At 35.1% G+C, this 144,179-nt stretch overlaps 1 protein-coding gene and 3 pseudogenes across 1 annotated transcript; 3 read left to right on the top strand and 1 right to left on the bottom strand.

The window, feature by feature from the left end:
- Positions 1 to 13,384: 13,384 nt before the first annotated feature.
- On the top strand, positions 13,385 to 17,672 carry LOC149209641 (serine carboxypeptidase-like 31). The gene is made up of 10 exons (XM_089398693.1): positions 13,385 to 13,682; positions 14,258 to 14,365; positions 14,469 to 14,564; positions 14,642 to 14,734; positions 14,823 to 14,914; positions 16,101 to 16,382; positions 16,913 to 17,049; positions 17,129 to 17,224; positions 17,318 to 17,423; positions 17,520 to 17,672. Exons 1-10 carry the CDS (start codon positions 13,415 to 13,417, stop codon positions 17,670 to 17,672), a joined length of 1,431 nt encoding a protein of 476 aa, XP_089254819.1. The 5' UTR covers positions 13,385 to 13,414.
- A 7,633-nt stretch (positions 17,673 to 25,305) lies between these two features.
- LOC149209640 (serine carboxypeptidase-like 31) lies at positions 25,306 to 101,317 on the top strand (annotated as a pseudogene).
- A 12,891-nt stretch (positions 101,318 to 114,208) lies between these two features.
- LOC149209639 (uncharacterized) lies at positions 114,209 to 120,984 on the bottom strand (annotated as a pseudogene).
- A 2,280-nt stretch (positions 120,985 to 123,264) lies between these two features.
- Positions 123,265 to 127,728, top strand: LOC149209638 (serine carboxypeptidase-like 32; annotated as a pseudogene).
- Positions 127,729 to 144,179: the final 16,451 nt, after the last annotated feature.

Below are 144,179 nucleotides of genomic sequence, written 5' to 3'. Positions count from 1 at the left end.
AAAGGGTTGTGAAAATCTAAACCGCCAAGAATTATTGGTTTTCAGTTAATATTTTCTATAATGATGATGATGATGATGATGATGGTTAACGTCCACTGAGACCAAACTTTGGTCTATTGGACCTAAAGAAAAGAATGATTTAGTTTGATTTAAGATTTTATTCCTATGCTCAAAAAGTTTGGAGAGAAGCCTCCTGAGCTCACTATAATTTTGACATTGTAAAAGGCTAGGAAGGTCAATATTGCAACGAAGATTATGAAACTGAGATTGAATGTGGTTGTACATGGGGCACTCTAAGAGGAAGTGATTTTCATCCTCGATGTTCATATTCTCATAGAGATGGCAAATCCTTTCCATCCATGGTGTTTTAGGAACTGCCCAACAACCTGTTTCACTATGGAGCTCATGAGAGTTCATTCTAATCTTGGCTATATTAGTTTTCTTCTTTGAGCTAGTTAAAACAGAGAGATACTTTTGATCTTCTAGGGTGGGGTTGATGACCTCCTTATAATATCTTAATTTTCTTTTGGTTGCTAAATCTTTCTCACACCACATTTTATCTTTGAACTTAGACGTAACAATATTTTTAATGTTATTAATGTTTTGCAATGCAACATTCTCGTCGATCTTCTAATGGTTTAACCAGGCCCTGGTGTCTTTATACCAACCTTGTTTGAGCCTTAGGTGGTTTTGGCTGGAATTTAAAGCTAGCTTAGGAAGTCTATGGTCTCCTTTGTTATTTGGTTTGTGCTTGTACAATAGAAGCCTAGTCATAACTAGGCTCTTGATAGGGGAAAGACCCACTTCTATAAGGAGAATAGGATAGGGTGTATTGCTTTTAATTTTGAGGTTATACGTTATAAAACGCTTCTAGATTTGCTCGATATTTCTCTAGGATTATCTAGGGATGCTGCAACCCCAAACCTCACATCCATATAAGATAACATGAGTGACTAAAGTTTCAAAGAGGAACTTCTTTCTATCCCACAATCAGAGGTTTGTCGTTTTACAATTATTTTAATACCAAAATAGGCTTTCCACCCCAAATTAATCCTTTTCTCAATGCTATAGTTCCAATTGAGCTTGTGATGAATATCAATTCCTAGGTACTTGTAAGAAGATACTTCCTCAAAGTTACTATTGTCATACACAAAATTAGCGTAAGTGTCCCTCTTGGATTTGATAATCATAACTTTTGTTTTGTCAGTGTTAACAGTCATACCCATGGTAGGGCAAAAATACTTAAGAAGTCTAATTTTCTTACCAAGATCATATGGGCACCTTGTGAGAAGAACAATATCGTCAGCATAGAGAAAAAGGATGATGACTATTCCAACTAAAATCGTGCCAGTACAACCTGCTTCCTCTAAGCAACCTTCTAGCTTGTTGATGTAATTGCCAAATAGGGTAGGGGAGAGGGGGCAACCTTGTTGAACTCTGATATTACACTTAATATCTTTCAACCACCCCTCGTTTCTCTTTAACTTGGTACTTACATTCTCATATAACCTTATAGAGGCAACTCTCAAATCGAAAGGAACCTTTATCTCTTCTAATCTATTCCATAGGTTGTTTCTAGGAACCGTATCGAAAGCCTTTTTAAAGTCCACAAAGCAACAAAAGAGATTGGATTTATCATTGCAGCATTACTCCACAATGATCCTAAACATGACGAGGTGTTCTGTCGTTGAGTTCTTCCTTCTAAAACCCTCTTGGCCTTTAGCCTGCTTACCTTCACTTTCAAGCCAAATGCTCAACTTCTTTTCCAAAATAATACCATATAACTTGGCTAAGAGATGGTTGATCATAATTTTCCAATAATTAGAGGGGTTATTTGTATCCCCACTTTTAAAAATAGAGATAATGAGGCTCTGAGTCCATGGTTTATGGAAACCTTGCTTGACCGCTTGATTGAAAAGGTTGTGGATGTGGGGGATGAGGACAGGACCTCCAATTTTTAATATTTCCGCTTGGTAACCTTCAATGTCCTTAGCATTCCCATCTGCTAGGTGTTTAACCCCAAAATCAATGTCTTCTAATGAGAAAAATTATCTTGTTGTGAGAAGGTTTTTAAATTTATCCATGACATTAAGAGATTCATAAAGCTTTTTAAGATAGGAATTCCAGTCGTGTAAAGCAATTTTATTATTATGTTTTGTTTTCCTAGTTAGAATCTACCTCTAGAATTTCTTAGGAGCTACCTTCGAGAGGTGTAAGAGGTGTAAGAGTTATATACATGCCAACGCTGTTTGTTTTCATATCTATGCTTATTATTTTATAGTTTCCTTCTTTTTTCTTTTCTTTTTTTAAATTTGAGAAAAAAAAATTACAATTGGGTTGGAGGATGACGAGAAGAATATCCTTTCTCAACCAATTTGAAATTAGAATTATTTTGCAAATATTTGACAATTTCTTCTCTTGTTAATGGTTTATGATATAACTTTAATCTATGACCATTACCAAGGAAGGTAATTTTTTCTTCATCAATGGTTTTGATTCTAACCGCTCCATTATCAAAAGATAGTATCTATTTCATAAGGACCATTTGAGTGAGTTTGAAACTTTCCTTAAAATATTTGAATTTAGAGTAAAAAAGAAGAGCCCAATCCCTTGATTGAACCTTTTAGATTTGATTAATTTGTCATGCCATCTTGATCTTTTCTACTGAACTATGTTGGTTCTATGGATATCATATTATTTAATCTCATCTAGCGCATTCAATTGTGCTAACCTTTTTTTTACCCTGAGATAAATCAAGGCCCAATTTTGCTATTATTTTAAAGGTCTCCACTTCAAATTCAATTGGAAGAAAAACTTGCTTCCCATAGACAAGCTCATAGGGAGTATGTCCAATTGTATTTCTCCGTGTGGTACGGTACGCCCATAATGCCTATAGAAGCCTTTCTACTCAATCTCTTCTACACAAATGCACAGTCTTGGTTAGAATTACTTCAAGTACCTTATTAGTGGATTCCATTTTCCCATTGGCTTGTGGATGATATGGAGTATACCTCCGATGTTTGATTTTGTATTGCTCCATTATTTTCTACACCAACTTGGATGTGAATTGAGTACCTTGATGTGTCACAATTTCCCTTGGGACACCAAAACGGGTAAAAATATCCTAAAAAGGAAATGTAAGTACAACATTTTGAGTTACAAAAGGAAGTGGTTGAGCTTCTACCCATTTTGTAACATAATATGTACAAATGAGTTTATACCTTTTTTGTTTAGATGGAGGATTGATTGTACCAACGAAATCTAAAACCCATTTTTCACGAGGCTCTACAAATGCCTATGGTTGTAGAGGCATCTCGTCTGATAGAACTAGCTTTCCCATTATTTGGTAGTTATCACATCTCTTGACATATTCCTTGGCATCTTTAAAAATAGAAGGCCAATAATATCCCAAAAGGACTTTATAAAGTCAAAAAAGTGTCCTACACATGGTTCATCATGACAAGCCTTCTATATTTCTAGTACTTCATCTTCTCGAACACATCTCTAGATGATTAAGTCAAGTCTAGTACTATATAAGTCTCAATCTATCCAAGAATAAGGTGCACTCGATTCGATAAATTTCTACTTATCTTTGGTTAATAATTGTGGAGGTAACTTTCTTGTAGCCAAATAGTTAGCAATATCTGCAAACCAATGAGTTTTAATAGATACTGCAAAAATATGCTCGTCACTAAAATTATCTTTTATAGGAACATCATTATTATCATTCAGCATCCTAGAAAGGAAATCAACAACTGTGTTTTCTTTTCTTGATCTATCAAGAATAGTAATATTGAATCCCTGAAACAATAACAACCAACTTGTAATCCTTCCATTAGTAATTGGTTTATTCATTAAATATATAATAGAAGAATGATATGTATGAATGAAACTTTCGTAACCGGTGATATAATGTCGATACTTATTAATACATCTACGACAACAAAAGACTCATTTTCCATTACAGTGTTATTTAACTTTACAAGAGCCAATCTTTTTCTTGTGTAATAAATAACACAAGGATTTAGATCTTTCTGTCTCAACACAACTCCTAAAGTTGTATTTGAAGCATCAATTGAAATATGAAAAGGAAGAGACCAATTAGGTTCCCTTAAAATTGGTGCTTTAGTGATTTTCTACTTCAACGACTCAAATGCTCTCTGGCAATCAAAATTACAAACAAACTTAAAATCTTTTGTAAGAAGTTTGAAAAGTGGAGAGGCTATTTTTATGAAGTTTTCTATGAATATTATATAATAACTGGTAAGACCAAGAAAACTTCTAACATCTCTTTGACAAGTAGGAATTGAAATTTTAGAAATTATTTCTACCTTAGATGTATCCACCTTAATTCCATCACGTGAAATATGGTGGCCTAAAACAATTCCCTCATTAAACATCATAAAACATTTATCATGACTTAATGAACGATTTGCTTCTTTACACCTAATGATAACTTTTTATATTTTTTCAAGAGCTTCTTCAAAAGTATTTCTATAGACAATAAAATCATCCATGTAAACTTCCACACAATCATGAATTAAATAAAAAAGATAGACAAAATTGCTCTTTGAAATGTTGTAGATGCAATACATAACCCAAAAGGAAGTACCCTATAGGCATATGTACCCCATGGACATGTAAAAGTTGTTTTGTCTTGATCTTCTGGTGCCAATTGGATTTGGTTATATCCACTGTAACCATCAAGAAATGAAAAGTATTTCTTCCATGCTAGTATATCTAATACTTTATCTATAAAAGATAGTGGTAAATGATCTTTCAAAGTAGCTTTATTCAATTCCCTATAATCATTGCGCACTCTCCATTTTCCACTCTTCTTTGGAACAATCACCAAAGGTGAAACCCATTGACTCTCTGATATTGGATAAATGAAATTCAAATTAAGTACTTTTGTAATTCCTCATTAAAATTTTCTCTCGGATTAGGATTCATCCTTCTCTGAGGTTGTCTAACCGGTTCATAATTTTCCTGGATATAAATATGATGCATACATGTTTTAGTATCAATTCCCTTCAGATCAATTCATTCCCATGCATAAGTAAAGGAATATTTTTGTAACATCTTTAACAACTTTCCCTTTTGAAATTATTCAAATTTATTATTGATATTTAATGTTTTACCTAGAAAGCTTTCTATTAAATAATTGTCAAACTTTTCCATAGAAAGCAAAGTCATTTGATGAGATGATAAATATTCAATATAACATTGTTATTGATAATTCTAATCTTGTTAAAAATATGAAGAAGAATCATTAATGTTCATCAAATTTATTAATTAATCTTCCTCATCTATTTGTGAAAGAGTAAATATTGGTTGAATATCATCAAAGTCTTCATTATCATCATCTATCCAAACTTCACTTACTATTTCAGTTATTTTTTTTGCAGGTGGATACCATATGGATTTCTTAGTAGAGCTACTATAAGAGATATCATATATCACAAGATCTACAACTTATGAATGCATCAACTATAGCTAGCCAAGGCCTGCCAAGGATCAATGGATGACCTCCTAAATTATTCTTGGAATTTAAAATCATAAAATCAATAAGATACTCCCATGAATCCAAAGAGACATACACATCCTCTAATATACCATCCAGATTGATAATAGATCTATCTGCTAATTTGAATAATGTTGTTGTGTGATTTTCATCTAAGCTAATGAAAGCAAGGACACATGTATTTTCAAATAAGAAAAAACACTTCCCATGTCATTAGGCAAGCTTGAACATAGTCACAATAAACAAAACAATTCCATTTCACGTACTCTCCAAAAAAGAGAACATAAAGAAAGAGTAAACACTAGATAAATGATATCCAAGTCTTATCATAAAAAGCACGTCCTATCTTTTTCCTTAAAAATATTCGATTAAAACTATATAGTTTTTCGAATATTTATCTTTAGGGAAAACCTTATTTTGTACTTTCTATATCTAATAACTTATCCATTATAACTGTGGATTAAAAACTTAAATATCATTGTATTCCTGTAAACCTCTTCTCAGGATACTATAATGGATGGAAAGTTTGTTTGGTTGACTGCATTAGGGAATCCCTGAGTCTCCAAGCACAACCCTACATGCTTTCCATAAACAACATCTTCTTTTCCAAAAATAAATCAATAAATTTCCTTGTGTAAAACAGCATGCCTAGTGCACTGGTCCACAAATCAATAACTCGTGAACTGGGATCCATGACTTTGCCAACATTCTTCAAACTATCCATTGATTCTCCACGGTGGAGCACATAAATGTGATCCTATCCTTCAGGAACTTCACTGATTATGCTTCCAATAATTTTCTCATTTGTAAAATCAAATGTAGTTCCTTTAACGGGAAGAAGATCCCCTGTCAGAATCAAGTTCTCATCCAGATGGGTTATGTGAGAGCCCTAGATTTGAACAAAATGGCTAATTATATCTCCACAATTGTGTCCTACTAAATTCCAATACATGTGTTGAGATTCCAATACATGTGTTGAGCCAAGCTCATTGGTGTTGTTTTATTTCTTGGTACGACCTTCATATCAAGTCACAATTCCAAGTTCCCACTTAGAGTGTAGGTTGCAGAGACATCAATATCCCCGAGGAAACCTGCATCAGGAATTTGAATAAGCGAAGGTGATTAATGACCTATACCATGTCATTGATTATTATATATTGTTCTTTTACTTGGAGGGGGTACTACAATAGTAGATTCAAGTAACCACAATAAAACCAAATTTCCTGGGAGTGGGTATTACAGTGGGAGATGAAATAAGAACAATAAAAATCAAGTTCACTTCCCGAAGTTCATAAAATGTCCCAAATTTAATCCCTAGTGTGTGGTGCAATAACTATGGTTGTGGGGTAACCATTTCTTCAAAATCGCGTGGGACTTGCAAATAGCTTACATGGCCTCATACCATTCAGGTGGGGACATGGAGCAAACCATGAAAAATATGGAAACCTCGATGAATGGATTTATACTCTGAGATTTGTAACTCGTCAATGAACTAGGGTATGATTGACAAGACACCGGTTTATTGAAAAAATAGAACAATGCTTCTTTTACAAGCCAAGAAAAAGGACCATAGCTTTGCAAGTCCTAACTTTGCTGTTTTTCTTAGGCAAGACGACTGATTTGATGGTGATTGCCTTTCCACACTACTTTTTCTTTAGTCTTGTGTTCCATTAGTTTTTAATATCATTATCAGTTCTCCCTATAAACTAGGTCGTAATGATAGACCACCTGCACAATACCTAAAGTATCAAATCATGTGGCATGTTTCTAGAAATAACTATAAAAATATTTTACAAAAGAGTAAATGAAAATTCATCCTCATATGAAGCCCGGGAATTATTTAGAAAATGAGCTTTTGAAAATAAAATTGTTACTGAGAATGATATTATGAAAGATAGAGCCAGAGAAATTTCATCGAATTGCAAAGGCTTTCTGCTGGTGATAAATCCAGTTGTTAGAGCCATGAGTTTCAAGAAGACTGAAGATGAGTGGAGCATCTCCATTCGTCCAAAAAATGGCAAAACTGAGGCTATTTTCCATGAAAATATATTGCAATTTTATCTTTAAAATATCGAGGCACAAAAAGAATCAACAAAATTTTATAAAGAAAACAAAATTTTGGTTTTGTTGTAGATGGACCACAATATGCTACACCTAACAAAATTGACTGCAAATTTTGCATTCTTTTTAGAAAATAGTAAAAGTATGTCGTTTTCAGCAACAAAAATACAACACATTTGAATTTCAAGAAACAAATTTGCATCAAAGAAGAGAAAAACTCTTCTTATGCCTTTGGCAGGTTTATTGTTCAATGAAGGCAACCAAAAATAAATTAAACCTACGAGAAAAACACCTATTAAGGCTTGATTTTCTTAAAGAAAACTTTTGCTTCAAGAACCTCGACTCTCTATTTGTTCAAGATTGAAAGGAAAGTTTTAATAAAAAACCATATGCCTAAATCTTGAGACCGTTCCTTCCAACTACCCTCACTTGGGATGATTGAATGGTTGAACATCCTCCAATCGTTTCACATATAATCCAAAGGTGAAGAGTGATGACAGGTGGATGGGAGGGAAGCTCTTCTCAAAGGGGAACGCCTTACTGTGTAACAAGTGATACAATTTTTTGGGCATGTCGTATTGATGATCCATGATATTAGCCCATAGTATTGTGAGAAAGCCTATTTACAGATTAAGAATCTCCATAGTTAAGAAACGTGTTCCATTTTTTTTTAAATATATAAATGTTTAACTTATATATATTAATTATTTTTAAAATAATAATTATAAGAATAAAATTATATTTTAGTTAGTTTTTATGTTTATATTTTTATTTTTTATTTTAGATATGTTCTCTAAAAGTTGATCTAAGTGGATAATTAACTTCATCGTGTGTAAATAGACTAAATTAATATATATAATTTTACAATATTTTTCAAAAAAATAATTTAATTATACATTATTTTAAAATTAAATAAAGAAATTTAAATTCTATTAATAATTTTTTTTAATGAACTAACTCAATTCCATTTAAATTCAATCTTTTTAAAATTAAATATTTTTAAATAATCCAAAACTCTCGAAACAAATTTGCTTACTCAGCTTTTTCACATATTCACTTTGTTGGTTGAATTATCCGTTACATTTAGAGTAGTCGATATATTAGTTTTTTTTTGGTAGGCTGATACAATATTTACATATGATTACATTGCTCACTAGGGGAGAACTTCAACACAGAACCTCAAGGAACTAAAGTCCTCAACCATCACAAGTCAGAATGCCTCACTTAAGCTAGTGGTTATATTGGTTATTTGACTATATATACAAGTTATTTTATTTATTAATTAATATTTTTAATTAAAATTTAAAAAAATATTAACTAAAAAATTAGGGATGGTAAGTATAGGAGAGGTAATCTTTGCGAGGAAGGACAAGTGAGAAAATTGTATTTGTGGAGTCTAGGTCAAGCATTCAACAATTAAAATTGGTCTAAAGTCTTTCTATCAACAAAATAATCATAATAAGAAACTTCAATAATCTTACTAGGCATAGAGCTTGACCACAAAACCGACAAATTTGAGACTCCTTTAATTCATAAAAAGATTATCAAATGCCTAATTTAATTCTCTAAATCCTTCCATGTTCTCATAGATCTAAATTCAAAAGTGGACAAACTGTAAAATCAAGCAACAAATAGAAGTTATGGAACATTGTAGATTGATAGAATCTCTAGAACCTCTAAATGGTTCAACAAGGACCCATTAGAACCAAGAATCAAGTCGATCTAGAACCATGAGACTCCTTTATTTCATAAAAGGATTATCAAATGACTATATTCATTCTCGAAAGCCTTCCATGTTCTCATAGATCTAAACTCAAAAGTAGACAAATTGTCAAATCAAGCAACAACTAGAAGTTATGGAACATTGTGGATTGATGGAATCTTTAACCTTTAACTGGTTCTATGAGGACCCATTAGAAATAAGAATCAAGTCAATATGGAACCAATGATAAGAGATGTGAGGGTTATGGTTCCTTGAGGACCAACCAAAACTAAAGTCTAATCCAAAAGGGACCCATGGCAAGGAATAAAGCCTTAGATGAAGAAAGGACACATGGTGAAGAAGGTTTGCGTGAAGAAGTGGTGGAATTATGAAGTGTTAGAAGTACAAAGTGGCATGGTGAGTGGGTTGATTTAACTGCATCCATAAATATACCAAGTATGGCACCACCCTTAGCTAGTACGAAGGGAATTGGGTACTCTTGTTGGAAGATCAATGCAAAAGTGAACTAATTTATTCATGGGAAATAAGAATTCAAAGGCATTATGATGATATAAATAACTAAATGAGAATCATGGAAGGAATTGGGGCAAAATTTATGACCTGTGAAAATTTAGATTTATCCTCCAGTAGGTCACTCAATTCGATGGGGAAATTAATTTCGGTAAGGTGCAACAACAATATACAGATATCAGTGTTAGTCTTTCTTCAATTATAATTCGAGATAGAGACAAAGCTAAAGTGGTAAAGCCACTAGATTTTCAGGTTAGTTAGATTTATGTATTTTGGTGTTCATTTTGGGCTGAAGGTGGTAGGATGGAGGTAGGAGAAGGAAGTAAAAGAGGTTGAGCAAGCCGAAAGGAAGCCATGGAAGAGGAGCTTTAGGAACTCCAAGGAACATGCATGGTGCTCAACTTGCCAACTAATCAATTGGAAATGGTCATCTGGTCAATAATGGACATAATATTGGAGCAAAAGAACCTAATACAAAGGTGGAGAAACACAATAGACTAATGCAAAGGAAATTGGAAGAAATGTAATTCAATGAACAACAACCCTCCTCATCTTCAGTCCCCTCATCGTCTTTAGCAAATTTGGTGAGCCCTTTAGATGGAAAGCTAGAATTGAGCAAACCACTTGTAATTATGGAAACAAAGGATGAAATACCAAGATACAATGTAGAAGACTCTTAAGCTAGATAATTTATGTAATTTTGGTTAAATTTAGTAAAATTGGAGGGGTTTTTAATTATACATGTAAATCTCCAAGAACCATTGGTTTTGTGAATTGGTGGATGAAAAAGGAAAATAAAAGGCCATAAAATAGAGATAAGTAGGAAATTGTGGTTGCTATGTAACCTCTAAGTAATCATTGTTTTTTACTAATATATATTTTACTCGTTAGTATTAAGGAAAAGGTTAAAAAGTACATAGTTTGTGTTATTCATAGGTTATTAGGGAAACTGGACTAAGAGAAGAAGAAAATGGTTTTTAATCCACATTTTTGAGTGGAATTATTAGTCCAAAAATTAAACATAAAAACTTCAAAATTGAGAAGATCTAATTTGCAAAAGAAAATTTCTATAGTAAGAAAGGCACAAAAAATATTAGATAGACTATGCATAACAAGACTAAGGTGGAGTGGAGTTTTCTTTAGAGTTTGTGACATAGACAAACACAACAATGAGTACTAGAGATTGTAGATACGGTGCTTCAGCATAAACCTTCAACTTTTCTATTTCCTTGAATTGCAATGTCAACTTATCTAATTTAAGAAGTTTGACATTGTATTCCTTACCCTTACTCTAAATCATAATTGTCCCTTATGGTTTTCATTTGTTAATATAAATTTAGAGGATTAAAATATCATAGGTTCTCGAGGCACCAATCTCTAAATCCCGTGGTGCAAAAAATTCCAGGATGTCAAAAAATCAGTTCTAGTTGAACCTATGCTTGAGTCATTTCAATGGATTCTTAGGCTATAGTACATGTCCACTAGTTAAATATAGCCTTGGAGGATTTAGCTTCATGTTGGATCTGGATGAGAGGTTGTTAGTGGGGACCTCTACTATTGTAGTTGCAGTTCCCTTTGGCCATTGAAATTCTACTCTAAAAATGGCACCAAGCAACCCCAATAGAAGAAACTCTTAGAGAAAGACAAGGTGGAAACAAAATAGAGGGATTGAGCAAATGAATTTAACAACAGAGGGAATTACCATACCAAGTTCATAGATGGAGGAGGTTGACTTTCAATAAAGACTAGTTTGAATGCCATCAAAATGCAAGAAACTCCTAGCCATAAAAATTAACATTATTAACATTCATGGAAAAGCATGAGGATCTATTGGTCTCATGAGTATTACACAAGTAATAGGAATAGAAAAATCCATGAGGGATTATACCTCCCTATCAAATACTATAAAGGAATAATTAATATATTATATAAAATGAACTATTAAGAAAAAACACTACTAAACAAGTGCTACATAGTAGCTTATCCCGCTAAGTAAAAAACTAGTGAAACTATCAATATATTAAAAATTATTTTCAAGGCATTTGTTATTTGATGATTTGTACCTTAATTTTATAATTATGTTATGTAAATGTGAAAAGATAAACATAAATTAGAAATGCCAAATTGTTAACGTTTGAAATTATACATGATGATTAGTAATTTCAATTACTTATCTTTGAAATTATACATGATGATTAGCAATTTCAATTGCTTGTGGAATTTTTAAGTATGAGCTCCATTGAAACTATTGATAAACCGACATAAACATAAATTTAATACGAACTACGCTCGATTAATTAAGTGTAAATTATAAACCTTGCATCAATACAATACCATGACTTGGTAGGTGGGGTTTTTATAGCTGAACTCCACTGGTTAAGACTGGTACACACCTCACCAAGCTATGTTAATTCAATAACTAGATCAATGTAATCTTGTACTTTTATATATTGAAGTTAATGTTAAAATAAAATAGCACTGATATTAGGAAGGGTAATTATATTTTAAATATAATTTTGTGTACCCATGATATGTACCGTATGTAAAGTTATTATGCACTCCCTGTAAAAAACAAGGTGATAGTGGGGCCAAATCTACTTTTGGCTCTTAGATCAATGAAATGAGCAATAACATGTTCAATCTGATAACCAATCATAATGAACATAAATAAATAAAAATATTATCAAAACATACAAAAATTGAATGTGCAAAGTTAAAATATGTAATTTTTTTTAGTGGACCAAAACTCCAATACAATACAATATCCACTCCCGACAAAAATAATAATATATAAAATTTAATATTAATCCACACTTTAAAAAAATGAAATTCGCTTTCAAAATTTCAATTCCAATTTATCTTCATATTAACCGCACTTTAAAAAAAAATATTCACTTTCAAAATTTCAATTCCAATTTCTCCCAACAAGAGATATTCTATATTTTGTATTCAACTGAACATTAATTCTATTAAAAGATAGTGATGGTCCACCGCTGTAGGTAATAAATGAAACTCTACCACTGTACCTCCATGGCAATCAAATCGATATCATCTCTAACTAATATCTCAGCATTCCGACACGTAACACGCTCATCCTCATTTAATGACAAAAAGCATGTTTGCAGTTTATCTTCTCAAAGTCATAGCCCCAAAACATAATATGTCCAAATTAGGCAACATAACTCAGTGATAGAAAGAAGTCCAATACAGCTAACAAAGGCATGTCTGCAGTGACAAATCAGGATGCATTAATAACAATCCATAAACTTAATGACTTGGGCTATGGTACACATACCTAGGAGTTTACAGAGGTTCCTTTCTCCATTGATTTCTACAAAAATTTCCAATGCCTCCCAGTTGCAATGAATTCTCCACGTTCCGGAAAACCGATGGTTGTGTCGCTGTTGCTTGATGAATTGATTTTGAGCCAAACTTTACGGGTGTGTCTCCTAACTTTAAGTGTCTCCTAACTTTAAGCCCACTCGTCGGCATCGGGTCAGGCCTAGATTATTGCTATATATAACGAGTTCCCGATGTTTGAGAAATATGTAAAATCATAGCAAAGTTCTGAAGCTGATTAACACACAGCTGAGCAAATGTATTGCAGACAAACTTGGTGGATAGTTCTAGGGTTTCTTCTTATTTTTTTGGGTAGCAATCGGGGCGAAGCCAATTTAGAGACGGGGGATGAAGCAAGAGAATTGGATAAGGTGAGCCATTTGCTTGGGCAGCCGAATGTTGGATTCAGCCATTATGCTGGCCATGTGACTGTGAATGAAAAGCGGGGAAGATCTCTCTTTTATTGGTTCTTTGAAGCTTCTTCTCAGAAACAGCAAAAACCTCTGGTTCTATGGCTTAATGGAGGTACTCATCAATCTCTTCTTAACCAATATTGTATCATATTGCATTCATATTCATTGCATTCAATATGCATTCCTAAAATACTATCCAACCAACCCATCTATTGAAATGCACCTCCCTGTATGTTGATTTCTCATAGTGATATATACATTTTATATATGTTTAGAGTAATTGTCACATTCATTTTATTGAGAATCAAGTAAGTAGACTAACTGTCAATGTGGGAATGAATCAATAAGTCTACTAATTGCCATTTTCGGAATTTGGATTAGTTCTCTATTCAAAACAACATAATAGTAAAAGTTTGAAAGTTTACTGCAAATTTTGATATAATTAAAACTTCAATAAGAGGTTTTGGTGTAACTAAAACTTCAATAATCAGTGGTTCGTTTTTGTTTATATTCTCGAGTTTACCATTCAACTTGGAAAAATTTACAGTAGACTCATGCTAATGTAAAACAATCTTCACTTCTAATGAAAACATATGTGTCTGTTTTTTTTCTTCTAAAAACTAAAACTTCAATAACATTTTTTCTAGAATCAGCTGGCATTGTTTGATATTAATGTTGGATTCTCAGGTCCTGGGTGTTCTTCTGTGGGATATGGCGCAACGCAGGAAATAGGACCTTTCCTTGTAGACTTTACTGGCGCCAGGCTTGCCTTAAATAAATATTCCTGGAACACTGGTATGCTTTTGTCTGTTTTTCATTGCTGCCATTTCAATTGTTTTTCTGTTACAACTCCCACGCTTGTTGGAATATTTATGTAAAACCTAAAAATTCCATGCAGAGGCCAACCTATTGTTTCTAGATTCGCCTATTGGAGTGGGGTTTTCGTATTCCAACATGTCATCAGATTATGACAACCTTGGGGATAACATGACTGGTAATTTCTTTTTCTAATTTCGAGGTTTGAGATTGATTTGAATGCAGATGATAAAGTTGCTTTGAACATGATGACAGCTGCGGACACATTTGTTTTTCTTCAGAAGTGGTTTTCTAGGTTCCCTGAATACAGAGCACAGGACTTCTACATAGCAGGAGAGAGCTATGGAGGCGAGTAAATTTGGCAAGATATAAATTCACACTGTATCTACATAAGCCTACATGTAGCTAATTACAATCTCACTTTAATTTGGAGCAGGAAAATACGTACCAGAACTTGCAGAGGTCATTTATGATTTCAACATCATTACTTCTGATCGGGGTCGCCATGTCAACCTCAAAGGCTTCATGGTAAAATAGTCATAGTCAATGGTTGCAGTTTTCAAATTTTCAAACAGTAATGTATGTTTGGGCTTTTCTGTTTGTGTAGCAGTGTGCTGTTTTGAAGCCAGATGAAATGGAGTTGTTTTTAAGCTAGATTTTTTTTGGAGTTGTTTTTAAGTTAGTTTTCTTTTTTTGGAGTTGTTGGGGATTTATGATTTTAATCTGTGAAAAAAATTGTGGTCAGATTTTGATTTTGATTTGTGTTGTTTAAATCTGTTTTTTGCTTATATATAATTTGATTTGTGTTGTTTAAACTTTAAACAATTATTTTAATTTGATTTGTGTTGTTTAAACTTTAAACAATTATTTTGACTATATATAGATTCAACACCTTAAAAAAAATTTAAGACACTTCGATTATGCAAAATTCACCCATTTCAATGAATCCTTATAAAATTCTACACAAATTAAATTTGTGATTTCAATTAATCCCTATAAAATTATAAAAAAATAAATTAAAAATTAAATTAAATAACTTTTCAAAACTCAAATAAAATAAATTAATTAAAATCGATCAGGTGTCCTGCCCACTGGCACCTTTATTTCCTTTTTCCAGCTACCCAGCACCCGGAGTGGGCTAAAAGTTGTTCAAAATGCACCATTTTGAAACTTGTGGTTTTCCTCATGGTCCCTTTTACATTAAGGTTCTTCTCGTCGTCCCACGATGCAGCAGAAAATTTTGATCATGTTTGAATTGATTCAGAGTCTCAAAAAATCTATAGATTTTGGAATATTTCAGCGATTTGATAGAAAATATTTAAGAAATTTGATAAAGATGAACAAAAATGAGTTTCCTTTTTGTTCATTAGACTTCTAAATTATTGCAAAATCTGTCATCCAAACTCAACAATTCCAATAATGAATGCTCACACTACAATGATAAGATCTGAACTCAACAATTCCAATAATGAATGCTCACACTACAATGATAAGATTTAGGATCAGACTGTACAATGTGGAACCTTGAATTGGGCCCAGTGATTTATGGTTTTATCTTGAGTCTGTAAATAAATTTAACTTTCTGTCCAAGGTTTTTTCCTTTTTTATTTCTTCAGTCTGTGATAGAAAAACTGAACTTTCCCTCCAAGTTTTTCTTGGTCTTTTCTCAGTTTTTAAAATTAATTCTTTTGTGAAGAACCTTTGAATTTTTCAGGTGGGCAACCCAGAGACACATGATGGTTATGACTGGCAAGGTAACATGGATTACGCGTGGAGTCATGGAATCATATCAGACGAGACTCACCATATCATCACATCCAACTGCGATTTCTTCAGTGGCAAACCATGGAGCAACCTCAAATGTAAAACAGCAGTACACGAAACGTTGAAGCAATTAAAAGAGATTGATATGTATAGTCTATACACACCCAAGTGCTTGGCAAATGTCACAATTGGGCAAAAGGTTACACCAAATTTTGTAAGTAATAACATCAGTGTTATCAGTAATCTTTAGGATTGAGATCAATGTATTATGATTTTTTGGTTTATTGATTTCAGATTTTTGTGATTTATATTGTTATTTAAAATATTTTTCAAATTAATTATAATATTAATTGTTATTAATACCAGTATAAATTTATGTTAAATATGGAATTTATGTTAAATATGGATGTAACATGAGCAAAAAAAACTATTTTTTTTACTTGTAAATTTTTTTACTAGTTGATATTATTTGAATGTTTTATATAGTTATTTAATTTTTTTTGTTTTTATATTTTTTTTTAAATTTTAATTTTGGCTAATTTTGATAATGGACTGATATGATTACATATTATAGTGGGCTGTAAAATAAGCCTCTGAGCTCAATAAATATTCTGTTTGATATTTTTACAGTTAAACCAATATCTTTTTTAGATTAATCATATCAATCATATCACTAATTGTGATTAATATAAATGTTTTTTTTGGATTAACCATATCATTAATTGTGATTAATATAAATATTTTGTTTATTTTCTTTTGCAGTGGAGAAGAAAATTAATGACAGGATCATATGATCCCTGTCTTGATAACTATGCAATCGTTTATTATAACAAACCGGATGTTCAAAGAGCACTGCATGCCACAATTGGCGGAGATCTCACAAAATGGTTCCCATGCAAGTAAGAGATAACTCAGCTCAGTGATTGATATGTTACAGTTGGATAATGGAAATGGTTAATGACGCTTGAAATTCTGCAGTAATACCATCTTTGACAACTGGAAGGATGCCTTATTCTCTGTGCTGCCCATATACCAAAAACTCATAAGAGCAGGCCTTCGTATATGGGTATACAGGTATAAACATATCGCTTACATGAGTTTGACTGGAGTTGCAAAATAAAATGTTGAATATATGATATGAATTTCTGTAAATTTGAAATGATGCAGTGGGGATACAGATGCCCGGGTCTCGGTTTTATCAACCAGATATTGTATAAATGCACTTGGACTTCCTCCCAAAAGCTCTTGGCAACCTTGGTATCATGAACAACAGGTAAGAATCTTCTGCAATGCATTTCAATGATTTTTGTTTATCATGAAATTTCTCAGGAAGCATATGAATGTGGGAATATTGTATTAATTTATGTAGGTGGCTGGATGGACTCAAGACTATGAGGGCCTGAAATTTACAACTTTTTATGGTGCTGGGCATGCTGTGCCCATTTTCGGTCGCAAGCGTGCTCTTCTATTTTTCAAATCATATCTTTCGGGGACATCTCTACCCGATAAAAAATATAAGTAGTGCACTGATGGAATCATTGCAAATAATGTTGCTGGAACCAGTGCAAAGAGTGTCATGGTGGATAGGATAGTTAGAATAAAATTAGTATATGTTTATTTTAAATATAAATTTAATATGAGTTTAGAAGGATTTGATTTTTTTATATCTAAATTTTCTTATAAATAAATATTATTTAAAATATTGTAAACATCCATAAATAAACCTCTCAACTCAATTAAAAATTTAATGACATCTCTACTCCATAAAAAATTTAATGATTCATTTACGCTCTGTTGTTTTAAATATCCCAAAAATACAAAAAAAAATTAAATAAATAATCATACCACAAGAATAATAATGGCGATCTAACACAAAATTGTTTTACCCAATTCCAAAAAATACTCTTAAAACATTTAATACTTATACAATGCGTATAAAAACTAAATGTACGTTACGGCCATGGATCATTGAGATTGGCCATCACATTTGTTGGGTCAGTGATATGCAAGGATTATGGAGATACAGTGGAGGTGGAGATATGCTTCAACCGGTAGGGTTGTCTGCCAAGATTAATCAAAATTTAGTTTATACGTTTTATTTTGGAATATTGGTTTTTCTGTTATTTATTTATTTTTAATTATTTTTAAATAATTATTAAGGTGATAATAATTATATATTTTTATGTTTTAAAATTTGATTAATTAAAAAATATTATATAAATATGTGATAAAGATGAGTTATTGTTTTTTAACTAATAAAGTTAGAATAAATTTTTATGGTTAAAATTTCTGTTATATATATAAAGTTATAATTTAATTAATTTTTATGATTTTTTTTTTTCAATTTTGGCAATGTGAGATGTATGATGAGATACACCATTTATATTTCTCAACTATTTACTTTATATGATTTCTCTAGTTCTAAACATTCATAAAGTATGTAATATTCTAACTTTTCTATGTCTTGTTATTTTTTTTTAACATTTTGTCAATTTTATTAGAGATTTGCTAAATTTGCAAATTTAAGTTGTGTAATTTGTATAATTAATATTTAAAAAAAAATTAAATTAAATTCATATATGCATTTAAAATATATTTTGAAAAAACTGAAAGTCACATTAATATGTTACCATAAAAATTGAAATATAAAACAATTTAACCACCATTAATAAAAAAAATAAAATGAAAATTTAGAATTTTCTTTCAAGAAATAAATTTAAATTTGGTTTGTTGCATTTTTTAAAATTATCTATAATCATAATGGGCTTTTTTATTTTAAATAGTAGTTTTAAAATACTAATTTTTTCCATTATTTTGTTAAGAAAAAGTTAAATTTTTCCCCATAAATTTTTTAATAATAAAATTAAAATGAAAAAAAATTGATAATGAAATCATGGAAAAGGAATGAATCATGACAATATTCATCAATCTTCTATAAAAGTGAAAAGTTGTAAAAATAGAAGAGCAAGCAGAACCATGTGCATGTGCACAATATATGCTAGGAGTTCTATTTTTTATTTTAAAACATGAAATTGAACCAAATATATATGGGATTAAACTAACTCAAAACATTTTTACTCACATGTTCTTTCCATCAAAATTACTCTTTTAAAATCAAATCAAATTTCAAGGTGAAATCAATTCTAGCATATCATACTAAATCAAAATTGAATCTTTTGCAAAAAGAATTAAAAATTATTCAATTAGAACATAATTTAAATTTAATCTAAGGCAACAAGAATTGAAAATTATTCTCCTTAAATTGAATTGAAAAATCTATTCTAATGGCAGAATTGAAATTCTATTTCTACTTGCAAGAAATTGAAATGTTCTAAATGTTTTTAGAAATTGAAATTTTATTCTATTCAATAGAAAAATAAATTTAAATTGAACTACTTCAGCTAAATAACAAGCTAAAGATATAACTAAGAAGGATTACTTATGTGCCTAGTTATGATTCAAAATTGTTGTATCCATTACTCATGAAATTAAAATTAAAATAACTGAATGAATAAACCTGTGAGAAGGAAAAGATTAAGTTATAAATTAATAAACGAAATACCAATCAAAGCACTAACAAAACATTAACTGCGATGGAGAAGATATTGTTCAGGAAAATGTAACATAACCAAAAGTAATCTTACAGCTCTCTAAGGGGGCCTCTTATTGAGTGCAAACACGCAATTGAATATCAAACTATTTACACCCATGGTGCAGGAGGAATTTTGATCGTGGATTGTCTCTCTTTGAAAAGGGTGGCGAAGGAAAATGGAAATATGGTCGATAAGACTAGAGAGTTTGAGGATGTCAAGTGAGGGTGAAATAGGTCGCTTGTGACACTGTTTGATTCATAAATAAAATATCCTTTTGTGTTGATGATTTCCACGACCCTTCGATCCAATTTTATAGGATCGTTAGGATTTTGGAGAGATTTTGATGTGACGCTCGAGATATATATATGGTTGTAACGTGTATGATTATAAAGATATAGTGGTAGGGTGTTATAAGGTCTAGGATTTGCCTAATTTTTATTTGTATCGTGCTCATTCAATGAGTTTAAAAACCTAATTCTCTTAGATGAAACTTTACAACATAACGCTTTGAAATTTTATATATTTTCCTCCGTTGGAAATTCTAGAAGCTTCTTTTTGTGTAGATTGATTTGGATGTAGAATTTGAAATCAACTACAAAATTTAAAGTTGGTTGCAGAATATCATTGATTTAGTAGTTGTTATTTTTTTAAAGAATTTTGTTGTTGTTATTGGAATGGAATTTTGTTGTTGTTTTTTGTGTAGATTGATCTAGATGTAGAATTTGAAATCAACTACAAAATTTAAAGTTGGTTGCAGAATATCATTGATTTAGTAGTTGTTATTTTTTTAAAGAATTTTGTTGTTGTTATTGGAATGGAATTTTATTGTTGCTTCTCCTTGAAGAAAACTAGGCCTCAAAAGTGTTGCTTTAGACGTGAATTTTTATTAGAAAAAGAGGGATAACAAGAAAATGGGAAAGAGAAAAGGGTTGTGAAAAATCTAAACCGCCAAGAACTCTTGGTTTTTAGTTAATATTTTATGTCAACAATGTTTGTTTTTATATCTATACTTATTATTTTATATTTTCTTTCTCGTTTCTTCTTTTTTTCTTTTTTATTTGAGAAAAAAAAAATATAACTGGGTTGGAAGATGAAGAGAAGAATCTCTTTTCTCAACCAATTTGAAATCAAAATTATTTTGCAAATATTTGACAAATTTTTCTTCTTGTTAATGGTTTATGATATAACCTTAATCTATGACTATTAACAAGGAAGGTAATTGTTTTTCATCAATAGTTTTGATTCTAACTACTCCATTGTCAAAGATAGTATCTATTTCATAAGGATTAAGCCAGTGAGTTTGAAACTTTCCTTAAAAATATTTGAATTCAGAGTAAAAAAGAAGAGCCCAATCACTTGGATTGAACCTTATAGCTTTGATGAATTTGTCATGAAATCTTGATCTTTGCTACTGAACTATGTTGGTTCTGTGGATATGATCTTAATATTGAATCTCATCTAGCTCATTCAATTATGCTAACAATTTTTTTTACCCCTAAGATAGATCAAGGCCCAATTTTGTTGTTGTTCTAAAGTTCTCTTCTTGCAACTTGATTGGAAGAAAAACTTGCTTCCCATAGACAAGCTCTTAGGGTGTATGTCCAGTTGTATTTTTCTGTGTGGTACGGTATGCCCATAATGCCTCTAGAAGCCTTTCTGCTCAATCTCTTCTATGAAAATACATAGTCTTGGTTAGAATTGCTTCAAGTACCTTATTGGTGGATTTCAATTGCCTATTCTCTTGTGGATGATATGGAGTATATTTCTAATGTTTCATTTTGTATTGCTCCATTATTTTCTGCACCAACTTGGGAGTGAATTGAGTACTTTGATCTGTCACAATTTCCTTTAGGACATCAAAACGAGTAAAAATATCTTAAAAAAGAAATGTAACTAAAATATTTTCATTTACAAAAGGAAGTGGTTTACCTTTGACCCATATTGTAACCTAATATGTACAAACGAGTATATACTTTTTCTGTTTAGATGGAGGATTGATTGGACCAACGAAATCTAGAGGCCATTTTTCAAAAGGCTCTACAAGTACCTATGGTTGTAGAGGCATCTCATTTGATGAAATTGGCTTTTCCATTATTTGGCAGTTTTCACATCTCTTGACATATTCTTTGGCATCTTTAAACAGAGAAGACCAATAATATCTCAAAAGAAATATATAAGTCAAAAAAGTGCCCTACACATTGTTCATCATGACAAGCTTTCAATATTTCTAGTACTTCATCTTCTCGAACACATCTTCAGAGGATTAAGTCAAGTCCAGTTCTGTATAATTCTCCATCTATCCAAGAATAAGGTGCACTCGATTTGATAATTTTTTGCTTCTCTTTAAGTGATAATTGTTGAGGTAAATTTTTTGTAGCCAAATAGTTAGCAATATCTGCAAACCAAGGAGTTTTATTAGATACTATAAAAATATACTTGTCAGGAAAATTATCTTTTATAAGAACCTCATTATTATCATTTTGAATCCTAAAAACGAAATCAACAAACGTGTTTTCTTTTCCTGGTCTGCCAAGAATAATAATATTGAATTCCTAAAACAATAACTACCATCTTGTAATCCTTCTATTAGTAATTGGTTTATTCATTAAATATATAATAGAAGAATGATTTGTATGAATGAAAGTTTCATAACCAGTGATATAATGTCCAGACTTGTTAATGGCATCCACAATAGCGAAAAACTCATTTTCTGTTACGATGTAATTTAACTTTGTAAGATTCAATTGTTTTCTTGTGTAATAAATAACACAAGGAGTTAGATCTTTCTTTCCCAACACAACTCCTAAAGTTGTATCTGCAACATCAGTTGAAATATGAAAAGAAAGACCAATTAGGTTCCCTTAAAATTGGTGCTTCAATGATTTTCTGCTTCAATGACTCAAATGCTTTTTGGCAGTCAAAATTCCAAACAAATTTAAAATCTTTTGCAAGAAGTTTGAAAAGTGGAGGCTATTTTTATGAATTTTTCTATTAATATTCTATAATAACCAGTAAAACCAAGAAAACTTCTAATATCTCTTTGACAAGTAGGAATTGAAATTTTATAAATTACTTCTACCTTATTTGTATCCACCTTAATTCTATCATCTGAAATATGGTGGCTTAAAACAATTCCTTCATTAAACATCATAAAACATTTTTCATGACTTAATGAAATATTTGCTTCTTTACACCTAATGAGAGTTTTTTTTCTAAATTGTCAAGAGCTTCTTCAAAAGTATTTCTATAGACAATAAAATCATCCATGTAAACTTCTACAGAATCATGAATTAGATCAGAAAAAGATACCCAAAACGACTCTTTGAAATGTTGCAGATGCATTACATAACCCAAAAGAAAGTACCCTATAGGCATATGTACCCCATGGACATCTAAAATTTGTTTTGTCTTGATCTTCTGTTGCCAATAGGATTTGGTTATATCCACTGAAACCATCAAGAAATGAAAAGTATTTCTTCCCTGCTAATTTATCTAGTGCTTGATCTATAAAAGATAGTGGAAAATGATCTTTCAAAGTAGATTTATTCAATTCCCTATAATCATTGTACACTCTCCATTTTCCATTCCTCTTTGGAACAATCACGAAAGGTGAAACCCATTGAATATATGATATTGGATAAATAAATTCAAATTAAGTAACTATTGTAATTTGTCTTTGAAAATTTCTCTCGGATTAAGATTCATCTTTCTCTGAGGTTGTCCTACTGGTTTGGCATTTTCTTGGATATAAATATGATTCATACATGTTTTAGTATCAATTCCATTCATATCAATGTATTCCCATGCATAAGTAGATGAATGTTTTTGTAGCATCTTTATCCACTTTCTCTTTTGAAATTATTCCAAGATATTATCGATATTTAATGTTTTACCTAGAAATATTTCTCCTAAATAATTGTCAAGCTTTTCCATAAAATGAAAAGTCATTTGATGAGATGATAAATATTTAATATGACATTTTTCTTGAAAACTCTGATCTTGTTCACAATATGAAGAAGAATCATTAATGTTCATCAAATTTATTAATTAATATTCCTTCTCTATTTGTGAAAGAGTAAATATTGGTTGAATATCATCAAAGCCTTCATTATCATCATCTATCCAAACTTCACTTTCTATTTTAGTTATTGTTTTTGTAGGTGGATCCAATGTGTAAATTATAAATCTTGCATCAATACAATACCATGACACTGTAGGTGGGGTTTTTATCAATTACTCTGAATTATTAGCTGAAGCTGAACTCGATTGGTTAAGACTCGTACACACCTCACCGAGCTATGTTAATTTAATAACTAGATGAGTGTAATCGTGTGCTTTTATATATATTGAAGTTAATTTTAAAATAAAATAGGATTGATATTATGAAGGGTAATTATATTTTAAATATAATTATGTGTACCCATGATATGTACCATATGTAAAATTATCAAATTGATATATACTTGCCCTAAAAAAACCAGGCGATAGTGGGGCCAAATATGGAATTGGAGCATGTAGCGTAGAGGATATTGGGTGGGGAAAAATCTGGAATTGGAGCATGTAGCATAGAGGATTTTGAGTGCTTTCAAATTCTCAAAAGAAGGAGCATTTTACACTGCGTGCAAAAACATTAAAGCCCACGGACAAAGACAATTGTACTTGAAGCACTGTAATAAATGGGATCGCCGTGTTCCTAGCAATAAGTATCTAAAGAAGGATGAATGCCTTTGTTACAAAGATATGAAATTTACCGTTGGTAAGCCCACGTGTCTTTGATCTCAACACTTTATATTGATTAATTATTAAAATAAACAAGTCGTGATGGCACTTTTGTACTTTTGGCTCTTTAATCAATGAAATGATAAATAACATGTTCAATATGATAGCCAATCAAATTGAACATAAATAAATAAAAATATTGTCAAAACATACAAAATTTGAATGTGCAAAATTAAACTATGGAAATTTTGTACATTTTTTTAGTCAAACCCAAACTAATATGGATTTGACCAAAAACCCAATACAATATCCACTCATCCACATAAAAAATAATATATAAAATTTAATATTAATCCACACTTAAAAAAAAAATCACTTTCAAAATTTCAATTCCAATTTCTCCCTAATAGTAGGATAAATTCTCTATTTTGTATTCAATAGAACATTAATTCTATTAAAAGATAGTAATGGTCGACTGTTGTCTATAATAAATGAAATTCCACCACTGTACCTCCATGGCAATCAAATCGATATCATCTCTAAGCAATATCTGAGCATTATGACACGTAACAAGCTCATCCTCATTTAATGACAAAAATCATGTTTGCAGTTTATCTTCTTGAAGTCATAGCCCCAAAATATAATATGTCCAAATTAGGCAACATAACTCACTGAAAGAAGTCCAATACAACTAACAAAGGCATGTTTGGAGTGATAAATCATGATGCATTAATAACAATCCATAAACTTAATTACTTGGGCTCTGGTACACATACCTAGGAATTTATAGAGTTTCCTTTCTCCATTGATTTCTAGAAAAAATTCCAATGCCACCTAGTTGCAATGAATTCTCCACATTCTGGGAAACCGATTGTTGTGTCGTTGTTGCTTGATGAATTGATTTTGGGCCAAACTTTATGGGTGCGTCTCCTAACCTTAAGCCCACCCATCGACATCGGGTAAGGCTTAGGTTATTGCTATATATAATGAGTTCTTCATGTTTGAGAAATATGTAAAATTATAGCAAAGTTCTGAAGTTGATTGACCCACAGTTGAGAAAATGTATTGCAGACAAACTTGGTGGATAGTTCTAGGGTTTCTTCTTATCTCTCTGGGTATAAATCAAGGCGAAGCCAATTTAGAGAAGGGGGATGAAGCAACAGAATTGGATAAGGTGACCCATTTTCTTGGGTAGCCGAATGTTGGATTCAACCATTATGCTGGTCATGTGATTGTGAATGAAAAGCAGGGAAGATCTCTCTTTTATTGGTTCTTTGAAGCTTCTTCTCAGAAACAGCAGAAGCCTCTCGTTCTATGGCTTAATGGAGGTACTCATCAATTTCCTCTTGGCCAATATTGTATCATATTGCATTAAATATGCATTCCTAAAATAATATCCAACCAACACATCTATTCAAATGCACCACCCTGTAGGTTGATTTCTCATAATGATATATACATGTTATATATGTTTGGAGTAATTGTCACACTCATTTTATTGAAAATCAATTAAGCAGACTAAAATAAACAAACACATTTATTCAAATACACCTTCCTATAGGTTGATTTCTCATAATGATATATACATTTTATATATGTTTGGAGTAATTGTCACACTCATTTTATTGAGAATCAATTAAGTGGACTAACTGTCAATCTGAGAATGAATCAATTAAGTTTACTAATTACTATTTTTGGAATCTGGATTAGTTGTCTATTCAAAACAACATAATGATAAAGGTTTGAAAGTTTACTGCAAGTTTTGATATAACTAAAACTTCAATAAGAGGTTTTGGTGTAACTAAAACTTCAATAACCAGTGGTTCGTTTTTGTTTATATTCTCGACTTTATGTTATGATATTCTGACACATAGGAAATAGTTAAGTATAACTTTGTCTAATGCAGAGTTAGGTAAAGTGTGTTTCTTCATGGTGTACTTTTATAACTTATAATCCGATGGTCACGACATGTTCTAAACATGAAGTGATTCGACGGTTTATTCTCTCCTCGGTATTACCGACACTTGATCCGTGGCTTAACACCCGATTGGTCCATGATCTCTATTTAAAGAGCATGGAGGGTCATATGTAGAGTAACCATTTACGAGAGAAGCTTATGTAAATTTTCTTTCTTTTATTAATAAATTGCCAGAAGTGGTCGCATTGGCTCAGGCCATGGACTGTTTCCCTCTTTGAGGGTTTTAACCACGTCAATAATTCTGGTGTACTGATCTGTGATCTGTTTATGAGCGATGTCTTTTGGTGTTCTATATAACGAACTTACCCTGTAAATTCCTACATGGTATCAGAGCTATTTGAGGGCCGCATCCATTGGTGATCCAAATTTGAAGCCGGTACAACTGCATCTGACTGTTGTTTCCTAGATCTGTTGTTTCTAACTACTTTCAGGCTGAGAGCACTGCTCTATTGTGTTAGGAGCATCTATTCCAGTGAGCAACCCCTTTCGTTTCACGCGAAAAGGTTTCTGGTAGCCCTAGCTATGTCATTTTTAAGATCTGAAGGTATACAATGTTTATTTGCAGTTTTAGTTATTAATCTCTCTATTTATTTAGCTCTCTGTTTTTTTATTACCAAATCTATACTTTTCATTTCTGCATTTGCTCTTTGCCTTACGACTCTGTGCTATCTGGGAAAATTAGAAACAAAAATGAAGGATTTTTCTCATGTGTATGCTCTTTTCCACTGCGCCTTATTGTGATCTCGGAAAATCAGAAACATTAAGGAAAATATTTAGTTTCCGGCAAAAGCTAACTTCAAGCAATAAGGGTTGTTTTTTTTTTCATGTCCATGTTGGGTTGTGTGGTTTTTTGTTTTGTAGGCAAAAAGAGCTTTTTCAAGTAAGCACACGCCGCAAAGCTTCAATGACTAAAAAAATAAAAATTCCCCCTTCCTCTTTTCCAAAAATTACTAACCTTTTAAAGTAGCTCACTTGGTCTAAAGTTACTTTATGAGAATAGAGGTCTTGGGTTCAAGTCTTTCTTTTTGTTGAATACTTTTTCAAAAAACACATGTAACTTATGTTTTAAAGTTACTTTATGTCAAAGTGTTTTCACCCATTATAAAAAGTGAGTCACTTATAATTCTAAAGTCTCTTTATATTTTATTTAAGCTACAATTTAGTGAGTAGCTCATAAAGTACCATTGTAAAAGTGAATTTCACTTATTTATAAAAGTGGGTTACATAAAATATTTTTTAAAGTAAGCTAATTAGATTAAGTTTGGAAGGGGGGGAGGCGAGGGGGGGATTTTTTTAAATATGTCATTATCATTTACTTCCGCACATTCACGCATTTCGACGACATCTTCAATAACTTTTCTTCAAAAAGCCATAACTTATTTATCCGGAAGCCATTTTTTTTTAATTGGCTTAATTTTTTGAGATCTTTCCATTGGAACACTTAGTTTCATCATCTACAACTTCAGTTTCTGTTAAAATGGAAAGTCCATGCCAAGTTATTGTTGACAACACCAACTACTTCCAATGGTGGTCCTACATTGTGGATTTACTTGGAAGTAAATGTCTTTACAGAATAGCCTCAGGCCAAGAAATTAAACCTAAAGATGAAAACAAGGCAGCCAAATGGGAAAATAGGCAAGATCAAGCACGTGGGTTAATAGGGATGTTTATTTCTCCAGACTTTAGATTTCATATAACAGAACTTGATGTTAGGGTCCTATAATAATATGATTCATAATTTTGAATTGACTATGGTTAGTCTTGTAATATTGTACATACTTTTGATTTCTACAAAATGTTTTTCATATTAAAAATTAAAAAATGCAAAGAGGGTATATCCTAAAAGAATAATCAAAGGACAAAAGGAAATAGAAAAGATCAAAAAGTGAAAAATATGAAACCCAAAAAGAAATAAAATAGATCATGAAAGTGTGCAAATTCAAATGCCACTACCTTTTATTCTTTTTGCAAAATAAGGTTGTGTGCAGCTTGTCAGAATTGCCACAATCCATGATGGTCAAATAGCTTAATCTTGACTTATTCATGCTTTAAATTTTATGTTGATAGATAGAGAATAAGAATCTAGCTAAATTGTTTAGCCTTGGCAGATTAGTAGTTATATAGATAATAAAAATAAGCTCATCAGTTTAATTTGAGCCATTGGAAGTTATAAGGTTAGAAATAGATAGTTTGCTTGTAAAAATAAAAGGGAGTAAAGGATCAGCGAGCTTAAATGCACCCAATAAAGTGAAGAAAAAATGTTAGGATAAATAAATGGTAGGTAGAAGAAAGGTTGCAAATGTACAAGGTTGCTGAGTCAAAAGCATATTTATCATGCTTAATCCTATGTTTCACGTGCAGGAGCATTATGAAAAAGAAAAGATGTTCACAAGCTGGTTTAACTGATTTCCCCTCATTTCACTATGCCCCCACATGCTTATTTGTTAATTTCCCCATTATCCCTTTATTAGTTATAAATCCCCTTTTCCTTTCATTTTGACCCTTACCCCTTGGTTTCACACATTTCCCTAATAATTTCTCTTCAAAAATCATCTCCCTACCTAAAACACCTTTTCCCTATTGTGAAACCCATTTCTCATTGCAAATATTACCTTCCCCTCTCATTAATTTCCCTATTTCCCTTCAAAAACCCATAACAATGCCCTTATCCTAAGTTTTTATCCCCCCGCATTATCCAATTAATTTCCCCGCTTTATATTTTCCCGACAAACCCTTTGGTAACCCACCAACCCTTGGTACGGTTAAAAAACCCCGCCACATAACCCCTAGTCCCACTTTATTAATCCGTTCTTATATTTAATCTCGACCTTATACACTAATTAATTACAATTTGTTGTAACTAAACCCCAAGCCCTGCAAATCCATTTCCCGATTCCCTCCATGTAATTTAACCACGTGACAGCCGTCCAATCTCCTACCCGAAGATCTGACGGTGTGCATCCATATTGCGTGGGTTCACCGTCCAATCGATAGCAGCTCGAGAGCACGTGAAGTTCGCAGTTTTGCGTGGCCGTTGTTTTGCTACGTGGCGGCCCCAGGCTAAATTGCGTGCTCGCGAAAAATACCACCTAGCGTCCAAAAGCGGTGCAATGGCCCAGAAAACCACCTCCCCTCCCAAGCCAGAAAACTGCTCACTGTTCATTTATATTTTCCGCGCCAAAATGTGACTGTTACCCATTAAAAAGCCGGAAAAGCCCAAATTTGCTCTTTTCACTTGTTTTTCATTGCAACTGTTGCTCAAGCTATTTGTGACACCCTGGACCTGAAAACAACTGAATTGACCACCGTTTGCCGCCTGAAGAAGCTCTGAACACCCAATTCAAGCAACCAGTTCACAGTTGAAGCCATTGTACCCTCTGCATTAACTATTGAACCCAATTTGCAAGCCGGAGCGCCAATTTCCAGGTATTCTTGGAAAGACCAGAATGACCCTTCAATTTGATCTAATTGAAAGCTTAATTAATTGAAATAAATTATGAAATTCCCCTACATTGAAGATAAGCTTATTTGTATACCCCAAACCCTCCTTTTACAGTTTGTAATTCCTCACTCACTGTACCAGAAACTCCTAAAACCTATACAAACCTAATTCATATCTCTAAACCCAGTTATGGCTTCCCAAACCTTCCTGGACGTGAGACCTCTGCAAACTCCTCTCCTGGACATCGACCACTTTGCATTAGCAGACATAGATTTTCAAATAAAGGATACTACTTCCCCTGCTTACCTTCTAAATCTCCATTGCTGGAGTAAAGATAGATTCTTAAACCAGAAAGATGACATCCACTTTTGGGAATCTAATTTGCCCAAATATTTGTTTCCAGAAGTACACCCATTCCTAGAGATCATCCATTTCTATCATGCTTGCTACATTCCTAGCCAAAGCGCTGTTGTCACCCCTAAACAGCAACTGTTATTTACCATCACTACAGAATCTATCAACTAAATGCTTCAGGTCCAACCAAGCCCAAATGAGACCCCACTGTCTATTGGAGACTTGTTGGACCTATATGTCAAGTTAGACCTGGCCAAAATAACCCAAATTTTCAAAACTTTCATCATAGAGGAATGCCATACTCCCATAGATAGTCCCCCTTATGCTGCCACCATTTTTTCAGAAAGGGGTAGACAGATTATTACCATGCTCTCTTGCATCTTAGGATATACCACAAATGAGCATGTGGATGAGGTTGTCCTGGCCTTTCTTTCCATCTTTAGCCCAAGAAAGCCTCCTGTTGTTATTTATAACTATGCTCAGTTCATTGCAGATAGGATGCATGAACAGTTCACTAGACTACCAACTAAGAGAGTTTTCAAGTATTCTTCTGTATTATTTCACATGTTTTTATATTATCAATTAGATAAATTCCCTATCAGCATCCAGAAGCTGGATACCAAGGAAATACAAGGTTAGTTATTTACTGGACACCCTTGATCCAAAAATGCTCCACTGCATTCACCTATAAGGACTTCATTGATTCATTTGTCCATCTAGTCATGGACATGCTAACCAGTAGTCCTCAACCCAAAATCAGCCAAGAGATCAAGAGGGTCTTATAGTTGGCCAAGAACAGCAAGGTTGGAGACTGGTATCTGTACCAGAACCACACAGAGATTAGAGTTTATGGATGCCAACTTGCCTCTTACAAACTGCCAAAATACCTCCCTATGAGGATATTTTCACTAGAATATTTTAGGGAGATCATCAATTTTGATGAAATCAACTTCCTAGTAGCTAGGAAGAAAACCTAATTGAAAATGAAAAATCAATTGGGCCCCTTCATTTGTAATAACAAAGAAGCTGGACCAGAGGCAGACAAGATGTTACATCAAATGAAGTTCAAAAACAGCGTTATGTGGCAGTATGACCCTCATGGAGTCATAAATAAATTGAGGATCAAGGTCAAATTGGGACTTTTCATCCACCATCCTAGACCAGATCTTGAGAGGTTTTCCAACCAATCAGAGTGGTTGGAAAACACTCTAATTGACATGGATAACACAATGGTGGATGTAGAAAATACACTAATTGATGTAGATAAACAAATTGATGAAAGTTCTTTCTTGCAGGTTCTAGAACTAGGGGAACCCATGAATATTCCTACTATTTTATAGACCCCAGCAGATGAGGAGAGAAACCCAAAGAGAAACAGGGAGGAGGGTTCTAGTTTTGCTATGGAAACCACATATGAGCAATTTGAGCTTAGGAAAAGGCCCAAGTCGAATCCTATAACTGAACCAGAAGAAACCATTGAATTGGTGGAAATCACTGACATTGATACAATGGTGGAAATAAGCAAAGGCACAACTGCTTCAGGAGAAACACATCAGCCTTCAACATCTAACACTCAACTGATTGAGAGACAGCTTAGTGTTGAGGTTTCTTCTTTCACCAGGCCAACAGATAGAGAAAAAGACATCAAGGACAGATACAAGGAAATCAAATTGAGAAATGAAAAGTTGAAGGTTGAAACCTATGCTTAGTACTTCAAGCATACACCAGCAAATCAAAGTAGGTTGATGTCAGCTTCTGACATCAAAGCAGGAAAAATGCAGGTGTCCTTCATGCAGCCAACTATTCAGCAGCCAAAGACATTAGCTGACTATAGAGAAAACAGACTTTGAGGTGTTGGACAGGGATGTTCATCACATTGACCAGATAGAATTCCACAAGGAGGCAGGAGATATTATCTACTCCACCTTGACAAGAAAGGCCATCGCTGCACATAAGCTGCAGAGATCATTAGACAACATTACAACCCAATACAAATTGGAAAAGGCCTCCTCACAGGCCAAGGACAACAGGATCAAGTCATTCGAGGACTTGGTAATTAAGCTGGGACATGATCCCAATGACATCAAAGCGGCTGAGAAATTGATCAAGAAGAAGAATGAGGACATTGCAGCTCTTAAAAAACAACTAAAACTTCCTCATTTAGAGCACCCACAGACCAAATAAGTCCTGGAAAGACAAACACATCAGGAGGAGATGATGAACCTGGTGCTACAATTGAATGATCAACTAAAGGAGATGGAAAAGGAGTTAGATAGCTTGATACAGTTAAATAAGTTAGTCTGGAGACTGCCCCTGCCACTGTTATCCCAACAATTACTACTGCAGTACCTTCCACTTTGGCAGCATCATTATCTCCTACATCTCCAATGGTTACAACACTACCAGCTTCTACAACGTCTACATCGGCAACAGGGTTAACAGATGATCAGGCTAGCAAATTGGTTAAGGCAATGGAAGACATGTCCATTCAGACCACATAAATGAACAAGCTCAAATAAAATGTGACCAATCTAGAAACTGACTATAAGCTTGCACAGATTATGCACAAAGAGGAAGTGCAGAAATCAACTAGGATGAATGAAAGAATAAAAAACTTGGAGAAGGAATTGACTTTAAAGGAACCCCTTGGATAGGCTAAGGAACAATTATGGGCCAATATCATTGACTCTGTCAACGATATTTGGCCATCCATTTAAGTAATTTTTGAGCAAATTGACTTGGTGAAAGAGGCTACAGAAGCCTACAGAGAGTGAAAAAATAATTGGGAGATATGCCAGAGGAAGCAACAAGGATCATTCACTTCTTGAACTCCAAAAATAAGTATCAATTTTAGGAATTAGAAATACCTGACAGAACAGGTACAATACTGGAAGTAAAAATGGTCCTCACCGAGAGGAATTTAATACTAAAACTTGAAGACAGGTTCCAAACCATGCAACTGGTTACAAATAGGTTCATGGTTAAATTTGAAGTTTTGAGGCAAAAGGGTTTGCCCAATCCCTTGGTAATAAATGATAAGTTAATTCCAAAAGAGGACTACAATAGAAGAATTAGAGAAGTGGTCATGGATCAAGTGAACACTTCATCTATGAAGGGAATGCTAACTGGCAAGGTCCTATACCAAACTTTTGAGAACTTTTTTTACCTCCAGCATGAGGTAAAACACCTTTTTGTGAATAAGCCCACTTTTGCCAAGTACATGGATGTAAATGAAATTTATAGGAAGATGATGAATATCTAATTACCACATGCAGACAAATAGGAGAAATTGAATGACTTATTGTAGAAATACACAGTCAAATGTAAAAATGTACAGTAAGGGTGAAAAGGCATAGTCAAAGGATAATGACAGGCCATATTAGCTCTGATATACAAAAGGATTAAAAATGGATTCAAAATACTTTCAAAGGCTGCAAACACGCTTAAATGCATGTCAAAGGATCCATGGAAGCTGTTAAAATCCCCAAGTTTTGATTAAAAACCTTCCACCGAATGAAAAAGTTGAAAGAGGAAAGCCCTTGGAAGGGCGGAAATACACTATCGGGAGGCACAATTGCTCTAAAATCATAAAAAAATTCAAAAAGCAGGCTTAGAGGTCCGAAATCATATCAGCCGTTGGATCTGGCCGATCAACGGTCCAGATCGCGTCGGCATATCGCAGGTCGGGGGATGGCAGTGGCAGCGACATAATATATCGCCGATGGGCGATCGCCGATATCGCATTGGCGTTTCCAATGGAGCATGGCCTTTTGCATATATATGAGTGATTGCTGATGGGCTGGACCCGACGGCGGTATTAAATTCCTTTTGTTAAATGTGCGGGTCCGCAGCAATATCGCTATCGACGTTTTTAAAGGGGGCGGGGCTTTTAAATAAGACATACCTCCGACCCGATGGGCCGGACTCGACGGCCACACAACACTCCATTTCATATTTTTTCAAGTACGTGCCCCTCGCGTTTTCAATGTATTTTGTGTATTTTCTTTGTATAAAGAAAATACAAAGGGAAGCCTTGGGCAAGTGCCGATTGCGATGGAGTTCGGACCCGATGGGTCGGACCCGATGGTTTATGAGTCATTTTTCATAAAATGTCAAATCCGCGCTTGAGCCATTTTCAATGGTTTCGGGCGCATTTTCTGTGTATTATGAAATATGAAGAAATACAAAGGAAGCCTTGGCAAGTGCCTATTGCAATGAATCCCGGACCCGATGGGTTTCCAAAGCAAAATGGTAAAATATTTCAAGTCTGCCAGAGCCATTGTTTTATGATTTTGCAGCATTTTTACGTGTATTCTCAAGTATAGAGAAACAAAGGATCGGCCAGCTTAAGGTATGCATTGCAGCCCAAATGACGGACCCGATAAATGATTAAGCCATGAATGAACCTTTTGAAGTCCAAGTGAAGCATTAATGGGCGGCAATGAGCAGTTTGACAATATTTCATTGTTTAATAAGCAAAACAGTGATGATGGAGCCATTTTAATGTTCAGCCACTGCAATTAAACAACAGTATGGCCGAGAAGGAAGCAGGACACCACAGATCCAGACAGAGCATTCAATGGTTATGGGTTTCACCCATATTTCATTCCACTTGCCCAAGGAGGACCACAGAGAGCCAGAGAGGGTCAAATCTATTTAAAACTCAGACAGATTTGTATCAGAGGCCCATTTCTGAATATAAATATGGTTGGTGGCAATTTATGGGCTCCTCCACGCATTGTTTAACAGAGATGTTTTGTATTATAACACTATATATACTAAGAACTCAGATGTAATCGGATTGGATGAGTGTTTGATGAATGAGAGCTTATTGTAGCCTTTTAACTTCTGGAGACTGTTAATACTATGAAACCTGCAGCTTCTGGTCTTGATTTCCACTAATACAAGCTTCTTTTGCTATCACCTGCTCGCTTTTCACTTCTTCTATGTTCTAGGCTCTGCCTGCTTTGCATTTAGTTGATGTGCTGTGAATATTTGGAATTTGAGGGGCTGTCATCCCACCTCTATGTTAAAATTTAGTGGTTCATTGAAAACTGCTTGCAGGTTGCTGTTGTTCTAATACCAGAGCTGTCATCCTCTCTGTATATGGAATAGTAATCTTGCAGACCTTCTAACTGGTTGTAGCTGGCCATCACAGAGCCTTGTGCATCTGCTGGTGCAATCAGTCTTCTCCATCATCACTTTTACTTTAAGCTATGAGTAGTTGGTGGTTGAAAGCCTTGTAGTTTGGGGGTCTTCACCTATGTCTGGGGTAAATCATAGTAGGAGTGGTTATCTGGCTTAAAGGTGCTACACATCTTCCATTTATCCATCATTTTATCCAACAAAACTGTTGAATTTTTAATGTTCCTGAGCATCACTGATATACAACCTAGGTGAGTTTCTTGGGGTGATAACATTAATTGGCGCCGTTGCCAGGGAGAGAAGAGAATTGGAGCTCAAGCTTCCATGGGAAGAACGACATAGTTTCAAGCTTTGATGACAGACAAGGTTTGAACATAGTATTGGTTGTAATCTTCTGTCTTGCGACTCCATTGGTGGAAGACCATCCTTTGGTGACTCCACGTTGAAGTTTTGGCTCAGTTTGTGAGGCATACTAGAAGAAATCCACAGAAGTCTCCAGCTGAACCATTGCATGACCCTGAGAAAATTGTTAAATCGAAGAAATCATCATAGAAAGGGGCATCAGGATCAGGTAAGCCTAAAAACTCTAATTTATCTCTGAAAAATGAGTTCATAGCTAAAGAATCACAGCTTGAAGGCTTAGAGCCCAGCATTGTTAATATAGAAATTCCTTCAGAGACTAATTCAGCCCCTTGTGCAATTAGTTCCCCTTTGAATCTCAGTTCAAAGAGAGCTTCCCATACTGTCCAAAACATCCCAATATCTGTGCCATCCATTACATTATTTCCTACTGCTCCATCTGCTAGTGTTTTTCCACATATTCCAAACATGGCAGGACAACAAGCACCTACTAGGATTGAAAGGATTGTTGCTGCTAGATATGGACTTTTGGTCTTGCCCACACCTTTAAATGCCATGCCTACAGGAGAATATCAAAAATATATGCCCAAATTTACTGGAACAGAGGGAGTGATAGTAGAAGAACATCTTGAAGCCTTTTACAGTTATGCTGATAATTTAGATATAAGTGAGAATGATGTATGGATGAGAGTTTTTGTCCAGAGCCTTGATGGAGAGGCTAGGAAGTGGTTTAGAGAATTACCCCAAAGATCTATAATAGATATTCAAGCACTAGATGAGGCATTTTTGAAGCAATGGGGAGATAAGAAGGACTTATTATATTATCATACTGAGTTTGGAAACTTGAAAAGAGAAAAGGGTGAGTCTTTGCATGACTTCAATAAGAGATTTAATAAGATGTATAGTAAGATATCAGCTGAGGTAAAGCCTACCCCCACCACCACCAAGCTCACATACGCTAATTCTTTTGACCCTGATTTCTGCTTACTATTGAGAGAAAGAAGATGTGCTACTTTGAATGATATGCAAGAAGCAGCCCTGGAGGTGGAATCCAATATTATGGCAGCAGAGAAGTTGAAAAGTCAAATTGGTAGAAGAAAGCTTAGAGGGGAGGCTTCTTCTTCCCATGTTTCAACTTCAGAGCCTAAATTAGACAAAATGACGAAGATGATAGAGTCATTGGCTGCTGAAGTTTCAAAGCTAAAAGTAGAGCAGGCTTCAGGCAAAACAAGGCAGCAAAACACATTTGCTCCAAGAAATCCAAACCCATTCAGAAAAGCAAATGATCAGCTACAAATCATGCAAAGAGGTGAACAAGCCAAAGAAGATCATAAGGTTAGAGCTCCTTTTCAAAATGCAGTCATGGAAGGGGAACAATTTGAAGAAGAGGAGGATGAAATTCACTGCATGGAAGACAAAGGCAACGCTGTATTTTTAACATTGGCTGAATATGAAGAGTCATTGTTGCAAGAGCAAAACAAGCAAGGGTGGGACAGTGGTGCTGTTCTGCAATCAGGTGAGCAGCAGCGAAAATATAATCTAAGATCCAATGCAAAGAATGCCAAAGAGAGTGTTGCACAAGAAGATGCTGCCCAAACAGCTCCACAGAATACCAGGCTAAGAAGACCAGTAGCTGATCCGGTCACCCTCAAAGCTCCAGTTCAAGAGGTAAAAAATGCTGATAAATCATTCTCTTCTTTCAGTTTTGAGTCAGAAGTTCAGAAATTGAAAGTTGTTGTGCCTCTGGCTGAGTTGGTCAAGAGTGAATTGTTTAGAAAACCCATCCTTGAAGCCCTTGAGCTACAGTCTAAACAAACCTCTATTGACTCTGTCAATTTGCAAGATGATAAGCCTGCTATTGTGCTTAGTCCCATGGTTGAACCTGCTGATAATAGTTCCCCATGTTTCTATGTTTCATTATCTATCCATGATAAAATCCTCCACAATTGCCTGCTAGACACAGGTGCCAGCCACAATCTAATGCCTAAAACAGTCATGGAAGAGTTAGGCCTTGATATCACTAGACCCTATCATGATTTGTTTTCTTTTGATTCAAGGAAGGTGAAATGCCTTGGCTTAATTAAGGATATGGCCATTACCTTAACCCAGCTGCCTATGAAGAGTATGATGATGGATATAGTGGCGGCCGATGTCCCTCCGAAATTTGGTATGTTGTTTCCTAGAGGATGGATCAAGATACTAAGTGGGACATTACAAAATGATCTATCTTATGCAACTGTCCCGGTGTTTGGAGGAGAAAGCAGGAGATTATATAGAGAAGCACAGTTGGCATATATCATTAGTGATGAGAAGAATCCTACAAACCATCCCATTTATGCAGTGGACACTGATTTTGGAGCATGCATTCTCCAAATAGAAGAATCTCAGAAGGCTATGTTGCAAATCAGGAAACCAACAGACCAGGCCGAGCATGATAGAGGAAGACAGATTTGGGAGATGTTCTTTGATGGAGCTTGTACTAAAGAGACTGCAGGAGCAGGGGTGGTGTTAATATTTCCATGGTAAGAAAGATTTGAATTGTCTCTGAAGCTGGTATTTCAGGTGACAAACAACATAGCAGAGTATGAGGCACTTCTATTGGGCCTTCATGCAGCCAAAGACAGAGGAATAAAGAAGCTGAAGGTATTTGGAGATGCTGATCTGATAATTCAGCAAGTAAATAAAATGTTCCAAGCAAATCATCCGAGGCTGAGAGCATACAGAGATGAGGTATGGAGAATCAAAGAATTCTTTGAATTTTTCTGCATTTCATATATTCCTAGAGCTCAAAATCAACTTGCCGACTCCCTTGATGTCTCAGCTAGTCTGTTTATACCTCCATCACCTCCCAAACTAGTTTATGAGATACAAATGAAGTATAGACCCTCCTTGCCTGATAATGTCCACCATTGGAAGGTTTTTGATGATGATGATGAGTTAAATAGGTTTCTTCAAGTCATTGATGAGTTCTCTGAAATGCAAATTGACCAAAATAATGATACTTTGCTAGAAGCTCCCAAGTCCCAGCTTAGAGATAAGATTGGCAAGAATAGCATAGTCCAGCTCCCTAGCAACCATATTCCTAAGGGTCTGATTCCTCTTGAAAGATTGTTTGACCACAATGATGTGCCTTACAAAGATGCCCATAAAGAAGATCAATCTGCTGTGTGTAAGCATAATATAGGAAGCCCAGGTCAGCCCAAATTTATAAATTTGTCTACTAATCTATCAGCTGATCAGAATGTTGAATACTGCAAGTTAATGAGGCAATTTGCTGATGTGTTCGCTTGGGAGTACAGTGATCTGAAAACATATGACAAAAATGTAATTCAGCATAAAATTCCACTTGAAAAAGACACTATTCCTTTCAAACAAAAGCTGAGACCAATGAATCCTATGCTCCTTCCTCTGGTGGAGAAAGAACTTAAAAAGTTGTTGGCTGCTAAAATAATAGTGCCTCTTAGATATTCTAAATGGGTGAAAATCTGGTTGTTGTGAGAAAGAAGAATGGAGAAATCAGACTGTGTGTTGATTTCAAGAATCTAAATAAATGCTCCAAAAAGGATAATTATCCTTTGCCAAAAATGGAGCATTTGTTGCAACAAGTCTCAGGTGCCAAAGTAATGTCTTTTATAGACGGATTTTTAGGCTTTAATCAAATCGTTGTGCATCCAGACGATCAAGAGAAGACATCATTTACCACGCCTTGGGGCACGTTCATGTATGCTAAAATGCCATTTGGGCTGATGAACGTTGGAGCCACTTTTCAGCGCGCTATGGATATAGCTTTTGTGGGAGAAGAGGATAAATTTGTGCTAATCTACCTTGATGACATAACAGTTTATTCCAGCAGCCATCATGATCATTTGCAGCATTTAAGAAAGGTGTTTTTGAAGTGCAGAAGGTTTGGGATTTCACTCAATCCCAAAAAATCCCAATTCGCTTTGGAAGAAGGCAAACTGTTGGGGCATGTAGTGTCTGCTGCAGGTGTTCAAATCGACCCAGAAAGAGTCAAAGCAATTCAGGCCTTGGCTCTCCCAAGATCAAAGAAAGATATACAATCTTTTCTGGGCAAAATCAACTTTGTAAGGAGGTTCATTCCTAATTTTGCAGAGCTAGTCAAGCACATAACCTCCATGTTGAAAAAGGGAGCAGAGGTAAGATGGACTGATGCAGCAAGGAAATCTTTTGATTCCATTAAGAAGGCTATTATGCAAGCTCCTACTTTAATAAGCCCTGACTATAGCAAGGAGTTTCACTTGTTTTCATTTGCCTCCAAGGACACAATCGCAGCTGTTTTGTTGCAGCAAGATGAAGCAGGTCAAGAGCATCCAGTGGCCTTTTTCAGCAAGAATTTGAGGGATGCTGAACTAAGGTATGATATTATTGAAAAGCAGGCTTATGCTCTTATCAAATCTTTGAAAGCTTTTAGAGTATACATCTTGCATTCCAAAATAGTTGCATATGTGCCTTCTGCTGCAATAAAGGATGTCTTAACGCAGCCTGATGCTGATGGAAAAAGAGCGAAATGGATTGCAAAAATGATAGAATTCAACATAGAGCTGAAGCCCACCAAGCTGGTAAGGGGTCAAGGGCTTGCTAAATTTTTGACTGAAGAAAATTGCAGGTCTTTGGACATGGATTTCTTGTTCACTGTGGTAGAAAATGGTCAAATAGAAGAGCATGAAACAGCTGAATCGGAGGATAAGCAGTTGGTGGCCGGAAGCCTAGCTTCATGTAGCTGGTATGCTGCAATAATCAATTTCCTTCTAAGGCTTGAAGTCCCTTCAGATTTCTCTCAAAGTCAAGCAAGAACTTTAAAGCTCAAGGCAACAAAATATTGCATCAATGATGGCTTGCTCTACTAGAGGGATCCATCAGGAGTACTTTTAAGATGCCTGGACAAAGAAAAGTTAATAGAGGTTATGCAACAATTCCATGATAGCATGTGTCGAGGACATCATTACTGGAAAACCACAGCCCATAAGATTCTTAGAGCTGGGTACTATTGGCCCTCTTTATTTTCTGATGCATTTATTTTTGTTAAATCTTGTGATAGGTGCCAAAGATTTGAAGGTAAGCAGCAATTAAAATCCCTGCCATTAAAACCAATAATTGCAAAGGGACCTTTTCAGCAGTGGGGCTTGGATTTCATTGGTGAAATCAACCCACACTTCAGTGGCCAACACACGTGGATATTGGTTGCCACTGATTATTTTACAAAATGGATTGAAGCAATCCCAACAAGGAAAGCCGATCATAATGTGGTCATGAAATTCTTATCAGAAAACATTTTCAGCAGATTTGGTTGCCCACATAAGCTAATAACAGATAATGCAGCAACATTCAGGGCAAAAGAATTGGTGGAAATGTGTGATTCAATGGGCATTAAACTTGTGCATTCCACCTCATATTACCCCCAAGGGAATGGTTTAGCAGAATCCTCTAATAAAAGTCTGATTAGGATAATTAAGAAGCTGTTAGAGGATAATAAGAAGAATTGGGATGCCAAGCTGAAGTATGCACTTTGGGCGGACAGAGTGACCATTAAGAGATCTACAGGCTGCTCTCCCTTCAAGCTGGTATATGGTATTGATGCTATTTTTCCCATTCAACTTACCCTCCCTGTGGCAAAGTTGCTCCAGACAGCGCAGGATGAAGAGGATGATATGGCAAATAGAATCACTGATCTAACAGAGTTGTATCAGATTAGAGAACAGCTGGTTGAAAAGGCTACAACGCATCAGCAAAAGGTCAAGGAAGCCTTTGACAAGAAGGCAAAAAGAAACAATTTCCAAGTTGGGGATTTGGTCATGAAATGGGATGCTTTTAAAGAAAAGAAAGGCAATCATGGGAAATTCGATGCTCTCTGGACAGGCCCGTTCATCATTTCACAGATTCAAGGGAACAATACCTTCATACTGAAAAGTAAGGAAGGAGAACCAGTTTTTGACGGCCCAGTCAATGGGCGGTTTTTGAAAAGCTATGTGATTTAAGGTCTTTGGCCTTAAAGCTGTAAATATTTTGCTTTTATCGGTTTTTAGTGTAGCTATAGTAGACTCCATGCCCAATGGAACACTAGGAATTTTGGCTAATTTGTTTGTTGCTGCAAAGGCATTGATCTGCAGGTTCTTGAGACCTCACAGGGAGGATCTCATCCCCAGAAGGAGCCAGTGTTAGCTCTGCTATACAAAAGGATTAAAAATGGATTCAAAATACTTTCAAAGGCTGCAAACATGCTTAAATGCATGTCAAAGGATCCATGGAAGCTGTTAAAATCCCCAAGTTTTGATTAAAAACCTTCCACCGAATGAAAAAGTTGAAAGAGGAAAGCCCTTGGAAGGGCGGAAATACACTATCGGGAGGCACAATTGCTCTAAAATCATAAAAAAATTCAAAAAGCAGGCTTAGAGGTCCGAAATCATATCAGCCGTTGGATCTGGTTGATCAACGGTCCAGATCGCATCGGCATATCACAGGTCAGGGGATGGCAGTGGCAGCGACATAATATATCGCCGATGGGCGATCGCCGATATCGCATCGGTGTATCGCTATCGACGTTTCCAATGGAGCATGGCCTTTTGCATATATATGAGCGATCGCCGATGGGCCAGACCCGACGACGGTATTAAATTCCTTTTGATAAATGCGCGGGTCCGTAGCAATATCGCTATCGGCGTTTTTAAAGGGGGCGGGGCTTTTAAATAAGACATACCTCTGACCCGATGGGCCAGACCCACGACCACACAACACTCCATTTCATATTTTTTCAAGTCCGCGCCCTTCACGTTTTCAATGTATTTTGTGTATTTTCTTTGTATAAAGAAAATACAAAGGGAAGCCTTGGGCAAGTGCCGATTGCGATGGAATTCAGACCCGATGGTTTATGAGTCATTTTTCATAAAATTTCAAATCCGCGCTTGAGCCATTTTCAATGGTTTCGGGCGCATTTTCTGTGTATTATGAAATATGAAGAAATACAAAGGAAGCCTTGGCAAGTGCCTATTGTGATGAAGCCCGGACCCGATGGGTTTCCAAAGCAAAATGGTATAATATTTCAGGTCCGCCAGAGCCATTGTTTTATGATTTTGCAGCATTTTTACGTGTATTCTCAAGTATAGAGAAACAAAGGATCGGCCAGCTTAAGGTATGCATTGCAGCCCAAATGACGGACCCGATAAATGATTAAGCCATGAATGAACCTTTTGAAGTCCAAGTGAAGCATTAATGGGCGGGAATGAGCAGTTTGACAGTATTTCACTGTTTAATAAGCAAAACAGTCATGATGGAGCCATTTTAATGTTCGGCGATTGCAATTAAACAACAGTATGGCCGTGAAGGAAGCAGGACACCACAGATCCAGACAGAGCATTCAATGGTTATGGGTTTCACCCATATTTCATTCCACTTGCCCAAGGAGGACCGCAGAGAGCTAGAGAGGGTCAAATCTATTTAAAACTCATACAGATTTGTATTAGAGGCCCATTTCTGATTATAAATATGGTTGGTGGCCATTTATGGGCTCCTCCACGCATTGTTTAACAGAGATGTTTTGTATTATAACACTATATATACTCAGAACTCAGATGTAATCGAATGGATGAGTGTTTGATGAATGAGAGCTTATTGTAGCCTTTTAACTTCTGGAGACTGTTAATACTATGAGACCTGCAGCTTCTGGTCTTGATTTCCACTAATACAAGCTTCTTTTGCTATCACCTGCTCGCTTTTCACTTCTTCTATGTTCTAGGCTCTGCCTGCTTTGCATTTAGTTGATGTGCTGTGAATATTTGGCATTTGAGGGGCTGTCATCCCACCTCTATGTTAAAATTTAGTGGTTCATTAAAAACTGCTTGCAGGTTGCTGTTGTTCTAATACCAGAGCTGTCATCCTCTCTGTATATGGAATAGTAATCTTGCAGACCTTCTAACTGGTTGCAGCTGGCCATCACAGAGCCTTGTGCATCTGCTGGTGCAATTAGTCATCTCCATCATCACTTTTACTTTAAGTTGTGAGTACTTGGTGGTTGAAAGCCTTGTAGTTTGGGGGTCTTCACCCATGTCTAGGGTAAATCATAGTAGGAGTGGTTATTTGGCTTAAAGGTGCTGCACATCTTCCATTTATCCATCATTTTATCCAACAAAACTGTTGAATTTTTAATGTTCCTGAGCATCACTGATATACAACCTAGGTGAGTTTCTTGGGGTGATAACAGGCCAATCAGATGAAAGAGTATCAGGTAAAAGTGTATCAGTTGAAAGATCAGAGTAAGAAGAGCATTCAGCGTGAAAACCAACAACAAAACAAATAATAAAAGGGAAAATATCATAGCATAAAGACAACACAACCTAATAAATAGGGACAACATACATCAGTTGAACATCTATCTCTATCTTCTTGCATGAAGATATTTCTTTCTCCTATATTAATTCCCAAGATAGTTTGGGATATTTTGTAAATTATTTTTGTATAAATACTTCATAAATCGAAGTATTGAGTGTGGATTGCTATACATTTGTAGAGTTATTTTGATCATAAACCTAAAGGTTATTGTACTAATTTTTCAATTTAACACACTGGACTAAGGAATAAAGAGATTGCATTACAGGATTCATGTGTTGAGCTATTACAGTGAAGTATTTTCTTTGTCAAATTTGTTATTTTCTTATGTTTTTTCATAAACTTGAATGTTATCTAAAGTTGAATGAATTAACTGAAAATTTATCTTAGAATTTGTTTAAGTACACTTTGTTTTGAAAAATTGATCATTTCCATGTTTTCTTCTGATATTCGGATCTAAGAATCCTTAATTTCTCTCCCATCTCGGTTGACTTCTTTCACTTTCTTCATAATCCAGCCTAAGGAACCCTTAATTTCTCCTTGGATCTTATTGAAAACCATTTCATCGTCCAGCTTTGAGATCTGAAGTAACTCTGCTATCTTGCCTTGTAAACACTGTTTTTAGAACTTGATCTAGTGTTGTTTGCTTGATATTTGATCCCATATCCCAATGGTAAAATACACCCCTCTTTTCGTCTAAGTAAGTGATCCCACCACCAAATCCGAATCAAAACCCAAGTACAATCATAACTAGCCTAAAATCAAATAACTAAACAATGTTAAATCATAAAGAGAGATCTCTCTCTGAAAATTAGGAATGCTAGATCCTAATCTCCAAAGTAGGTTTGTGGTTACCTCTAATAATTCTTTTCTAATCAACTCTTGAGAAATATTGGAGTGATAACACTTGATACCCCCAATGAAGCAATGAAACAGCTCACGAAAGTTTTTGGAATTAAAAATGAAATTAGAGCCCATCAACTCGAAAATGAGTTGCTTACGTTGGACCCCAATAATTTTTCTTCCATTCAAGATTTTTTGTCCAAGTTCAAGACCCTTAGACTTCTCTTAGAAGGTTTTAAGGTTAAGAAATAAGATGGTAGCCTTATCTATTCCATTCTTACCAAGTTGGGACCACCCTACTCTATGTTTGTTTCCACCTTCCATTCTACTAGAGAAGCCTTTATTTCTCAAAGACAAGACTACAAGTCCCTCTTTTTTGATGTCTTTTGTGATTCTTTAATAAGAGAACAAGAAAAACACTTACATCTTGGTCTTCTTAATCTTGGAAACTCTTCTAAGAAAGCCTTAGCCGCCCAGCAAAAACCAAATTCAAAAAATCCTAAGAAACTGTATCCTAAAAGAACGGTCCTAAACCAAGCAAGGGTCTTAAGTAATTTCAGTCTCAAAATGAAAAATCAATTCAACAAAATGATAAGGAAAATAAAAACAAAGGGAAGAAGACTGATAGACATTGCAACTTTTGTAATCGAGATGGCCACTTAGAATCCAAATGCTTTAAGAAGATGGAAGCCTTGGAAGCAGCAATGAAGAAGCATAACATCCATTTGGAGCACTCTTCAAATTCAACTTCATCTTCAGGAATGACACTTTTTGCATGTGGTTGTCAAGCATCTCGGTCTGGTTATGCACTAAATGTATCTTCTTCTTCTCATTATCATGAGTGGCTCATTGATTATGGAGCTTCTTATTACATGGCCAAAAACAAAGCCATGTTTTCTTCTTTAAATGATTGTAACACCAAAAATATATATGTTGGTGATGATAGATCTCTTAGTGTTGTAGGGACTGGAACTATTCACCTAGAAAATGGTCACTTTAATGATGTATTATGTGTTGCAACCTTATTCTGCAACCTTCTATCTGTATATTAGATAATGCATTCAGGTGAAGGTAAAATCGTTGAATTTTCACCTCATGATGTTGTAATTAAGGACCTAAGAAATCCTAGACAGATTTTAGCTACTGGCATTGCTGATGATTCTACAAGGTTGTATAAGTTTAACAACTTTGGGTCATCAACTCTTCCCTCAGTATTTGTTGCTCATAATGATGAAGTGAGCAAACTTTGGCATGAGCGATTTGGTCACTTAAACTATCACTCCCTTCAAAATCTATTTAAAGAAAATATGGTGATAGGTCTTCCTATGGTATCTTGCAAAGATGGTGTTTGTTCCGGATGTGTACTCGGAAAACATCATCAGGATAGTTTTGAAAAATGTGCCTCTTGGCATGCCTCAGTGCCTTTACAGTGCGTGCATAGTGATTTATGGGGTCCACTTCCAGTTGCTTCATTCTCAGGCTACAAGTATTTCTCAACTTTCATTGATGATTTCTCCAGACGCACTTGGGTATACTTCTTAAAACTCAAGAGTGAAGCATTTAACATGTTCTTGGCCTTTAATGCCTTTGTTGAAAAACAATCTGGACATCAAATTCTTAAGCTAAGATCTGATAATGGCGGAGAATATGTTAACAACAAATTCATCAACTTTTGCACTGAGCATGGAATTCAAATGCAACGTACTGTTCCATATACTCCAGAACAAAATGGTGTAGCTGAAAGGAAGAATCACACCTTAAAGGAAATGGCTAATTGTATGCTTCAATCTAAAGGACTTAGTCTTAATTTTTGGCAGAAGCAATTAACTGTGCAAATTACATAGTAAATTGCACTCCTACTAAGGTTTTAAATAATATCACTCAAGAAGAAGCATGGAGCTCAATTAAACGAGATGTAAGTCACTTTCATGGTTTTGGAAGTGAAGCATGGGCCCATATTCCAGACATGAAACATAAACCTTTAGAACCTAAGAGTGAAAAATGTATTTTTGTTGGATATTCTGAAGATGTTAAAAGATATAGACTTATTCCACTTAAGTCCAAAAATGTTATCATTAGAAGAGATGTAAATTTTGCTAAAAATATATCGACCTATGATCCTAGTTCGGTGGATGTGCCACCTCTCTCTATCCCTTCTACTTCTGAAAACATTTCTTCTTTAGATGATGATAGCGAGAATGACAATCCTCCCCCACCTTCTCAGGATCCTCCTTCAGCTCCTCAGCTTCCGAAATGGGTCCGTGCTACTTGCGATGCAGTAGGTACTCTTGCAGGTGATCCTACAAATCAGTGACGTACACATTTTCGGTTCGATACAACCTCTTGTTTACTAGCTCAAGATTCAACGAATCATGATCCTGACACCTTTGCAAAAGCTTCAGGCCGTCCAAATTGGGACACAGTTATGAATGAAGAATATCGTTCATTATTGGAAAATGATACATGGGATCTTGTTCCTTTTCTAAAGGGACGAAAACTTGTTAGACGCAAATGGGTTTACAGAAACAAGTTTGGACCAGATGGAAAAGTTGATAAACATAAAGCTCGTCTTGTTGCTAAGGGTTTTTTCACAAGTTGAAGGCATTGACTATACTGAAACATTCTCCCCTATTACCAAAATGAACTCTATCTGCCTTGTTCTTTCCCTTGCTTCCTCTTTCAAATGGGAAGTCCATCAGATGGATGTTAAATCTGCCTTCTTGCATGGGGACTTGCATGAAGAAATCTATATGGAACAACTGCCTGGCTTTATACAAACATACTCCAACCTTGTATGTCGTCTTAATAAATCCCTTTATGGTCTCAAGCATGCCCTCTGGGCTTGGTATGACAAAATGGATAGCTTTCTTTTAGATACTGTTTTTTCTAGGTGTCATTTTGACAATACTATCTACACCATGAAAGTGGGTAAGTCTCTTGTCATTCTTGTTATTTATGTTGATGATCTTATCCTTAATGGTAGTGATCCCAACCTTATAAGCCATGTGAAGTCCAACCTTAAAAAGTAGCTTGAAATGACAGACTTAGGACACTTGCATTATTTTCTTGGTCTTCAAGTCCTGCAATCCAAGGAAGGTATTTTCCTTTCCCAGTCCAAGTATGCATGTGATCTTCTACGCCACTTTCACATGGAATACTGTAAGCCAACCCCTTCTCCTTTTTAGTCTAGAGTCAAACTTTCAGCCACTTGTACTTTCCCTGAAGTTAATGCTACCTTATACCATCAGCTTGTAGGAAAACTTTTGTATCTGACCCATACCCGTCCTGACCTTTCCTTTGTTGTTGGCCTTATTGCTCGGTTTATGCAAAACCCACATGAAAGTCATTAGAAAGAAGCTAAAAGAATACTTTGTTATGTTCGAGGTGTAGTTCAATTTTGGATTCATTACAGTGTAGAAGCATCTCCTCTATTGGTTGGTTTCACTGATTCTGATTGGGCTGGTGACCCTGATGATCGGAAGTCTACTACAGATTATGTTTTCACTCTTAGTTCTGGACCTATTACATGGGCTTGCAAGAAACAAAGTGACATTTCTCTTTCTTCAATAGAAGCAGAGTATCGTGGTGCCGTAGAAGCTAGTAAGGAATCCCTGTGGCTTCGTCAGATCCTATCATAGTTTGGCTTTCAGCAACAACATCTGACTCGTGTGATAATCAAAGTGCCATCCAACTATGCAAAGATCCAGTTCAACATCAATGCAGCAAACACATTGAACTACACATGCACTTCATTAGAAAGCTCATTCATGGCCATGTTCTTGAAGTGCAATATTGTTCAATCAATGATCAAGTTAAAGACATCTTTACAAAGGATTTCACAGAGGCGAAGTTTACTAAACTTCGATTTATGGTTGGAGTTCAAGAAGTTTTCATTAAGGGGGGATAGGCTCTAATGCCTCCTTCCTTCTCCTATTGTGTCATATTTGTACATCCATCAATCCTATCCCAAGTTGTTATTAAGGGGGATGTTCAGATATTTCGACACATAGGAAATAGTTAAGTATAACTTGGTCTAGTGTAGAGTTAGGTAAAGTGTGTTTGTTTACTATGTACTTTTGTAACTTACAATCCGACGGTCATAATATGTTCTAGACATGAAGTGATCTGACGGCTCATTCTCCCCTTGGTATTACCGACACTTGATCCATGGCTTAACACCCAATTGGTCCATGATCTCTATTTAAAGAGCATGGAGGGTCATTTGTAAGGTAACTGTTCATGAGAGAAGCTTCTGTAAATTTTCTTTCTTTTATTAATAAATTGTCTAAAGTGGCCACGTTGGCTCAGGCCGTGGACTGTTTCCCTCTTTGAGGGTTTTAACCACGTCAATAATACTGGTGTATTGATCTTTGATATTTTTTTGAGCAGTGTCCTTTAGTGTTCTATCTGAGGAACTTACCCTGTAAATTCCTACAGTTTACAATCCGGTTTGGGAAAAACTTGCAATAGACAAATGCAAAACAATCTTCACTTCTAATGAAGACATGTTTCTGTTTTTTCTTATGAAAAAAAATTAAAACTTAAATAACATTTTTTAGAATCAACTGGTATTATTTAATATTAATGTTGGATTCTCAAGTCCTCAGTGTTCTTATGTGGGATACACCATTTATATTTCTCAACTATTTACTTTATATGATTTCTCTAGTTCTAAACATTCATAAAGTATGTAATATCCTAACTTTTCTACGTCTTGTTATATTTTTTTAACATTTTGTCAATTTTATTAGAGATTTGCTAAATTTGCAAATTTAAGTTGTGTAATTTGTATAATTAAAATATTTAAAAAAAAAATTAAATTAAATTCATATGCATTTAAAATATATTTTGAAAAAACTAAAAATCACATTAATATGTTACCATAAAAATTAAAATACAAAACAATCTAACCACCATTAATTTTTTTTTTTTTTGAAAATTTAGAATTTTCTTTGAAGAAATAAATTTAAATTTGGTTTGTTGCATTTTTTTAAAGTATCTATAATCCTAATGGGCTTTTTTATTTTAAAATAGTAGTTTTAAAATACTAATTTTTTCCATTATTTTGTTAACAAAAAGTTAATTTTTTCCCCGTAAATTTTTTAATAATAAAATTAAAATGAAAAAAAAATGATAATGAAATTATGGAAAAAGAATGAATCATGACAATATTCATCAATCTTATGTAAAAGTGAAAAGTTGTAAAAATAAAAGAGCAAGTAGAACCATTTGCATGTGTACAATTTATGTTAGGAGTTCTATTTTTTATTTTAAAAGATGAAATTGAACCAAATATATATGGGATTAGATTAATTCAAAACATTTTTACCCACATGTTCTTTCCATCAAAATTACTCTTTTAAAATCAAATCAAACTTCAAGGTGAAATCAATTCTAGCTTATCAAACTAAATCAAAATTGAATCTATTGCAAAAAGAATTAAAAATTATTCTATTAGAACATAATTTAAATTTAATCTAAGGCAACAAGAATTGAAAATTATTCTGCTTAAATTGAATTGAAAAATCTATTCTAATGGCAGAATTGAAATTCTATTTCTACTTGCAAGAAATTGAAATGTTCTAAATGTTTTTACAAATTGAAATTCTATTCTACTCAATAGAAGAATAAATTTAAATTGAACTACTTCAGCTACATAACAAGCTAAAGATATAAGTAAGAAGGATTACTTATGTGCCTAGTTATGATTCAAAATTGTTGTATCCATTACTCATGAAATTAAAATAAAAATAACTGAATGAATCAACGTGTGAGAAGGAAAAGATTAAGTTATAAATTAATAAACGAAATACCTTTCAAAACACTAACAAAACATTAACTGCGATGGAGAAGATATTGTTCAGGAAAATGTAACATAACCAAAAACGAAAGTAATCTTACAGCTCTCTAGGGGGTCTCTTATTGAGTGCAAACTCGCAATTGAATATCAAACTTTTAGCCATGCATTGATCACCAAAATAATAAATTATTTGTATTAAATGTTGAAGTCTTCAACAACAAATGATTGCAAATTTAACCAGAGTAAAAATTTCTATTGCTTCTCCTCAGATCTTTTTATAACCTTCTATTAAACAATTGTCTTAAGATTCATAAGCTGAGAGGCAAGTTTTTACTTTGACAACTAAGAAATGAAATTGAAATTGGAGTCTTTTTTCTCATGATTTTCTATTGAAAGAGAAAATCATAAGAAGATTTTTATTTGACATATCAACTACAAATTCTTCTCGTCCGATTCTATGCTCGCTTGATAACGCCATGATTTCCTTTAAATCCTATGCATCGCTTGAGTGTTATAACCATAGTTGTCTTCTAGTTTGACCATCAGATTTCTTGAACTGGGTGACTTGCCAGATCACTATGATAGGTGGATATCCATTTGTCAATCATTTTCCATCTACCTGTGTCCATTATTCCTTCTCCATTGCGTTGAAAATTGTCTAACCATGGATGTAGATGCAGAATCTTCGGTTAGTTGCAGAATGAGTGCAATTCGGTAGATATATGAATGTTTTGATTAAATTTCATAAAGAAACAATAGATTATAAACCATGAATGATTGATACCTTTTATGATGTTTGAGCATAATTGAGGTGACCTTTCAATTTTGAAAATGTAGCAAACTAATATGAAAAGAAAATAAAAAAGAGCTGTAAAAAAAAACGACAATTTTGGACTTCAACATTCCCCCACATCGAGGGCTTTGCATGTTTTCATGCATCAAAACTTCAAAATTTTCCCAATCCTTCATCCACTATACTATCTCTGAAGCTTGGATCAAGACATCCAAGCTAGTGCCCTCTTTTTTCTTCTTAACGCTGAATCCTACTCTTGGTTTCTTCATTAAAATATTGCTTTGTAATCCTCTGACTTTGTTTTTAAGGAACCTATTGTTAGCTTTGAGTTTCTTGTTCTTCTTATACCAGTGGCACAAATGCAAGAGTATGTTATTCTTTTGAGTTCTTAGGATCTCATTCTATACTTTTATTTCCTCATGCTCTTGTTAGAGATACTTGTTCAATATTTCTAACTCATATATATTTCGTTTTAGAGCATCTTCTAACTTATATTCTTTTTGAGTAATATCATCAATCAAAGGAACTTATTCATTGAAAGCATTTGCATATTCATTTTGAAGAGGGGAATTTACCTTTCGTTGTGTTCTTATCTCAAATGATTCCACATAATCATAAATTTGTTGTTGGACTAGGTCAATTTCGGGTGTCTTCCTAGTTGGATTTGGAGTCTGATAAAGCAGTGATGTTATGGCTTATTTACTTATGTTATGATCTCCCTCCTCGAGGTCAACTATCTCTGGTGATTGTATGCTTAAACGCTTAGAAATGTGTTTTCTCCTTCTCAATTTCACTTTTGACTCCTCTGTCTTTTGGATGCTTTTTCTTTTGCTTGTTTTCCTCTGTTCCTTATCCTCTAGTTCTTCTTCTTTTTCTTCAGACTACTCAACACTTGTGCTGGATTTCTTTCTTCTAACAACTTCTTTTTCATATTTCTGTCTAATATTTTCTAAGAATTGACAAAGAGGAGTATCATCTTCTAGTACCTATGGTGAGATTTCCATTTGTTTTGCCTCATCAACAATCAAGCTTTCTTCTTCATTAATGGGTTTAGGGTTAGGGTTTAAGGCTATTTTGCATCGACTTCTTCTAGTTTTCGTAACCATTTCTTCCTCTTGTACTTCTATAAAATGTTTTCGAACCAAAAAGCTTTGCCAATTGTCTCCCTTGGCTCCCAGCTATAGTGCTTCAATGAGAATTTTAATTAATCTGTGGTGATAGATGGAATTGTCGAGGCTTTTCGACTCTCGTTGTACACTAGAAGCCATTTTCTTGATACTATAGAGTAGGAAGTATGGTAAATATTATTCACTTCCATCAATGAAATGCACTAAGAGCCGAACATCATATAAAAAATGGTGCCATATCTCCCTTCACAAGTTAAAATTGTTTGAATGACTAGAAACAAATTCCTCCACTGAGTTTTCAATGCAGTCACTAGTATTTCCTTTTTGAAAATGGAAGTATCCATACCTGGGTCTTGGAGGAAGACTATCCACTCTTTTTCCTTAATTTTCCTATCTTTAAACCAACTTTCTCCATTTTTGAATAATTATGTTGCTTCTACCACTATGGCCTTTGCAAGTATGAGCTTAATGTCGTCAATTTCTTCCTCTACTCCATCAAATGCTTGTGAAAAATATTTTTTAACTTCTATCTCATTCTCATCGAATTTTTCAAAGAAACTAAGCCAACCCACCTACTGCAGTTGATTCATGGCCCAAGGATATGCCTAAAGGAATTTCACTCCATTGGGTTTTGTTCTGACAAGTACACCCATGGTGCAAGAGGAGTTTTGATCATGGATTGTCTCTCTTTGAAAAGGGTGGCGAAGGAAAATGGAAATATGGTCGATAAGACTAGAGAGTCTGAGGATGTCAAGTGAGGGTGAAATAGGTCGCTTGTGGCACTATGTGATTCATAAATAAAATATCCTTTTGTGTTATTGATTTCCACGACCCTTAGATCCAATTTTATAGGATCGTTAGAATTTTGGCGATTTTGGAGAGATTTTGATGTGACGCTCGAGATATATATGGTAGGGGGTGTTATAAGGTCTAGGATTTGCCTAATTTTTATATGTATCATGCTCATTCAATGAGTTAAAAACGTAATTCTCTTAGATGAAACCTTACAACATAATGCTTTGAAATTTTATATATTTTCCTCCGTTGGAAATTCTACAAGCTTCTTTCTGTGTAGATTGATCTGGATGTAGAATTTGAAATCAACTACAAAATTTAAAGTTGGTTGCATAATATCATGGATTTAGTAGTTATTTTTTTAAAGAATTTTGTTATTGTTATTGGAATGGAATTTTGTTGTTTTCTGTGTAGATTGATCTGGATGTAGAATTTGAAATCAACGACAAAATTTAAAGGTGGTTGCAGAATATCATTGATTTAGTGGTTTTTATTTTTTTAAGAATTTTGTTGTTGTTATTGGAATGGAATCTTATTGTTGCTTCTCCTTGAAGAAAACTAGGCCTCAAAAGTGTTGCTTTAGAGCTGAAATTTTATTAGAAAAAGAGGGATAACAAGAAAATGGGAAAGAGAAAAGGGTTGTGAAAAATCTAAACCACCAAGAACTCTTGGTTTTCAGTTAATATTTTATATATAGACATAACAATGTTTGTTTTCATATCTATACTTATTATTTTATATTTTCCTTCTCTTTTTTTTTTCTTTTTTATTTGAGAAAAAAACAATACAATTGGGTTGGAAGATGAAGAGAAGAATTTCCTTTCTCAACCAATTTGAAATCAAAATTACTTTGCAAATATTTGACAAATTTTTCTTCTTGTTAATGGTTTATGATATAACCTTAATCTATTGTAGAAATTTTGAATAATAAACACTTATTCAACAGAGATTATCCCGATTATACACTATTGCGGAATACATGCATAATACATAACCTCCTCTACGTTGATCATCAATTTAGTAGCATTAAAAACAATGAAACATCAATCGCATGCACACATTAACACAGTATGTATCCCGGGGAAAGCTTACAGCTGAAAACCCCACACTATCTATATATTAATGATTGAGAACATGTAACAATACATAGTACAATACTCCTCACAAGTATCCAGCACTATCTCCACTTGTTACACACAAACCAGCTTAGACCTGAACAAGTCACAGGTTCAAATCTTCTCCACTGCTTTGCCTGCCTCCACTGCACAATCCTGCAAGAGAATGAATGATGAATGGCTGATCCAAACTCCTATTTACCTTGTGAAAATCACTCACACTAGAAATCACGTGAGCACAGGCTATTCTACTGGGCATATACTGGGCAATCATCATAGGCATACTCAATCCATTGATTGTGCAAGATCTCATGCACAACTATAGTCACAACTGATAGCAATCTCAACCTCTAACACCTGTCTCCCCTGAATTGTACATGCACTGAGTTAACTGATGTATTCTTCAGTTGCATTATGAGTTAATAATTAGTGAATTAATTAACAATCAATTCACACAACTCATCACTAGTGTATTATTTAGTTAGACTAAATACAACTAGTTCAACTAAGTCAAATTGAACACAACTCCATCAACTCCACATCCAACTCCACAGAACTCACATGTATGAGTTCTAACTGAAGTCCTCCATGCAATAGCTCAACTAACACATAAGAAACCATGTGATTCCTTTTGTCAGCTGCATGTGCCACATCCGTAGCTCGAACTGAAGTGCTCCAAGAGAATAAGATAATGTTTAGAGTCCAAATATTACTAAGGGCTAATAATATTTGACTGTTTCTATTTTTAGCTTGGCAGTCTAAAAATAGACTCTGATCACTCCGCTGTGAACCAAAAATAGAAGTCCATCTACGTTTCCCAACATGACCAATCATCCATAAACAGCGTCTTGCAACTCATAGACCATGATCCATATGTCTAAAAATAGACTTTGCGCCAAAAATAGTCTGCGGGCCCACTTAGTGAAGGCGAGTCCTTTCCACTAAGCTCCATCATCTTGTTGCATTTTTAACACTCCCTCTCAACAAGATATGGATTATCTGCAACCCCTATCCTGCAGCTCTGGAATGTTCTGCATGCAACACATTTGCCCGGTCCATTTTGCTCCAACAACACTTGGAACAAAAACACTCCCAACTGACCACTCTGTTGGGCTAGGAACATACTCTGATGCCGAAGCTCTACCTGCTGCTGACAAGTGCTCCCTCTTTGACATCTGCGTTACTGCAACATCTCCATGCATCTCACACCATTGCACACCTCTCTGTGCCACCTAGCACTGTTCAAAACACTTGTGCCTCTCGCATTGTTGCAACCTGCTAGCTATGCACTGTCCTGGGATTCCCTACACTGTCGCTCTCTCTGCCACTCCATCCGCATTTGTCTCTACCCAATCAGTCAATTCATGCTACTCCACATCGGGGCTCCCGTAGCAAGGTCTCATCCAAGAGGTTGGGTACCTGAAGGATCCTACCCGTCCTCCTTGGGACGATCAATCCACATCACCCCACCTCCTACCTGGAGGTATGGCTGCATGCGATCCCTCTGTCCACCTGTGTTATAGACATTTTTGGGCACTACAAATCCAAGCATGAAATGTCCATAAACCAAGGGCTCCTAAGTCCCTAAAAGTGTTGTTCTAACCCCTAAAGGAACAAGGTCAGCTGATTATAGCTTCTCCCGGAAGTTCTCCATGAAAAACTGCTCAGAATTGGTCAAAACAGGGTCATTTCAGCTGCTCCACAGGCCAAGTGCGTTGCATCTCACCTAGATACACTGTGTGGGTGCGTTGCATTTCAAAAAGCCCTTCTATGGGGTGCGATGGGTGAGAAATGACAAATGGTAGTGTCATTCCGCGAGGTGGAGAGGCAATGGAAGCTTCCAAAAACTTCTCCTATGACACTTGCCTCTCTGAATTCGACCAAGGATGAGTAAGAGATCATCAATCTCCAAGTGGAAGCAAGAACTATCAGAGGGAAGACACTAATCAAATCACATGCTGACTCATCTCCCTTACAGATATCTATATATGGATCCCTCATCCCAGAGGTAAGAGGCTGGAATTTTGCATATTGTAAGGAATTGTTGTTGGTTTCTTGAGACAAACATGAGATTGTTGGGTGATCTAAGCTTTGTATGAGGTGAAGAGGGGCTTCCTTGCTGAGAGGTTGATGCTGGGTCAGAACAACTGGTTGTAACTCCTCTTGGCTCTTTCTTGTTTATCAATAAAAGCTATTCAAGTTTTCCTCCATACTCTTGTGTCATTTATGTTTGCTGCATTTGTATGGTCAATTTACATCTGATCCTAGATTGTTTATGATTATAGATCCATGTTCTTGTATAGTGCTATGCTATTATGATCTTACAGGTACTCTGTGAAGCTGGGCGTGCAAGGGAACAAGTAGAGAAAGACTATCAAGAAAGAGAGGAATCGAACCAGGAGATTAGCGCAAGACAGAGGTTGGTCTTCTTTGTTCTTCGCTATCTATACTTCATAAAGGAAAAACGAAAGTAGCTTTACTTTGTTTGTTTTTAAGGTAGCTATCACACCTTAGTGGGATAGAGCAGTTCTGTATAGACACTTTTCCCTGTAACAAAATGGCGACTCCGCTGGGGATGAATTAGTTTGTTTGTTTATCTTCCTTCTTGTCTATTTCATAAACTTACAGACGGAGTCTGAAGTCGTGCTAGGTAGCTTTCAAACTGCATTTGCTATGCAAATGCAAAGTATATAAATGCCGCTTCAGTCAATCTCCAGGATCTGTTTATGATTTAAACAACTGATTCACAAACTCTCTGATTGCCCCTTGTGGTAGCTCTTAGATCCTCCTTAGATCTACCCCTGATTGTTGCATTACTGATTACCTTTTGCTCGACCAAAACCCATGAACTAAACTGCAAACTGTGACCCGGAACCCAAGCAAAGTCTCATCTCTGGCCCAGCGCAGGTATTGTTCTGAGAATCTGAAATTCAACGCACTTCCTGAGTGTAGTAGGTGCGCTGCATTTCAAATTCCCTGTGTTACAGGTGCGCTGATCAGACTAGGCATTGTGCAATTTTGGTTTCTGTGATTCATTCTTTCCAGTTCTATTCATGAATTTTGTTGCCTGTGATCAGTATATCTCTGTTTGAAACCCCTTTTCCTTGCTATTATTTTGTCTCCTTTGTACAAAAGAACTGTAAATGTTTTTGTGTGTTTGTTGAGTCATTTTCAGTTCTCCTTTGCAAAAAGTAACATAATCGCACTGTCATCCTTTGATTTGAAAGTGTCGCAAGTGTCGATTTCAATCATAGGAAAGAGTTTGATTGCTGTTGATAGTCAGTTATCCTATTACTATTGTTTTTGGTATGAATTTATAATTTTTCTAGTGTCGAAAACAAGTATTCATTTCAAAATCGTAAGGTGTTGTGATTGCCTCCATTTTTGATTTCGAAAAGAAACTTGTTGATAACTGTCACTTGAAAAGTAATTCAGATTTGTGCATCAACTTTCTTTTTATCATTCATATACTAAGAAAGTCGAAAACAAATACATGCATGTGCATTTTCATTTAGACAGTCTGATTGTTTTGATTTAGGAAAGTGCATTTAGAGTGTGCTCTTTGCTCTTTGTGAAAGGATTCTGTCTTTCTTTCCTTAGTAGCTAGGATTTTCATTGCACAAAGAAGATAAAAAGATTGTTTATCATCTTAGATTGCATTTTAGGAATTACATCTACATCTCGCGATGAACCTGAAAGGCAAACTTCATAAACAAGATCAACTATAAAATAAATTCAATGAATCTAACAACGCTTTGGAACCTAACGCACAACATTTAGAAGTCTAGGCTAGAGACGTATTCAGGCATCGTAAAACCTAGTAACTGTTGTTCTCACTGATGGTTGGGTGATTCCTCGACTTTGAGACGATAAGTGCCAGTACGGACTTGTGCTCCCACGTACCGTCGAGTATATTTTGGGAGACCACAATAGGCTTAATCCTTTATCCATGGGAAGCCGTGTTTGCCGCCCTATCGATCGCAATGCACTGAACACAGCATTCAGGAAGATTGACTGCCGTATCGTAAAAAGTATTCTGCAATTTTGCGATTGGTTTGGTAATCCCTCTACCTAGATTTCCAGAGCAGTCCCTTTCGTTCCTTTTCAGACTCTTTAACAGAAAAGGTCCATCTGAGCACTTGTCACTTCAGGCTCATTAAAAATCGAAGGCAACTAGAGTCATCTTTTGTTTTTTCTCGACTCTTAAAAATTGAAAAAACAAGTTGTGTCAAAGCGTCTAAAATTCATTTAATTCGGAAACATACTTCCCCTTTATTTTTAGTTGATCGAGTAATCCGCAATCGTGGAAGAAAGTCAATTGAAACCCCATCGTTCGCGGAGGCTTACGAGTCAACTGTCTTTGTCTCCGGAATCGAAGCTAGTATGGACAATGCGAACTCGTTTAACCGGTTCTAAATCTCCTGTTAAAGTTAGAACAAGTGTTCCAACAACATCAGAGACTCCGGTTACTCCAAACATTTCTGGTATCCCTGCCTTTACAGAAGAAGTTCAACAGCCACAGAAGGACAGTAGTACTGATCCTAGTCTGAGGGTAAACACTTGTGTTACCGAACCAGTTCCATTTACAACCGGTTCGGAGAGTCTTACTCCTCAAACATCTGTCGCTGCCAATTCCATACCTTCTTCGGCACCAGAAATATTCTACGGACCTGACGGTCTACCCCTTCCACCTGGTCTGATTGCCATAGAAGAGATTGTGGAAGATCCTCCATCTAGTACTCCATCGTAATTTGGAGTCGGGATCACTCTGTATCCTTCTTCATCAGAAGTTAGTCTACCGCCAGCGGAAGCTCCTGTAGAATCGCTAGGTAATCTTTTGGATAGACTAGAAATGTCTGAACAACCGTCAACATCTAGGACTGTGTCGTCTGACACAGCGACGACAGAACTCCTTGCTATCACTCCAACAATGTTCGCCGGTATGCAATCTGTCCCAACTAGCTCTCAATCGCTAGAAGGAGCCCACTCAGGGGCCATTTCGACAGTATGGTCTGTTCCTGTTTGTTCATCTGGATTAATATCCAGAAACTCTTATGTTGAGTCTCAACAAATTGATCCATTTGGAGGTCAATTTGGGCAGTCCGGCCCTCAAGGGCAAGCCATTCCCTTGAGTTCTGGATTACCACCGTATGGGGGGCAGTATGCCCTTTAATTATCCCCTCCGGGAGGACAACCATACGGGAGTTCACAACAAAATTCGGGTTATGCTGGAATTACTTCAAGCGGTTGGGTACCGATACTACCTCAACAACCAAGAGTTGTATATTCGATGCAACAATGCTTACCTATGTCAAATATACCAACTACGCCAGCTATTGTGACGATGTCGCAAGTTCAAGCGCTGCCTGTTGTATGCCAACCTCAGGTTTCTCAGGTTGTAATGAAACAGCCCCTTGACCCTGCGACTCAACCACAATCGCCGACTAGTGGAATGACACAGGTTCAGACGAGTAGAATTACCCCTCAACTTGGTCAAACAGTTAGTATCGGGCAACAGCACATGGCTTCACAACCATGGCTAGTGCAATACCAACAACCGCAGTTCCAACAAGTATACCAAGGTTCTGAGCAACAAATCTTTGCAAATGGTGGGCAACCGTATATTCAAAATGGTCAAAATCAACCATTTTACAATGGTCATGCCCACCAACCTTACCAAAGTTACCAGCATCAAATGCATTATGCTGGTATGCAAAGACAAACTACCCAGGCAATCCCATCTTATCCTAGGTATGCTTCACCTAACTTGAATCAACAGTTACCCTTCGTGGCGACTTTAGAGTTACCTGATTTAAATCGGTTAAAAAACGATCCAATCGCTTACGCTCCTTGGTGGCTAGCGATTACGCATAAACTTCCATCAGATATTCCTAAATTTAATGGGAATCTAGGTGAAGATCTGTCGAATCATGTGATGACCTTTCATCTGTGGTGTTCATCTAACACTCTAAACGATGATTCGATTAGGCTTCGCCTTTTTCAGCGAATGTTAACTGGTTCGGCAGCAAAATGGTATATCGAATTGCCCAGAGCTTCGTTTGACAACTTCAGTACCCTAGCCACAACCTTTCTAACCCATTTTCAGTTACCGATAAGGTACGAAACGGGAATGGAACTTCTTACCAATTTCAAACAAACGACGGCCACTCACATATCTGATCATATTCACGAGTGGCGACGTCGTCGTAGAATGGTAAAAACGTATGTTCTTGATCAGCTTTTAGCTGAATGGTTTATTAAGTCATTATTACCTTCCATTACAGAAGATGTGGCAAAGGGAGGAGTCGTCATTGAAGAGCAAGTTATTGCTCGTGCGCAATATTTAGACTTGATTTATACTCAGTCTGGCACGCTCTATGATAAAATCCCTGACGCTCCCAGACCAGAATTTTCCGTTCCACCTCCTCCTAAATCGAACAATGATTCTCATGCCGGCGATGGCGTGATTGGTACTACAAACACGAAATCAACAAAGGCTACATCTAAAAAGGCCCGTAAGATTTCTAGTCAAAATGCAAATGAGGAACTTCTCGCCTCGGAGGTAAATGCCGTGTCGACCGACAAGGGCAAACGACTGAAGATACCAGTGGGCAAGAAGAAAAAGAAAGGGAGAAAAAAGAAGCAGGATGAGTCATCTCCTGAAAAACCTTCTGCAAACCCTTCTGGGCAAAGGAAACCCCCTGCGGGGTGTCATATATGCGATGAGGATCATCGGACGAGAGATTGTCCACATAAAGCTGAAGTTAAGAAACTCTTTAAGAGTTCAAAAACCTCAGCAGTATTGATTGATCCGTTTCCAAAACCGGGGACCAAACTGGTTGCTAATCAAAATGCTTCCCGATCCGAAGTGCTTATGTTGTCTACCTCAAAGCAGCAAAATGATGCTTTGATATCGACAAGGAAAAAAGATTACGGGAATCCACAGCTGTCGAACAACAAGGATAAAGGTCAACCTAGTAGTTCGACAACAACTTCGACAGAAGTTGTGTCGCCCATCATTCCTGAGCTAACGATAAAGCCGCCAAAGGGAGTAGTACACAAATCGACATTTAATCCTCGTGCCAGAGCAGCACAGAATTATAATATAGTAGAGGACTTGGCCCAATCGCCGTCCGCTATGTCGACACTTAAGGTACCGCAAAATTTCCCCTCCCAAAAGCAAGCTTTATTATCAGCAATAGGTGGGATGGACCCAATGGATTCCAATCTTGTAGCCTTTGATCATAAAGGATATGACCCCCAATTACCAGCTCAACTAGCTTTCCTTATTCAAGTAAAAGCCCTCAAAAAAACTGTTCATCGAACAATTATTGATGAGGGGGCATCTACATGTATTATGTCGATGAGTTTCTGGAAAAGTTTAGGCTCACCACCCTTGTCGCGATCGTCAACGATGTTAAAAGCATTTGATGGATGATCATACACTCCATACGGGATTTTAAGTAACTTGCAAGTTGAACTAGGGGGAAAAACAGTAGAAATTGATGTTGAAGTAATCGACAGAAACCTCGATTACAACATCCTACTGGGAAGGCCCTGGATATATGCCATGGCCGCAGTTGTGTCGACCTACTTCAGGAAGATTGCATTTCCCTTTCAAGGAGGAATTACAATCGTTGACCAACAAACATTTCTCCCCAATAGTTCACAAGTTACGGGAAGCATTCCAATGATCCATGGAAGCAATCATCCGCTTCAAAATATCGGAGTAGGTCTCCTAAAAGACCCTGCCTTAATGGGTACTTTTGCCCTACCGCCTCAAAGTAATCTGGCGGAAGTGGCCACAGTGGAAACCTACAATATGAAATCTTCTATATCTAATGGATTCGGGAGATTCCTAAACATTTTGTCAGCATGGATCATCGCCATTTTAGAAATATTGTAGCAATCAATTTTCTTGGCCTGGGGGGCAAACCCAAATCAATGCTTATCGAGTGTTTGGATAGATAGGTCTAAGGAATATGGTACCTCTTCATATCCTTGGTCGCATGTACATTCTATAGACAAAGGAATCATTCAGTCAATGATGTTAGGAGAGGCACCATGGGAAGATTACCACCATCATTCCCATCTTCTGAATTACCATGAAGATTATTCCAGCAACCTCAATCATCCATTAGTTTTTGATTTTCTATCAAATACTGTAAATACAGTGGATTCTGAGGATAGTTCTTTTACTGTGTCAACCTCATTAAAAAATGAAACGACTCCCTTTCCAAATCGAGTCTTTGATTACGATCTCGCAAAATCAAAGTCGAGCCTTTCGAAGATCTCAAAGGTAAACCTTCATTCCAACCACCGAGTTGAATGCAATGAAGCTTGGGGGGCATGCACCTCGATTTGCATTATTATGCTGGGGGCATGCAAACTTATCACGAGTAGTGTTACCGCAGGGTTGAAGCTCATTAAAAAATAAACCCGCATCGAGCAGTTTTAGCACATAACTCAAGCTCGTTAAAAAATAAACATAAGACATGAGCAAATGTTTCCCCCAGTGTTTAAGCTCAATCAAAAAAAATGAACCGATTTCCAGTAAATAACCATCGTGAATGTAGTACTTCAGCCTTTAAAGCCCTGGTCGTGTTCTCATCATCACCTCCACTCTGTATTGGCCGATCATTCACCTCCATTTGATTGTTGACCCCTTTTGAGGAACAACTGCGAAGAGTGATCTCACTAGCCATCCTTGTAACACTACCTTGATTGGAAAATTCCAAACCTTACCTGGAATCAGTTGCTACCCATTTTATCACTCGTTCCTCAAAAGACGAGTCTCCTTTAAGCTCTTTTCAACTGACTCGTAAAATATGAAAAGATTGCTGAGCCATTGGCCTCTCCAGCTCGTTAAAGGGACCGGAAGTGCTATCCCTCCTCTAAATTTTAATCTTTTTGGACCTGAGGGATTATTACACAAAAAGATCGAGTGCTTGTTTTGTTCGGCTCGTTAAAAGGATCGAAAATTCATTCCTTCTGTATTGTTTTATACTTTTTCGGACTTAAGGGATCAGATGACGAAAAAGGAATTTTGGAGTTACCTTTACATTCCTTTTCAGACTCTCTAAAATTGAAAAGGACCGAGTTATCTTTGTCGTTAAACTCGTTAAAACTTAATAGCGACAAACTTGTCTATAGACGAGAACGAGTTTCACTATCGCTAGGCTCGTTAAAACATAGCAATGGGTTTGCTCGAAGAGAAAATTATAGAACAAGCATATGTTATCCTCCTCAAGCTTGATAAAAATAAAGATGTACTGGTCAGCAATGACTGGGGAAAAATTGGGAAGAAAACTTGAAGAAGCTTTGTTGGTAGCAAGTCGCTCTTGAACATGACACTTTCACTCCGCATCCAAGTCGGGTTGGGTTGTTTCATTCACCGGTCACATCACCATGGTCCCATCATACCATCCACATTTGGGGTTAATGCTACCAATCCATCACGTCAGTGTCGCTGATATGTTCAAGAGAAGTCATTCAGAGAATTCACCTGTGTCTCACCCACTACAATACATTTATACTCCATTCTTTCATGACCGCCACCCTGAACCTTATATCACCAGATCATTTTCACCTCCATTAAAATCATTTTCTCCATTCCGTGTCATTGATGTGGGATTCATTAAGGCCCTCCTGTGACGGATCGCTTCTTGTCGACATCAGCTCATTATCCAAGAAGTTGATCTAGGAACACCCCATTCAGTACTTTGAAGCTTGCATGCCTCAATGGCAAGTTTCTCACTTCCGGCGACAGGTTTACATCAATGACCTTCAACCGAAAGATTTTGCGTGGTGTTCAACACCAAGTCCTTTATTCACACCACATGAATTGTACTGCAGTACCTTGAGGGTCATTATCATTATCAGTGATTCCTGTCGCGCTTGTTAACAACTTATATCATTGGCTGGTAATCAAGCGGTGTCTTTCCATGTTCGACTCCAGAACATCTCTCACATGGATAGATTTGTACTTCGAGTGAAGATTGAACGAGATTGAAGACCCCGGATCTAGTTTCATCCATTCGTGCTGCGATATATATTCAGGGAAATAAAAACATTAAATGTACATCATTGCTGCACAGATAATCATCCAATCAAAGGGATGATGGCTCTATCTGAATCATCAGTCTAGACTCAGACGATTGTCTGTCCTATGTACATGGAAATGAATTTATAAAGCTGAGCATGGGAATGCCCGCCTCAGCTAGATCATGAAAATATTATGAAGATAATGTATTGTATTGTATCTTATTACAGGTCTCCTCCCAACTTGAAAGAACTTCGGATCCTCATAATAAAGCATTTCACCCGACATCAAAAGATTAACGACCTCATGCTTTAGGGGGCAACTGTTATAGACATTTTTGGGCACTACAACCCCAAGCTTGAAATGTCCATAAACCAAGGGCTCCTAAGTCCCTAAAAGTGTTGTTCTAACCCCTAAAGGAACAAGGTCAGCTGATTATAGCTTCTCCCAGAAGTTCTCCATGAAAAACTGCTCAGAATTGGTCAAAACAGGATCATTTCAGCTGCTCCATAGGCGAAGTGCGTTGCATCTCACCTAGATACACTGTGTGGGTGCGTTGCATTTCAAAAATCCCTTCTATTGGGTGCGATGGGCGAGAAATGACAAATGGCAGTGTCATTCCGCGAGGTGGAGAGGCAATGGAAGCTTCCAGAAACTTCTCCTGTGACACTTGCCTCTCTGAATTCGACCAAGGATGAGTAAGAGATCATCAATCTCCAAGTGGAAGCAAGAACTATCAGAGGGAAGACACTAATCAAATCACAAGCTGACTCATCTCCCTTACAGATATCTATATATGGATCCCTCATCCCAGAGGTGAGAGGCTGGAATTTTGCATATTGTAAGGAATTGTTGTTGGTTTCTTGAGACAAACATCAGATTGTTGGGTGATATAAGCTTTGTATGAGGTGAAGAGGGGCTTCCTTGCTGAGAGGTTGATGTTGGGTCAGAACAACTGGTTGTAACTCCTCTTGGCTCTTTCTTGTTTATCAATAAAAGCTATTCAAGTTTTCCTCCATACTCTTGTGTCATTTATGTTTGTTGCATTTGTATGGTCAATTTACATCTGATCCTAGATTGTTTATGATTATAGATCCATGTTCTTGTATAGTGCTATGCTATTGTGATCTTACAGGTACTCTGTGAAGTTGGGCGTGCAAGGGAACAAGTAGAGAAAGACTATCAAGAAAGAGAGGAATCGAACCAGGAGATTAGCGCAAGATAGAGGTTGGTCTTCTTTGTTCTTCTCTATCTATACTTCATAAAGGAAAAACAAAAGTAGCTTTACTTTGTTTGTTTCTAAGGTAGCTATCACACCTTAGTGGGATAGAGCAGTTCTGTATAGACACTTTTCCCTGTAACAACCTGGCTCGAAGTTTCCCCCTACTGGAGGTCTCTGCATGAGTAGATGTCTCTACTCAATCTCCTCTCAGCTTCCCTTGTTGTGGCTGCTCCACAACCTCCTGAAGCTGCTACACCAATCGTGGCTCCTCCACAATCGTCTGAGACTTTTTCTGGCTTTGCATGTTGAGTGGTAATATGCGCTCCCTCTCAACCACCAAGTCTCCATCAGTTGCCTTGTTGCTCAAGGCTTTGCATGCATCTTGAACGTCAAGAGCATACAGGTTCTTGACCCGTGAATCAATCTGCTTCACCTGTCTAGTGATGATGTGTTTAAGGAAAACCTTTCCCTTACTAAAGACTACATCATAGCCTCTGTCTTCTAGCATCGCGATCGACACCAAGTTCCTCTCATACTTGACATCGGACAAGGTAAGGCGAGCTCCATGCTCCCTCTGAGAAATAACTATGCCTACACCTGAGACACTATACTTCTCATCATTACCCATCGCTATGAGTATCTGGAGATCTTTCTCCTCCAAAGTACTGAACAAACTTTTGTCACTGGTCATGTGGAAAGAAGCTCCACTGTCAAGAAACCAACCACTTCCCACCATGGATGAAACCATGCATGCGAAGAGTGTGAAATCCAACTCAAATTGTGAAGCAAGTGCCTCACCTTCAGATCCTTCCCCGAATCTCTTCTTGGATTTCTTCTTTTGGCAATTAGTAGCATAATGGCCCAACTCATGACAACAAAAGCATCTCACCTTCGACTTGTCAACCTTCTTCCCATCATTGGAAGAACTGGATTCAGAAAGAGAACCCTTCACCTTCCCCTTCTTCACCTTAGTCGCTAAGGCACAGTTCTCCTCATCATGCATGCATGAAGAACTGTCTCTGGTGCTCCGTCTGATCTCCTCCTACACAAGATCTGACCATAGTCTCTCCCATCCTGGCAATTTCTCCTGACCATTGACAGAGTCCTGATAGGAATGCCAACTCTTCGGAAGACCAAGGAGAGCCAAGCTCACCAAGTCCTCATTATCAACAGTCACCCCCACACTTCCCAGCTCATCTTTGCACTGAGTGAACTTCATGAGATACTTGTGCATACTGTCTCCCTTCTCACATTTAATGTTTTTGAGTTTATCCTTGAGCGCCATTCCACCAACTCAAAACTCAATCGCTTCTGATCTAAAATTCGTGAGAACAAAGTATTTCTTCTACAGAGATCCACTGTATGGGCATTCACCAGATATCTCACCTTCCAAAAGAAGGATGAATCCAGAGGCTACCTGGCCCGATTACAGACTCTGCCTGAAGAAATAAAATGTAAACACTTTCTGAATAGTAGATCTGATGATCAACAGCTTTGATACCATGTAGAAATTTTGAATAATAAACACTTATTCAACAAAGATTATCCTGATTATACACTATTGCGGAATACATGCATAATACATAACCTCCTCTACGTTGATCATCAATTTATCAGCATTAAAAACAATGAAACATCAATCGCATGCACACATTAACACAGTATGTATCCCGGGGAAAGCTTACAGCTGAAAACCCCACACTATCTATATATTAATGATTGAGAAAATGTAACAATACATAGTACAATACTCCTCACAAGTATCCAGCACTATCTCCACCTGTTACACACAAACCAGCTCAGACCTGAACAATTCACAGGTTCAAATCTTCTCCATTGCTTTTCTTGCCTCCACTGCACAATCCTGCAAGAGAATGAATGATGAATGGCTGATCCAAACTCCTATTTACCTTGTGAAAATCACTCACACTGGAAATCACGTGAGCACAAGCTATTCTACTAGGCATATACTGGGCAATCATCATAGGCATACTCAATCCATTGATTGTGCAAGATCTCATGCACAACTATAGTCACAACTGATAGCAATCTCAACCTCTAACACCTGTCTCCACTCAACTGTACATGCACTGAGTTAACTGATGTATTCTTCAGTTGCATTATGAGTTAATAATTAGTGAATTAATTAACAATCAATTCACACAACTCATCACTAGTGTATTCTCTAGTTAGACTAAATACAACTAGTTCAACTAAGTCAAACTGAACACAACTCCATCAACTCCACATCCAACTCCACAGAACTCACATGCATGAGTTCTAACTGAAGTCCTCCATGCAATAGCTCAACTAACACATAAGAAACCACGTGATTCCTTTTGTCAGCTACATGTGCCACATCCGTAGCTCGAATTGAAGTGCTCCAAGAGAATAAGATAATGTTTAGAGTCCAAATATTACTAAGGGCTAATAATATTTGACTGTTTCTATTTTTAGCCTGGCAGTCTAAAAATAGACTCTAATCACTCCGCTGTGAACCAAAAATAGAAGTCCATCTATTTTTCCCAACATGACCAATCATCCATAAACAGCATCCTGCAACTCATAGACCATGATCCATATGTCTAAAAATAGACTTTGCGCCAAAAATAGCCTGCGGGCCCACTTAGTGAAGGCGACTCCTTTCCACTAAGCTCCATCATCTTGTTTTATTTTCAACATCTATGACTATTAACAAGGAAGGTAATTTGTTCTTCATCAATGGTTTTGATTCTAACTACTCCATTGTCAAAGATAGTATCTATTTCATAAGGACTAAGCCAGTGAGTTTGAAACTTTCCTTAAAAATATTTGAATTGAGAGTAAAAAAGAAGAGCCTAATCACCTGGATTGAACCTTTTAGCTTTGATGAATTTGTCATGCAATCTTGATCTTTGCTACTAAACTATGTTGGTTTTATGGATATGATCTTATTGAATCTCATCTAGCTCATTCAATTATGCTAACATTTTTTTTAACCCTAAGATAGATCAAGGCCCAATTTTGTTGTTGTTCTAAAGGTCTCTTCTTGCAACTTGATTGGAAGAAAAACTTGCTTCCCATAGACAAGCTCTTAGGGTGTATGTCCAGTTGTATTTCTCTGTGTGGTACAATATGCCCATAATGCCTCTAGAAGTCTTTCTGCTCAATCTCTTCTATGAAAATGCACAGTCTTGGTTAGAATTGATTCAAGTAACTTATTGGTGGGTTTCAATTACCTATTCTCTTGTGGATGATATGGAGTATATTTCTGATGTTTCATTTTTTATTGCTCCATTATTTTCTTCACCAACTTGGGAGTGAATTGAGTACTTTGATATGTCACAATTTCCCTTAGGACATCAAAATGAGTAAAAATATCCTAAAAAAGAAATGTAACTAAAACATTTTCATTTACAAAAGGAAGTGGTTTAGCTTTGACCTATTTTGTAACCTAATATGTACAAACGAGTATATACATTTTTTGTTTAGATGGAGGATTGATTGGACCAACAAAATCTAGAGCCCATTTTTCAAAAGGCTCTACAAGTACCTATGGTTGTAGAGGCATCTTGTCTGATGGAATTGGCTTTCCCATTATTTCGCAGTTCTCACATCTCTTGACATATTCTTTGGCATCTTTAAATAGAGAAGACCAATAATATCTCAAAAGGAATTTATAAGTCAACAAAGTGTCCTACACATGGTTCATCATGATAAGCTTTCAATATTTCTAGTACTTCATCTTCTCGAACACATCTTCAGATGATTAAGTCAAGTCCAGTTCTGTATAATTCTCCATCTATCCAAGAATAAGGTGCACTCAATTCGATAACTTTATGCTTCTATTTGAGTGATAATTGTTGAGGTAACTTTTTTGTAGCCAAATAGTTAGCAATATCTGCAAACCAAGGAGTTTTATTAGATACTGTAAAAATATACTTGTCAGGAAAATTATGTTTTATAAGAACCTCATTATTATCATTTTGAATCCTAGAAAGGAAATCAACAAACGTGTTTTCTTTTCCTGGTCTGCCAAGAATAGTAATATTGAATTCCTGAAACAATAACTACCATCTTGTAATCCTTCTATTAGTAACTGGTTTATTCATTAAATATATAATAGAAGAATGATTTGTATGAATGAAAGTTTCATAACCAGTGATATAATGTCCAGACTTGTTAATGGCATCCACAACAGCTAAAAACTCCTTTTCTGTTACGACGTAATTTAACTTTGTAAGATTCAATTGTTTTCTTGTGTAATAAATAACCCAAGGAGTTAGATATTTCTTTCCCAACACAGCTCCTAAAGTTGTATCTGAAACATCAATTGAAATATGAAAAGGAAGAGACCAATTAGGTCCCCTTAAAATTGGTGCTTCAATGATTTTCTGCTTCAATGACTCAAATGGTTTATGGCAGTCAAAATTCCAAACAAATTTAAAATCTTTTGCAAGAAGTTTGAAAAGTGGAGAGGCTATTTTTATGAATTTTTCTATTAATATTCTATAATAACCAGTAAAACCAAGAAAACTTCTAACATCTCTTTGACAAGTAGGAATTGAAATTTTAGAAATTACTTCTACCTTATATGTATCCACCTTAATTCCATCATCTGAAATATGGTGGCCTAAAACAATTCCTTCATTAAACATCATAAAACATTTTTCATGACTTAATGAAATATTTGCTTCTTTAAACCTAATGAGAGTTTCTTTCTAAATTTTCAAGAGCTTCTTCAAAAGTATTTCTATAGAAAATAAAATCATCCATGTAAACTTCCACAAAATCATGCATTAGATCAGAAAAAGATACCCAAAACGACTCTTTGAAATGTTGCAGATGCATTACATAACCCAAAAGGAAGTACCCTATAGGCATATGTACCCCATGGACATCTAAAATTTATTTTGTCTTGATCTTCTGGTGCCAATTGGATTTGGTTATATCCACTGAAACCATCAAGAAATGAAAAGTATTTCTTCCCTGCTAATTTATCTAGTACTTGATCTATAAAAGATAGTGGAAAATGATCTTTCAAAGTAGATTTATTCAATTCCCTATAATCATTGTACACTCTCCATTTTCCATTCCTCTTTGGAACAATCACAAAAGGTGAAACCCATTGAATATATGATATTGGATAAATAAATTCAAATTAAGTAACTTTTGTAATTCGTCCTTAAAAATTTCTCTCGGATTAGGATTCATCCTTCTCTGAGGTTGTCTAACTAGTTTGGCATTTTCTTGGATGTAAATATGATTCATACATGTTTTAGTATCAATTCCATTCATGTCAATGTATTCCCATGCATAAGTAGATGAATGTTTTTGTAGCATCTTTATCCACTTTCTCTTTTGAAATTATTCCAAGATATTATTGATATTTAATGTTTTACCTAGAAATATTTATCCTAAATAATTGTCAAACTTTTCCATAGAATGAAAAGTCATTTGATTTGATGATAAATATTCAATATGACATTTTTCTTGAAAACTCTGATCTTGTTCACAATATGAAGAAGAATCATTAATGTTCATCAAATTTATTAATTAATATTCCTCCTCTATTTGTGAAAGAGTAAATATTGGTTGAATATCATCAAAGCCTTCATTATCATCATCTATCCAAACTTCACTTTCTATTTTAGTTATTGTTTTTGTAGGTGGATACAATGTGTAAATTATAAATCTTGCTTCAATACAATACCATGATACTGTAGGTGGGGTTTTTATCAATTACTCCGAATTATTAGCTGAAGCTGAACTCGATTGGTTAAGACTCGTACACACCTCACCGAGCTATGTTAATTCAATAACTAGATGAGTGTAATCTTGTACTTTTATATATATTGAAGTTAAAGTTAAAATAAAAGAGGATTGATATTAGGAAGGGTAATTATATTTTAAATATAATTATGTGTACCCATGATATGTACCATATGTAAAATTATCAAATTGATATATACGCGCCCTAAAAAAACCAAGCGATAGTGGGGCCAGATATGGAATTGGAGCATGTAGCGTAGATGATCTTGGGTGGGGAAAAATCTGGAATTTGAGCATGTAGCATAGAGGATCCTGAGTGCTTTCAAATTCTCAAAAGAGGGAGCATTTTGCATTTGCGTCAAAAACATTAAAGCCCACGGACAAAGACAGTTGTACTTGAAGCACCGTAATAAATGGGATCATTGTGTTCCTAGCAATAAGTATCTAAAGAAGGATGAGTGCCTTTGTTACAAAGATATGAAATTTACAGCTGGCAAGCCCAGGTGTCTTCGATCTCAACACTTTATATTGATTAATTATTAAAATAAACAAGTCGTGATGGCACTTTTGTACTTTTAGCTCTTTAATCAATGAAATGATAAATAACATGTTCAATATGATAGCCAATCAAATTGAACATAAATAAATAAAAATATTGTCAAAACATACAAAATTTGAATGTGCAAAATTAAACTATGGAAATTTTGTACATTTTTTTAGTCAAACCCAAACTAATATGGATTTGACCAAAAATCCAATACAATATCCACTCACCCACATAAAAAATAATATATAAAATTTAATATTAATCCACACTTAAATCACTTTCAAAATTTCAATTCCAATTTCTCCCTAATAGGATAAATTCTCTATTTTTTATTCAACAAAACATTAATTCTATTAAAAGATAATAATGGTCGATTGTTTGTATTAAATGAAACTCCACCACTGTACCTCCATGGCAATCAAATTGATATCATCTCTAAGCAATATAGGAGCATTATGACACGCAACAAGCTCATCCTCATTTAATGACAAAAATCATAGTTTATCTTCTCAAAGTCATAGCCCCAAAATATAATATGTCCAAATTAGGCAACATAACTCACTGATAGAAAGAAGTCCAATATAGCTAACAAAGGCATGTTTGGAGTGATAAATCATGATTCATTAATAACAATCCATAAACTTAATGACTTGGGCTTTGGTACACATACCTAGGAATTTACAGAGGTTCCTTTCTCCATTAATTTCTAGAAAAAATTCCAATGCCACCCAATTGCAATGAATTCTCCACATTTGGGGAAACCGATTGTTGTGTCGTTGTTGCTTGATGAATTGATTTTGGGCCAAACTTTATGGTGTGTCTCCTAACCTTAAGCCCACTCGTCGGCATCGGGTAAGGCTTAGGTTATTGCTATATATAATGAGTTCCTGATGTTTGAGAAATATGTAAACTTATAGCAAAGTTCTGAAGTTGATTGAACCGCAGTTGAGAAAATGTATTGGAGACAAACTTGGTGGATAGTTCTAGGGTTTCTTCTTATCTCTCTGAGTAGAAATCAAGGTGAAGCCAATTTAGAGAAGGGGGATGAAGCAACAAAATTGGATAAGGTGACCCATTTGCTTGGGCTGTCGAATGTTGGATTCAACCATTGTGCTGGTCATCTGATTGTGAATGAAAAGCAGGGAAGATCTCTCTTTTATTGGTTCTTTTAAGCTTCTTCTCAGAAACAGCAGAAGCCTCTTGTTCTATGGCTTAATGGAGGTACTCATCAATTTCCTCTTAGCCAATATTGTATCATATTGCATTCATATTCATTGCATTCAATATGCATTCCTAAAATAATATCCAACCAACACGTCTATTCAAATGCACCTCCCTGTAGGTTGATTTCTCATAATGATATATACATTTTATATATGTTTGGAGTAATTGTCACATTCATTTTATTGAAAATCAATTAAGCAGACTAAAATAAACCAACACATTTATTCAAATACACCTTCCTATAGGTTGATTTCTCATAATGATATATACATTTTATATATGTTTGGAGTAATTATCACACTCATTTTATTGAGAATCAATTAAGTGGACTAACTGTCAATCTGAGAATGAATCAATTAAGTTTACTAATTGCTGTTTTTGGAATCTGGATTAGTTGTATATTCAAAACATCATAATGGTAAAGGTTTGAAAGTTTACTGCAAGTTTTGATATAACTAAAACTTCAATAACTAGTGGTTCGTTTTTGTTTATATTCTCGAGTTTATGTTACGATATTCTGACACATAGGAAATAGTTAAGTATAACTTGATCTAGTGTAGAGTTAGGTAAAGTGTGTTTCTTTACTATGTACTTTTGTAACTTACAATCCGATGGTCACGATATGTTCTAGACATGAAGTGATTCGACGTTTCATTCTCTCTTCGGTATTACCGACACTTGATCCGTGGCTTAACACCCGATTGGTCCATGATCTCTATTTAAAGAGCATGGAGGGTCGTATGTAGGGTAACCATTTATGAGAGAATCTTAAGTAAATTTTCTCTCTTATTAATAAATTACTAGAAGTGGTCGCATTGGCTCAGGCCATGGACTGTTTCCCTCTTTGAGGGTTTTAACCATGTCAAGAATTCTAGTGTATTGATCTATGATCTGTTTATGAGCGGTGTCTTTTGGTGTTCTATATAATGAACTTACCCTATAAATTCCTACATGGTATCAGAGCTATTTGACGACCGCATCCATTGGTGATCCAAATCTAAAGCCGGTACAACTGCATCTGACTATTGTTTCCTAGATCTGTTATTTCTGACTGCTTTCAGGCTGATAGGATTACTCTATTGTGTTAGGAGCATCTATTCCAGTGAGGAACCCCTTTCATTTCACGCGAAAAGGTTTCTGGTAGCCCTAGCTACATCATTTTTAAGATCTGGAGGTATACAGTGTTTATTTGTAGTTTTAGTTATTCATCTCTCTATTTATTTAGATCTCTGTTTTTTTATTAACGAATCTATACTTTTCATTTTTGCGTTTTCTCTTTGCCTTACGACTCTGTGCGATCTGGGAAAATCAGAAACAGAAATGAAGGATTTTTCTCATGCGTATGCTCTTTTCCGCTGCGCCTTATTGTGATCTCGGAAAATCAGAAACATTGAGGAAAATATTTAGTTTCCAGCAAAAGCTAACTTTAAGCAATAATGGTTGGGTTTTTTTGCATGTCCATGCTAGGTTGTGTGGTTTTCTGTTTTGTAGGAAAAAAGAGCTTTTTCAAGTAAGCACGGGCCCCAAAGCTTCAATGAATAAAAAAAATAAAAAAAAATCCCCCTTCCTGTTTTCCAAAAATTACTAACCTTTTAATGTAGCTCACTTGGTCCAAAGTTACTTTATGAGAATAGAGGTCTTGGGTTTAAGTCTTTCTTTTTGTTGAGTTACTTTTTCAAAAAGCACATGTAACTTATGTTTTAAAGTTACTTTATGTAAAAGTGTTCTCACCCATTATAAAAATTGAGTCACTTATAATTCTAAAGTCTCTTTATATTTTATTTAAGCTACAATTTAGTGAGTAGCTCATAAAGTACCATTGTAAAAGTGAATTTCACTTATTTATAAAAGTGAGTCACATAAAATATTTTTTAAAGTAAGCTAATTAGATTAAGTTTGGAAGGGGGGGGGGGGGATTTTTTTAAATATAACATTATCATTCACTTCCGCACATTCACGCATTTCGTCGGCATCTTCAACAACTTTTCTTCAGAAAGCCATAACTTATTTATCCGGAAGCCGTTTTTTTTAATCGGCTTAATTTTTTGAGATCTTTCCATTGGAACACTTAGTTTCATCATCTACAACTTCAGTTTCTATTAAAATGGAAAGTCCATGCCAAGTTATTCTTGACAACACCAACTACTTCCAATGGTGGTCCTACATTGTGGATTTACTTAGAAGTAAATGTCTTTACAGAATAGCCTCAGGCCAAGAAATTAAACCTAAAGATGAAGACAAGGCAGCCAAATGGGAAAATAGGCAAGATCAAGCACGTGGGTTAATAGGGATGTCTATTTCTCCAAACTTTAGATTCCATATAACAGAACTTGATGTTAGGGTCTTATAATAATATGATTCATAATTTTGAATTGACTATGGTTAGTCTTGTAATATGGTACATACTTTTTCTTTCTACAAGATTTTTTCCATATTAAAAATTAAAAAAAGTAAAGAGGGTATATCCTAAAAGAATAATCAAAAGACAAAAGGAAATAGAAAAGATCAAAAAGTGAAAAATATGAACCCCAAAAAGAAATAAAACAGATCATGAAGGTGTGCAAATTCAAATGCCACTACCTTTTACTTTTTATGCAAAATAAGGTTGTGTGCAGCTTGTCAGAAATGCCACAATCCATGATGGTCAAATAGCTTAATCTTGACTTATTCATGCTTTAACTTTTATGTTGATAGATAGAGAATAAGAATCTAGCTAAACTGTTTAACCTTGGTAGATCAGTAGTTAGGTAGATAATAAAAATAAGCTCATCAGTTTAATCTGAGCCATTGGAAGTTATAAGGTTAGAAATAGATAGTTTGCTTGTAAAAATAAAAGGGAATAAAGGATCAACAAGCTTAAATACACCCAATAAAGTGAAGAAAAAATGTTAGGATAAATAAAGGGTAGGTAGAAGAAAGGTTGCAAATGTACAAGGTTGCTGAGTCAAAAGCATATTTATCATGCTTAATCCTATGTTTCATGTGCAGGAGCATTATGAAAAAGAAAAGATGTTCACAAGCTGGTTTAACTAATTTCCCCTCATTTCACTATGCTCCCACATGCTTATTTGTTAATTTCCCCATTATCCCTTTATTAGTTATAAATCCCCTTTTCTTTTCATTTTGACCCTTACCCCTTGGTTTCACACATTTCCCTAGTAATTTTGCTTCAAAAATCATCCCCTACCTAAAACCCCTTTTCCCTATTGTGAAACCCATTTCTCATTGCAAATATTACCTTCCCCCCTTATTAATTTCCCTATTTCCGTTCAAAAACCTATAAGAACCCCCTTATCCTCAGTTTTTACCCCCCCCCCCCGCATTATCCAATTAACTTCCCCACTTTATATTTTCCCGACAAATCCTTTTTTAACACACCAACCCTTGGTACGGTTAAAAAACCCCGCCACATAATCCTTAGTCCCACTTTATTAACGCGTTCTTATATTTAATCCCGACCTTATACACTAATTAATTACAATTTGTTGTAATTAAACCCCGGGCCCTGCAAATCCATTTCCCGATTCCCTCCGTGCAACTTAACCACGTGACAGCCGTCCGATCTCCTTCCCGAAGATCCGATGGTGTGCATCCATATTGCATGGGTTCACCATCCGACTGATAGCAACCCGAGAGCACGTGAGGTTCACAGTTTTGTGTGGCCGTTGTTCTGCTACGTGGCGGCCCCAGGCTAAATTGCGTGCTCGCGAAAAATACAACCTAGCCTCCAAAAGCAGTGCGATGGCCCAGAAAACCACCTCCCCGTCCAAGCCAAAAAACTGCTCATTGTTCATTTATATTTTCCGCACCAAAATGTGAATGTTACCTGTTAAAAAGCCGGAAAAGCCCCAATTTGCTCTTTTCGCTTGTTTTTCACTGCAGCTGCTGCTCAAGCCATTTGTGACACCCTGGACCTGAAAACAACTGAATTGACCACCGTTTGCCACCTTAAGAAGCTCTGAACACCCAATTCAAGCAACCAGTTCACAGTTGAAGCCATTGTACCCTCTGCATTCACTATTGAACCCAGTTTGCAAGCCAGAGCGCCAATTTCTAGGTATTCTTGGAAAAAGCAGAACGACCCTTCAATTTGATCTAATTGAAAGTTTAATTAATTGGAATAAATTATGAAATTTGCCTAAATTGAAGAGAAGCTTATTTGTATACCCCAAACCCTCATTTTACAGGTTGTAATTGCTCACTCACTGTACCAAAAGCTCCTAAAACCTCACTTCTAAAACCTCTACAAACCTAATTCATATCTCTAAACCTAGTTATGGCTTCCCAAACCTCCCTGGACATGAGACCTATGCAAACTCCTCTCCTGGACTACGACCAACTTGCATTAGCAGACATAGATTTTCAAATAAAGAATACTACTTCCCCTGCTTACCTTCTAAATCTCCACTGTTAGAGTAAGGATAGATTCTTAAACTAGAACGATGACGTCCACCTTTGGGAATCTAATTTTCTCAAATATTTGTTTCTAGAAGTACACCCATTCCTAGAGATCATCCATTTCTGTCATGCTTGCTACAGTCCTAGCCAAAGAGCTGTTGTCACCCCTAACCAACAAATGTTATTTACCATCACTACAGAATCTATCAACCAAATGGCTCAGGTCCAACCAAGCCCAAATAATACCCCATTGTCTATTGGAGACTTGTTGAACCTATATGTCAAGTTAGACCTGGCTAAAATAGCCCAAATTTCCAAAACTTTCATCATAGAGGAATGCCATACTCCCACAGATAGTCCCCCTTACGCTGCTACCAATTTTTCAGAAAGGGGTAGATAGATTATTACCATGCTTTCTTGCATCTTAGGATATACCACAAATGAGCATGTGGATGAGGTTGTCCTGGCCTTTCCTTCCATCTTTAGCCCAGGAAAGCCTCCTGTTGTTATTTATAACTATGCTCAGTTCATTGCAGATAGGATGCATGAACAGTTCACCAGACTACCAACTGAGAGAGTTTTCAAGTATTCTTCTATATTATTTCACATGTTTTTATATTATCAATTAGATAAATTCCCTGTCAGCATCCAGAAGCTGGATACCAAGGAAATACAAGGTTAGTTATTTATTGGACACCCTTGATCCAGAAATGATCCACTACATTCACCTATAAGGACTTCATTGATTCATTTGTCCATCTAGTCATGGACATGCAAACCAGTAGTCCTCAACCCAAAATCAACCAAGAGATCAAGAGGGTCTTACAGTTGGCCAAGAACAGCAAGGTTGGAGACTGGTATCTGTACCATAATCACATAGAGATTCGAGTTTATGGATGCCAACTTGCCCCTTACAAACTACCCAAATACCTCCCTATGAGGATATTTTCACGAGAATATTTTAGGGAGATCATCAATTCTGATGAAGTCAACTTCTTAGCAACTAGGAAGAAAACCTACTTGAAAATGAGAAATCAATTGGGCCCCTTCATTTGTAATAACATAGAAGCTGGACCAGAGGCAGACAAGATGTTATAGCAAATGAAGTTCAAAAACAGCTTTATGTGGCAGTATGACCCTCATGGAGTCATAAATAAATTGAGGATCAAGGTCAAATTGAGACTTTTCATCCACCATCCTAGACCAGATCTTGAGAGGTTTTCCAACCAATCAAAATGGTTGGAAAACACTCTAATTGACATCGATAGCACATAATGGATGTAGAAAATACACTAATTGATGTAGAGAAACAAATTGATGAAAGTTCTTTCTTGCAGGTTCCAGAACTAGAGGAACCCATGAATATTCCTCCTATTTTACAGACCCCAGCAAATGAGGAGAGAAACCCAAAGAGAAACAAGGAGGAGGGTTCCAGTTTTTCTATGGAAACCACATATGAGCAGTTTGAGCTTAGGAAAAGGCCCAAGCTGAATCCTATAACTGAACAAGAAGAAACCATTGAATCGGTGGAAATCACTGACACTGATACAATGGTGGAAAGAAGCAAAGGCACAACTACTTCAGGAGAAATACAGTAGCCTTCAACATCTAACACTCAATTGATTGAGAGACAGTTCAATGTTGAGGTTTCTTCTTTCACCAGGGCAATAGATAGAGAAAAAGACATCAAGGACAGATACAAGGAAATCAAATTGAGAAATTAAAATTTGAAGGCTGAAACCTATGCTCAATACTTCAAGCATACACCAGCAAATCAAAGCAGGTTGATGTCAGCTTTTGACATCAAAGTAGGAAAAATGCAGGTGTCCTTCATGTAGCCAACTATTCAGCAGCCAAAGACATCAGCTGACTATAGAAAAACAGACTTTGAGGTGTTGGACAGGGATGTTCATCACATTGACCAGATAGAATTCCATAAGGAGGTGGGAGATATTATCTACTCCACCTTGAAAGGAAAGGCCATGGCTGCACATAAGCTGTAGAGATCATTAGATAACACTACAACCCAATACAAATTGGAAAAGGCCTCCTCATAGGCCAAGGACAACAGGATCAAGTCATTCGAGGACTTGGTAATTGAGATGGGACATGATCCCAATGACATCAAAGCGGCTGAGAAATTGATCAAGAAGAAGAATGAGAACATTGCAACTCTTAAAAAACAACTGAAACTTCCTCATTCAGAACACCCACAGACCAAAGAAGTCCTGGAGAGCCAAACACATCAGGAGGAGATGATGAACTTGGTGCTACAATTGAATGATCAACTAAAGGAGATGGAAAAAGAGTTAGATAGCTTGATACAGTTAAAATAAGCTAGTCTGGAGACTGCCCCTACCACTGTTATACCAATAGTTACTACTGCAGTACCTTCCACTTTGGCAGCATCATTATCTCCTATAGCTCCAATGGCTACAACACTGCCAGCTTCTACAGCGTCTACATCAGCAATAGGGTCAACATGTGGTGAGGCTAGCAGATTGGTTAAGGCAATGGAAGACATTTCCATTCAGACCACACAAATGAACAAGCTCAAAGAAAAGGTGACCAATCTAGAAACTGACTAGAAGCTTGCACAGATTATGCACAAAGAAGAAGACTTGCAGAAATCAACCAGGATGAATGAAAGAATAAAAAACTTGGAGAAGGAATTGACTTTAAAGGAACCCCTTGGACAGGCTAAGGAACAATTATGGGCCAATATCATTGACTTTGTCAACAATATTTGGCCATCCATTTAAGTAATTTTTGAGCAAATTGACTTGGTGAAAGAGGCTACAGAAGCCTACAGAGAGTGAAAAAAGAATTGGGAGATATGCCAGAGGAAGCAACAAGGATCATTCACTTCTTGAACTCCAAAAATAAGTATCAATTTTAGGAATTAGAGATACCTAACAAAACAAGTACAATACTAGAAGTAAAAATGGTCCTCACTGAGAGGAATTTAATACTAAACCTTGAAGAGAAGTTCCAAACCATACAACTGGCTATAGACAGGTTCATGGTTAAATTTGAAGTTTTGAGGTAAAAGGGTTTGCCCAATCCCTTGGTAATAAATGATAAGTTAATTCCACAAGAGGACTACAATAGAAGAATTAGAGAAGTGGTCATGGATCAAGTGAACACTTCATCTATGAAGGGAATGCTAACTGGCAAGGTTCTATACCAAACTTTTGAGAACTTGTTTTACCTCCAGCATGAGGTAAAACACCTTTTTGTGAATAAGCCCACTTTTGCCAAGTACACGGAGGGAAATGAAATTTATAGGAAAATGATGAATATCTAATTACCAGATGCAGACACATAGGAGAAATTGAATGACTTACTGTAGAAATACACAGCCAAATGTAAAAATGTACAGTAAGGGTGAAAAGGCATAGTAAAAGCATAATGACAGGCCAGCCAGATGAAAGAGTATCAGGTAAAAGTGTATCAGTTGAAAGATCAGAGTAAGAAGAGAATTCAGCGTGAAGACCAACAACAAAACAGAGAATAAAAGGGAAAATATCATAGCATAAAGACAACACAACCTAATAAACAAGGACAACATACATCAGTTGAACATCTATCTCTATCTTCTTGCATGAAGATATTTCTTTTTCCTATATTAATTCCCAAGACAGTTTGGGATATTTTGTAAATTATTTTTGTATAAATACTTCATAAATCGAAGTATTGGGTGTGGATTGCTATACATTTGTATAGTTATTTTGATCATAAACCTAAGGGTTATTGTACTAATTTTTCAATTCAACACACTGGACTAAGGAATAAAGAGATTGCATTACAAGATTCATGTGTTGAGCTATTACAGTGAAGTATTTTCTTTGTCAAATTTGTTATTTTCTTATGTTTTTTCATAAACTTGAATGCTATCTAAAGTTGAATGAATTAACTGAAAATTTATCTTAGAATTTGTTTAAGTACACTTTGTTTTGAACAATTGATCATTTCCATGTTTTCTTCTGATATGCAAATCTAATAATCCTTAATTTCTCTCCCATCTCGGTTGACTTCTTTCACTTTCTTCATAATCCAGCCTAAGGAACCCTTAATTTCTCCTTGGATCTAATTGAAAACCATTTCACCATCTAGCTTTGAGATCTGAAGTAACTCTGCTATCTTGCCTTGTAGACACTGTTTTTAGAACTTGATCTAGTGTTGTTTGCTTGATATTTTACCCCATATCCCAATGGTTAAATACACCCCTCTTTTCATCTAAGTAAGTGATCCCACCACCAAATCCAAATCAAAACCCAAGTACAATCATAACTAGCCTAAAATCAAATAACTAAACAATGTTAAATCATAAAGATAGATCCCTCTCTGAGAATTAGGAATGCTAGATCCTAATCTCCAAAGTAGGTCTGTGGTTAACTTTAATAATTTCTTTCGAATCAACTCTTGAGAAATATTGGAGTGATACCACTTGATACCCCTAATGAAGCAATGAAATAGCCCATGAAAGTTTTTGGAATTAAAAATGGAATTAGAGCCCATCAACTCGAAAATGAGTTGCTTACGTTGGAGTCCAATAATTTTTCTTCCATTGAAGATTTTTTGTCCAAGTTCAAGACCTTTAGACTTCTCTTAGAAGGTTTTAAGGTTAAGAAATAAGATGGTAGCCTTATCTATTCCATTCTTACCAAGTTGGGACCACCCTACTCTGTGTTTGTTTCCACCTTCCATTCTACTAGAGAAGCCTTTATTTGTCAAAGACAAGACTACGAGTCCCTCTTTTTTTGATGCCTTCTGTGATTTTTAAATAAGAGAATAAGAAAAACTCTTACATCTTGGTCTTCTTAATCTTATAAACTCTTCTAAGAAAGACTTAGCCACCCAGCAACAACCAAATTCAAAAAATCCTAAGAAATAATATCCTAAAAAGATTGGTCCTAAACCAAGCAAGGGTCTTAAGCAATTTCAGTCTCAAAATGAAAAATCAATTCAACAAAATGATAAGGAAAATAAAAACAAAGGGAAGAATACTGATAGACATTTCAACTTTTGTAATCAAGATGGCCACTTAGAATCGAAATGCTTTAAGAAGATGGAAGCCTTGGAAGCATCGATGAAGAAGCATAACAACCATTTGGAGCACTCTTCAAATTCAACTTCATCTTCAAGAATAACACTTTCTGCATGTGGTTGTCAAGCATCTCGGTCTAATTATGCACTAAATGTATCTTCTTCTTCTCATTATCATGAGTGGCTCATTGATTCTGGAGCTTCTTATCACATGGCCAAAAACAAAGCCATATTTTCTTCTTTAAATGATTGTAACACAAAAAATATATATGTTGGTGATGATAGATCTCTTAGTGTTGTAGGGACTGGAACTATTCACCTAGAAATGGTCACTTTAATGATGTATTATGTGTTGCAACCTTATCCTGCAACCTTCTATCTGTATATTAGATAACTCATTCAGGTGAAGGTAAAATCATTGAATTTTCACCTCATGATGTTGTAATTAAGGACCTAAGAAATCCTAGACAGATTTTAGCTACTGGCATTGCTGATGATTCTAAAAGGTTGTATAAGTTTAACAACTTTGGGTCATCAACTCTTCCCTCAGTATTTGTTGCTCATAATGATGAAGTGAGAAAACTATGGCATGAGCGATTTGGTCACTTAAACTATCACTCCCTTCAAAATCTATTTAAAGAAAATATGGTGATAGGTCTTCCTATGGTATCTTGCAGAGGGTGTTTGTTCCGGATGTGTACTCGAAAATCATCATCAGGATAGTTTTAAAAAATGTGCCTCTTGGCATGCCTCAGTGCCTTTACAGTGCGTGCATAGTGATTTATGGGGTCCACTTCCAGTTGCTTCATTCTCTAGCTACAAGTATTTCTCAACTTTCATTGATGATTTCTCCAGACGCACTTGGGTATACTTCTTAAAACTCAAGAGTGAAGTATTTAACATGTTCTTGGCCTTTAAGGCCTTTGTTGAAAAACAATCTGGACATCAAATTCTTAAGCTAAGATCTGATAATGGCGGAGAATATGTTAACAACAAATTCATCAACTTTTACACTGAGCATGGAATTCAAATGCAACATATTGTTGCATATAATCCACAACAAAATGGTGTAGCTGAAAGGAAGAATCACACCTTAAAGGAAATGGCTAATTGTATGCTTCAATCTAAAGGACTTAGTCTTAATTTTTTAGCAGAAGCAATTAACTGTGCAAATTACATAGTAAATCGCACTCCTACTAAGGTTTTAAATAATATCACTCCAGAAGAAGCATGGAGCTCAATTAAACCAGATGTAAGTCACTTTCATGGTTTTGGAAGTGAAGCATGGGCCCATATTCCAGATGTGAAACATAAACCTTTAGAACCTAAGAGTGAAAAATGTATTTTTGTTGGATATTTTGAAGATGTTAAAAGATATAGAATTATTCCACTTAAGTCCAAAAATGTTATCATTAGAAGAGATGTAAATTTTGCTGAAAATATATTGGCCTATGAGCCTAGTTCGGTGGATGTGCCACCTCTCTCTATCCCTTCTACTTCTGAAAACATTTGTTCTTTAGATGATGACAGCGAGGATGACAATCCTCCCCCACCTTCTCAGGATCCTCCTTCAGCTCCTCAGCTTCCTAAATGGGTCTATGCTAGTTGCAATGCAGCAGGTGCTCTTGCAAGTGATCCTACAGATCAGTGACGTACACATTCTCAGTTTGATACAACCTCTTATTTACTAGCTCAAGCTTCAATGAATCATGATCCTGACACCTTTGCAAAAGCTTCAAGCCATCTAGATTGGGACACAGTTATGAATAAAGAATATCGTTCATTATTGGAAAATGATACATGGGATCTTGTTCCTTTTCCAAAGGGACGAAAACTTGTTAGATGCAAATGGGTTTACAGAACCAAGTTTGGACCAGATGGAAAAGTTGATAAACATAAAGCTCGTCTTGTTGCTAAGGGTTTTTCACAAGTTGAAGGCATTGACTATACTGAACTATTCTCCCCTGTTACCAAAATGAACTCTATCTGCCTTGTTCTTTCCCTTGCTCCCTCTTTCAAACGGGAAGTCCATCAGATGGATGTTAAATCTGGCTTTTTGCATGGGGACTTGCATGAAGAAATATATATGGAACAACCGCCTGGCTTTATACAAACATACTCCAGCCTTGTATGTCAACTTAATAAATCCCTTTATGGTCTCAAGCAAGCCCCTCGGGCTTGGTATGACAAAATGGATAGCTTTCTTTTAGATATTGGATTTTCTAGGTGTCATTCTGACAATGCTGTCTACACCATGAAAGTGGGTAAGTCTCTTATCATTCTTGTTCTTTATGTTGATGATCTTATCCTTACTGGTAGTGATCCCAACCTTATAAGCCATGTGAAGTCCAGCCTTAAAAAGCAGTTTGAAATGATAGACTTAGGGACACTTGCATTAATTTCTTGGTCTTCAAGTCTTGCAATCCAAGGAAGGTATTTTCCTTTCCCAGTCAAAGTATGCATGTGATATTCTACGCCACTTTCACATGGGACACTGTAAGCCAGCCCCTTCTCCCTTTCAGTATGGAGTCAAACTTTCAGCCACTTGTACTTTCCCAGAAGTTGATGCTACCTTATACCATCAGCTTGTAGGAAAATTTTTGTATCTGACCCATACCCGTCCTAACCTTTCCTTCGTTGTTGGCCTTATTGCTCGGTTTATGCAAAACCCACATGAAAGTCATTACAAAGTAGCTAAAAGAATACTTCGTTATGTTCGAGGTATAGTTCAATTTGGGACACTTTACAGTGCAGAAGCATCTCCTCTATTGGTTGGTTTCACTGATTCTGATTGGGCTGGTGACCCTAATGATTAGAAGTCTACTACAGATTATGTCTTCACTCTTGGTTCTGGACCTATTACATGGGCTTGCAAGAAACAAAGTGCCATTTCTCTTTCTTCAATAGAAGCAGAGTATCGTGGTGCTGTAGAAGATAGTAAGGAAGCCCCGTGGCTTCATCAAATCCTATCAGAGTTTGGCTTTCAGCAACAACATCTGACTCATGTGATAATCAAAGTGCCATTCAAATATATGCAAAGATCTAGTTCAACATCAACGCAGCAAACACATTGAACTACACATGCACTTCATCAGAAAGGTCATTCATGACCATGTTCTTGAAGTGAAATATTGTTCAATCGATGATCAAGTTGAAGACATCTTTACAAAGGATTTCATAGAGGCGAAGTTTACTAAACTTCGATTTATGGTTGGAGTTTAAGAAGTTTTCATTAAGGGGGGATAGGCTCTAATGCCTCCTTCCTTCTCCTATTGTGTCATATTTGTACATCCATCAATCCTATCCCAAGTTGTTATTAAGGGGGGATGTTAGGATATTCTGACACATAGGAAATAGTTAAGTATAACTTGGTCTAGTGTAGAGTTAGGTAAAGTGTGTTTGTTTACTATGTACTTTTGTAACTTACAATCCGACGGTCACAATATGTTCTAGACATGAAGTGATCTAATAGTTCATTCTCTCCTTAGTATTACTGACACTTGATCTGTGGCTTAACAATCGATTGGTCCATGATCTCTATTTAAAGAGGATGGAGGGTCATTTGTAAGGTTATTGTTCATGAGAGAAGCTTTTGTAAATTTTCTTTCTTTTATTAATAAATTGTCTGGAGTGGTCACGTTGGCTCAGGCCGTGGACTATTTCCCTCTTTGAGGGTTTTAACCACGTCAATAATACTGGTGTATTGGTCTTTGATCTATTTTTGAGTAGTGTTCTTTAGTGTTATATATGAGGAACTTACCCTGTAAATTCCTACAGTCTACAATCCAGTTTGGGAAAAACTTGCAATAGAAAAATGCAAAACAATCTTCACTTCTAATGAAGACATGTTTTTGTTTTTTCTTATGAAAAAAAATTAAAACTTCAATAACATTTTTTAGAATCAACTGGTATTATTTAATATTAATGTTGGATTCTCAAGTCCTCAGTGTTCTTATGTGGGATATGGGGCAACACAGGAAATAGGACCTTTCCTTGTTGACTTTACCTGTGATAGGCTTACCTCAAATAAATATTCTTAGAACACTGGTTTTCTTTTCTCTGTTTTTCTTTGCTGCCTTTTCAATTGTTTTTCTATTACAACTCCCACCCTTGTTGGAATATTCATGCGAAACTTAAAAATTCCATGCAGAGGCCAACTTATTGTTTCTAGATTCGCCCGTTGTAGTAGGGTTTTCTTATTCCAACACGTCATCAGATTATGACAATCTTGGGGATAACATGGCTGGTAATTTCTTTTTCTAATTTCGAGGTTTGAGATTGATTTGAATGCAGATGATAAAATTGCTTTGAACATGATGACAGATGCAGACACATTTGTTTTTTTTTCGAAATTGGTATTCAAGGTTCCCCAAATGCATAGCACAGAACTTCTACATAGCAGGAGAGAGCTATGGAGGCGAGTAAATTTGGCAAGATTTAAATTCACACTGTATCTCCATAAGACTACCTGTACTTAATTACAATCTCACTTTAATTTGGAGCAGGAAAATACGTTCTAGGACTTGCAGAGGTCATTTATGATTTCAACAACATTACTTCTGATTAGGGTCGCCATGTCAACCTCAAAGGCTTCATGGTAAAATAGTCATAGTCAATGATTGCAACTTTCAAATTTTCAAACAGTAATGCACGTTTGGGCTTTTCTGTTTGTGTGACAATGAGTATTGAAATGGAACTGTATTTAAGTGAGATTTTTTGAATTTTTGGTGGATTATTTATTGAAAAATGTGGAAAAATTTGTGGTGGGATCTTGATTTGTGTTGTTTAAATTGATTTTTTATTGATTTGTATTATTTAAACTACTTTTTTGACTTCATATATGGATTGAATACCTTGAGAAAAATTTAAGGCATTTTGATTATGAAAAATTTACTCATCAAAATAAATCCATATAAAATTCTAAACAAATTAGATAAGTAACTAATCCATAAAAATTTTCAAAATATCACACTTAAAACTTGTTAAAATGTCACAACTCTAGATGAAATGGGCTACTTATTGGCTAGTTAGGGTCCACTTCGTTCGTATCATGTCCACTGGCATCTTGATTTTCTTTTGCTAGCTACCCAGTACCGGGAGTGGGCTAAAAGTTGTTCAAAATGCACCCTTTTGAAACTTGTGGTTTTCCACATGGTCCCTTTTACATTAAGGTTCTTCTCTTCGTTCCACAATGCTTTAGGTTTCCTCATGGTCCCTTTTACATTAAGGTTCTTCTCGTCGTTCCACAATGCTCCAGGAGATATTCACCATGTTTGAATTGTTTCAGAGTGTGAGAAAATCTGAAATGTATTAGATGTCATGAATAGGATAGCTTGAAAATATGAAAACACTATTTTGTTTGACTTGAATTTAATGTGGTGTTAGATTCTAGAATATTTTATAGATTTGATGGAGAATATTTAAGAAATTTAATAGACAAAAACAATAATGTGCTTCGCTTTTGTTTATTATATTTCTAAATTATTTCAAAATCTACAATCTAAACTCAATTTCTAAATTATTTCAAAATCTGCAATTTAGATTCAACAATTCCATAATAAGTGCTCACACTGGATCAGACTAGACAGTGTGGAACCTTGAATTGGGCCAGTTGGGCTAGTCATTTATGGTTTTACCTTGAGCTTGTAAATAAATTTAACTTTCTGTCCAAGGATTTTTCCTTGCAAGTTTTTCTGTGTTTTGTCCTCAGCTTTGTAAATTAATTATTTTTTTGAAGAACCTTTGAATTTTCCAGGTGGGCAACCCAAAGACACATCATGGCTATGAATGGAAAGGTAACATGGATTACGCATGGAGTCATCGAATCATATCAAACGAGACTCGCCATATCATCGCATCCAACTGCGATTTCTTTAGTGGCAAACCATGGAGCAACCTCAAATGTAAAACATCAGTAGACGAAATGCTGAAGCAATTAAAAGAGATTGATATGTATAGTATACACACATCCAAGTGCTTGGCAAATCTCACAGTTGGGCAAAAGGTTACACCAAATTTTGTAAGTAATAACATCAGTGTTATCAGTAATGTTTAGAATTGAGATCAATGTATTATGATTTTTCTTCCATCTAAAACAATGTAAACTTTGAAACGGGAACTATAAACTCAAAACAGGAACTCTGGCCAAAAAAACCCTGAAAAACCATAAAAAACAGTGCTAAAAACGAAAAGTGTGTATACTGGAATGATGGTTTTTTTTTTTTTTTTTGGGAATTTTGAACATGTTTTAAAAATGGCATTGAAAACGAAATTTTCGTGCAAAAAACACCTTGAAAACGAAAAAGTGGTGATACTGAAACGATGATTTTTTTTTAGGGTCAATTTTCAACATTTTTAAAAAATGCTAGTAAAACCAAATTTTTATGTGCCAAAAAAAGTTGTTTATGAGGGAGAAAACACACTAATGTTTTTGGTAGAATAACAATTTTCTTTCCTAAGTATAAATTCAACATGTTTTCAACCATAACATGCTAGATACAAAAGAAATTTGATTTTTTTCAGCCATAAAATTAAAAAACCATGACATTATGAACAAATTATATGACTAAATGAATTCAAATGTCATTATTTGTATATTGAATGAAACATACATTATATCTCTAATTTAATGATGCATAGTAGATATTCTAAACAATAAAAATTACCATAATTAAGACAAATAATCCAACAACATAAAATTGACTCATAACTTTGGATTTAACACTATATGGAAATCAAAAATTTTATTTCAAGATACGATGCAAACATCTGTTATATAAATTGTCTTATACAGTTATTCAAAATCACTCATATTTTCTTGCACACCATCAGAATTCACATCTTCAGATGAATGATTGGATGCTGACGAAGATGTTCCATATTCTTCTCTTTCATCAACTAGTGCCCCATCTGAGTCCACATGCATGCCCACCATTTCAGGTTTCAAAATTCTTCTAGATCTATGACTCATTTCAGTAGACTCCCATCTCAACATTGTTCCTTCTGGTAACAACGTTTTCAGAATCTCTATCTTCTTGAAGTGAAGAGTTTCTCTCTTTGTTAAATTGAATTCATAAACAAGTATGTGAACATCCTCCAATTTTAAGATGTCTGTGCGGCGACGATTTATATTTATACCCTTTCTTTTTCTCTTTCTGCCTTTTTTTTGTCAACTACCATCTTTGGCTTATACACACCATTGAATGGGTGTGTATTTGTGGCATACCAATGTACTTCAACACCTGTAACATCCTCATTTTCTGTAAAGACCTTTATAACTTTAGTAACTCAGAATGGATAGCCATTGGGATCTCCATCTGCTAGCATTGCAATCATGCAACCCTCCTTAATATCTTGTACTGAACCCTTGTAAAGGTCTTCCATGGCTTCACGTTGTGCAGGACATCTTCTGGAACCAATATACATCTCTCTTTCCTCTGCCTATGAAGAATTAATAATACCTTGAGATTGTTGTTGTTCAACAATGTTTGTTTCCTCATGTTCATTCGACACATGTTGTGGCCAAATAAATGGATTTTTCAAAGGTATATCTTCATTTGTTGTTGTTGAAATGATATCACTTTGATAACTGAAAAATGACTCCCACCAAACTGAGTCAGCAATGTCAAAGTACTCATATGTATATCTAATACATTTTTTAATTTCTTGCAGGCAATTAGAATAATTTATATCTCTATTCTATCTTCGTGCATTATGAACTTCACCAACTGATTATAATGACAATATTTTTGATGCAAATATTGGATGATTTGGAATGAACTTTAAAAATTCCAAACCTGATGACGGTGCCTATTCTGCAGTAGTTGAATACTTCTTGCCCCATATTAATGTTTTCCCATCAATTTTTTTGATACGAAATTGATGTTGGAAGCTAATGTCATTAAGTTGTTCAATGCATTTCTCCTCACCATGCGATCCCAGAATAAGCCTTCGCATGTCAATAGTTTCTTCCCACACATCAAAAGTAAGCTCTGGCATGTATGATTTCTTAATACATTCAATTAATGATGGCAAGCTCCCAACTTCCTTCCTCTTCAATGTGACAGAAAAATGATTGAACATCTGATCAATATGGTCATCAGTGTGCCCAACAAGAAGGAAACCAACCTTTACCTTCTGAAAAATTCTCAATTCAACAAGCATGTTTAGATATCCAAAAACAAACTGATTTTTGCTTTCACGGCAAGTGTTGTTCAATTGTAGATACAAAACTTCAGGAAGATTACCAGACCAATGAGAAAGAAAATCATGAATTATGGTTATTGTCAAATTTGCATCATTATGAATATTTGGAGCTGCGAAGTACACCCTTGGCAACATTTTTCCATTGAAGACCATATAACCGACCAAGTGATACTGAATAAAATTTTCCTCCTGTAAATTTTTGGGTGTGCGAACAAAAAGTGGTAAAAGTGTTTTCTTCTAGTCTATACCATCAATTATCAAACCCAACTATTTATTTGGATTATCATAACACTTCTTTCGATGCTTGTACAACTTTTTCCTTTCACTTGTTTGTTGTTCACGATGCTCCTGAAGTTCTTTGACAATTGAATCTACATAACATAAAAGAAAGCCATTAAGAAATATGTTTTCATAGTTGATGACTATACAATTTTAAAAGTTAAAGTTATGAATGCTTACCTCTTTCCGACCCTTCACATTTGTTCATTTTTTATTTAAGAGAAGCATATGTGCTACAAATCCCCATCCTTGTCTTCTTAGGAATACGAACATTCTTGAATTATTTCTTCCATAACTTCACAAAATATTGATATGTAATAAACCAGCCATGTCCCTCAGCACCTTCTATATATTCTTTGTATAGGTTGTAGATTTCTCATCTTGAAAATTTATTTGGAATATGTATTGTCTCTCTATTTGGCATACACTCTCCATGCTTTGAAAATAAATCTTTCATCCATGACATTGCAGTGTTTGATAATGGCCCAAACTATCTTTTATGACATACTTCTGAATAAAATGTGGGATCATTTTCTAGCTTTTCTTGAATTCTCGAGAGACGAAAATTCCCCATCGAATGAAACATTTTGAAAGCCTTTCTACATATAAATAAAGACCCAATATGATAATCATAACTTGACAATGTAGATTGCATGCACCCAACTAAATATGAATTTTGCATGCTTTTAGTCATTAACAAATATCTCTTCCTTCTCTCTAATGCAAATTTGGAATCCATATGTTTCAAGCAATCTTTTTGACAACATTCACTTAAAATGAGAGCATTGATAGAACTTCTTCTCGTCAGATATTCTGTCCTACCCCTTGTATAACTAGAACATCTTACATTGATACGAAAAGATTTTCTCCTACTCCTCGATACAATATTTCTTAGCAATATCTCCATCATTGGATCATCATTTGTATAAGCATTTTCATCATCGTTAAGAGGAATGTTATCCACACTATGATCAGTTGTGCTTTTCAAATACTGACTTGGACGATATTCTTCATCTTCCACTTCTTCAGTGCTACTGTCATAGTCCTTACAATTGGGACTAAATGGAAAATTTGACTCAATGTTTATTGGATATTCTTCCTCACGTGCATTGTCAGTGTTGCTCTCATAGTCCATAGAATTAGGACTACATCGAAAATGTGACTGTTTACTTACTGAAAAATCTACATCCTGTCCTTTGTCACTGCTACCTTTCTATTTATTAGGATTAGGACTAAGTGCTTCGTCCTGTCCTTCATCACTACTGCTCTCATAGTCCATAGGATTAGGACTAAGAGGACACCGTGACACTCCATTCTTTTCAAAATTTTCACCATGCTCTTCATCACTACTACTCTCATAGTCCATAGGATTAGGACTAAGTGGAGACCGTGACACTCCATTATTTTGAAATTTGTCATCATGTTCTTCATCACTGCTAGTCTAATAGTCCATTGGATTAGGACTAAGAGGACACCAGGACACTCCATTCTTTTGAAATTTTTCATCATGCTCTTCATCACTGGTGCTCTCATAGTCTTAAGAATTAGGACTATGAAATTATTTTCAATTAGGACTAAGTGGACACCGTGACACTCCATTATTTTGAAATTCATCATCATGCTCTTCATCACTGCTGCTCTCATAGTCTTTAGAATTAACACTAAGTGGACACCGTGACACTCCATTCTTTTGAAATTCGTCATCATGCTCTTCATTACTGTCGTTCTCATAGTCCTTAGAATTAGGACTAAATGGACACCGTGACACTCCATTCTTTTGAAATTCGTCATCATGCTCTTCATCACTGCCACTCTCATAGTCCTTAGAATTAGGACTAAGTGGACACCGTGACACTCCATTCTTTTGAAATTCGTCATCATGCTCTTCATCACTACCGCTCTCATAGTCCTTAGCATTAGGACTAAGTGGACACCGTGACACTCCATTCTTTTGAAATTCGTCATCATGCTCTTCATCACTGTCGCTCTCATAGTCCTTAGAATTAGGACTAAGTGGACACCGTGACACTCCATTCTTTTGAAATTCGTCATCATGCTCTTCATCATTGCCGCTCTCATAGTCCTTAGAATTAGGACAAAGTGGACACCGTGACACTCCATTCTTTTGAAATTCGTCATCATGCTCTTCATCACTGCCGCTCTCATAGTCCTTAGCATTAGGACTAAGTGGACACTGTGACACTCCATTCTTTTGAAATTCGCCATCATGCTCTTCATCACTGCCGCTCTCATAGTCCTTAGCATTAGGACTAAGTGGACACCGTGACACTCCATTATTTTGAAATTCGTTATCATGCTCTTCATCACTGCCACTCTCATAGTCCTTAGGATTAGGACTAAGTGGACACCGTGACACTACATTATTTTGAAATTCATCATCATGCGCTTCATCACTGCTGCTCTCATAGTCCATAGGATTAGGACTAAGAGGACACCTTGAAACTCCATTCTTTTGAACACACTCCATTCTTTTGAAATTCATCATCATGCTCTTCATCACTTCTTCTCTCATAGTCGTTAGAATTAGGACTAAGTGGACACCATGACACTCTATTTTTTTGAAATTCGTCATCATGCTCTTCATCATTGCTGCTCTCATAGTCAATAGGATTAGGACTAAGAGGACATTGTGACACTCCGTTCTTTTGAAATTCGTCATCATGCTCTTCATCACTGTTTCTTTCATAGTCCATAGGATTAGGACTAAGAGGACACCGTGACACTCCATTATTTTGAAATTGGTCATCATGCTCTTCATCATTGTTGCTCTCAGTCCTTAGAATTAGGACTAAGTGGAATCCGTGACTCTTTATTTATTTGAAATTATCCATCCCCTCTTTCATCAGTGCTACTTTCATAGTACTTAGGATTAGGACTAAGTGGAAGAATTGACTTTCTATTCATAGTGGAAGAATTTATGTTATATTCATCAATATGATTAGAGTTGTTACGTGATGAAGACGTTAATGCTTTACAAAGCGAAACTTCACTATCAGAAGAATCCATCCCTTTCAAATAGAAGAGGTTGAATAATACAAATGTAGACTCTCCTAAAGATATTATATAGCTTAGAGAATGAAATTTTCCCTCCAAAAATTATGTTTCATATATTTCCCTTCATTATTTTATTTTACAATTTATTAAAAAATGTTAGCTAATTTTTTTTATGAAATAAATATTTAAATTTAAAATTGTAAACTAAAACCTTTATTTAAATTATTTTAATAGTTAAACTATCTAATATTTATTAAACAATTGATTTTTTTTTAAATTTTTATAATACCTTCTAAAACAAATTAATCCCACATTCACTGCATTGTAAAACAATTCCATAATATTCGCTTTATCATAGTTTCCTATATTGCCATAAAAAAATTAACATGTTAATTTTTTTTTAGAACAAAGTAATCCCACATTTACCGTATGGTAAAACATCTCCATAATTTCACCTATATAATAAATTTCATTATCACTATTACTCACATCTCATCAAGGTTTTCTGAGGTTCATTGAAAGACTTGGAGCGAATTTGTAGAGCAGTTATATTGCTATCAACATATTCAACAGAAAATTCTCGCAATTGAAAGGTTAATTAATTTTTTCCTTGTAAATTTTAATATTAGATAAGTTTAATAATTTTTATTTTTATTTTTATTTTTTTAAATTAAAATTTTTGCGGACAAAATTTACTCACTACGTCCGCTGTGGGCATGGTGGGCCTGGTAAAGCTCATGGCGGCCAAACGGGTTAGGTAATGCTCACGGTAGCCAAACGGGCCCGTATGTTATGGGCGATGGGGATGGATGGCCCGCCCGCCCGTGTGTTGGCAGGGAAATTCTTAGAATTGCCCCGCCACCCCGCAAGTGGGCGGGCTGTCAGGGTGGCGCAGGAGGAGGTTGTGGCAGCTAAGAATCGCCCCACCACCCCGCGGGCGGGCGGGCGGGCCACTGGGGTGGCGCGAAGGGGCTTCTGTAGTGCCCTTCCCCCCCCGTGCCACCCCAGCAGCCCGCCCGCCCGCGGCAGCCACCCCCCACGCCACCCCAGCGGCCCACCTGCCCATAGGGTGGCGGGGCAACTCAACAATCGCCTCACCACCCCGTGGGCAAGCGAGCTACCAGGGTGGCGCAGGAGGAGGTTGTGGCAGCTGAGAATCACCCCACCACCCCACGGGTGGACGGGCCGCCGGGGTGGCACGAGGGGGCTGCCGCAGTGCCCCCCTGTGCCACCTCGGCAGCCCTCCCGCCTGCGGGGTGTCGCTCCGCCACCCCGCAGGCGGGCTGACCGCCGGGGCCCCCCCTGTGCCACCCTGGCGGCCCGCCCGCCCGCGGGGTGGCGCCCCGCCAGCTCCGCCATCCCGCAGGTGGGCTGACCGGTGGGGCCCCCCCTGCGCCACCTCGACGGCTCTCCCGCCCGCGGGGTGTTGCCCCGCCACCCCGCAAGCGGGCTGATCGTTGGGGTGGCGTGTGGGGGAGCTGTTTTTTTGCCAAAATTGTTATGATTTATAAAATTAATTATTATTTATCATTTTCGTTGTTAATTTAAGTTAATATGTTTTCGTCATTTACTGATTTATGTGTTTCTTTTTTTCAGGAAAATGGCATCAAAGAAGATTTTTGTGAATTTTTCTGGACCAAAGACTCTTAAAGGTGGATCTTCAAAAAACATTGGTGACCAAACCCCACCTAAGCTGATGGCTACAAATCTTTCAAGTGCCTCAAATGATAAGAAGATGATTTCGTACTGGAAGAAATAAAAAAAAGTGAAACTTCCATAAAAAATCTGGTATGTGAAAGAAAGAGAAAGCAAAAATGTACAAATATATCTATTTGTTGATATACCTAATGATAATGAAATTTATGACTTGATGGGAAGAGTCATAAACGTGTTCGGTACTGGACAGTGAAGTTGTTTACATCTTATAAAACCGCCCAAGTCACATGAAAGGATTAAATAGCAGTTATCATATTCATTGTATGACACGAGAGAGGTATCTACAAAGTTGTGTAAACAAATCATAAATGAAATGAAACAAAATATCGTAAGTATTGTTATTTATATTTGTGTTTTGCATTCTTGTAACTGTCTCACTATATTTTTTTAACTTCGTTTTTATTGACATATGATATTTTGTTTGACAGAATTTTGTTGAAAGTTGTTCAATTAGGTTGGGAGGCATTCATTTCATAGAGCATGATATTATGAAAGTTGTCAGTAGTTTCTAATCAGTGTCAAAAGAAGATATGAAAAACAAGCAAAATGTAGTAATTCATGATGCTACAAAACTACATCCAATGGATCATAAACAAAGGCCTTTAGTAAATAAATCTAGCAATAGTAGACAAGTTACTTTTGAAGACGAGGAAGTTGAAACTGGCAGTGAAGAATATGTTGTCGTTACTGAAGATGACATTGGAACTGAGAAGAGTCATAAAAGGCCAAAAGTAACAATGCCCAAGAATAAATCTGTTACAGTTAATGATGAGAATGTTATGAAGAAGAAAAGTAAAGTTGAACATTTTGAAGTAGTCATTACCAACAGTCAAGAACTGAGTGAGACTTCAAAATAAAGCAGATAAATCATTATACTAGGCGCTGATTTAGAGGATGGCATTATCAAAACAAAACAAAATTCCATTCGACAGAACTTGACAAAGAGAAACTTACTTGAGGGTGGTCATACATTTCAGCTTAATGTCAGACAAATCTATAAGGCAAGTGAAGGACAATGTCAATATCAAATCAGAAAGTCACATCATCTGCATGTTCACAACTTGAAGACATTGATGAGGTACAATCCATATGCTCATGTGGTTAATTATGTGCTTCTTGTTGATCCAATTCAAGTTCCCAACAAAGAAGCATTTGATAAGTCAAAATGTTTTGAATACAATTATTATGTGCTTGGGGGTAACTATTCTGTAGAAGCTCAAAGACAATTGATAGAGGAATGTCCCAATAACCCACGTTTTGAAACAATGAAATGTATCATTTATGCTGGTTTATCATATATAGAAGAAAAGTTAGTGGCATGGGATTATAACTCAGATAATGAATATAGGATGTTTATGACTTTCATCCAAAGAGTTAGATTTATTCATACTGAATTTGAAGAAAAATGTGGTGGAGATATGATAAATGTTACTGTAGATTCTGAAAGGAATGTTGTATGGAAATAGGTTATCCAATTGAAGAGAAAATCAATTCAAAAGGTGGAAAAAGTGGAAAATTTAGTGATTTATTCAGAGGCGTTGATAACATTTTTCAGTTGGCATTTAGAATTAGAGAGATATGGGAGTTGATTAATAAGATTTTTAGCATGTGGGAGAACATTTGCATTAAAAACTAGAAGGTCAAAAAGTCTAAGCCATTGATATATAGCAACAATAAATCAGGTCCTAAAATGAAGTAGCTTCCAGAGGATATGACTATCACACCTTGGAGATCATTACAAGGAGTGAAGGATGAAAAAATTGTAAAAGAAATATTATCTCGTGTGAGATCAGGGGAATTATCATTGGATGAAATGTGTGAAGAATTTCAAAAGTAAGTTTGTTGAATTATTTTTATTTATTTCTAGATTATAATTTTATTTTAAATATAACATATTGTTCTTGGTAGTATTTGTTATACATATCATTATATTAACTTTTTAAACTTTATCTATGCAGTGATAAAGTTTACATGAAAATTCAAGAACAAATGGTTAAATTGTTGAATTAAGATGGTTAGGATGATGTTGTATGCAACTATCTAGATTCAAGTTTTACATCAACATTAAAAATTTTTTATCTTGCATTTTAAAAAGTATGTTGATTTATACACTCATCTTTATTCATCTGTGTACTATTTTTAATTTATAACTTACACATATATTTGTTTATTTTATAAAAGATAATGAAGGATGATAATGGAGCACCAAATAGTTTCAGAACCTTTATTGAAAAAATAAAGATCGAAAAACTAAAGAAGCAACGTATTAAGAATGTTGAACTTGATCCAACTCTTACTCATTTCATTTAGAATGGGCTAGACACTATTCAATATCAAGTAATACTTAGTGACCCTTATACTTATTAGGCTCTTAGTAAAGTGGTTGCAGGATTTCTAGAAGTCACGTCATCACCATTGTGGAGATTTGTGACATTTCATTCAGACACATAATTGATAATGTTATTGTCAAGCTTCAAGGGGAAAACAAATCCAAGGATGCAGCTTACATGGTAAAACATTTAAAATGTATATTTGAATAATGTTAAAAAATTCATTTATGTACAAGTTAATTGAACTTTTACTATTTCATGTTACAAGGAAAAGTCAAATCTTCTTAACCGTGAAGAACAACTATTTATAAATGATTGTGAGTTCATCCATATTGATAGTTGGGCAAAAGATGATAGCTATATGTTTATGATTTTTAATCGGGTAGATGGAAAGAGTCATAGCCAAATACTGACTTATGATGTTGTCATGAGAAAACTAACATATGAAAACAAAGAAGCAAAAGGAGAGATAGTTAACATTTATCAAAAACCACAGTTATTGATTAACTATCTTATAAACATATGTTCAAATGAAGGAGATTGGGTTCTGGATTTATTTTCTGGCTCATGTAAGTTCTGTTATATGGAATTGAATTTCAATGTGTTATTTCTTAATTAATATGTGATTGTACTGATTTACTTCATTATTTCTTTTGTGCTTGATAATTAGGTACAACACTAGCATGTTGTCTTCAGAAAGGAAGAAAGTGCATTGCAATTGAAAAAGATCCAATACAGTGCAATTTCATTCAGCAAAAAATTAATTCTCTTCAATTTCTTTCAGATGCAATGCAAGAAATTGGGTTGAAGAAATGGGACTTTAGTGAATCACGTGTGGACACAGAATGATTGGAAAGGCATACATTGGGAGATTTGAAGACAATAAAGATCCATTAGAAGAGGAAAATGAGCAAAATGAAGCAGAAAATATTGTGCAAGAAGACAATGATGAAACTCTAGAGGACGAAGAGTTTGGATTACATGACATTGTTCATTAAATTTAAGTTATGCTTGGAAATAAAGCTAATTTTTTGTAACTATTAATTAGTTATACTTATAATGTTTTGAATTTGACATTTTATGAGAAGAATATACACTCAATTAAGGTTGTTATGCGTTAATATTTGTATTATGTGATTTTCGTATTAATTTTTATGATAATCATTATCTAAAAAAAATGATTATTATTATTTTTTTGATATGAAATTCATTAAAAAAACTATTATTTAACTATACAAAACTATTTTTTTAACATGTCATTTCTAGCAAAAAAAAATACAAAAAATTATCAAAACGTGTAGTTTTTTAGTTATATTTATGTCAAAAATGATTATTTTTATGTCAATTGTTAAAAAAATTTGTATTTTAGAGAGAATTATTTCATGTGGATTGAAAAATTAATTAATGATGTATAAATATGTAAAATATCGAAAATTCAAAATATCGACCTTCTTCTTTCAATATGCAAAATAATAAAAACCTCACTACAAAAAAGAAAAATTAAAATAAAGAAAGGAAATATGAAAAAAAAACCACTTCAAAAATTATTATATTTAGAAAATAATTATTTACATTTCATATATTAGAAAATTTTAAGTAAAAAAAAAAGGCATTTTAAAAAAAGACTAGGGTAAAATTACCACTTTTTTAAATCAGCGTGAAAATCACTACCATTCTAAAACACAATGTACATAAAAACTTTTATAGTGCCAAAAACTATGCTCTAAAAAAAATGTGTGCAGTGCATCACCCCTTTTTAAAATGGGGTCATTTTTTTGCTATCTTTAGGAAACGGATAACAATGTCAGTTCCTGTTTCGAAGTTTACATTGTTCTAATTTATTGATTTCAGCTTTCTACGATTTATATTGCTATTTAGAATATTTTTGGGATTAATTACATAAATAATTGTGACTAATATTAGTATAGATTCATTTTAAATACACATAAAACAAGAATTAAAAGGGATCCAATTTCTTCATGTGTAATTTATTTAAATATTTTATATAGTTATTTATTTATTTTTTATTTTTTAAAATTTTAATTTTAACCAACATAAGTAAAATTTCAATTTTGATGATGGAAAAATATAGTCACAGATTATGGTAAGCGGTAGAATAAATCTCTAAACTTAATAAATATTTTGTTTGATTTTTCACAATAAAACAAAATATCTTTTAAATTAATCATATCATTAATATATTAATTGTGATTAATATAAATGTTTTATTTGAATATTTTTTGCAGTCGAGAAGAAAATTAATGACAGGATCATATGATCCTTGTCATGGTAACTATACAATCGTTTATTATAACAACCCGGATGTTCAAAGAGCACTGTATGTCACAAGTGGTGGACATCTTACAAAATGGGTTCCATGCAAGTGATAACTAAACTCAGAGATTGATATGTTACAGTTGGATAATGAAAATGGTTAATGACACTTGAAATTCTGCAGCCATACCATCTTTAACAACTGGAAGGATTCCTTATTCTCTGTGCTGCCCATATACCAAAAAGTCATAAGAGCAGGCCTTCGTATATGGGTTTACAGGTATAAACATATCACTTACATGAGTTTGACTGGAGTTGCAAAATAAAATGTTGAATATATGATATGAATTTCTGTAAATTTGAAATGATGCAGTGGGGATACAGATGCCCGGGTCTCAGCTTTATCAACCAGATATTGTATAAATGCACTTGGACTTCCTCCCAAAAGCTCTTGGCAACCTTGGTATCATGAACAACAGGTAAGAATCTGCAATGCATTTCTATGATATATATATATATATATCATAAAATTTCTCAAGAAGCATGAGTGTGGGAATATTGTATTAATTTATGTAGGTGGCTGGATGGACTCAAGACTACGAGGGCCTGAAATTTACAACTTTTTATGGTGTTGGGCATGCTGTGCCCATTTTCGATAGCAAACGTGCTTTTCTATTTTTCAAATCATTTCTTTCAGGTGCATCGATGTAATCATTGCAAATAATAGTGTTACTAGATCACCATGGGGAGTTTTTTAAGAATAAAATCAGTATAGATTTATTTTAAATATGGATTTAATATGAATTAAGATATTTGATTTTTTTTATGAATGAATATTATTTAAAAAATTTGTATAATTATTTTTTTTAGATTTTTAAAATTTTTTATTTTCGTCAACATAAGTAAAAATTCAATTTTGAGGCCTGACACTTTTACACATTATATTAATATGTAGAATGAGCTTTTCTGCTCAACTAAAAATTTAAAAATTCATTACTCTTTGTTATTTTAAATATCGATAGAGAAAAGTAAGTGTAAAGTTTTATATGTTTAGTTTTTATGTTATATGTTTTAGAGTGTTTTTGATATATTTTCTAATCAAATTTACCTAAAATTAGTGAGATAGAGAAAAATAAGTGTAAAGTTTTATATGTTTAGTTTTTATGTTATATGTTTTAGAGTGTTTTTGATATATTTTCTAATCAAATTTACTTAAAATTAGTGAAAATTTATAAATTTGAAGTGTAAATTCAGAATGCTCCAAAGGTTTTCGTAATCAATTCATTTTAAACAACAGAAGAATAATAGCTATCTAACACAAAATTGTTTTACCCAATTCCTAAAAAAGCCTCTAAAACATTATTTGAAAATAAAGTTATAATTTAATTAATTTTTATGATTTTTTTCTTTTCAATTTTGGCAATGTGAGAGGTATGATGAGATAGGTGTTCTCACGCCATCTATATTTCTCAACTATTTACTTTATATGACTTCTCTAGTTCTAAACTTTCATAAAGTATGTAATATTCTGACTTTTGTTATTTTTTTAAACATTTTGTCAATTTTATTAGAGATTTGCTAAAGTTACAAATTTAAGTTGTGTAATTTGTCTAATTGGGATATTTTAAAAGTTTTAAAAATGGTTAAATTCATTACATTTAAAAATACATTTTGAAAAAACTAAAAATCACGTTAGTTAAATATTGTAGGTTACTATAAAAACTAAAATATAAAACAATTGAACTACCACTAATAAATAAAAAAAATAAAAAATAAATGAAAATTTAGAATTTTCTTTGAAGAGATAAATTTAAATTTGGTTTTTTGCATTTTTTTTTAAAGTATCTATAATAATAATGGTATTTTTTATTTAAAAAAATTAATTTTGAAATGCATATTTTTACCATTATTTTGTTAATAAAAAATTAATTTTCTTTTTTTTCATAATTTTTTTAATAATAAAATTAAAATGAAAAAAATTGATAATAAAAACATAGAAAAAGAAGGAATCATGACCATATTCATCAATCCTTTGTAAAAGTGAAAAGTTGTAAAAACAAAAGAGCAAGTAAAAATACCTCTATGTACACAATATATACTAGGAGTTTTATTTTTTATTTTAACATATGAAATTGAACCAAATATAAATGGGATTAGATTAACTCAAAACATTTCTACGCACATGTTCTTTCCATCAAAATTACTCTTTTAAAATCAAATCAAACTTCAAGGTGAAATCAATTCTAGCTTATGAGACCGAATCAAAATTGAATCTATTGCAAAAAGAATTAAAAAGTATTTTACTAGAACATAATTTAAATTTAATCTTTCTTTTTTTTCGAGATGAAAAAAGCAGAATATATATTCAAATATTAAGAAGTTCTTACAGGTCTTCATATTCTCAAAGACTATCTACAGGATTTCATACATCAAATGGATAGAGTCTTCAATCATAATACAAAAAAGATGTTGAAACAGTCATCCGAGATATTGGGAATTGCCATCAAAGATCAACCAAAAAAGATGTTGAAGCAGTCATCTGAGTTATTGGGAAAAACCTTCAAAAATCAACCAAGAAGATAGTATGCAGTCAAGAAATAGAGAAAGTTTTTTGAAAAGAGAAATCCAAGTATTAGCAGGGAATTGGAAAGTTGCCAGCATCGAGCCAAGTCTCCTGCAATTTAATGGACACATGTAAACCATCAAGATCCAAATCCAGAGCATTCTTTGATAATCTGTCTACCTCAGAATTTAAATTTCTGCTAATATGCTGGATTGTGGGATTTTTGAGGGAACTCCAAATGTTTTTGATTTGCTTTAGCCAACCTTGTAGAGAGGATTTATGAATATGAGCCTGTAAACAAACATAGTCAATGACAACCTTGGAGTCGCCGAAAACATGTAAGTTTGGAATGTCCAAAAAATTTGTGAACCAAAGTAATCCCCACAGAGCCATTACTTCCGCCTTAGTGTTTGTTCCAGAGCCCGCCCCCCAGTAGACATGGTATGATAGTTCTGAATGAATGTTGATGATGAAACCACAACCACATTTGTGATCTTTTGAAGCCCCATCAAAGAAACCAGATGGATATACCGACTCCATAATTTGCAATGGCCGAGAAGGCTTCTGTTTTGGGGAGGATTATAGAACATCATTTAATTTTTGAGCAATTTTCTCCAGCACATTCGATGCCAGCTCCATGTGATTGTTGAATATGATTTTGTTGCACCATTTCCATATTTCCCAAATGAATATGGCAGGAATGAGTCTTCGCGGGCTGGATTGGTTGCTCCACCAAGTCAGCCAGAGTTCAATGTCGCAAATGTATGGTCCCAGGCTGCCAATTCTATGCTCCAATTGATGCCATAAAATGGAGACCGAATTACAAGTTCTTAAGAGGTGATTATTGTTCTCAGCTTCATTTCCACATATCACACAGTATCCAGGGCTAGACCAATTCCTCACTTGAAGGTTTTCCTAGGTCAAATTCTTATTCTTCCACACAAGCCAAAGAAAAATTGTGATCTTAATGGGAAGAAGTGGACTCCAAAATTTCGCAAACCACCCATTCCCCGAGTGGTCAGATTTTAGTAAACATAATTGATAGTATTTGTCAAGCCACTACAATATTGTTTTTTGATAATTTGTTAGTCTAGGTAATAGAATCCACATTATCATTTCTGTAAAGACCTGCCAGATTCAAATGAGAGCATATGAGCTTCCAATCGACAGCAGCAGCACCGGAGAGATTTAGCTGAGCAGCCTCTTTCCAAATTGGTCTGTCATTTTCCCAAGTAGAAATCACTTGGTGCCAAAAGAAGATACCACTGCGATGTAGAGTTTCAATGAAGTGGTCTGGGAGGAGGACGAAGTCAGACAGTCCTTTGATGTGGTCGCGGCCCATAATTATATGGTGACCAGAGCCTAGGTTCCAAGCTAGCATATTAATAAAAATAGTTTGAATTTTAATGAAACTTCGCTAGATAGCAGACCCAGTAGCTTTCCCAATATGGCCATTTCTCATCCATACTTTAAAGTCAACGTTGCTAAGATATTTACTATTAATGATATCACTCCATATACCGATCGCAACAAGAATTGAAAATTTTTCTACTTGGATTGAATTGAAAAATCTATTCTAATGGTAGAATTGAAATTCTAATTCTACTTGCAAGAAATTGAAATGTTCTAAATGTTTTTACAAATTGAAATTCTTTTCTATTCAATAGAAAAATAAATCTAAATTGATTGATCTACTTCAGCTAAATAACAAGCTAAATTGTAACTAAGAAGGGTTACTAATGTGTGCACTTATGATTCAAAACTGTTATGTCCATTACTCATTAAATCAAAATCAAAATAATTGAATGAACCATCTTGTGAGAAGGAAATGTTTTTGTATTTTTATGAGCGTTCAGCCTGTTCAGAACACTGAAGATTAAGTTAAGTTATAAACTAATGAATGAAATACCAATTCAAATGGAGAAGATATTGTTTAGGAAAATTTAACATAACCAAAAACTAAACTAATCCTATAGCTCTCCAGGGGGCCTCATGTTGAGTGCAAACATGAAATTGAATATCAAACTATTTAGCCATGCATTGATCCCCAAAGGAATAGAGTATTTGTATTAAATGCCGAAGTCTTCAAAAACAAATTATTGCAAATTTAACAAGAGTACAAATTTATATTACTTTGCCTCAGATCTTTTTATTATCCTCTATTAAACAATTGTCTTAGGACTCATAATCCAAGAGGCAAGCTTCTACCTTGACAACTAAGAAATGAAATCGAAATTGGAGTTTTTTCTCATGATTTTCTACAGAAAGAGTAAATCGTAAGAAGATTTTAATTTGATATATCAGCTCCAAATTATTCTCGTATAATTTCATGCTCACTTGCTAATTACATGAATTGCCTTCAAATCCTGCACATCATTGGAGTGTTATAACCCGAGTTGTCTTCTAGTTTCACCATTATATCTTTTGAATCGGGTGACTTTCCAGATCACTATGATAGGTGGATATCCATGTGTCGATCATTTTCCATCTACTTGTGTCCATTATTCCTTCTACAATGCATCGAAACCTGTCTAACCATGGATGTAGATGCAAAATCTTCGGTTAGTTGCAGAATGAGTGCAACTCAGTAGCTATAAGAATGTTTTGATTAAATGTCATAAAGAAACAATAAAATATAAACCATGAAAGATTGATACCATTTATGATGTTTGAGCATAACTGAGGTGACCTTTCAATCTTGGAAATGTAGCAAAGTATCATGAAAAGGATGAAAAGGAAAGTAAAAAGGGTTGTAAAAAAAAAACAATTTTGGACTTCAACATTCCAGCACATCAAGGGCTTTGCATGTCCTCGTGCATCAAAAATTCAAAAATTTCTCAATCCTTCATTCACTATACTATCTCTGAAGCTTGGATCAAGACATCCAAGTTAGTGCCCTCTTTTTTCTTTTTAACATTGAATGCTACTCTTCGTTTCTTCATTAAAATCTTGCGCTGTAATCCTCTGACTTTGTTTCTAAGGAACCTATTGTTAGCCTTGAGCTTCTTGTTCTTCTTATACCAAGGCACAAATGCAATAGTGTTATTTTTATGAGTTCTTAGGATCTCATTCTATACTTTTATTTCCTCATGCTCTTGTTTCAGGTACTTTTTCAATACTTCTAACTCATATATACCTTGTTTTACAACATCTTCTAACTTATATTCTCTTTGAGGAATATCATGAATCAAAAGAACTTATTCATTGAAAGCATATTCATATTCATTTTGAAGAGGGGAATTTACCTTTTGTTGTGCTCTTTTCTCAAATGACTCCATATAATCATAAATTTGTTGTTGGACTAGGTTGATTTCGAGTGTCTCCCTAGTTGGATTTGGAGTTTGATAAAGCAGTGATGTTTTGGCTTATTTACTCATGCTATGATCTTCCTCCTCGAGGTCAACTATCTCTAGTGATTGTATACTTAAGCGCTTAGAAATGTGTTTTCTCCTTCTCAATTTCACTTTTAACTCCTCTGTCTTTTGGACGCTTTTTCTTCATACTCCTTAAAACGTGTGCTGGATTTCTTCATTCTAACATCTTCTTTTTCATTTTTTTGTTTAATATTTTCTAAGAATTGACAAATAGGGGTATCACCTTCTGGTACCTCCCGTGAGATTTCCATTTTCTTTGCCTCATCAACAGTCAATCCCTCTTCTTCATTAATGGGTTCAGGGTTAGGCTTTGAGGCTATTTTGCGTCGACTTCTCCTAGTTTTCGTAACCATTTCTTCCTCTTGTACTTCTATAAAATGATTTCAAGCCAAAAATCTTTGTCAATTGTCTCCCTTGGCTCTCAGCTACAGTGGTTCGATGAGAATTTTAATTAATCTAAGGTGATAAGGGAACTATCGAGGGGTTTCGACTCTCGTTGTACACAGAGGGAATTTTCTTCATACTATAGAGTAGGAAGTATTGTAAATATAATTCATTCCCATTAATGAAATGCACCAAAATCCGAACATGGTAGAAAAAATGGTGACATATCTCCCTTCACAAGTTAAATTTTTTTGAATGCATAGCAAAAAATTCCCCCTTTTGTTTTCAATGCAGTCACTCATATCCCCTTTTTGAAAATGGAAGTATCGATACCTGGGTCTTGGAGGAAGACTATCCACTCTTTTTTCGTAATTTTCCTATTTTTAAACCAACTTTCTCCGTTCCTGGGTAATTATGTTGCTTCTGCCACTATGGACTATGTAAGTATGAGCTTAATGTCATCAATTTCTCCCTTTACTCCATCAAACACCCGTGAAAATTATTTTTTAACTTCTATTTTTTTCCCATTGAATTTCACAAATAAACTGAGCCAGCCCATTTGCTGCAGCTATTCCCTGACCCAAGGATACTCCTAAAGGAATTTCACTCCATTGGGCTTTGTTTTAATGAGTACATGCATGGTGCAGAAGGAGTTTTGATCTTGGATTGTCTCTCTTTGACAAGGGTGGCGAAGGCAAATGGAAATACGGTCATAAGACTAGATAGTCTGAGGATGTCAAGTGAGGGTGAAATAGGTTGCTTGTGGCATTGTCTAATTCATAAATAAACTCTCCTTTTGTGTGAATGATTGCCACAACCCTTAGATCCAATTTTATAGGATCATTAGAATTTAGCTGATTTTGGAGAGATTTTGATGTGAAAACTCGAGATATATATGGTTGTAATGTGTATGATTATAAAGATATAGTGGTAGCGGGGTGCTATAAGTTCTAGGATTTGCCTAATTTTTATATGTATCATGATCATTAAATGATTTTAAAAACCTAATTCTCGTAGATGAAAAATAATCTAACATCCTAGTTACATACCTTAGCACATACCTCTTTCAAATTTGATATATTTTCCTCTGCTGCAAGTTCTGGAAGCTTCTTTCTATGTAGATTGATCTGGCTGTAGAATTTGAAATCAGCTACAAAATTTAAAGTTGGGTGCAAAATATCATTGATTTAGTAGTTGTTACTTTTTTTAAAGAATTTCGTTGTTGTTATTGGAATGGAATCTTATTGTTTCTGCTCCTTGAAGAAAAATAAGCCTCAAAAGTGTTACTTTAGACCTAAAAATTTATTAGAAAAAGAGGGATAACAAGAAAATGGGAAAGAGAAAAGGGTTGTGAAAATATAAACTGGCAAGAATTCTTGGTTTTCAGTTAATATTTTCTATGATGATGATGATGATGATGGTGATGGTTAACATCCACTGAGACCAAACTTTGGTCTATCGGACCTAAAGAAACGAATTGTTTAGTTTGATTTAAGATTTTATTCCTATGCTCAAAATGTTTAGAGAGAAGCCTCCCGAGCTCACTATAATTTTGACATTGTAAAAGGCTAGGAAGGTCAGTACTGCAACGAAGATTATGAAACTGATATCTAATGTGGTTGTATGTGGGGCACTCTAAGAGGAAGTGATTTTCATCATCGATGTTCATATTCTCACAGAGATGGCAGATCCTTTCCATCCATGGTGTTTTAGGAACTACCCAACAACCCGTTTTACTATGGAGCTCATGAGAGTTTGTTCTAATCTTGCTATATTAATTTTCTTATTTGAGATAGTTAAAACAAAGAGAAACTTTTGATCTTCTAGGGTGGGGTTTATGACCTCCTTATAATATCTTGATTTTCTTTTAGCTGCTAAATCTTTCTCACACCACATTTTATCTTTGAACTTAGAAGTAACAATATTTTGAATGTTATTAATGTTTTCCAGTGCAACATTCTCGTTGATCTTCCAATGGTTTAACCAGACCCTTGTGTCTTTATACCAACCTCGTTTGAGCCTTAGGTGGTTTTGGCTAGAATTTAAAGCTAGCTTAGGAAGTTTATGGTCACCTATGTTATTGGGTTTGTGCTTGTACAACAGAAGCCTAGTCATATTTAGGCTCTCGATAGGGGAAAGACCCACTTCTATAAGGAGAATATGATAGGGTGTATTGCTTTTAATTTTGAAGTTATACATTATAAAATGCTTCTGAATTTGCTCAATCTTTCTCCAAGATTCTCTAGAGATGTTGCAACCCCAAACCTCACATCCATATAAGATAACAAGAGTGACTAAAGTTTCAAAGAGGAACTTATTTCTATCCCACATTACGAAGTTTGTCATTTTACAATTATTTTCAAAACTAAAATAGGCTTTCCACCCCCCATTAATCCTTTTCTCAATGCTATAGTTCTAATTAAGCTTGTGATGAATATCAATTCCTAGGTACTTGTAAGAAGACACTTCCTCTAAGTTACTATTGTCATACATAAAATTAGCGTAAGTGTCCTTCTTGGATTTGATAATCATAACTTTTGTTTTGTCAGTGTTAACAGTCATACCCATGGTAGAGTAGAAATCCTTAAGAAGTCTAATTTTCTTATCAAGATCAGATGAGCACCTTGCGAGAAGAACAATATCATCAGCATAGAGAAGAAGGATGATGACTATCCTAGCTAAAATTGTGCCAACATAACCTGCTTCCTCTAAACAACCTTCTAGCTTGTCGATGTAAATGCCAAATAGGGTAGGTGAGAGGGGGAAACCTTGTTTAACTCCGATATTAGACTTAATATCTTTCGAGTACCCCTCATTTCTCTTTAACTTGGCAATTACATTCTCGTATAACCTTATAGAGGCAGCTCTCAAATCAAAAGGAACCTTTAGCTCTTCTAATCTATTCCATAGGTTGTTTCTAGGAACCGTATTAAAAGCCTTTCTAAAGTCCACAAAACAACAAAAGAGATTGGATTTATCATTGCGACATTCATCCACAATGATCCTAAGCGTGATGAGGTAGCCTATTGTTGAGTGCTGCCTTCTAAAAACCTCTTGGCCTTTAGCCCGCTTACCTTCACTTTCAAGCCAGATGCTCAACTTCTTTTCCAAAACAATACCATATAACTTGGCTAAGAGAGGGCTGATCATAATTGTCCGATAATTAGAGGGGATATTTGTATCCCTACTTTTAAAAATAGGGATAATGAGGCTCTAAGTCCATGGTTTAGGAACCCTTGCTTGACCGCTTGATTGAAAAGCTTGTGGATGTGGGGGATGAGGACATGACCTTCAATTTTTAAGATTTCTGCCTGGTAACCTTCAATGTCCTTAGCTTTCCCATTTGCCAAGCGTTTAACCCCAAAATCAATGTCTTCTACTGAGAAAACATCTTTCATTGTGAGCAGGGTTTCAAAGTTATCCATGACATTAGGAGATTCATAAAGCTTTTTAAGATAGGAATTCTAGTTGTGTAAAGCAATTTTATTATTATCTTTTGTTTTCCTAGTTAGAATCTGCCTCCAAAATGTCTTAGAAGCTACCTTAGAGAGGTGTAAGAGGTATAGACATGCCAACACTGTTTGTTTTCATATCTATACTTATTATTTTATATTTTCTTTTTTTAAATTTGATTAAAAAAAATTAAAATTGGGTTGGAGGATGACGAGAAGAATCTCCTTTCCCAACCAATTTTAAATCAGAATTATTTTGTAAATATTTGACAAATTCTTCTCGGGTTAATGGTTTATGATATAACCTTAATCTATGACCATTACCAAGGAAGGTAATTTTTTCTTCATCAATGGTTTTGATTCTAACCACTCCATTGTCAAAAGATAGTATCTATTTCATAAGTACCAAGCTAGTGAGTTTGAAACTTTCCTTAAACTATTTGAATTTAGAGTAAAAGAGAAGAGCCCAATCACCCGTTTGAACCTTTTAGCTTTGATTATTTTGTCATTCCATCTTGATCTTTTCTACTGAACTATGTTGGTTCTATGGATATCATCTTATTTAATCTCATCTAGCGCATTCAATTGTTCTAACCTTTTTTTTACCCTGAGATAAATCAAGGCCCAATTTTTCTATTATTTTAAAGGTCTCCACTTCGAATTCAATTGGAAGAAAAACTTTCTTCCCATAGACAAGCTCATAGGCAGTATGTCCAGTTGTATTTCTCTGTGTGGTACGGTATGCCCATAATGCCTCTAGAAGCCTTTCTGCTCAAACTCTTCTATGAAAATGCATAGTGTTGGTTAGAATTGCTTCAAGTACCTTATTAGTGATTCCATTTTCCAATTGGCTTGTGAATGATATGGAGAATACCTCCGATGTTTGATTTTGTATTGCCCCATTATTTTCTACACCAACTTGGATGTGAATTGAGTACCTTGATGTGTCACAATTTCCCTTGGGACACCAAAACGGGTAAAATAATCCTAAAAAGGAAATGTAACTACAACATTTTTAGTTACAAAATGAAGTGGTTGAGCTTCTACCCATTTTGTAACATAATATGTACAAATGAATTTATACCTTTTCTGTTTAGATGGAGGATTGATTGGAACAACTAAATCTAGAACCCATTTTTCAAAAGGCTCTACAAGTACCTATGGTTGTAGAGGCATCTCGTCTGATAGAACTAGCTTTCCCATTATTTGGTAGTTATCACATCCCTTGACATATTCCTTGGCATCTTTAAAAAGAGAAGGTCAATAATATCCCAAAAGGACTTTATAAAGTCAACAAAGTGTCCTACACATGGTTCATCATGACAAGCTTTCTATATTTCTAGTACTTCATCTTCTCAAACACATCTTCAGATGATTAAGTCAAGTCTAGTACTGTATAATTCTCCATCTATCCAAGAATAAGGTGCACTTGATTCGATAAATTTCTACTTCTCTTTGGCTAATAATTGTCGAGGTAACTTTCTTGTAGCCAAATAGTTAGCAATATTTGCAAACCAATGAGTTTTAATAGATACTACAAAAAGATGCTCGTCAACAAAATTATATTTTATAGGAACATCATTATTATCATTTTGCACACTATAAAGGAAATCAACAACTGTGTTTTCTTTTCTTGGTCTGTCAAGAATAACAATATTTAATCCCTAAAACAATAACAACCAACTTGTAATCCTTCCATTGGTAATTGGTTTATTCATTAAATATATAATACAAGAATGATATGTATGAATGAAAGTTTCATAACCAGTGATATAATGTTGAGACTTGTTAATGACATCTACAACAACAAAAAACTCATTTTCCATTACGGTGTAATTTAACTTTGCAAGAGCCAATTTTTTTCTTGTGTAATAAATAACACAAGGAGTTAGATCTTTCTGTCTCAACACAACTCCTAAAGTTGTATTTGAAGCATCGGTTGAAATATGAAAAGGAAGAGACCAATTAGGTTCCCTTAAAATTGGTGCTTCAGTGAATTTCTGCTTTAACGACTCAAATGCTCTCTAGGAGTCAAAATTACAAACAAACTTAAAATCTTTTGTAAGAGGTTTGAAAAGTGGAGAGGCTATTTTATGAAGTTTTCTATGAATCTTATATAATAACCAGTAAGACCAAGAAAACTTCTAACATCTCTTTGACAAGTAGGAATTGAAATTTTAGAAATTATTTCTACCTTAGATGTATCCACCTTAATTCCATCACCTGAAATATGGTGGCCTAAAACAATTCCCTCTTTAAGCATCATAAAACATTTCTCATGACTTAATGAAAGATTTGCTTCTGTACACCTAATGATAACTTTTTATATTTTTTCAAGAGCTTCTTCAAAAGTATTTCTATAGACAATAAAATAATCCATGTAAACTTTCGCACAATCATGAATTAGATCAAAAAAGATACCCAAAATTGCTCTTTGAAATGTTGCAGATGCAATACATAACCCAAAAGGAAGTACCCTATAGGAATGTGTACCCCATGGACATGGAAAAGTTGTTTTGTCTTAATCTTCTGGTGCCAATTGGATTTGGTTATATCCATTGAAACCATCAAGAAATGACAAGTATTTCTTCCTTGCTAATATATCTAGTACTTGATCCATTAAAGACAGTGGAAAATGATTTTTCAAAGTAGCTTTGTTCAATTCCCTATAATCATTGCACACTCTCCATTTTCCACTGTTCTTTGGAACAATCACCAAAGGTGAAACCCATTGACTATCTGATATTGGATAAATGAAATTCAAATTAAGTAACTTTTGTAATTCCTCATTAAATTTTTCTCTCGGATTAGGATTCATCCTTCTCTGAGGTTGTCTAACCGGTTTGTAATTTTCTTGGATATAAATATGATGCATACAAGTTTTAGTATCAATTCCCTTCATATCAATGTGTTCCCATGCATAAGTATAGGAATATTTTTGTAGCATCTTTATCAACTTTCCGTTTTGAAATTATTCCAAGTTATTATTGATATTTAATGTTTTACCTTTAAAGATTTCTACTAAATATTTGTCGAACTTTTCCATAGAATACAAAGTCATTTGATGAGATGATAAATATTCAATATGACATTGTTCTTGATAATTCTAATATTGTTCAAAATATGAGGAAGAACCATTAATATTCATCAAATTTATTAATTAATCTTCCTCACCTATTTGTGAAAGAGTAAATATTGGTTGAATATCATCAAAGTCTTCATTATCATCATCTATCCAAACTTCACTTACTATTTCAATTATTGCTTTTGCAAGTGGATACCATGTGGATTTCTTAGTAGAGCTACCATTAGAGATATCATATATCACCAGATCTACAACTTATGAATGCATGAGCTGTAGCTAGCCAGGGCTTGCCAAGGATCAATGGATGACCTCCTAAACTATTCTTGGGAGTTAAAATCGTAAAATCAACCAGATACTCTCATGAATCCAAAGAGACAGACACGTCCTCTAATATACCATCTGGTTTGATAACAGATCTATCTGCTAATTTGAATAATGTTGTTGTATGATTTTCATCTAAGCTAATGAAAGCAAGGACAAATGTATTTTCAAATAAGAAAAAACACTTCCCATGTCATTAGGCAGGCTTGAACATAGTCACAATAAATGAAACAATTCCATTTCACATACTCTCCAAAGAAGAGAACATAAAGAAAGAGTAAACACTAGATAAATGATATCCAAGTCTTATCATAAGAATCACATCCTATATTTTTCCTTAAAAAAAATCGATTAAAACAGTATAGTTTTTCAAATATTTAGCTTTAGGGAAAACATTATTTTGTACTTTCTATATCTAATAACTTATCCATTATAACTATGGATTAAAAACTTAAATATCATTGTATGCCTGTAAACCTCTTCTCAGGATACTATAATGGATGGAAAGTTTGTTTGGTTGACTGCATCAGGGAATCCCTGAGTCTCCAAGCACAACCCTGCATGCTTTCCATAAACAACATCTTCTTTGCCAACAATACATCAAGAAATTTCCCTGTGTAAAACAACATGCCTAGTGCACTCGTCCACAAATCAAGAACTCGTGAACTAGGATCCATGACTTTGCCAACATGCTTCAAACCATCCATTGATTCTCCACAGTGGAGCCCATAAATGTGATCCTATCCTTTGGGAACTTCACTGATTGTGCTTCCAATAATTTTCTCATTTATAAAATAAAATGTAGTTCCTTTAATGGGAAGAAGATCCCTTGATGGAATCAAGTTCTCATCCAGAGGGGTTATGTGGAAGCCCCAAATTTGAACAAAATGGCTAACTATATCTCCACAATTTTGTCCTACTAAATTCCAATATGTGTGTTGAGCCAAGCTCACTGGTTTTGGTTTATTTCTTAGTATGACCTCCATATCAAGTCACAATTCCAAGTTCCCACTTAGAGTTTAGGTTGCAAAGACATCAAGATCCTCGGGGAAACCTGCATCAAGAATTTGAATAAGAGAAGCTGATTAATGACCTATACCATGTCATTGATTATTATATATTGTTCTTTTTCTTGGAGGGGGTATTACAGTAGTAGATTCAAGTAACCGCAATAAAACCAACTTTCCTTGGAGTGGGTATTACAGTGGGAGATGAAATAAGCACAATAAAATCAAGCTCACTTCGTGAAGTTCATAAAATGTCCCAAATTTAATCCCTGGTGTGTGGTGCAGTGACTATGCTTGTGGGGTAACCATTCTTCAAAATTGCGTGGGACTTGCAGAGAGCTTACATGGCCTCATACCATTCAAGTGGGGACATGGAGCAAACCATGAAAAATATGGAAACCCCGATGAATGTATGTATACTCTGAGATTTGTAACTTGCCAATGAACTAGGCTATGATTGACAAGACACCTATTTATTGAAAAAATAGAACAATGCTTCTTTTACAAGCCAAGAAAAAGGACCATAGCTTTGCAAGTCCTAACTTTGTTGTTTTGTTGAGGCAAGACGATTGATTTGATGGTGATTGCCTTTCCACACCATTTTTCTCTTTATTCTTGTGTTCCAGTAGTTTTTGATATCATTATCAGTTCTACCTATAAAATAGGCCATAATGATAGACCACCTGCACAATACCTAGAGTCTCAAATCACGTGTCATGTTCCTAGAAATAACTATAAAAATATTTTACAAAGGAGTAAATGACAATTCATCCTCATAGGAAGACTGGGAATTATTTAGAAAATGAGCTTTTGAAAATAAAACTATAACTGAGAATGATATTATGGAAGATAGAGCCAAAGAAATTTCATCGAATTGCAAAGGCTTTCCGCTGGTGACAAATGCAATTGTTGGAGCCATGAGTTTCAAAAAGACTGAAGATGAGTGGAGCATCTCCATTCGTCCAAAAAATGGTAGAACTGAGGCCATTTTCCATGAAAATATATTGTAAATTTTCTTTGAATTCTCGAGGCACCAAAAGAATCAACAAACTTTTATAAAGAAAACGAAATGTTGGTTTTGTTGTAGATGGATCACAATATGCTACATCTAATAAAATTGTCTGCATATTTTGCGTTCTTTTTAAAAAATAGTAAAAATATGTTGTTTTCAGCAACAAAAAGACAACACATTTGAATTTCAATAAAAAAATTTGCATCAAAGAAGAGAAAAACTCTTCTTGTGCCTCTAGTAGGTTTATTGTTCAATGAAGGCAACCAAAAATAAATTAAACCTACGAGAAAAACACCTATGAAGGCTTGAATTTCTTAAAGAAAACTTTTGCTTCAAGAACCTCGACTCTCTATTTGTTCAAGATGGAAAGGAAAGTTTTAATAAAAAACCATATGCCTAAATCTTGAGACTGTTCCTTCCAACTACCTTCACTTGGGATGATTGAATGGTTGAACATCCTCTAGTCGTTTAACATATAATCCAATGGCGAAGAGTGATGACAGGTGGGTGGGAGGGAAGTTCTTCTCAAAGGGGAACTCCTTACTGTGTAACAAGTGAGATACAATTTTTTGGGCATGTCGTATTGATGAGCCATGATATTAGCCCATAGTATTGTGAGAAATCCTATTTACAGATTAAGAATCTCCATAGTTAAGAACCTTGTTCCATGTTTTTTTAAATATATAAACATTTAACTTATATATATTAATTATTTTTAAAATAATAATTATAAGAATAAAATTATTTTATCTTATTTTTATTTATAAAAGTTGATCTAAATGGATAATTAATTTCGTCATCTATAAATAGATTAAATTAATGTATATAATTTTACAATAATTTTCAAAAAAATAATTTAATTATTCATTATTTTAAAATTAAATAAAAAAATTTAAATTCTATTAATAAATTTTTTTAATAAACTAACTCAATTCCATTTAAATTCAATCTTTTTAAAATTAAATATTTTTAAATAATCCAAAACTCTCAAAACAAATTTGCTTATGCAACTTTTTCACATATTCATTTTGTTGGTTGAATTATCCATTACATTTAGAGTAGTCGATATATTAGTTTTCTTTGGTAGGATGATACAATATTTACATATGATTGCATTGCTCACTAGGGAGGACTTTACCCTGGAAACTCAGGGAATTAAAGTCCTCAGTGATCACATGTCAGAATGCCTCGCTTAAGCTAGTTGTTATATTTGGTTATTTGACTATATATATATATAAGCTTTTTTTATTAATTAATTAATATTTTTAATCAAAATTAAAAAAAATTATTAACTAAAAAATTAGGAATGGTAAGTACAGGAGACATAATCTTTGCGAGGAAGGACAAGTGAGAAAATTGTATCTGTGGAGTCTAGGTCAAGCATTCAACAATTAAAATTGGTCTATAGTTTTTCTATCAACAAAATAATCATAATAAGAAACTTCAATAATCTTATTAGGCACAGAGCTTGACCACAAAACCGACAAATTTGAGACTCCTTTAATCCATAAAAAGATTATCAAATGCCTAATTTAATTCTCTAAATCCTTCCATGTTCTCATAGATCTAAACTCAAAAGTAGACAAACTGTCAAATCAAGCAACAAATAGAAGTTATGGAACATTCTAGATTGATGGAATCTCTAGAACCTCTAAATGGTTCAACGAGGACCCATTAGAACCAAGAATCAAGTCGATGTGGAACCATGAGACTCCTTTATTTCATAAAAGGATTATCAAAGCCTTCTATGTTCTCATAGATCTAAATTCAAAAGCAGACAAATTGTCAAATCAAGCAACAACTAGAAGTTATGGAACATTGTGGATTGATGGAATCTTTAACCTTTAACTCGTTCTATGAGGACCCATTAGAAACAAGAATCAAGTCAATATGGAACCAAGGATAAGAGATGTGAGGGTTATGGTTCCTTGAGGACCAACCAAAACTGAAGTCTAAGCCAAAATGGACCCATGGCAAGTAATAAAGCCTTAGATGAAGAAAGGAGGAAGAAGGTTTGCATGAAGAAGTGGTGGAATTATGAAGTGTTAGAAGTACAAAGTGGTATGGTGAGTGGGCTCATTTAACTGCATCCATAAATATACCAAGTATGCCACCACCCTTAGCTAGTACGAAGGGAATTGGGTAGTCTTCTTGGCAGATCAATGCAAGAATGAACTAATTTATTCATGGGAAATAAAAGGTCAAAGGCATTATGATGATATAAATAATTAAATGAGAATCATGGAAGGAATTGGCGCGAAATGTATGACCTGTGAAAATTCAGATCTATCCTCTAGTAGGTCACTCAATTCAACAGGGAAATTAATTTTGGTAAGGTGCAACAACACTATACATATATAATTTGAGATAGAGACAAGGCTAAAGTGGTAAAGCCACTAGATTTTCAAGTTACTTAGATTTAGGTATTTTGGTGTTCATTTTGGGCCGAAGGTGGTAGGATGGACATAGGAGAAGGAAGTAAAAGAGGTTGAGCAGGCCGAATGGAATCCATGGAAGAGGAGCTTTAGGAACTCTAGGGAACATGCATGTTGCTCAACTTGCGAACCAATCAATTGGCAATGGTCATTTGGTCAATAATGGACATAATATTGGAGAAAAATAACCTAATACAAAGGTGGAGAAACACGATAGACTAATGCAAAGGAAGTTGGAAGAAATGTAATTCAATGAACGACAACTCTCCTCATCTTCAATGCCCTCATCGTCTTTAGAAAATTTGGTGAGCCCTTTAGATGGAAAGCTAGAATTGAGCAAACCACTTGTAATTATGGAAAAAAAGGATGAAATACCAAGATACAATGTAGAACACTCTTAAGCTAGATAATTTATGTAATTTTGGTTAAATTTAGTAAAATTGGAGGGGTTTTTCATTATACATGTAAATCTCCAAGAACCATTGTTTTTGTGAATTGGTGGATGAAAAAGGAAAATAAAAGGCCATAAAATAGAGATAAGTAGGAAATTGTGGTTGCTATGTAACCTCTAAGTAATCATTGTTTTTTACTAATATATATTTTACTCTTTAGTGTTAATGAAAAGGTTAAAAAGTACATAGTTTGTGTTATTCATAGGTTATTAGGGAAACTGGACTAAGAGAAAAAGAAAATGGTTTTTAATACACATTTTTGAGTGAAATTATTAGTCCAAAAATTAAACATAAAAACTTCAAAATTGAGAAGATCTAATTTGCAAAAGAAATTTTCTGTAGTAAGAAAGGCACAAAAAATATTACATAGACTATGCATAACAAGACTAAGGTGGAGAGGAGTTTTCTTTAGAGTTTGTGACCTAGACAAACACAACAATGAGTACTAGAGATTGTACATATGGTGCTTCAACATAAACCTTCGACTTTTCTATTTCCTTGAATTGCAATGTCAACTCATCTAATTTAAGAAGTTTGACATTGTATTCCTTACCCTTACTCTAAATCATAAGTTTGTCCCTTATGGTTTTCATTTGTTAATATAGATTTAGAGGATTAAAATATCATAGATTCTAGAGGCACCAATGTCTAAATCCCATGGTGCAAAAAATTCCAGAATGTCAAAAAATCAATTCTAGTTGAATGTATGCTTGAGTCATTTAATTGGATTCTTAGCTATACTACAGGTGCACTAATTAAATATGGCCTTGGAGGATTTAGCTTCATGTTGGGTCTCAATGAGAGGTTGTTAGTGAGGACCTCTACTATTGTAGTTGCAGTTCCCTTTGGCCATTGAAATTCTACTCTAAAAATGACACCAAGTAACCACAATAGAAGAAACCCTTAGAGGAAGATAAGTTGGAAACAAAATAGAGGGATTGAGCAAATGAATTTAAAGGCAGAGGGAATTACCATACCAAGTTCACAGATGGAGGAGGTTGACTTTCAAGAAAGACTAGTTTAAATGCCATCAAAATGCAAGAAACTCCTAGCCATAAAAATTAACATTATTAACATTCATGGAAAAGCATGAGGATCTATTGGTCTCATGAGTATTAGGCAAGTAATAGGAATAGAAAAATCCATGAGGGATTATACCTCCCAATCAAATACTATGAAGGAATAATTAATATATTATATAAAATAAACTATTAAGAGAAAACACTTCTAAACAAGTGCTACATATTAGCTTATCCTCCTAAGTAAAAAACTAGTGAAACTATCAATATATTAAAACTTATTTTCAAATTATGGCATTTGTTATTTGATGGTTTGTATCATAGTTTTATAATTATGCTATGTAAATGTGAAAAGATAAACATGAATTAGAAATGCCAAATTGTTAATGTTTGAAAGTATACATGATGATTAGTAATTTCAATTGCTTATGTTTGAAATTATACATGATGATTAGCAATTTCAATTGCTTGTGGAATTTTTAAGTATGGGTTCCGTTGTAACGACCCGACTTAAACATAGATTTAATACAAAATAAGCTCAATTAATTAAGTGTAAATTATAAACCTTGCATCAATACAATACCATGACTTGGTAGGTGGGGTTTTCGACTCGTTAAGACTGGTACACACCTCATCGAGCTATGTTAAGACTGGTACACACCTCACTGAGATATGTTAATTCAATAACTAGATGAGTGTAATCTTATACTTTTATATATTGAAGTTAATGTTAAAATAAAAGAGGATTGATATTAGAAAGGGTAATTATATTTTAAATATAATTCTGTGTACCCATGATATGTACCATATGTAACCCGGATGCGGGTGACACGTTAAGGTTTTAATGAACACTCTGAAGGATGTCGGCGAGGGGACAGGCCACTTGGCTGATGGCGCCCCTCCCCATACCACCCTGAGGTGACTTCGAGACACTCTGCAGGCTACATTCAATGCAGGTCCGGATCAGCAAAAAATTATTTACTGTTTGGTCATGGAGGTACCTCGGTTCATTCTTTCACCGTCTCCCCTGCTCCGCTGCAACTGTCTGCCTTAGGCCTATGAGCCCAGCCTTCGCACTACAACTAGTCGTCGCTGCTGGATTGTTTGTTACGTGGATTTTGGTAATGGGTTTCACCATTCTCTTTCAGGTCTCTACATTTTAACCTCAGCTCAGAACGACCCTATTTGCCTCGCAACTCCTTTGCTAGAGCTCCCTCTGTCATTGTCCCTCCTGTCACTGCTCCCTCTGAGCGCTCAGCCAGCGATATCAGCATGGTGAGACATCGTATGAGAAGTCGTAGGGGAGGAACTCGGGGAGGAAGTTCTCACCCTCCGACTGAGCAGTACCCTGAGCGCGCCACCTCCTCTCCTTCCCCTGAACTGCATCATCCTCCAATTCATAGGGCGGGTAGATATCCTAGCACTAGAAGTGGGCGGGGTCTGGCTCATTCTTCAGGTGCTATTCATGGCGACTTTGCTATCCACTCTGCTAATTTTCCTTTGCCCCTTCAACTCGCTCCCCACTCAGCCCAATTCACGGAAGAAAACTCTCAGACAGCCTCTCAGGATGACAATTCCAACTTGCAGCAAGAGAACGCTCCTAGATATAGTAATTGCAGAGATACAGGCAAGAATGGGATGGACGAGAGCCTCTTCACCTTGCATGGACAGAATTTGGGTGGCAATCAGCATGGCGGAGGAGGCAGCTCTGCTGCCACGCACCCCTCTGGTGGTTCGAGTCAGGACGGGTTTGCTCTGCAGGTTGCTTCTGGCGACGGGGGAGAGCCTCACGGCGATGGTGGAGAGCCACACGGCAACATTTCCAGGGACAAGGCGGATGAGTGGGCATGCCCAATCATTGAGGAACCCATCCCGGATGACTTCATCTAGGCTGACGTGGCTTCTAGGTGGCTGGAAGTGGTAGCCAGAGATATGAACGAGGTTGTCAGGGGTTCGGACGTAGCTGCTTGGTGTTAGGATGTGGTTGAACGTGGCTGCCCAAGTGTTTTCTATCTGGGTTTTTTTTGTTTTTGCTAGTTTTGCATGGAATCTGGTTTCCTAGCTGGACTATTTGTTAGGGCATCATCTTACTGTTTCTTTGTGGGTTCTGGACTCAAGAATTGATATCATTTTTGGTTTTTATGCTCTCAGTGGACTGGTTTCCCCAATGTTGGGGCAGTCCAGATTTTGCTGACACTCTACGTTAAACTTGGTCGAGACTTAGTCCTCTCTATATTTTTCTGTACATATTAATAGATTACTTTTACTTAGAAAAAAAAAGATATGTACCATATGTAAAATTATCAAATTGATATACACTAGTAAAAAAACAAGGCGATACTGGGGCCAAATCTACTTTTGGCTCTTTAATCAATGAAATGAGTAATATCATGTTCAATCTGATAGCCAATCATAATGAACATAAATAAATAAAAATATTATCAAAAAATACAAAATTTGAATGTACAAAATTAAACTATGTAAATTTTTTTGGTGAAACCCAAACTAATATGAATTTAACCAAAAATCCAATACAATATCCACTCGTGACAAAAATAATAATATATAAAATTTAATATTAATCCACACTCAAAGAAAATAAAATTCACTTTTAAATTTTCAATTCCAATTTCTCTTAATATTAATCCACACAAAAAAAATATTCACTTTCAAAATTTCAATTCCAATTTCTCATATATTCTATATTTTGTATTCAACTGAACATTAATTCTATTAAAAGATAGTAATGGTCGACTGCTGTAGGTAATAAATGACACTCTACCACTGTACCTCCATGGCAATCAAATCGATATCATCTTTAACCAATATCTGAGCATTCTGACACGTAATAAGCTCATCCTCATTTAATGAGGAAAAGCATTTGCAGTTTATCTTCTCAAAGTCATAGCCCCAAAATATAATATGTCCAAATTAGGTAACATAACTCACTGATAGAAAGAAGTCCAATACAGCTAACAAAGGCATGTCAATGACAAATCATGATGCATTAATAACAATCCATAAAATTAAGGAGTCGTTTAACTGGCGGAAGAATTGTACACATGGTCAAAAGTCAAAAGTGATTGGAATCTGGGTAAAAAAATTTCAAATAATTTTGTAGAGGTAGTATTTGAATCATGTTTTTGATGGTGGAAATAGATTCAGCGCCATCAAAAACATCTAAAACACCTTAAATTTTGAAATTTAACAACTATAACTTGGATTTACAAAAATCCTTACCAGATTTTCTCTAAATATAATCGGAATTTCCATAACTTTGTTTTTGATGGTGGAAATAGATTCAGCGCCATCAAAAACATCTAAAACACCTTAAATTTTGAAATTTAACAACTATAACTTGGATTTACAAAAATCCTTACCAGATTTTCTTTAAATATAATGAGAATTTCCATAACTTTATGAGCAACTCCTCCCACTCGTTAGACTACACGTAAACTTAATAACTTGGCTATGGTACACATACCTAAGAGTTTACAGAGGTTCCTTTCTCCATTGATTTCTACCAAAAAAAATTCCAATGCCACCAACTTGCAATGAATTCTCCACATTCGGGAAAACCGATTGGTGTGTCGCAGTTGCTTGATGAATTGTGGCTATGGTACACATACCTAAGAGTTTACAGAGGTTCCTTTCTCCATTGATTTCTACCCAAAAAAAAATTCCAATGCCACCAAGTTGCAATGAATTCTCCACATTCAGGAAAACCGATTGGTGTGTCGCAGTTGCTTGATGAATTGATTTAGAGCCAAACTTTACGGGTCTGTCTCCTAACATTAAGCCCATTCGTCGGCATCGGGTCAGGCCTAGATTATTGCTATATATAACGAGTTCCCGATGTTTGAGAAATATGTAAAATGATAGCAAAGTTCTGAAGCTGATTGACACACAGCTGAGGAAATGTATTGCAGACAAACTTGGTGGATAGTTCTCGGGTTTCTTCTTATTTCTCTGGGTAGCAATCGGGGCGAAGCCAATTTAGAGACGGGGATGAAGCAAGAGAATTGGATAAGGTGAGCCATTTGCTTGGGCAGCCGAATGTTGGATTCAGCCATTATGCTGGCCATGTGACTGTGAATGAAAATCTGGGAAGATCTCTCTTTTATTGGTTCTTTGAAGCTTCTTCTCAGAAACAGCAGAAGCCTCTGGTTCTAAGGCTTAATGGAGGTACTCATCAATCTCTTCTTAGCCAATATTGTATCATATTGCATTCAATATGCATTTCTAAAATACTATCCAACCAACCCATCTATTCAAATGCACCTCCTTGTATGTTGATTTCTCATAATGATATATACACTTTATATATGTTTCGAATAATTGTCATTTTCAATTTATTGAGAATCAATTAAGTAGACTAACTGTCAATCTGGGAATGAATCAACTAAGTCTACTAATTGCCATTTTCGGAATTTGGATTAGTTGTCTATTCAAAACAACATAATCGTAAAGGTTTGAAAGTTTACTGCAAATTTTGATATAACTAAACTTCAATAAGAGGTTTTGGTGCAGCTAAAACTTCAATAAGTTTACCATTCAACTTGGAAAAATTTATAATAGACTTATGCTAATGTAAAACAATCTTACAATCTTCACTTCTAATGAAATCATATGTTTCTGTTTTTTTTCTTCTAAAAACTAAAACTTCAATAACATTTTCTAGAATCAGCTGGTATTGTTTTATATTAATGTTGGATTCTCAGGTCCTGGGTGTCCTTCTGTGGGATATGGGGCAACGCAGGAAATAGTACCTTTCCTTGTAGACTTTACTGGCGCCAAGCTTGCCTTAAGTAAATATTCCTGGAACACGGGTATGCTTTTCTCTGTTTTTCTTTGCTGCCATTTCAATTGTTTTTCTGTTACAACTCCCACCCTTGTTGGAATATTTATGTAAAACCTAAAAATTGCATGCAGAGGCCAACCTGTTGGAGTTGTATTTTCTTATTCCAACACGTCATCAGATTATGACAATCTTGGGGATAACACGACTGGTAATTTCTTTTTCTAATTTCGAGGTTTGACATTGATTTGAATCCAGATGATAAAATTGCTTTGAACATGATTACAGCTGCGGACACATTTGTTTTTCTTCAGAAGTGGTTTTCAAGGTTCCCCGAATACAGAGCACAGGACTTCTACATAGCAGGAGAGAGCTATGGAGGCGAGTAAATTTGGCAAGATTTAAATTCACACTGTATCTATATAAGACTACATGTATCTAATTACTATCTCACTTTAATTTGGAGCAGGAAAATACGTGCCAGAACTTGCAGAGGTCATTTATGATTTCAACATCATTACTTCTGATCGGGGTCGCCATGTCAACCTCAAAGGCTTCATGGTAAAATAGTCATAGTCAATGGTTGCAGTTTTCAAATTTTCAAACAGTAATGTATGTTTGGGCTTCTCTGTTTGTGTAGCAGTGTGCTGTTTGTAGGCAAGATGAAATGGAGTTGTTTTTAAGCCAGATATTTTTTTTTGGAGTTGTTGAGGATTTATGATTTTAATCTGTGAAAAAAAATGTGGTCAGATCTTGATTTGTGTTGTTTAAAGCTGTTTTTTTTTGCTTACATATGATTTGATTTATGTTGTTTAAACAGGTATTTTGACTACATATATAGATTCAACATCCTTAAAAAACTTTTCAGACACTTTGATTGTGCAAAATTTACCCATGTCAATGAATCCCTATAAAATTCTACACAAATCAAATTTGTGATTTCCATGAATCCCTATAAAATTCTAAAAAATTAAATAAAAAATTAAATTAAAAAACTTTTCAAAATATCAAACTTAAAAACAACTCAAATAAAATAAATTAATTAAAATCGATCAGGTGTCCTGCCCACTGGCACCTTTATTTCCTTTTTCCAGCTACCCAGAACCGGCAGTGGGCTAAAAGTGGTTCAAAATGCACCATTTTGAAACTTGTGGTTTTCCTCATGGTCCCTTTTACATTAAGGTTCTTCTCGTCGTTCCACAATGCAGCAGAAAATTTTGACCATGTTTGAATTGATTCAGAGTCTCAAAAAATCTGAAATGTATTGGATTTCATGAATAAGATAGTTTTGTGAAAACACTATTTGTTTGACTTGAATTTAATGTGGTTATAGATTTTGGAATATTTCAGAGATTTGATGGAAAATATTTAAGAAATTTGATAGAGAAGAACAAAAATGAGTTTCCTTTTTGTTCATTAGATTTCTAAATTATTGCTACCATCTAAACTCAACAATTCCAATAATGAATGCTCACACTACAATGATAAGATCTAAACTCAACAATTCCAATAATGAATGTTCATACTATAATGATAAGATTTAGGATTAGACTGGACAATGTGGAACCATGAATTGGGCCAGTTGGCCCAGTGATTTATGGTTTTACCTTGAGTCTGTAAATAAATTTAACTTTCTGTCCAAGGTTTTTTCCTTTTTTATTTCTTCAGTCTGTGATAAAAAGACTCTACTTTCTTGGTTTTTTTCTCAGTTTTTAAAATTAATTCTTTTGTGAAGGACCTTTGAATTTTTCAGGTGGGCAACCCAGAGACACATGATGGCTATGACTGGCAAGGTAACATGATTTACGCGCGGAGTCATGGAATCATATCAGACGAGACTCACCATATCATCGCATCCAACTGCGATTTCTTCAGTGGCAGACCATGGAGCAACCTCAAATGTAAAACAGCGGTAGACGAAACGTTGAAGCAATTAAAAGAGATTGATATGTATAGTCTATACACACCCAAGTGCTTGGCAAATGTCACAATTGGGCAAAAGGTTACACCAAATTTTGTAAGTAATAACATCAGTGTTATCAGTCATCTTTAGGATTGAGATCAATGTATTATGAATTTTTTTTTGCTTCTTTTTTGTTGTTGCTTATTGATTTCAGATTTCTGTGATTTATAGGATTAATTATGTTATTGATTGTAATTAATATTAATATAGATTTATTTTAAATATTGATGTAATATGGGGATCCAATTTTTTAAAGTGTAAATTTTTTATGAGTTGATATTATTTAAATATTTTATTGTTTATTTGTTTGTCTTTTTTTATTGTTAATATAATAAAATTTCAATTTTGATGATGGACAGACATACTTACATATTATAATGGACTCCTCTAGATTTAATAAATATTTTATTTGATTTTTTACACTCAAACAAAATATTTTATTTTTTAATTAATCATCTAACCTTTAATATAAATATATTTTGTTTAATTTTTATTTTATTTTATTTTTGCATCGAGAAGAAAATTAATGGCAGGATCATATGATCCCTGTCTTGATAACTATGTAATCGTTGATTATAACAAACCGGATGTTCAAAGAGCACTGCATGCCACAATTGCCGGAGATCTCACAAAATGGTTCCCATGCAAGTAAGAGATAACTAAGCTCAGTGATTGATATGTTACAGTTGGATAATGGAAATGGTTAATGACACTTGAAATTCTGCAGTAATACCATCTTTAACAACTGGAAGGATGCCTTATTCTCTGTGCTGCCCATATACCAAAAACTCATAAGAGCAGGCCTTCGTATATGGGTATACAGGTATAAACATATCGCTTACATGAGTTTGACTGGAGTTGCAAAATAAAATGTTGAATATATGATATGAATTTCTGTAAATGTGAAATGATGCAGTGGGGATACAGATGCCCGGGTCTCAGTTTTATCAACCAAATATTGTATAAATGCACTTGGACTTCCTGCCAAAAGGTCTTGGCAACCTTGGTATCATGAACAACAGGTAAGAATCTGCTGCAATGCATTTCAATGATTTTTGTTTATCATGAAATTTCTCAGGAAGCATATGAGTGTGGGAATATTGTATTAATTTATGTAGGTGGCTGGATGGACTCAAGACTATGAGGGCCTGAAATTTTTATGGTGCTGGGCATGCTGTACCCATTTTCGGTCGCAAGCGCGCTCTTCTATTTTTCAAATCATATCTTTCGGGCACATCTCTACGCAATAAAAAATAAAAGTAGTGCACTGATGGAATCATTGCAAATAGTGTTGCTGGAACCACGGGTCGATAGTTTTCTTAAGAATAAAATTAGTATAGATTTATTTTAAATATAGATTTAATATGAGTTTGGAGAGATTCGTCTAAATTTTTTTGTAAGTAAATATTACTTAAAAAAATTGTAAAAGACTTTTATACATCATGTTAATCTGTAAATAAACTTCTCTGTTTAATTACAAATTTAATGATTTATTTACTCTCTGTTATTTTAAATATCCATAAAAAAAATACCAATTTAAAATATATAGATATATATTTTAAAATAAAGTTATAATTTAATTAATTTTTATAATTTGATTTTTCAATTTTGGCAATGTGAAATGTATAATGAGATAGGTGTTCTCACCCCATTTATATTTCTCAACTATTTAATTTATATTACTTTCCTAGTTCTAAACATTCATAAAGTATGTAATATTCTGATTTTTCTTTGTTTTGCTATTTTTTAAAAACATTTTGTCAATTTTATTACAGATTTGCTAAATTTGCAAATTTAAGGTGTGTAGTTTATATAATTGGAATATTTGGAAAGTTTTAAAAAAAGTTAAATTCATTTATGTATTTAAAAATATATTTTGAAAAAATTAAAAATCACATTAATTAAATATTATAGGTTACCATAAAAACTAACCTATAAAACAATTGAACTACCATTAATAAAAAAAAATAAAAATGAAAATTTAGAATTTTCTTTGAATAAATAAATTTAAAATTTGGTTTTTTGCATTTTTTAAAAGTATCTATGATCATAATGGTCTTTTTTATTTAAAAAAAAAATGTTTTAAAATGCTTATTTTTTTCCATAAATTTTTTAATAATAAAATTAAAATGAAAAAAATTGATAATGAAATCATGGAAAAAGAATGAATCATGACCATATTCATCAATTCTTTGTAGAAGTGAAAAGTTGTAAAAACAAAGGAGCAAGTACAATATATGCTAGTGGTTCTATTTTTTTATTTTACAAGATGAAATTGAATCAAATATAAATGGGATTAGATTAAGTCAAAACATTTCTATGCACATGTTCTTTTTATCAAAATTACTCTTTTAAAATCAAATCAAACTTCAGGTGGAATCAATTCTAACTTATCTGAGTAAATCAAAATTGAATTTATTACATAAAGAATTAAAAATTATTTTATTAAAACATAATTTAAATTTAATCTATAACAGCAAGAATTAAAAAATATTCTTCTTGAATTGAATTGAAAAATCTATTCTAATGTCATAATTGAAATTCTAATTCTACTGGCAAGAAATTGAAATTCTATTCTACTCAATAGAAAAATAAATCTAAATTGAACTACTTCAGCGAAATAACAAGCTAAGATGTAACTAAGAACAACTACTAATGTCCGTAGTTATGATTCAAAATTGTTGTGTCCATTACTCATGAAATCAAAATAAAAATAACTGAATGAACCAACCTGTGAGAAGGAAATTTTTTTGTTTTTCAATGAGCGTCCGACCTATTCAAAACACTGAAGATTTCAAAACACTAACAAAACATTAATTGCGATGGAGAAGAATAGAGTATTTGTATCAAATGCGGAAGTCTTCAACAAAAAATGATTGCAAATTTAACAAGAGTAAAAATTTATATTACTTTGCCTTAGAGCTTTTTATAATCCTCTATTAAACCACTGTCTTAAGAGTCATAAGCCGAGAGACAAGTTTCCACTTTTTGACAACTAAGAAATGAAATCGAAATTGGAGTGTTTTTTCTCAGGATTTTCTACTGAAAGAGAAAATCATAAGAAGATTTTGATTTGACATATTAGCTCCAAATTCTTCTTGTCCAATTCCACGCTTGCTTGATAACGCCATGAACTACCTTCAAATCTTGTGCATCATTGGAGTGTTATAACTAGAGTTGTCTTCTGGTTTGACCATCAGATCTCTTGAATCGGGTGACTTGCGAGATCACTATGATAGGTGGATATCCATTTTTCGATCATTTTCCATCTACCCACGTCCATTATTCCTTCTCCAATGTGACGAAACCTGTCTAACCATGGATGTAGACGCAGAATATTTGGTTAGTTGCAGAATGAGTGCAATTCAGTGGGTATAGAAACGTTTTGATTAAATTTCATAAAGAAACAATAGATTATAAACCATGAATGATTGATACCTTTTATGATGTTTGAGCATAACTAAGGTGACCTTTCAATCTTTGAAATGTAGCAAACTATCATGAAAAGGATGAAAGTGAAAATAAAAAGGGTTGTAAAAAAAAAAAAGACAATTTTGGACTTCAACATTCACCCACATCGAGGGTTTTGCATGTCTTCATGCCTCAAAATTTGGATCAAATGAATCCACATAATCATAAATTTGTTGTTGGATTAGGTTGATTTCGGGTGTCTTCCTAGTTGGATTTGGAGTCTGATAAAGCGGTGATGTTGTGGCTTATTTACTCACGTTATGATCTTCCTCCTCGAGGTCAACTATCTCTAGTGATTGTACACCTAAGTGCTTAGAAATGTGTTTTCTCCTTCTCAATTCCACTTTTGACTTTTCTTTCATTTGGACGCTTTTTCTTTGCTTGTTTTTCTCTGTTCCTTACCCTCTAGTTCTACTTCTTTTTCTTCATACTGCTTAGCACTTGTGCTAGATTTGTTCCTTCTAACATCCTTTTCATTTTTTTGTCTAATATTTTCTAATAATTGACAAAGAGGAGTATCATCTGCTGGTACCTCCAATGAGATTAACATTTGTTTTGCCTCATCAACAGTCAAGCCCTCTTCTTCATTAATGGGTTCACGGTTAGGGTTTGAGGCTATTTTGGGCCGACTTCTCTAGTTTTCATAACAATTTCTTCTTCTTGTACATCTATAGAATTATTTCGAACCAAAAAGCTTTTCCAATTGTCTCCCTTGGCTCTCAACTACAGTGCTTCAATGATAATTTTAATTAATCCATGGTGATAGAGGGAGTTGTCGAGGGTTTTCGACTCTCATTATACACTAGAGGCTATTTTATTGATACTATAGAGTAGGAAGTATGGTAAATATAATTCATTTATGTCAATGAAATGCACTAAGAGATGAACATGGTAGAAAAACATGGTGCCATATCTCCCTTCACAAGTTAAATTTTTTTGAATGACTAGCAAAAAATTCCTCCGCTTAGTTTTCAATGCAGTCATTGGTATCCCCTTTTTGAAAATGGAAGTATCCATACCCGGGCCTTGGAGGAAGACTATCCACTCTTTTTCCTTAATTTTCCTATTTTTAAACAAACCTTCTCCGTTCCTGGGTAATTTTGTTGCTTCCACTATGGAATATGTAAGTATGAGATTAATGTCGTCAATTTATGCCTCTACTCCATCAAACACCTATGTAAAATATTTTTGAACTTCTATCTCCTTCCCATCGAATTTCTCAAAGAAACTGAGCCAACGCACTTGCTGCAGCTGATCCCTGACTCGAGGATATTCCTAAATGAATTTCACTCCATTGGGCTATGTTCTGACAAGTACACCCATAGTGTAGGAGGAGTTTTGATCCTGGATTGTCTCTCTTTGACGTGGCTGTAGAATTTGAAATCAACTACAAAATTTAAAGTTGGGTACAAAATATCATTGATTCAGTAGCTGTTATTTCTTTTAAGAATTTTGTTGTTGTTATTGGAATGGAATCTTATTATTGCTTCACCTTGAAGAAAACTAGGCCTCAAGGGTATTTCTTTAGACCAGAAAAGTTATTAGAAAAAGAGGGATAGCAAGAAAATGGGAAAGAAAAAAGGGTTGTGAAAATCTAAACCACCAAGAGTTCTTGGTTTTCAATTAATATTTTCTGTATAGACATGCCAACAATGTTTGTTTTCATATCTATACTTATTATTCTATATTTTCCTTATGTTTCTTTTCTTTTTTTTCATAATTTGAGAAAAAAATTACAAGTGGGTTGGAGGATGACGAGTAGAATCTCTTTTTTCAACCAAATTGAAATCAAAATTATTTTGCAAATCTTTGACAAATTCTTCTCTTGTTAATGATTTATGATATAACCTTAATCTATGATCATTAACAAGGAAGATAATTTTTTCTTCATCAATGGTTTTGATTCTAACTGCTCCATTGTCAAAGGTAGTATCTATTTGTAAGGACCAAGTGAGTGAATTTGAAACTTTCCTTAAAAATATTTGAATTTAGAGTAAAAAAGAAGGTTCCAATCACCTGGCTTAAACCTTTTAGCTTTGATGAATCTGTCATGCCATCTTGATCTTTGCTACTGAACTATGTTGCTTCTATGGATATCATCTTATTGAATCTTAGCTAGCTCATTCAATTGTGCTAACTTTTTTTTTTTTACCTTGAGATAGATCAAGTTGCAATTTTGTTGTTGTTCTAAACGTTTCCACTTGGAACTCGATTGGAAGAAAAACTTGTTTCCCATAGACAAGCTCATATGGAGTATTTCGAGTTTTATTTATCCATGTGGTACAATATGCCCATGATGCCTCTAGAAGCCTTTATGTTCAATCTCTTATATGAAAATGCATAGTCTTGGTTATAATTGCTTCAAGTACCTTATTAGTGGATTCCATTTTCCCATTGGCTTGTGGATGATATGGAATATACTTCCGATGTTTGATTTTGTATTGCTCCATTATTTTCTGCATCAACTTGGATGTGAATTGAGTACCTTGATATGTCACAATTTCTCTTGGGACACCAAAACGAGTAAAAATATCCTAAAAAAGAACTGTAATTACAACATTTTCAGTTACAAAGGGAAATGGTTTAGCTTTTACCCATTTTGTAACATAATATGTACAAACAAGTATATACTTTTTCTGTTTAGATGGAGGATTGATTGAACGAACGAAATCTATAGCCCATTTTTTAAAAGGATCTACAAGTACCTATGGTTGTAGAGGCATCTCGTCTGATGGAATTGGCTTTCCCATTATTTGGCATTTATCACATCTCTTGACATATTCCTTGGCATATTTAAAAACGGAAGGCCAATAATATCCCAAAAGGACTTTATAAGTCAACAAAGTGTCCTACACATGGTTCATCATGACAATCTTTAAATATTTCTATTACTTCATCTTCTTGAACACATCTTCAGATGATTAAGTCAAGTCTAGTTTTGTATAATTCTCCATCTATCCAAGAATAAGGTGCACTTGATTCGATAACTTTCTGCTTCTCTTTGGCTGACAACTATGGAGGTAACTTTCTTGTGGAAAAATAGTTAGCAATATCTGCAAACCAAGGAGTTTTTATAGATATTACAAAAATATACTTGTAAGGAAAATTATCTTTTATAGGAACATCATGTAGAAATTCCCATTGTAGATTAACAGATTATGTAATATACTAAAACAAAATACAAGATCTACTTCTACAACAAACTTGTGGAAGCTTAATCGAACATGAGCAAGATCAAATAGAACACATATAACTGAGAATGAGAAATCATACACACATGAACACAGAAGAATACTCTAGGGAAAGCCTCAGCTAAAAACCCTGCTATCTGTATTATCATACAAGTGGAAATATGTTCAGATTACAAAAAGAATCAACTCACAAGCTATCTTGCTCTCTCTGCAATCAAACAACACTGCTCATAGACAGTCAAAGGCTCTCACAACTTTCTCCTCTGCCCTCCAAGTCTCCTATTTCCTTGCAAATTTTTTCCTGGGGTCTAGTATTTCCACTTGTGTGAATTCCCACCTTACACTACTCACTTGGCTCAGAAATAATTGCACAAACCTGAAGGAGATAATTCATTTTGCATGGATGAGTTTCCTATATAGGAAAAATCCTCCAACTGATAGTACACTATGTTGGAAATAATACTGAGAGGGGGGGTGAATCAGTATTAGCAAGTCAATAATTTTTCATTTCCATAATCAGATTCATATACGCTACCTCAGTTAATTAAACTTGTGTGTATACGCAACTGTGGTTAAGGAAACTAGCGTTAATTTAATATTCAGTTAATTCTTCATATGTTGATCTTTAATCAACGCATCAGAACCATATAAACAGTAACCAAGTGTAGTAAAACTAGAACAGACAATCACACACAAAAACACAAGATATAAGGTGGAAACCCAATGTGGGTGAAAACCACCTACTACAATCGTCTCTATCTTCTTTTAAATTAGAAACTTCTTTTTACAATTTTTGTACTGGTGCAGTCTTATACCAGTACGTAGGCCTCTACCTGCAGAAGGCTACAACCTTCTCTCGTTCTCTAGCTTCTACTGGAAGGGAGCTACAACCCCCTAGCTTTTGTACTAGCTGATGTATTTACTCATACGTAGGTGCCGACCTACAGAAGGCTACAACCTTTTGTTTTCTTCCAGGGACCACGTTTCATGAATTTTCAGACTGGATCCATCAATAACATCAAAGCACAAAATCAATCATCACTGCAATACAACCATCAACCACATCTGCATCATCAATCTCTGAATCACCCAATACTAAATCACTGAAACCCTGTCATCAAAACACAGTCACCAGAACACAGAACTTTGCAATAACCACTAGACCCAACAACAATATCAAATATTATAATGTATACAGTTCTTTGCTGTGTCAAACCTGCATGCATACGCACTTTTATCAAAAGGAACCCGCGTATACGCAACTTCCGTATGCTGAACCATCGTGTATACGATGCTTTACCAAGGCCAACCTGCGTACAAACCTATAAATGCTAACTTAAAGCATCACAATTATTTCAGACTTCAATCATACCTAGATCATCACATTTACATAGTAAAAACATGCGTCAGTATTCAGATCTAGAATGTTCAAGATCAAACCACATAATGATATTTTACTTCAAGCCTTAAGTTCTTGACCCATCATTAGATCTTCATCAAATGCTAAGGTTCATCCATGATCCAGATCTAGCTATGCACCATAGCCCAATAACCTGTATGCTAGATCTTGCACTTCATCAGATATTCAATACTTGAGTGACTTGGCATAATGATCTTCTCTTCCTTTTATAGTCTTAGGCCTTACTCAATACCATGGACCAAAACCAATTCGAACCAATACTTTGGACCAAACACCTGGAGTCAACACTTTGGACACGATACCTTGGACCAATACCATGGATCAAAATACCATGGACCAAATACCACGGACCAAAACTAAGTTTTCCAACATGTATGTGCCTTTCCTTCCGTGAAAGTGCGTGTGTACGCTATACACGCATTTTGGTCTATGAACCCGCATGTACACGTGGCTTGGTTAATTGGGAACCTGCATATACCTCTTTTTCTTCATTCTATGATTCTGAACTATGATCTATCGTCTGAGTGAGTTGCCATCAAGGACAACACATGTGTCATAGTGCCAAATCTGTGTCATAATGCCAACAATCTCTCCCTTTGGACTTGATGGCAACCCCAAGTCACTCTCCCCCTTTGTCATCAAGGGCAAAGGGTTATGCTCCCCTTGAGTACATGTTGAATTCTCCGATATGTTGAAGTGCGTTGATTGAGCTCCATGCTCGAGTCCATGCTCCCCCTAAATATAAGCAAGGTCTACAAAAAGATGTTCTAAAAGAAGAACATACTCTATACATACATCATAAATGACCTTCCTATCACCAATGATTCATACATACATCCACCTCCCAACCAAGTGGGGATATACCAAGTTTGACTCATCCACCCAACCAAGTGGGGATATACCAATTGTTTATACATGTCAAACAAGAACATTACATCATCCATCCCATGGATAGTGGTGAAACAAATAGGTCATTTCATGACCTTGACATTAAAAGATATACATGACATAGAGACCAAATATCTAAAACAAGACTATGATAGTTATCAGCAACTATCATCAGCAGCATCTGTCAATCACCATCCAGACCAGCAACCATGATCTCCTTTTGAACATGTTCCACTTGAAACAAAAACAACTGTGAATTTGTACCAAGATCTTCTAAGATAATGCCAACAATGCATTATTAGAAGTATATGCTCCCCCTGTGCTAGATGATCACTGCCAGACCCATATCAGACTCCTTTCATCCTGAGTCTGGCCCACTATTTTGCTTCAAACCAACATATACGCGACTATATCCACAACAAACGGCGTATGTACATGGATACACTTCCTGGAAATCGCATATAACCACTTTTCTTTGAAACAGATAAATTTTAACAACAAGATGATGCATCAAGTACTCCTACCTTCTGTCTTAGATATTCAAATGTCTCTCTGGGTAGTGGTTTGGTGAATATATTACCAACCTGTTCTTTGGAGGGAACATACTCTAATTTGACCTTTTGTTCAAGCATTTGTTCTCGTAGAAAATGATATTTGATGGGTATGTGCTTGGTTTTGGAATGCATGACTGGATTCTTTGAAATACTGATTGCACTTGTGTTATCACATATAATGGAGATGGGTGGATTACATGTGATCTGAATGTCTTGCAATGTTTGCATCATCCAAAGGAGTTGTGTGCAGCAAGATGCAATGGCCACATATTCTGCTGCAGTTGTAGATAATGCAATTGAACTTTGTTTCTTGCTAAACCAAGACACTAATCTAGAACCCATATAGAATGCACGACCACTAGTGCTTTTTCTGTCATCAACGCTTCCTACCCAATCTGCATCTGTATATGCATGAAGTGTAAGATTTGTATCTTTAGGATACCATAAACCAAAATTCTATGTTCCTTGAAGATATTTGAAAATCCTTTTGACTGCCTGAAGGTGTGATTCTTTTGGATTGGCTTGGAATTTTTCAACTGTTCCCACTGCATGCATGATGTCTGGTCGGGTACCTGTTAGATAAAGCACACTGCCAATCATGGATCTGTAGGTTGGTTGATGTATAGTTGCTGATTCATCATTTGAGCTGAGACTGCATCATGTTACCATAGGGGTGCATACTAGTTTAGAATCTTCCATGCCGTATTTTTTCAAGATCTGCTTGAGATACTTGGTTTGTGATAGAAAAATACCATCTTTCTTTTGTTGAACTTGTAGACCAAGAAAATATGTGAGCTCACCAAGTAGGGACATTTCAAATTCTTGCGGCATTACCAAAGCAAAGTTTTGACTCATGGCTTTTTCATTGCTACCAAAAATGATATCATCAACATACACAACAAGTATTAGCAATTTGTTATTGTCAATCTTTGTATATAGATTGCTATCAGCGGACCCTTTTGAAAAACCTTGTTGATGGAGATATTTGTCAAGTCGGTAATATCAAGCCCTTAGAGCTTGTTTTAGACCAAAGAGAGCTTTTCTAAGTCTGCATACAAGTTTTGCATCATTTCCAAGAATGAACCCGTCTAGTTGCTCAATATAGACTTCTTCTTCTAAGTCTCCATTAATAAAGGCAAATTTTACATCCATTTGGTATACTTTGAATTTTTGAAAGCTAGAAAGAGCAAGGAACATTCTTATAGCTTCAAGTCTAGCAACAAGTGCAAAAGTTTCTTCAAAATCTATACCTTCTTGTTGAGCATATCCTTTACAAACAAGTCTGGGCTTGTTTCTAATAACTTCTCCATTTTCATTCAGCTTGTTTTTGAATATCCATTTAGTTCCTATGATATTCTTATCATGAGGTCTAGGAACTAATTCCCAAGTATTATTCTTTTCAATTTGCTCAATTTCTTCATTCATGGCTTTGACCCAACATTCATCTTTACATGCTTCACTTACATTTTGAGGTTCCGTGGAGGATAGTAATGCTAGATAGCTTGAAGCTTTTGAAATAGTTCTTCTTGTCCACACACCTGCCTCTTTCTGTCCCAAAATTTGAGTCTTTGGATGATTTTTCTGAACATACCTGGACGGAGTCTTTTCTTCTACCGTTATCTCTTCTTCTGGTGCTTCATTGGTTTCTTCTTCAGAATTAGTCTGACTTGATGTGGAAGGATAGTCCTCATCTTTTTCATGCTCTTCGGTTTTTATTTGCCTTGGATTTTTGCATGTTTCATCAACCACAATATCAATACTTTCAATAATTTTCCCAAGTCTTTTATTATAACATTTATATCCTTTACTTCGGGAAGAGTAACCAAGGAGAATATCTTCATCTGCTTTGGGTTCAAACTTAACAAGTTTTTCATCAGTCCTTTTGATGTAACATTTTCTTCCAAAAACTTTGAAATATTTTACAGTAGGAGTCTTACCATACCAAAGTTCATGAGGAGTTTGAGTGCTGTTTACCCAAACATTTGTTTTGTTGAGAATAGTGACGGCAGCGAATGCAACTTCACCCCAGAAGGTTGCAGGAGTTCCAGACTCATCTAACATAGCACGAGCCATTTGTTGAACAGTTATGTTCATCCTTTCTACCACTCCATTTTGTTGAGGAGTCCTTGTAGTGGATAATTCCCTTTTTATTCCATGTTCTTCAAAAAAGTCAAAGAATTCATCCGAGGTAAATTCCCCTCGATCAGATCTAAGGCATTTGATTTTACGATCTAATTCATTCTCAACCAAAGCTTTGAAGGCTTTGAAGTTTTCAAATGCTTCATCTTTATGCTTTAGAATTTTTATCCAACACATTCTGGAAAACTCATCAATGAACAATATAAAGTATTCTTCTCCACAAGGTGAATTTTTCCTTGATGGACCACATAAATCAGTATGAACAAGTTCAAGAGGTTTACTAGCTGATCCTTCCTTTTCAGGGAAATGCGGCCTGGTTTGCTTAACAAATTGACATGATTTGCATATTGTATTTTCTAGAATGCTGATATCAGGAAGATCACGAACAACCTGGAATTTGCATGCTTTCCTTATTTCAGAGAAGCTTAGATGCCCCTATCTTCTGTGCTGTAGCCAGTGTTCATCATTTTTGCTTAGGTAGCACTGTTGTTGTCCTTCCTTGAGTATGTATAAGTTATTTGGGGTTCTTATATTTTTGATAACGGTTTCACTTGTATCAAGCTCATGAACAACACATCCATTTGATTGAAATACTACTTCACTTTCTTGATCACACATTTCACTGACACTCAATAGGTTATGCTTTAGACCATCAACATACATAACATTTCCATCTTTAACCTTCTTTTTAAGAGAACAAAGCCTTTACCTTTTATGACAGCAAGAGTGTCATTTCCAAATGAGACCTTCTTTTCCTTTTCTAAGGCATTATATGACTGAAGTTTTTCTTTGTCACATGTCATGTGTTTTGAGCATCCACTGTCGATATACCACTAATTTTCTTGTCCTTTTGCATACAAGGCTATACCACATCTTTCTGGTTGCGGCTCTTTCTTTTTCCATATTTTGGGACTTAATGAAGTTTTCTCCTTCTGAGATGTTTGCCGAAATTTACTCCTGCATTCAGATTCTTCATGACCGAAGTTGTTGCAGAGAGAGCATTTTATTTCATTTTCAAGGAGAGAAAAGTTATTGTAAGTCCGTTTCATGATCCCTGTCACATTCCTTTGATTTCGTGCTTCTCTAGTCATGGTGGTCTTGTAAGAAATACATTGAGCAACTTTGTGTCCAAAGTTATGACATGAAAAACAATGGCCATTGAAGAAGTTCCTGCAATTATCGAATCTACTAACCTGGTGATTGTAGTTTCTAATGATATTCATTCTTGAATTAGATTGAGTATGATTTACCTGAGGTTTGTTGTAGCTTCTGTTCATCCTTGAAGTAAATTGAGCCTGATTTACCTAGTGATCTTCTTTATGCCTTTGCTGACTATTGTCAAACTATTCACTGCTCTTCGCTGCATCAATATAGCTTGTAGTGGAGGTTAACGGCTTCTGTGATTGAGATGCTTCTTTAGTATATCCAAGACCTGTCTTTATCAAAGGAGAATGCCGCACTTTGATAATTTCATTTAATGTTTATGATCCTTTAGCGAATCTAAGATTGAGATCTTTTGTTTTCTCAATATCCTTTCTTAGACCCACAATTTCACATTCCAGTTTTTCATTGTGTTTTTCTCTTTCAGCAAGTTGGAATGTCAAAGTATCTATAATCATATTCTTTTCTTCTAAAAAAATTTTGAGTTTAGAGATTTCTTCGTAAATATCATCTTCATCTAAATCATCCAAGAAATTATCATCTTCAAAAGCCATCAAAAATCTATAGTCATTACTGTTTTAATCTTCATCACTATTAGATAGACCATCGCTATCTTCATGCGTATAGTAGCTTTTCTTACTTACACTTTGTTTTCTATTCCATTTTGCTAATTCTTTACCTTTATCAAGCTTATCTTTATGAGGACATTTGGTAGCATAATGACCGACTCTTCCACAAGCAAAACATTTGAAAGGTAGTTTACCTCTGAATCTTCTGGAACCCCGTTGAAGGTTTTTGACAAAGTTTGCTTCTTCCTCTCCTTCTGAAATATGTCCTGATTCATTGAGTTCTTCTCTTCCTGAAGCTTTAAATGCAGCTTCTCTCATATTTGATGGACCTCCTTTTCTCATTTCGGAAGTAGTTAAGCTTCCGTGCAGCTGTGTCATAGTAATACTCTGGATATCCTTTTCTTCTATGGCAGATACTTTTGATTCAAACTTAGTAGACAAGGATCTTAAAACCTTTTCAACTAAAGTGACTTCTTTTATCTCTTCACCCAAATTCTTCATGCAATTAACAATCTCATCTATACGTAAGAGGTAACTAGCTGTACTTTCATCATTGTGCATTTTGAGAGTTTCATATTGAATTCTGAGAGTTTGCAGTTTTGTACATTTTACTTGAGTGTCTCCTTCATAGCTTAGAACAATATTGTCCCATATTTCTTTGGTGGATTTGAGTTGCATAACTTTGAAAAATTCTAATTGTGATAGACTCGCCAATAATGTATTGACATCCTTGGCATTGGTTTCATATTGCTTTTTACTTGCCGCATCTGTAGGAATTGCCGATGGAAATGTATATCCTCCTTACATGATTTCCCAGACATCTGTTCCAAGGGATTGAAGATAGGTTGTGTTTCTTACCTTCCAATAAACGAATTTGCTCCCATCAAAGATTGGTGGTCTGATGGATCCCTCTTTTTCGTGGTTACTCATGATGATGGATCTTCCTTAAAGTGATCAAGCTTCTTCTGAAGGACTTGCTCCGATACCAATTGTTGGAAATAATACTAAGAGGGGGGGTGAATCAGTATTAGCAAGTCAATAATTTTTCATTTCTATAATTAGATTCATATACGCTACTTCAGTTAATTAAACTTGCATGTATACGCAACTGTGGTTAAGGCAACTAACGTATATCTTCAGACTTAATATTCAGTGAATTCTTCATATGTTGATCTTTAATTAGTGCATCAGAACCATATAAACAGTAACCAGGTGTAGTAAAACCAGAACAGACAATCACATACAAGAACACAAGATATAAGGTGGAAACCCAATGTGCGTGAAAACCACCTGCTGCAATCGTCTCTATCTTCTTTTAAATTAGAAACTTCTTTTTACAATTTTGTACTAGTGCAGTCTTATACCAGTACGAAGGCCTCTACCTGCAGAAGGCTACAACCTTATCTCATTCTCCAGCTTCTACTGGAAGGGAGCTACAACCCCCTAGCTCTTGTACTAGCTGATGTGTTTACTCGTATGTAGGCGCCGACCTATAGAAGGATACAACCTTATTTTCTCTTCCAGGGACCACGTTTCATGAGTTTTCAGATTGGATCCATCAATAACATCAAAGCACAAAATCAATCATCACTGCAATACAACCATCAACCACATCTGCATCATCAATCTCTGAATCACCCAATATCGAATCACTGAAACCCTGTCATCAAAACACAGTCACCAGAACACAGAGCAGAACACAGAACTCTGCAATAACCACTAGACCCAACAACAATATCAAATCTTATAATGTATACGCTTCTTCGTTGTGTCGAACCTGCGTGCATACACACTTTTATCAAAGGGAACCTGCATATATACAACTTCCGTATGCTGAACCAGCGTGTATACGTTGTTTTACCAAGGCCAACCTGCGTACAGATCTATAAATGCTAACTTAAAGCATCACAATTATTTCAGACTTCATTCATACCCAGATCATCACATTTACATAGTAAAAACATGCGTCAGTATTCAGATCTAGAATGTTCAAGATCAAACCACATAATGATACTTTACTTCAAGCCTTAAGATCTTGACCCATCATTAGATCTTCATCAAATGCTAAGGTTCATCCACGATCCAGATCTAGCTATGCACCATAACCCAATAACTTGTATGCTAGATCTTGCACTTCATCAGATATTCAATACTTGAGTGACTTGGCCTAATGATCTTCTCCTCCTTTTATAGTCTTAGGCCTTACTCAATACCATGGACCAAAACTACTTCGAACCAATACCTTGGACCAAATACCTGGGGTCAACACTTCAGACACGATACCTTGGACCAATACCATAGATCAAAATACCATGGACCAAATACCACAGACCAAAACTAAGTCTTCCAACATGCACATGCCTTTCCTTCGTGAAAGTGTGTGTGTATGCTATATGCGCCTTTTGGTCTGTGAACTCACATGTACACGCAGCTTGGTCAATGGGGAACCTGCGTATACCTCTTTTTCTTCATTCTGTGAGTCTGAATTGTGATCTGTCATCTGAGTGAGTTGCCACCAAGGACAACACCTGTGTCATAGTGCCAAATCTGTGTCATAATGCCAACACATTGTCCCTTCCTTTGATCTCAACTGGGTCTCTAACTGAACTGACATGCATGAGTTATTTATGAGAGATTATTCAGTTATCTGGAGAGCAGCAGTTACATGCATGCAAAAATTAAATAACTAAACTCACAATTAATTCCACAAATTGTTGGAGCTAATCTAATTGGACTTAACTCAGATAACTGAGCTAACTAATTACAACTCATCCTTATCTCTTTAACTGATGGATAAATTCCTCAATCAATGGAGAAACTGTTGCATGTCCCCATATAGACTTCATGTTTGATTTTCTACAAATAATTAACTCAAGATGAATTAATTAATTATTTTACAAACAGCTGCCAAGATCAAATTCGAATTTTTACTTCTCTATTTTAGTTCAGGGACTAACTAAAATAGGAAGATATCTAAAATTCTATTTATAGCAATGATATTTTTAGCACTTCCATTTTTCATTCCTTGTTACTATGTCCAACACTGGCACCTGAACTGATATTTATAGCAATGATATTTTTATCATTTCTTGTTGCCATTTTCAACACTCCCTCTCAACAAGAAAGGCATTCAACTTGAACCCGATTCTGAACCTTTGGAATGTTCTGCGTGCAACACTTCTCCCAAGTGTTGTTGCTCCAGCAACTCTAGAAACAAAAAAATCTCCCAACTGACCTCCCTGTTGGGCTAGAAACATCCTCTGATGCAGAAGCTCCCACTGCCGCTAACAAGTTCTCCCTCTCTGACCTCTGAGCTGTTACAACACTCCATGCATCTCGCACCGTTGCACACCTCTCTGTGCCATCCTACACTAGTGCAACACTCCTGTGCCTCTTGCATTGTTGCAACCTGCTAGCTCTACACTGTCTTGGGATTCCTGCACCGTAGCTCTCTCTGCCGCTCCATCCACATCCATCTCTACCCACTCAGCTAGTCCTGCTACTCATCGTCAAGGCTCCCATAGCAAGGTCTAATCAAAGAGGTTGGGTACCTCAATGATCCTGCCCCTATTCCAGCCTTCTGGGGATTGTCACTCCACATCACCCCACCTCATACCTGGAGGTATGGATGCATGTGCTCCCTCTGATCACTTGGCTCGAAATTTCCCCCTATTGGAGGTCTCTACATGAGTGGATGCCTCCACTCAGTCTCCTTTTGGCTTCTCTAGTTGTGGCTACTCCACAACCTCCTGAAGCTGCTTTACTAATTGTGGCTCCTCCACAATTGTCTGAGACTTCTTCTAGTGCTACATGTTGAGAGGTAATGTACTCTCCCTCTCAACCTCCAAGTCTCCATCAGTTGCCTTGCTCCTCAAGGCTTTGCATGCATCTTGAACCTCAAGAGCATACAAGTTCTTGACTCGTGAACCGATCTGCTTCACCTATCTAGTGGTGATGTGTCGAAGGAAAACCTTTCCCTTACTGAAGACTACATCATAGCCTTTGTCTTCTACCATTGCGATCGACACCAAATTTTTCCTCAATCCTGGTCAATACTTGACATCGGTCAAGGTAATGCGAGCTCCATGCTCCCTCAGAAAAACAACTGTGCCTACACCTGAGACACTATACTTTTCATCATTAACCATCACTATGAGTATCTGGAGTTCTTTCTCCTCCAAGGTACTGAACAAACTCTTATCGCCGGTCAAGTGGAAAGAAGCTCCACTGTCAAGAAACCAACCACATCCCACCATGGATGAAACCATGCATGCGAAGAGTGTGAAATCCAACTCGAACTGTAAGGCCAGTGCCT

The sequence above is a fragment of the Pinus tabuliformis genome, chromosome 1_2 (assembly GCF_031772625.1).
Source record: "Pinus tabuliformis cultivar Carrire ecotype Pingquan chromosome 1_2, CPIR1, whole genome shotgun sequence".
NCBI classification, from domain to species: Eukaryota; Viridiplantae; Streptophyta; class Pinopsida; order Pinales; family Pinaceae; genus Pinus; species Pinus tabuliformis.
Note: the sequence above shows the minus strand (reverse complement) of the source record. Positions and strands in the feature narration are given on the sequence as shown.

Bases quoted from the DNA above. Each gene is read 5' to 3' on its own strand.
- LOC149209641 (XM_089398693.1), top strand. From the start codon at position 13,415: ATGTATTGCAGACAAACTTGGTGGATAGTTCTAGGGTTTCTTCTTATT. The intron at 17,050-17,128 runs GTAAGAGATAAC...GAAATTCTGCAG, and splicing joins ACAAAATGGTTCCCATGCAA to TAATACCATCTTTGACAACT. The intron at 17,424-17,519 runs GTAAGAATCTTC...TAATTTATGTAG, and splicing joins CTTGGTATCATGAACAACAG to GTGGCTGGATGGACTCAAGA.